The sequence below is a fragment of the Diabrotica undecimpunctata genome, chromosome 5 (genome assembly GCF_040954645.1).
Source record: "Diabrotica undecimpunctata isolate CICGRU chromosome 5, icDiaUnde3, whole genome shotgun sequence".
NCBI classification, from domain to species: Eukaryota; Metazoa; Arthropoda; class Insecta; order Coleoptera; family Chrysomelidae; genus Diabrotica; species Diabrotica undecimpunctata.
The window spans coordinates 54,108,455-54,252,633 of record NC_092807.1 but is presented as its reverse complement, the minus strand read 5'-3'; the positions used below and the strand labels follow the sequence as shown (position 1 = coordinate 54,252,633).

The 144,179-nt window shown below is 32.7% G+C and overlaps 2 protein-coding genes across 2 annotated transcripts in view; one reads left to right on the top strand and one right to left on the bottom strand.

Annotated features, from left to right (window-relative positions):
• LOC140441321 (neurotrimin-like) overlaps nt 1-7,891 on the top strand; it is a 1,166,806-nt gene extending 1,158,915 nt beyond the window's left edge. Inside the window, exon 6 of the transcript XR_011950981.1 lies at nt 7,668-7,891. The gene's annotated coding sequence lies outside the window, so the exon portion shown is untranslated. The remainder of the gene's footprint in view (nt 1-7,667) is intronic.
• Nucleotides 7,892-33,951: 26,060 nt separating this feature from the next.
• LOC140442192 (uncharacterized) lies at nt 33,952-113,299 on the bottom strand. Its single transcript, XM_072533269.1, has 6 exons — nt 113,156-113,299; nt 112,619-113,038; nt 97,166-97,433; nt 79,861-80,114; nt 53,114-53,401; nt 33,952-34,208 (listed from the first exon to the last, which is right to left on the bottom strand). The coding sequence occupies exons 1-6, from the start codon at nt 113,297-113,299 to the stop codon at nt 34,008-34,010; spliced, it is 1,575 nt and encodes a 524-aa protein (XP_072389370.1). The 3' UTR covers nt 33,952-34,007.
• Between the last annotated feature and the right edge of the window lie 30,880 nt (nt 113,300-144,179).

The window sequence follows — 144,179 nt, the reverse complement described above, 5'->3', positions numbered from 1 at the left end:
AAGCTTTCGACATCCTCTCTGATGTCTTCTTCAGGGCTTCCGAGGTCTCAGTCTCCCGAGCCCCCAGACACTACTACACTCACTAGTCACTTCTAGTTCACTCACTAGTTCACTACTAGTGGTGAACTAGTGAGTGAACTAGAAGTGACTAGTGAGTGTAGTAGTGTCTGGGGGCTCGGGAGACTGAGACCTCGGAAGCCCTGAAGAAGACATCAGAGAGGATGTCGAAAGCTTGGCAAAATGGATATCGACGCGGTTCAACCCGGAAGACTGGTGAGTTTAATAATAATTTTTATAATAATATTAATCTTAGCTCTAAGTTTAATTGTACTAACCGCGGAAATCTTTCCCAACATTTTATATATATATATATATATATATATATATATATATATATATATATATATATATATATATATATATATATAATATACATATATATATAATATATATATATATATATATATATATATATATATAATATATACATATATATATATATATATATATATATATATATATATATATATATATATATATATATATATATATATATATATATATATATATATATATATATATTGTTATGATGTATTGTTTGTTTGAATGATGAGCAATGAGTATTTTAATAATATAGGGTTTTTATCGCGGTTCTCAAAGAATTAGTTTGTAAGTACTTTTTTAAATTATCTTTATTATAACTATTATGAAACACACATATATATCTAACCTAGCCAATGTAAATTTAAAATAAACTATCTTTAAATTGATACTCTTATAAAACTAAATAAATTCTATAGACAATGTAAAATTTAAACAAACTATCTTCAAAATTGAAATTGTTATGACATTAACTAAATTATATTAACAAAATTTTGTACCTTTCTTTCACTGAATGCCTAAATGAACTGTTTTCCACTATATAGATTCTAATCACCACTGAATGTCTACGTACTTCGGTTATCCTTGTTTTTGTGAAATTACTTTTTCCAATTATCAGCTTCTACCAATTTAAGATATATTTTTCTTCACCAGCATTTATAAACCACCAAGCAAACCAGCAAAACAGCATTTATATTTATTCTTCTTTTCCATATACCAATATCCAATTATTATAAGTTGATTTATACTAATCTCCAATCATAATATAATTTTAATTTCTTCTAATATACTTTTTTAATCTTCAATAATTATTTGTGTATAATTATAAATGTGCATAATTTTTAATCTTCATTTAACTCACTATATTAAACAATTGGACTATTTGTAACTGATTGACTAACTCCAACTAACTTTCATATTTCTTACTAAACTGCTTGACTTACTTTCTTACTAAAACTCTTCTGACTGACTAACTTCTTGAAAATTCTGAACAATTGACTTCACTAACTAAATGAGTATATCTTCTACTAACTTTCATAATAAACTGGCCATCTTGAATCTAAATCACGGGTATTTATATCTTTTCAATCTTCCAGAACCATCTGGTAAGAAATCATGTTCGATTTAGTTCTATTTCTTCTATATGGATGTTCTCGAAAAAAATATCTATTCGATCCATCGACATAATTATTATTCCAGAATGTTCCAACATAAACACAGGTCAAATTCTGCATTCTGGAGAATTCGTTAATGTTCTATTGATAATTTTGTTGACATTTAGGCTTTTTAGATCAGAATAAACATTTAAATCATTAAATATATATAAATTAAACATTTTAAACTAACATTATTATTATAACCCCACTTTATATTCCTAAAAATTCTTAATTTCTGTCAGTCACTTACTGTATAGTTGGTTGCCTATGCACATGGCTCACTTAAATATATTTACAACATTAAAATACAACTTTTTACAATTATTATATGCTAATTTCTTAAAATTGCCCTCACATAAATATATTTTTATAAAATTCTCTAGTATATAACTAATATACTTTTTTATATCTAATATTATGTAGTATATAACTTATAAATTAATTTTTTAAACAATATCATTTCAACACCCCAAAATTAAATTTAAAATAAATAATTTACTTATTATTTTTTTAAATATTAATTTTCTTATCCACATACCTTAGTAATTATAATAAATGAAATAATTTAATTTCCTATTTTAATTGTTCTATCAAATACATCCCTGTTCGCTGTCTATGTCAAAGCAGAGAACAACGGAGCACAGTTCGGCTATTCTATGGTCAAACTGTCATGTCAAATGGATCAATGGATGCTATATCAGAGAATAAAATATAACCTTAATTAAAAATATAATCTATATTGTGTTCTGTTTATTTATAGACAAAATCTAGGAATTATTTCCATTCAACAGGCTTTCATCCATATGAATTGGTAAGTTTTACACTTTTTATAAAGACATTTACACAATCAATTCTGTATCTAACCCCAAATTATGATTTTTAGGGTACCAAACAATTTCCATATGTACAAATTCAACAAGTATGATGTCAAATTGATTCACAACAATGAAATCTACCATCTATTTAACAAATCAAGTCTATTAAATAAAATGGATATATCAGTAAGCTGGTAGTGTTGTTATTATTTGTGTTATACTTAGATCTGGTATCATCCTTTTATAATAATTAATTATTCCAATGAAACCTCTTAAAGTTCTTAAATTGTGTGGTGTTTTATATTCCTGAATGACCTGTGTCCGTTCTGGATCCATTTCTATTCCCTTAGTATTAAGTTTATAACCCAGATTTATTACTTCTTTTTGAAAAAATGTACATTTTTCTTGATTTATTTTTAGTCCAACTTTGTCTAATCTATTGATTATAATTTTTAGGTGTTTCTCATGATCTTCAGCAGTTTTAGAAAAAATTAATATATCATCAATGTAGTGAATTACAAAATGTTCATATTGATCCAGAATATCATGAAGACATCTACATAAAGCACTGCAAAATGATTGAAGTCCAAATGGTACTACTTTGAATTAATATACTACTCCATCTATCTGAAATCCTGTATACTGTCTACTTTTTCTTTCTAGAGGTATTAACCAAAAACTATGCTGTAAATCGATTTTAGTGAAAAATGACATTTCTGTAATTCTTCCTAGTATTCCATCTTCTAACATATTATTAATTGTTTTGTTTACTTCTTCTTTGTATTTATATGGTATTGGGTATGATTTTGTTTTAAAATCTTTTTCTTCTTTAACTTTTATACTATGGATATAATTTTGTGCAATTCTAATTTCTTTATTGACAAGTCCCTTGTGTTGCTGCAATATGGAAATGACTATTGATTTATATTCTTCAGGGCAATTTAAAACTTTCATCATATCTTCTTCTTTACAAATAACATTATTCTTCATTATGTACTCATTATTCCTTGCTTCCAATTTTACGCACTCCACCTCGTAGGCATCCATCTGCTTAAAATTTCCATTCCTTAAATATTCACTATAATATTTATTCTTTACATTCTTTTGGGACATTTCCCTATCATCAAAATACATTTCTTCTTCATAAACATCATTATTTTCTTTTAATAATATCCTATCAACTCTTATTCCTTCTTCCACCTCATCTTTCTGCATAAATTTAATTATTTGCCCTTCCAAAGTTACCATTTTTTCTTCAAAATCTATCTTTACTTTCTTCTTTTCCAAATCATCATTTCCCATTAATATATCAACACATAAATCCTTGACAATAAATCCTTGCATATTAATTTCTTTATTAAGAATATTAATTTTAAAATTGGCTAGTTTATCAATTTCACCCAACTTCTTATTATTTGCACCAATAATTTTAATTTTTGGAATCTTTATTATATCTGATAGTTTTAATGTATTAAAAATAAAATTCTCCGAGACTAAAGTACTTTCTGAACCAGTATCTATCATAATTTTAATCATTTTATTTTTGGCCAAAGCATTTATATAAATTAAATTAATAGATTCAATAATTTTATCTTCATCTAGAGAAATAAATTCAGAAGGTTTTTCATAATAGCAATGGCCTAACTTGTAATTCAGAAAGTTTACTGAACAAAATTTTGATTATTAGAATTGTCAGATTGTATCTGACCACTTGGATCTGATGTCCTATGTCTTTCCCTACTATGACTTCTACTCACATTTTCTTGCCTTGTACTATTTCGTTCCCTGTCTTCGCAGCTTCTATTCCTTCGAACACAATTTACCTGTCTGTTATAGTTAGGTCGCTCTGTATTTCTTCGATTATTAAAATCTTGTCTATTATTATTAGTACTGTTTTAAAAATGTTGTCTATTATAATTACTGTTATTATTATTAAAATTTTGTAAATTATTACCATATCTATAATTATTATATGATTGTCTATATTGTTGATTATCATTTTTATTATATTGAAAGTTATTATTGTTTTTTCTGTTGTTATTATTACTTGTCATATTGCCTCTTTGTATTCTTTGAATAAAATTAATAATACTATCTATTGTTTGAATATTTTGTACAGTTACGGTTTGCACAACATCAGCATCAAAATGTCTAGATACATTTAAGACTGTTTCATCCTCTCTAAGCGGTGGTTCTAAATATTTTGCAACTGTTATCAGTTTCAATGCATAATCTACCATATTTGATTTTAAATTTTGATTATACTTTCCAAAATATAGAATTTCTCTAAACTTAGCTTGCTCTAGTTCACCCCAATAATAATTTAAAAATTTATTTTCAAATGTTTGAAAATTATTTAAATCATTTTCAATACTAGCAAACCAAGTTGCTGCATTGTCATTTAATGTCACTCTAATATAATCTTTAATATCATTAATATTATTCACGAATCTTAATTTATGTTTTAAACTATTTATGTATACTCTAGGATGCAAATTTTTTATATTACCAGTGAATTTAATCCCAGTCTCATTTGTTACATTTAAGTAAGGTCTCCCTATGTCTCTCATTTGTGAAATATCATCTATTCTCTGTTCCACATTTCTTATTTGATTACTATTTATTTGGATATTTTGTTGTATATCGTCTAATTTTTCTTCTGCGTTTCTCCTGTCTTCGTTAATTTTTACTTCTAAGTTACATTTCTGCAACTCTATTTTCTGTTCTATATCTATCTTATTATCTTGAATAATCCTCTTTACTTCTGTCCTCTCATTGTCTATCCTTTTCTTGTAGTCATTCCGTATACTTTTTATTTCATTTACTACTTTTTTCTCTGCAGCTTCAAGTTTTTTATCCATTTGTTTTTCCATTTGTTTTACAATTTTATTATTATTATCTTCTATTTTCTTTTCTAATTTTCTATAATTCTCTTCCAATTTCTGTTCCATTTTTTTCATGTCTTCTTTGACTTCTTGTGTATTCTGTTCCATTTTTTGTTCTATTTTTTTTATGTCTTCTTTGACTTCTTTTGAATTCGCTTCCAATTTTTTTATGTCTTCTTTGATTTCTTTTGAATTCTCTTCCATTGTCTTGTTTATCTGCATCATTAATGACATCAAAGCTGCCATATTGACATTTTCCTTTCTTTCTGGATTCATTTCTGCAGTATCTTGTGGAACTTGAACTAAACTCTCCTCTTGTATAGGTTGTGTTTCTACTTCCACATCTTCTTCATTCTTTTTGCTTCTTGTACCTTTCTTTCCTTGAGACATTTTGAGACTTTACTTGTTCAAATAAAATTTAAAGTAAAATCTATAATTTTTGCTTTCTTTTATGAAAATTAATTTAATTATATGAGAGCACTTATCTTCCCAAACTAATTCTTTTAAATACAAAGCCACCGCGTTGGGTACCAAATTGTTATGATGTATTGTTTGTTTGAATGATGAGCAATGAGTATTTTAATAATATAGGGTTTTTATCGCGGTTCTCAAAGAATTAGTTTGTAAGTACTTTTTTAAATTATCTTTATTATAACTATTATGAAACACACATATATATCTAACCTAGCCAATGTAAATTTAAAATAAACTATCTTTAAATTGATACTCTTATAAAACTAATTAAATTCTATAGACAATGTAAAATTTAAACAAACTATCTTCAAAATTAAAATTGTTATGACATTAACTAAATTATATTAACAAAATTTTGTACTTTTCTTTCACTGAATGCCTAAATGAACTGTTTTCCACTATATAGATTCTAATCACCACTGAATGTCTTCGTACTTCGGTTATCCTTGTTTTTGTGAAATTACTTTTTCCAATTATCAGCTTCTACCAATTTAAGATATATTTTTCTTCACCAGCATTTATAAACCACCAAGCAAACCAGCAAAACAGCATTTATATTTATTCTTCTTTTCCATATACCAATATCCAATTATTATATGTTGATTTATACTAATCTCCAATCATAATATAATTTTAATTTCTTCTAATATACTTTTTTAATCTTCAATAATTATTTGTGTATAATTATAAATGTGCATAATTTTTAATCTTCATTTAACTCACTATATTAAACAATTGGACTATTTGTAACTGATTGACTAACTCCAACTAACTTTCATATTTCTTACTAAACTGCTTGACTTACTTTCTTACTAAAACTGTTCTGACTGACTGACTTCTTGTCAGTCAGTCACAAGCTTGACTGACTGACTTCTTGAAAATTCTGAACAATTGACTTCACTTACTAAATGAGTATATCTTCTACTAACTTTCATAATAAACTGGCCATCTTGAATCCAAATCACGGGTATTTATATCTTTTCAATCTTCCAGAACCATCTGGTAAGAAATCATGTTCGATTTAGTTCTATTTCTTCTATATGGATGTTCTCGAAAAAAATGTCTATTCGATCCATCGACATAATTATTATTCCAGAATGTTCCAACATAAACACAGGTCAAATTCTGCATTCTGGAGAATTCGTTAATGTTCTATTGATAATTTTGTTGACATTTAGGCTTTTCACATCAGAATAAACATTTAAATCATTAAATATATATAAATTAAACATTTTAAACTAACATTATTATTATAACCCCACTTTATATTCCTAAAAATTCTTAATGTCTGTCAGTCACTTACTGTATAGTTGGTTGCCTATGCACATGGCTCACTTAAATATATTTACAACATTAAAATACAACTTTTTACAATTATTATATGCTAATTTATTAAAATTGCCCTCACATAAATATATTTTTATAAAATTCTCTAGTATATAACTTATTTAAAATAATCAAATACTTTTTTATATCTAATATTATGTAGTATATAACTTATAAATTAATTTTTTAAACAATATCATTTCAATATATATATATATATATATATATATATATATATATATATATAATATATATATATATATATATATATATATATATATATATATATATATATATATATATATATATATATATATATGTAATATATATATATATATATATATATATATATATATATATATATATATATATATATATAACCAAACGTCGTGAAAATAATGGTTTTTCTAAAGAAACAAACTCATTCAACTCGGAGACGAACCTGGAAAACCACAGAAGTCACATACAGTTTATTACGTGGAAACCTTAAATCGAATATTTAATTTTGATAGTTTGGCTCATCTTAACACAATATTAAAATATGAAACTGTAATATTTCATAATATGTACAAATCTTTTCAATTGAAAATCAAAATAAACTCTCTAATACTATTTTTTTTTATTTACAGGTTTCTTTATCAGGATCTATAGAAGACGGCCTTTTGGAACCTCCAGAACATACTTTTAACACTAATTGATTGTTGTTTCTATTTAAGACACTATATGTAAATACTAATATAGAAAATATATGACCTAAGTACCAAACTACTGTCTAATATTAGTAATTTTTCTACAGACCAAGCAAAGAATGATTCGATATTGCTGAGTTTTACATAAATATAATTACTTTTGTCAATATATAGTAAGAAAAATATTAAGAAATAATAATTTTTTGATAATTTTTACTATAAATATATTTAATATATTATATTTATGGTAAATATACAACTTATGGACACTAACCACTATTGTTAAAGTAATAAAGTTGATCTGTTAAACACAAAGCAAAAAAATGATTAATTCAAAAGATAAATGGCCGAACACAGAATCTGACGAAGCCATATATTTTACGGGATGCTATAACTTAAACAGTGGGTATCCTAAATAATATTTAGTTCCCCTTTTATGCATATTGTAGTTATGCAGTATTTTAATAGTTTTATTGAAGTTTAATTAACTGTATTTTAGTATCAATCCACAACGTCACTCCATACTAAAATTTAAACATTCTTTGGACGTATAACCCGTGCGGATAATATGAAGAGGCTAGTAGTCCAAGGAAAATCGGAAGGAAGAAAAAATCGAGGGCGATTATAAACTCGATGTATTGATACAGTCAGGAAGTTATTAAACACAAACTTTATGTATATATATATATATATATATATATATATTATATATAATACATAACTTCGAAAACATATATATATATATATTTATATATATATATATATATATATATATATATATATATATATATATATATATATATATATATGTTTTCGAAAAACAAGAAGTAGTGTAGTTTGAAGATACGCAGTCGACACACTACTCTTTGCTTCTTGTATTAAAATCAAACATTATCAGTTTCAGTAGACGGTATGAATGATAGACACTTAATAGTAAAAGAAAAGTAAGTCAGGGCTGCATCTTGTCGCCCCTGTTTTTTAACGTTTACTTCGAGAGAATGTCCAGAAATTTAGCTTTCGAAAAACATAAAGTAATGTAGTTTTGACGATATGCAGACGACACACTATTTTTTGCTTCTAGTCAAAAAAAATCACAAACACTTCTTGAAAGTGATACTGGGAGCTGTAAAGAAGCAGGTCTGGATCTGAACATCTGGAAAATTAAAATACTCATATTAAAAAGTTAATAGCAGAATATAAAATCATCTGTATATGTAAATAGTACAAAATTTGAGCAAGTTCCTCAAGATGTTTACCTTAGATATTAGTTAAACTGTATGGCAGAAAGTCACGTTAGATCCAGAATTGAGCAGGATAAAGCAACTTTTAGAAGGGCGTCCAGGGTGTTATGTAGCAGAGACCTAAAGTTGTTATTGCAGATCTGCCTACTGTATAGGGGAAAGTGTCCATCAGTGGGACATGTCACAGCGAGGCAAGTAATGTATTTCCCGTAAAATAGATATTAGGTGGCAATGCTGTGCATAAAAGAGAACATTGCTAGTGACTGTAACCATACTCAGTTCTGTTCTAACGTTTAAAGGGTGCATGTAAGGTGCTTTGAGCGAGATAAAGTTGAAAACGTGAGTATTTTTTTTTTCCAATTTTTGGTTGCTGTGCATTGTATATTTAAATAGTTAGGGGCTGTATAGCAGCTATGTAAGTAAAAATGGTTACTGAAGGGTAGACTTTTGAAAAAATCTTTATATAATGTTAAAAATTAAGAACGTATAATTTTTTTAGTGATGGTGTACAGCTTCCAACATTGGAAAAAAGTGCCACGTCCTACAGTGGGACATGTCTCACTGTATGGCGTATTGTAAATATACAAATATATACATTTTGCACTTGGCATAAAAGACCAATAAAATAAATTCTTTAATTTCAGATTAAGGAAATAAGTAAAGTCGTCAAAAACTTTCAGAAAGCTGAAAAAGCATGAACCATCGATTATGCGGAAGGCAGATGCTATGATAATTGCTGGACAATGACTCAGAGAAGTAGGCAATATAAAAAGTATTCCACATCAAACATTACACCAAAATAAACAAAAACAAAAAAAAATACTCAAGAACTAATCTGTGTGCTGCCAAGATATGATATACGACAAATTTTTACAAAGAGCAGGAAGATATGTTAGCGAATTATATAATTGTTTGTGCTAAAATGTTTTATGGACTTCCCTTGTTAGAATGCAGACAACTAGCCTACGAAACAGCTGAAGTTAATAACGTTTATATGCCCTAAAGTTGGAAAATTAAGAAACTTACTGGAAAATAATGGATGAGAGCTTTTAAAACGCAAAAATATCGCCTATCATTAAGGACGCACGAGGGATGCAGTTTGGTTTAATACGATTTGGTTTAATAAGGCAAATGTACGAATATTTTTTAATAAGCTAAATGCTTGTTACCAAAGGAATGAACGATTCGCTGATGGGACAAGAGTTTTTAACCTCGAAGAAACGACGACTATAACAGAACAAAAACATCAAATTCAAATTTTAGCAGAAAGAAGTTCAAAGGAAGTAAGCGAAATAACTTCTGGAGAGAGGGGCGTACTAGTCACTACCTGTATGATTGTCAGTGTAGCGGAAAATTGGCTTCCTCTAACAATGGTTTTCCCTCGGGTTTGTTTTCACAGTAGGATGGTTAAGGGGGCCATTAGAGTGAAGAAGTGCAGTGGGTCTTCAAAAAACAGAAAAAACAGACCTCTTCATTTTATTATATGATAACCATTTAAGCCATATATCTATTCAGTGCTTGAATCTGGCCAAGGAAAATGGGTGACTATTTTGACCTTTCCGTCACACTCGACCCACAACTTACAACCGTTAGATGTGGGTATTTTTGGACCATTTAAAAAATTCTACAATAAGGCTGTAGACAGTTGGATGCTTCATAAACCTGGCAACTTCTTTACCATTTATAAAGTTGCTGCATGTGTTGGGTAAGCCCATGAAAAAACATTGACTCCAGCCACAATTACCAGTGCATTTAAAAAGACTGGTATTATGCCATTTGACTGCAATGTTTTTACTGAAGATGATTATTAAGCAGCAAGGTGACTGATAACCCTGTTCATCTTAACATTACCAATGACGAAAATAATCAGGTGAATGTGGGTATGCCCCCTAATCCCAAGAATGCACATCTAATTGAAACTTTTTCGACGGTTGAAATTCCAGAAGTTCGATTAAAAATAAAAGAAACTAAGTCTAAGACAAATGTATAGGAAATCCCATCAACAAGCGGTGTTAGCGAACACAAATCAGCGAATTTTGTTTCTTCTTCTTCTTCATGTGCCTTGTCCGTTCCGAACGTTGGCAATCAACATGGCTATTCTGACTTTGTTTACGGCAGATCTGAATAGTTCAGCAGATGATAATCCGAACCATTGCCGCAAGTTTTGGAGCCACGAGTGTCTTCTCCTCCCTGTGCCCCTTCTGCTGTCTATTTTCCCTTGAACGATCAGTTGTAGTACTCTAAATTTATTATGTCTCATAACGTGACCCAAGTATTCCAACTTTCTTTTCTTTATACTTATTCCTACCTCTCTCTCTTTACCTATCCGGCATAGTACCTCTTCGTTGGTCACGTGCTCAGTCCAGGATATACGTAATATACGTCGGTAAGCCCACATTTCGAAGGCCTCTACTTTTTTCATCAATGTTGCGGTCATTGTCCACGCCTCCATTCCATATAACAAAACCGGGAACACATAACATTTCAGAAGTCGAATTTTGAGAGGTAGGGTGAGGCTTTTAGAGGTGAAAATTTGCTTCATGCTAGTGAACGATGCTCTTGCCTTTTCTACTCTTATACGTATTTCCTTCGCTTGATCCCAATTTGAGTTAACTGTTGTTCCCAAGTAGATGTACGAATCCACGTGTTCAATTCTTTCATTGTCTAATATCAGTTGCTGTGGTGGTTGTTGGGTTTTGCTTACTAACATCCATTTGGTTTTTGTGATATTTAGTCTGAGTCCGTATTGTGCACTTGTTTTTTGTATCTTACTCATTAGGCAACTCAGTTTCTCCATGCTACTTGCTAGAATCACAGTGTCATCAGCATACCTTATGTTATTAATTATTTCTCCATTTATCTTTATGCCTTCTGTGCTTTCCTCCAGCGCTGTCTTAAATACTTCTTCTGAGTATATATTAAAGAGAATAGGAGACAAGATACAGCCCTGTCGTACCCTTTTCTTGATCTCAATTTTATTAGTCAATGTAGATCCTACTTTCACTTTAGCTGTTTGGCCCCAATAGAGACTTGCTATTGTTCGAATGTCTCTGTAGTCGACTCCGATCTTATGGAGAACTGCAATTATCTTTTCGTGCTTTACGTTATCTAATGCTTTTGCGTAGTCTATAAAGCATATGTACACGTCTTTGTTCATATCTCTGCAGCGCTGGATGAGTACCTGTAGACTAAAAAGTGCTTCTTTTGTCCCAAGAGAATTCCGAAACCCAAACTGCGAATCTCCAATGTTATCCTCGCATTTTTTGCTTATTCTGTTGTAAATAATGTGAATTTTGTTTCTCCAGAAATATTTCGAGGATATCCAAAAAAATAAGTAACCAGAAAACAAAAAGATGAAGAAAAGAAGAAAAATGCATGATAGCAACTCATACACTCGAAAAAATGGAGATTAAAGAATAATTTTTAAAATGATAAGAGAAATTGAAAAAATAGAAGCAAAGATCTATAAAAAAAAATTTGTAAACAAGTGAAGACGAAAAAGAAAAGAAACCAAGCAAATCAAAAACGAAACTTCAGCGGACGAGTCTAGTTTAGATCTCTCCACAGATGATGACTACGCAGATAACTCAGATGAATTGGAGCAAGGTGACTGTAGAATTGCTTTTACGTGCATTAGATAGACCATCAGTGAGCAATGACTTCGTCTTAGTTCAATTTGAAACAAAAGGATACGATATTTACTACGTATGTAGAATTGTAAGGATAGGTCTGCAAAAAAACAGAAATAAGTTTCCTACGCAAAGTAATTATTCAAGAGAAATTTGTGTACCCACAAGTTCCTGATATTTCCTTGGTCATAAACGCATTGCCGTAAAGGCCATTTTACCTCAAGTAAATGTTTTCGGTCTAACGAAAAGGCAAAATTCACATTTGACTTTCAAAGTAAATTTTGGACATATAAATTTACGATGAGTTTTATGTATTTCAATTATTTGAACAGTGATATGGTTCCGTTTAATTTTTTTTTAGTTAAGGTAATTAAATTTACCCTTATTAAATGTGTATGTTCAGTTACCTCTTAATTATTTTTAATGAAATATAATTATGTTACTTTTGTTTTTTCCTCTTTGTATTTCTTAAAACATTCAAAATATAGTAATATCTGTTGTAACAGTGTTAATTTTCTACCAGTTGTGACTCAAGGTATTATTGTCTCACTCTGGGACACATCATGTCTCAGTCTTGGGCAAGGGTATCCGACAGTGAGACAAAGTTGACTGTTTAGAAAACGTCATTTTTTAGCGTATACAAAAAGAATATGTTGTTAATTTGTTGAACAATTAGGGGTTTAAACTAGTGTTAAATATTTCGTAAGGCTTAGTCTGTTTCAGATAAATAATTGAAGAAATTTTGTAAATACAAATAAAATTGTCCCACTTTTGGGCACTTTCCCCTATTATCGGTCTTACTTTATAATGTCGAGTCTTGGACTGTAAATAAAAGTAATCTAAACGTGATCACAATACTATAACGTCAGATTAAGCCCAACTAAATTAAAAAAGCACCAAGAACAAAAATATAGAGGATTTTGGATGTGTAATGAGATGCTCCAAAGAAATATTGCTACAAAATATTATGCAAGGAATAATAGCAGACAAACGCGGTCCAAGACGAAGAAAAACTTTATGGTTCAAGAACTTGAGAGACTGGTATGGTATTGATACATCATAGTATTTAGGGTGGCAGTGAATAAGATTAGAATTGCAGCTATGATGGTAACCACCAGCGTTCTGAAAGGACATGTACATCAAAATAAAAATCAGAACATGCAAACTCTTTTTATAGAAAATGTTCACGGTAGTTCATAATATCTTGCTTAACAGAAAACTTTTCAAAAGATTGGAGAGGTATTCCCTGTTAAGAAACTCATAGAACTGAGATTAGGTTGTTGTTATGGGGGCCAAATTTTAGTAATGTCGAGTGCTCGTAAAAATAAGAAACCGAAGGTATTAATAGATATGTGTACTCATAGATCAGGGGTCTTATCGCTTATAAGGTGGTCGGCACTATCTAAACCTAAATATTTATGAAATACGTTTAATAAAAAGTAAATACTATTTGTTTTTCCTCAAATTACTTAATAAAAATCCAATTAGAAAATCGCAATTCTTTTAATTGATTTTAAACTAATTTATTGCAATAGTTTTAGAATGTCTTTCTTACATATTGACACTTTTCTATCGTAACAACTATAGACGCTGTCTTTGTCTTGGTCTGTTAGTCTTATTAAGTTTACTCAGAGTTTAAATTATCAATTTTAAAGATATACACTTTTATTTGCCTATAAATGTTTTATTATAATCTGGTAGTAATTGTTAGAATAATCTGGCCGTGGTGTCAGTTTAAAATATCAGATTAAAACTATATAGAAAATACAATTGGAAAATATATCGGAAGAATGGAATAAACAAATTATATTGTGTCATAAAACTGTATTCTGGTAAATTTCATATAATAAAATACAATATTTTCCAAAGAAACAATTCAAGCAATTATTTAGCGTATGAAATTTCGACATTTTTAAAAGCATAACAAATCAAACTAGCATAACTGGTACATAAAATAATTGTTATATAAATAGTTAAAGAAAATAAGTAGGGTTTAAAACGTAAGATAATTTTTTTTTTCTTGGCTTGGACAATTGTCATTCAGCCAGTCACAATCAGCATGAGCTTTATTTTCGAATTTAAATATGCATATAAATATTTAAAGAATTAGTGAAACATGATTGATATAATAATAATAATATAATTATTCCGTACTTAGCTAATGTACATACTATGTACATGTACTATGTACATACTAATGTACATACTATGTTATTAATTTACTATATTATACCTTTATTATAATTCAGTTATTAACAGACGTGGAAATACATAGTGTATACATCTTACAAATAAAAATATCTACCTACTATGTTAATAAATACAACTATTTGTTGTTTTACCATATTTTTTTGTTTTTTTTTTTATTTTTTTTTTTTTTAATTTTTTTTTAATATTTTTTTTATAATCCTTTTTTTTTATTTATTTTTTTTAATTTATTTTTTTTTAATTTATTTTTTTAATCTATTTTTTTAAGTATTTTTTTATATTCCTTTTTTTTTAATCTTATTTTTTTATTTTTCCAAACATAGGTTACAAATCTAATTACAGGCATACTTTACTATCAGACAAAAAGTTTATCAAGCAGTCAAACATTTTCTTTTCATTAAGTGATAGTAGAAAGAGAATATTAACAGGAAGTGGGATGTTCTTGTCCATCATTCTTTTAATAAGGTTGTTGGTGTGTTGTTTATACTTTTGACATTCAAAAATATGTGGTTTAAGTCACTTTTAATCTGACATTCTTGACAAATATCGGAATCTAATATATTTATTTTAAATAAATGTGCAGGATAACATGCATGATCAAATCTAAGTCTACTGATGGTATTATAGTATATAATATTATTGGTATTTAGTATTATAGTTATATATTTGCGAGGGAGGATGAAATTGTTATACCAAGGTTTTTTTGGAATATTTGGTTGTATCAAACTATATTGTGTTGTTGAAATACTACAGTACTTTTCCCAGTGGGCTTTCCAGTTGTTCATTTGTTCAGTTCTTGAACAAGCAAAGCATCTATAATGCAAGATGATAGTTGGTTAGTGTTCCATGAATGATGGAATTTTTAGCTAACTGTTCTACGTGTTCATTATATGTAAGTCCTGAATGTGCTTTGATCCACATCAATTGTATTTTTTGGGTGTATTTATTAATTTCAAATAAGCATTTTTTAATTAAAAAAATGTATGGATTAGAAGTACTACATGGTAGTTGCGGTTTTTGAATAGCTGTAAGTACAGATAATGAATCAGATAAAATTACTGCTGAACTATAGGATGCAAATTTAAAATAAATTAAAGCTTCATATATGGCCGCAGCCTCGGCACTAAAAATAGAGAAATTTGTGGGCAGCTTAAACATTTTTTCTATAAATTTATCTGGAATATAAAAGGCACAACCAGTACCCTTTGAACTTTTAGATGCGTCTGTATAAATACAAACAGATTTTGGCCAATTTGTTAGATAGTTGTTTAAAACAATACGACTTATTAAAGGGTTCTCATGATAAATAGGTTGTATTATATGTACTTGATCCAGTAACTCAAAGAAATCTTTAAGATGACGTTAATATAGTCAGATGCAGCTTAATGGGAGTAAATGGTTTCGTCTATGGAACTGTCAGAACTAGGTATCGAGTAGTTGCCGGGCAATTATTTAACTTAGCTCGTTACAAGCCTTTTTCGTAGCAACTGTCAATAGAGACACATTCCTACATAGACACATTAAGATCCCACGACTGTTAAGGTACTTCATCACCACTGTATGCTCTGATTAAAATCTTTTTTGTGCAAATAAAAAGTATATAGGGCCGATATGCGATTTTAACCTGGGGGTCACTGCACCCCTTTTCAGAGGTGTAAATTTAAAAACGTTAATATAATCTCATCAATCGATAGATAATTAAATTTTAAGCAAAAACGTCGTATGAAGTTTGTTTGTTAACCAAACACTTTTTAAGTTATTTGCAATTGAAAATGTTTAAAAAGGAAAAACAACTGTTTTTCGCAAAAAACTAAAAAACTTTAAGTTGTATAAAAAAAAGTTGTTACCGATAATAACCAATATTAAGTAACCAAAGTAAGTTATAAATCCTTAAAAAAAAATTTTCTTTTTCGAAAATTTATTTGTAGACATTAACACTAAATAATTGGAAAATAATTTATCGTACGTAAAAACGTCGTTTCAAAAGAGCTGAAATATACCTTTAAAATGTGCTTTTATAAAAGTCTACAAAGAAAAAATTGGCCCCATGGAGCTATATCTCGCTTTATATTACATCCTTCCTATAATACTTCCTCGTTTTTTATTGTAGTAGAATTTCCTTGTTTTCTATATACTTTATTTTTCATAAGAACTTCTTTTCATACAATGTAAGTTTAGTTAGAAAAACATATTTTTTGACAATTTTATCTAAGACAACTCAAAAAAAAGTTAACAAAAACCCTTCATCTGACATTCTTGACTTAAAATTTAATTATCTATCGATTTCTGGGTTTACTGTGATGTTTTATATATACAGCCCTAAGAAGGGATAGCATTCACCCTCAGGGTCAAAACTCATTTAGGCACTATATAAGTACCTATATGCAGAGTTTAGGCAGAGTTTAGGCTCAGTAACGGACTAAAAATATTTTTAGTAGGGTCAGTAACGGACATTCTAGGTGTGTGTAGTAGGATTTATTTATAAATCTTCTTTTGCTTCTTTAGCACGTGCTTTTGGTTGTGTATTTAGGTACTGGTCTTTGGGAGTTTTTTGAACTGGTGGTGATGTATGATCTGGAATCCCAAGGCGGAGATTATGGACCATAGTATTAAAGGCGTAGCGATGATAATGGTTCTTGTCAGCTGTTTTTTTATATACTTACTTTAGTTGCACTATGGTCAGATAAAATTATGCAGAGAAATCGGGAAATCACAAAAAACCGATTCCTTTCTGTCCATGTTCAAACGCTCGAAATGAGCTATTTATCTAAGATCGTAAAAATGAGAAGTTGCCTCCAAGGTGTCCATGTATTTGTCAGGGAGTTTGTTACTGTCAGAGATCGGCAATTTCGTTTTTAAGCAATCCAATGGGAGTTTCTTTTTAGGGCATTTGACGAGTAAATTGCTAAACGATGACATTAAGTTTTAAGTATATTTTGTGCTCGGTTATTTTGACTTCCAGTACGTTTTGGGGTATATCTTCTACTACGAGAAGAAAACATCCTTATTATGTTAAAGATGTTTGATAATTAATGTGTTAAAGCGGAGAAAAAGTCCGGGTGTTTATAGCTTAATCTACGTAGAATACTTCTCTCTAAATGTATTAGTTTTTTGTTAGATCTTCATTAACCAAATTAAAGATGTTTACTTTTTTGTAGGGGCCTTATTTACGTTTATAAGTATCTTAGCTTGTACCCAACCGAATTTTTTACAAAGAACGCTGAGAAGGTCGACTCTTTTACTAACGCTGTGATAAGTTGCTATCAGATCTTCTTCCCATTGTAGTGTTTTGGTGAACACCACTCTTTGACATTGAGTTTAACCGCTAAATCGGAATCGGTTTCCCTCCAATCTTAAAAACCATTTCTTTCTTCTACTTGCGTTGTATGGTGGCCGCTAACGTTTGGGTATCTGAAAAGTATGAGTTGGGTTTTTTGAGTTAGATGTTACTCTTCATTTTCTGTACCACCTATTGTCATGGTTCAGGTTAGTTTAAGCACACTTGTTAATGACATATGTGCCTCGTAATGTTGATGCGACAGCAGTATTTTCTACCTAAAGTATGGTAGTGATACGATATTGGTAAATTTGAGATTGCATAAATCACTGTTATGTAAAGTATAAGGTATGTGTCCAAGTTTGAAACCTTTAATGTAGAAATAAAAGCCGTAGCAAACTGACTTGTAACCTTTATAAATTTTGTCCTTATCTAAAAAATATGAATAAGTAAATTTATTTCATTTAATAGTTTAGGTAAGACGAGTGACAATTTCATTCAATGCTATGTTTTTGAAGACACCGTCTCGAAAGCCTAATGAAAATAAGGGGAAATTAGTTTGTTCTGTTAAAATTTAGAACTTTCTACTTCTGATTCTCTCGAAGAATTTTTCTTCGACATTTAGGAGAGAAATCGGCCAATATGAACTAGATGGGTTATAGTTTTTCGGTGTTTAGGAATAACGATTATATTGGCTACTTTTCGAGGGTATGAAAGTTATTTCGCACATTGAACAGACAGTTAAGATTTGATTTCAAGTATATTACCTCTACTATTCGCTTAAGCGCATTTTGTCTTAAAAAGACCCAACAAAGCGACTGGTGTAGAAGCCGTGAACGTAAAATTTAATCTTTTCCGCAATAGGAAGTAATAATAACATAAATTCATACAGAAGCTACAGGTACCACCTGAGAATAAAACCAAAAACATAGAAAGTCAAAGATTTCTAAGTGTTTAAAACCAAATTCAAATTAATACCTAAAACTGTGCCTTCTATGATTTTCAAGACGAATAGACGATGAACTGGACCGACATGGGGATCTAAAATTGTATTCCACGACATATCGATTCACCTAGGTAAGAACCTTTCGTAAATTGGTTTCTTACACTCAAAATAAACGATATAAAAAGTACAGTTAGGATTTTATTTCACCTACAGTGCCTCTCCTGATCATTCGGTGCATCCTGCCAGATAACAAACGAGGCTCTGACGTCCGAGAGATTGCCGGTATAAGCAATCCCCCCACTTATTAGCCAACGGCTTCGGGCGGATGAGCTGATAAGTGGAAGGGCACCTTTTTGTCCTGAGATTGGTAAATCGGTCTCGAAGGCGAATTAACTTATTAACAACGTAATGGTCAACGCCATAAAGATGCAGAAAACAACGAGGAACCACTGCATTAAAGACTCTGAGAGTACCCCTAGTACAATTAACATGACAATTAACATGACTACGACAAATCATAGAAACCGTATTAATGATCATGTAATTCGGATATCAAGATCCGGCAGAGAAGGACAATCACAAGACGGCAAGGCCTTCTCGGTCGCCAGCAGAAGAAATCCTTGCCGTTATAGTGTAAAGTTAAACCTCATGATCTGCACATAGAATGTTAAAACATTATATGAGGCAGGCAAGACTCATAATGCAATCAAAGAGATGGATAGAGTATCAATAGACATAATGGGAATAAGTAAGATGAGATGGACGGACTCTGGGCAATGTAAAATTAATGATCATCATATATATTACTCAGGTAACCCTAATGGAAGACACGAAAATGGGGTAGGTATAATCTTAAATCAAGAAACTGCAAGGACATGTTAAAAACTTTGTACCTATATCGTAAAGAATACTCCTCCTTTAACTTAATACCTACCCAATTACATCTAACATTATCCAGGTATATGCCCCTACAGCTGACAAACGGACGAGATAAGTGAAGCATTTTATAAAAAACTATCGAACACCTTAAAACGCCTCCCCAGAAAGAATTTAACTTTGATTATGGGTGATCTAAATACCAAAATTGGTAGGGGACAATCGAGACAATTCATAGGACAATTTGGACTTGGAGAAAGAAATGAGCGAGGAGACCGACTGGGTGAATTTGTAGCAGAAGAAGAGTTTGTGATTACTAACACTTACTTCAAACTCTCACACAGAAGATTATATACATGGAAATCACCACAAGATACTCCAGGCCGCAGAGTGAGAAATCAAATAGATTACATTCTGATTAATAAAAGATTCCGGAACAGCATAACATCAGTCAAGACATACCCAGGAGCTGATATCAAATCAGACCATAACCCACTGACTGGCACAATTAGGCTCAGGCTAAAGAAGGTTAGACGTAGTGTCAATCCAAAATTCGACATCAAGCTATTAAAAGATTAACACACAGAACATAGTGTAAAGCGGTATATACAGAACAATTTAAATACCGTTATTCAATCAGAATCAAAACTGGAATCATTTGAGCTGTGGGTGTACAGAAGAATTCTGTAAATATCATGGACAGAACACGTTACAAACAAAGAGGTTCTGGGAAGGATGAACAAAGAAATGGAAATTTTAAATTCGATAAAAACAAGAAAATTAGAATATCTTGGACATATTACACGTGGAGAGAAATACACCTTGCTCCAACTGATTAAGCGGGAAAGATCCAAGGAAAGAGAAGCATAGGGAGGCGTAGAATGTCATGGCTGCGCAAGCTAAGAGAGTGGTACGGATGTACATCAAATGAACATTTCAGAGCAGCCGTCTCAAAAGTCCGAATAGCTATGATGATTGCCGATCTCCGCCGCGGAGATGGCACTTGAAGAAGATTCAATCGGATGTAATGGACCAGGAGCTAAAAAAGTTACATAGAGTTTCAAAAGACATACGAGAGAAATTTCTTAAACTACCAAAAATAAAGAAGAAATCGTGGATGACAAATGAGATTTTAGATATGATGGAAGAAAGGCGAAAGTTCAAAGATCAAGACATGTCATTATACAAAAGAATCTATAAAAAGATCAAAAAAAATATTATAATAGCTAAGGATACACATCTAAGAAAACAGTGTGAGGAAATACAGCAATTGCATCATAAAAACGATACCAAAAAGTTAAAGAAGCCGCAGGCTTATACAAACCTAGAAGAGTTGGGTGTTTGACAGATAACCAAGGCAAACTACTGTTAACTGTCGAAGAGAAACTAGACACTTGGAAGAATTATGTGGAAGTAACTTTTGCAGATGAAAGGCAGAATACCATTGAAGACACTGAGTGCCAAACAGGACCCCCGATTACCATTGAAGAAGTCAGCTATTAAAAGAACTAAAGATGGTAAAGCGGTAGGGCCTGACGAGTTTTGTGCAGAATTCCTAAAGCTAATGGATGAACGGGGACAGAGACAGTCTCCATAGATAGAGGAGTGAGGTAAGGATGCATTCTGTCCCCGGTGTTATTTAATATATACTCTGAATATATCTTCGAGCAAGCGCTAGGCGAACTACAAGAAGGCGTATTAGTCAACGGAATACGTCTAAACAACATTAGATATGCCGACGACAGTAGTTTTTGCAGATAGTCTGGACGATTTGCAAAGAATATTGTCACGTATATCAGATATAAGTAGAGAACACGGACTTGATCTTAATACGAAGAAAACAAAGTACATGGTAATCAGTAAGCGCGAAATATTAAATACACAGCTTTTGGTTAACCAACATTCAATTGACAGAGTGGACAGCTACACATACCTTGGTACCAACATTAACAGCCAACGGGATCACTCCAGTGAAATAAAAGAACGCATAGGAAAAGCGAGATCGGCGTTCATAATGATGAAGTCTCTTTTCAGAATTTACGATTTACCACTTGCTACCAAAATCTCTCTCATTAGATGCTATGTATTTTCTACGTTATTATACGAAGTAGAGGCCTGGACACTTTCCGAGGCTTCTTTAAGAAAACTCGAGGCATTCGAGATGTGGTGTTACAGACGTATTTTAAGAATTTCATGGGTGGATCGTGTGACTAATGTTGAGGTCCTACATAGAATAGGCAATGAATGCGAGATTATTAACACCATCAAAGAGCGCAAACTAGAATATATTGGCCATGTTATAAAGAATGAATAGAGATACGGCTTGTTGCAACTAATTCTTCAGAGAAGGTATTTGGAATGAGAGGACCAGGGAGAACAAGAATATCTTGGCTTCAAAACCTGAGAAAGTGATTTAATACATTGACAACCGGACTATTCAGAATAGCAGTAAGCAAAGTTAGAATAGCCATGTTGATCGCCAACATCCGGAACGGATAGGCATCGTAAGAAGAAGAACAGCGCCTCTATTATTCGCTTAGACGTATTTCTTTAAAAAGACTCATCAGAGCGACTGTGTAGAAGCCCTAACGTAAAATTAAATCTTTTGCACCATAGAAAGTAATAATAACATAACTTCATACAGACGCTACAGGCGCTATCTGAGAATAAAATCAACAACCTAGAAAACCGAAGATTTCTAAGTATTTGAAACTAGATTAATACCTAAATCTGTGCCTTCTACGATTTTCGAGACAAACAGATGGTGCATTGAAACAATGAAACAACCTGCGGAACCCTTCGTGAATTGGTTTCTTATATCCAAAGTAAACGAGTAAATAAAGACACAGAAAAGACAGTTAAGATTTGATTTCACCTTCCACCTCGATCGGGCTTTAGCAATTATCTGCGGTGAGCATTTTATCGTACATCTTTCATTCATTTATGACACCCATTTTAGAAGTCTGGGATATTATACTGGCGCATGTCGAGAAAAGTAGCTTGATATAACTCGCAGCTAATTTTTACCTATTTTCCGCAGTACTTTAACTTTAGCGCACCTTAGTCTAATATATAGTTGGCCCTTTGACCGACCGGGTATTCTTTATAACGATCACTATAATCGAGTGAGAGTTATACTGTGTTCTGTTCAATGAGTTTTTCTGATCTTGGCCGGTTGTTTCTGCCACTCTTACGACAGGCTCTGGGCCGAAGTATTTTATATTTTATATTGCACAATGACCTGGAACCGGTACTAGGATATTACTGTTATGTTTTACCAGTCTGTCAAGTTCTCGGCATTAACAGCTTATAAGAGCCTTTTTCACTCTTTGCATTTACTGATCTGCATCAGTTCGAAAGCCACTATGATAATTTCTTTTACACTGTGCAATATTACATAGATCTCTGCCAAGAATCTACTTCTTAAAGTGCCTATCCGTTCCGGATGTTGGCGATCATCACGGCTATCTTTACTTTATTTATTGCAGCGCGGAACAGTTCAGTGGTAGTCGTGTTATACCACTTTCGTAAATTTTGAAGCCAGGAAATGCATCTTCTTCCCGGTCCTCTCTTACCATTTACTTTCACTTGGAGAATCAGCTGGAGAAGGCCGTAACGTTCTTGATTTCTCATTACATGTCCTAGATATTCCAACTTTTTAGTTTTGACGGTCATGAGAATTTCACATTCTTTCCCATTCTACGCAGGACCTCCACATTAGTAACTTTGTCAACCCAGGATATACGTAAGATGCGCCTATAACATCACATTTCGAAAGCTTCGAGCCGATTCATAGATGCAACAGTCAGTGTCCATGCTTCCATTCTGTAGAGCAGAACTGTGAATATGTAGCAGTTCAATAGACGGTTAAGTTCAGACGGTTCAAAAGATCTGTTAAAAATGGTTCTCATTCTAACGAATGCTGCTTTTGCTTTTATTATTCGCTGTTTAATTTCTGTTGAGTGGTCCCATTGGCTATTTAAATTTGTGCCTAGATATGTTTATTGCTCGACTCTTTCGATATTCTGTTGGTTGATTGTAAGTTGAGCGTTTAGTATTGGTTTTTTACTAATTGTCATAAATTTGGTTTTCTTTATGTTAAGAGCTAGTCCGTATCTGTTGCTGACTTCTGTTATGCGATTTGTTAATATCTGTAACTCATTCAGATTATCGGCAAAAACTATAGTGACATCTGCATATCTAATGTTATTCAACCATTCACCGTTTATTAGTATTCCTTTCGCACAACCGTCTAAAGCTTCCTTAAATACCCATTCAGAATAAATGTTGAATAACAATGGAGACAAAATACAGCCCTGTCGTACTCCACGTTCTATTGCAATTTTATCAGTTAACTGGTCTTCTATTTTGATTTTGGTCGTTTGATTGTAGTAAATGTTTCTGATAATTCTAAGATCTTTGTTGTCAATTCCAATTTCTTGCATTAGAGTCATTAATTTGTCATGTTTCACTGCCAAGAATACAGAGGTAATTTCGTCTAGTGGAATAGAAATATTTAAATTTTAATCACAACTAAATATTTGTTCCTCTTTCGTAGGTACTTGCAACGATATTGTTAGCCTGTATCTAAAATAGGTAAAATAATATTATAATCCATTATCTATTTGGTCGATCCATTTAGCTTAGTTTTAGTTTAGTTTAAATTTACCTCAGTATTTTTATTGTTTTCTCCGTTTTTAGAATATTTTATTGGATGTTTATTTATTTGTAATGAATTCTGAAGTAGAAAGTACATTTTTTTTTATTTATTTTCGTAATTACTTCAAAACATTATTTAAAATAATAAAATGCAAATAAAGAAAAACTTAAAGTACTTGAAGTTAAAACAACGATAATACGATAATCCATTTTAAATGTTTTTTATTGATATTAAACTGACTACCACATGACCGATAGGAAAAGTTTATAGTTGTTCACATAATATATAATTTTTTAAGGTTACTACGAGATTATAATAACGTTAACAGATTCTTAAAATTTACGAATTTAATTGTATAAATTAATCTTCATTTTGTGATATTATTGTTAATGTGTTAAGCAATCACAAATAAACGTTAAGCGGACAATACGTATTTTTTATTTCTCTTACATTTTTCAAATACACCTTTCAATACTCGATGTTTTATAACTTAACTGGTATAGTGAAAAAAGAAACCGTTTAAGGCATGACGGTTCAAATTAGACCTTTGAATTTTTGTGTACATAAAACAAACAAAACATGTGCAAAAGTGAAAAAGGTAGTGTATTGCTAATAATAAAGCTATAAAAACAAACATATTATATTACTACAGATGTTTCTGAAAGAGTGTCGGGAAAATATACAGGGTCAAACAAGGTTAATATTAAAAATCTTGAAATAAATAAAAAAATACATTATCGTATCGAAAATAAAGAATTCTTAATTAGAAATGTTTATATATATATATATATATATATATATATATATATATATATATATATATATATATATATATATATATATATATATATATATATATATATCTTAAAAAATTCAAATCAGAAGTTAATTTGCGAATATAAACAAATCAGTATTCATCTCCTTGTTAACCCCCCGTTAGTCGTTATCGGTGTCACACACCGACGACATAATTATTCATTCGGGATTTACAAATAACTATTATTTTTATATCGCCACTTTCTGTACCTCTCCCTATCAACCAAACTCGTGTTAGTGCACATTCTTACCTGCCTTGGTACAGTTGTGCGAGTTTTATAGTTATTTTCGGTGCGAGACTACGTAGCGACTAGCGGTGTAGCTATTACTTGTTGGCATAACTTGCAAATCAGGTAAATATTTAGCATCCTATTATTGCATTTTATCGGTAAGTTTTGTCAATTCTTATTTATAGATGTCCTTTGAAGCCGAATAAAAACTCATGTTAGAATTATGGGAAATGGTTCCTACCGACGATGAAAATAATTTTGACGATGAGGGAAGTGAAAACGAAATCGATCAAATTGACGAACGCGATGACGAAAGTGAAACGGAACAAGATATGACAGACAAGGAAGAAGAAAGTGGAAGTAATGCTTAGAGTTTATTGAAAAAGATGGAGTTAACAGATGGAAAAAGGCCGTTCCACCGCGAAATATTAGAAAAAGACAAGAAAATTACGTAGCTATGTTTGCCGATGTCGAGATTACCTACACGTGACTTGAAGACTCCCAGTAATATTTGGAAATATTTTGTGAACTACGCTATGTAAAATGATTGTGGAAAGAACGAACAAACAGATAGACTCAATAAGAAATACCCGTTCGTGATCGGGATGCTAGACACACTGATATAATAACAATATATTGTTATACTAGTGTTTTCCATTTTGTATCTGTTGTTTTTCAATAAAATATTTTTCAGTCGTTTCTATATACAATATAAAATATTTGTATGAATATTATAGCAATAACTATTTTTTTTTAATTGTCGGTCTCAGACACCGTAGCGACTCTTGATGCCCAATTTTTTCTAGCGACTAACGGAGGGTTAAATACGCATTATATGCTGATGATTATATGCTGATGACCTTGTACTCTTTTTCAGAGGAAAAAATATCGACACAACATGTCGACTAATGTAAACAGCGATTGATAATGTAGAAAGGTGGTCGAGGCATATTGAGCTTTCACAATACATGTCACACAACATGTCGACTAATGTAAACAGCGATTGATAATGTATAAAGGTGGTCGTGGCATATTGATTGAGCTTTCCTTCTCATATCAAAAAACTAAAATGATGAAATTTAGCAGAAAAACGACAAAAGATAATCCAACTTTGACATATAACGGAGTATTACTAGATGTTATTTATCATCATAAAGTCTTAGGACTGACCTTCCACTCCAGGCTTACTTGGAATACACACATACAGGAAACGAAAGGCAACTGTTTAAAAAATATTAATATCCTAAAAAGTTTAGCACATTTTCAATTGGGAGCTGACGAAGAGGTATTCCTTACAGTTTACAGATCCATTATTCGCTACAAAATGGACTATGGTAGTTTTGTCTATATGTCTTCCTCCAAGTCACATCTGAAAGCTCTTGACTTCGTACACAATACGGATTTTAGGATCTGTTTAGGTGCCTTCAGATCTAGCCCAACTCAAAGCATATACTGTGAAGCCAACGAACCGCCACTCTGGTTAAGAAGACAACATCTTCTTTTTTCATATGCAGCTAGGATATTAGCCAATCCATAAAATCCAGTCTACCAACTACCTATTTAACCAAATAATCTCATTCATCATTCTCAGACCACTAGAGCTGCCCAACCTTTCTCTTGTATACTAAATTCTATTCTCGACGGTTTCGATCTTGCTACAACTTCACCCCTTTATGCTCACCCATCTATACACATCCTCCGTATCACGAGCACCTTCCTAATGTTAATACCTTCCTTTGCTCTTTCAATAAACATGATACTCCTAAAGCTATAATTAAAAGATCATTCCTAGACATGCTTAAGAGAAATCAGTTTTCAGTTATACAGATGCCTCTAAAAATCATGTAGGGGTTGGTAGTGTAGTTGTTTCCTTTTTCAGTACTATAAAATTAATCAGACTTCCTGCCATTTGTAGTGTACATACTGAAGAACTATATGGTACGTTGAGGCTTTTCGTTTGTTGAAACCAACTGACCGCAATGTAGCGATTTGCACAGAATCCTTATCATCAATACAAGTAATTAAAAACATGTTCTTAGTTCATCCACTGTGAAATTTAATACATGACATATATAATAAACTTACGGACCATGGAGTAATTGTCACTATTGTCTGGGTACCTTCACATGTAGGACTTGGAGGAAATGAGACTGCAAATGTAGCCGCAAAAGAAGCTTCTACTGTGGATATGCCTATATCAAATATCCAGCTGCATATTGATATTAAAAAAATGTTTAAAAATCTTATACATGACAAAAGGCAAGCTAATTGGAAGACAACTCCAAGTCACTTACACGATATTCAGCCAGTTATACCTTCCTTGGAGCTACCACCTATGCCCAGAAACAGAAGGTTATTCTAAAAAGATAAGGAATTGGACACACTCGGCTTACACATGGCTTTCTCATGGCTTCTATCGATTCACCCACACCATTGAAGCAGTCCCATCAAGCATTTTCTTAAAGAATGCCCACATCTTTCTACTAAAAAAAAAACAACACCAGTTGGGAGGTAATATACAAGGAATGTTGAAGAAACAAGAGCAATATGCAAGTCTTTTTAAATATTTAAAAGACATTCAAGTGCTTTATAAACTCTGAATTGTAATTATGTATAAAGGTTAAATTTGTAAAAAATAAGTATTGTGTATTGTCAAATGTAAAACTGTATTTGTAATACCCTTATATTGTATTATACATACTTTCATTGTGTCAATGACCTCGACGTCGAGACACGTTAATTCAAATAAAAAAAAATATGTTTTTTAAACAACATAAATAATAAAGTTTAAGCTATCAAAAAAATTGTCAAACGAACCTGGAAAAATTTCCGTTATTTTGCCATTTGTTGGGCTTTCTTATCGATATAAGAACATGAATTGGGGATTATAAGGATGACAAAAATTCAATTTACTGGCAGGCACATTCGTTTAACGAATTTTCTTGGGGATCATGCTGAAATTTTTATTAGAAGAATAGGCAATTTCGTAAATAATGAATTTATCGACTTGTTTGAACGAACACCACTTGTTTCAAATTCTTTTGTTGTTTTTTAATCGAATATAAGTTTAGAAAGTTATTCCTTATAATATAAAGTTTTGTTTATAACTTTTACTGCATTTTTATCTGTATAATATAGTCGACATCTATTTTTTTTAATTATTTAGTTAGGAAAAATTTAGTTTTTTCCTTCCTGTTGTTTTTGTTTTATGTGAGAGTTTAAAGAGCATTGTAGAGTAGATAAATCAGACTACATCATTATTTTGTTTCTCTCTTTACGAAAAAATTATCCAAATTTTCTCTGTTTCTTTTTCAATACTTTCTGAAGGGGTTCGTTTCTCACAGGTAGGTATACTACTTAGTGCGAAGTTTTGTCAACTTTAAACAAAAAACAGTTATTTAGATAGTAGTTAATGATATTTTAAACATGAAATTTTTTTTATCAATCTAAGTGCATAAGAGTTTCATCCTGTAAGTACTCTTTAAAATTATATAAAACGGAGTCATTTCACAGGAATTTATTGTATTTATTATGGCAGCATTATAAAGAAAAAATGTTATATCCACCTGACGGGACTTTTGACTACAGAAGCTCCCAAAAGGAAAAAAATATTTAAAATTATTCTTCTGCTTGTTTGAACAATTCCTACCAAAGATTAAGCTATTGTATTTCCGGCCATTAAAAACATAGAACTTCAAGATTATCTATTTTCCTTGCTGTTTTCTAACAACAGAGTTTGTATGTTCCTTGTAAATAAAAACGTTGGTGAACATTTCTAGAATAATTATGGTGGGTCTATAGAAAATAATAACCAACAAATTTAAGCAAGCAAACTAGTCACTCTAACAAAAACACTCATTCTGTCAAACGTTTGTCCCACTATTCGGCATGCATTACTAACTCAATAAGTTGAAAATTGGGCCTTAAAACCATGTCTTCCAAGTCATTTCTCAAGATAAGTGCTGGTTTTCCGGAACTCAGCCACGTTTATGGTTTTAGACGACAAATTTTTATTACACTACCGCTTGCCTCAATACCTGAATCCATATTTATTACTTATGATAATGCCAATAAAAGAATTTTTTCGCAAGATTCCTTAGTATGTTTTTTATGTAAAAGGCAGGGGCATACTGCATCAAATTGCGAAACATCCAACAAATCAGTTTCTGAATAATATAACCAAAACCCCCACTGCCAAACATTTTTGAAATTCACACCTCAAATATTTCCAACTAACCCCTTAAAAACTTTAACCGCAAAACTAATTATCAATATAGATACAACTCAGTCTATCTTTTATCATCAGCGTGTTTGTCCCTCGGCGAAAGACGTTGATTCCGAAAACCCAAGTCTAGACCCGTTTGTTAAACTAAATGATGCTCCATCCAAAAACCAAAAAAGGTAAGAAAGACACTCCAACTCACATACTTATGGAATCGGCCAAGGTATTCATCTCAGCGGAAAACCTTTCATTTCTTCTTGATTGTAATTAAACATCCAATCTATTCGAAAATGTTTATGGTGTACAAGATTAAGTCAGCGTCATAAAAAACTACACTAATGATTTTGAAACTTTAGTGAAAATGCTAACAGCAATATATCCTCATTTCAAACAAAGATCCCTTAAAGATAGATGTACAAAAATAAAAAAGAAACTACTGATACATTCACAGGTGACTTACTCGGATATACCGGATTAACTTCTGTAACAATACCATATTTCAGTTTTTATTTATTATACACGGGCTACTCTTTAAATTTGCAGTGGAACATTAACGGTTTTTACAAGAACCTTCCAATGCTCCCAATAATTTTGGCCAGATACAGTCCAAATAGAATTTGTCTTCCGGAAACTAATTTCAATAATTAAAAAATGCAACCTATAAAACCATTGAAAACTTATTGCAAAAAATCTAACTAACCAAGAAAAAGTCAGTCGCGGAGTAACTATCTTTGTAAAAAGGTCAATTAAAACCGCAGTCACTTCTCTCCAAACTAATCTGGAAGCAATTTGCAGTAAATTTAAATTAAGTACAAATATATTCGTTTGTAACTTATATCTACTTTCTTTAATGCAAGTAGACTTAATAGTATTAACTGAACTCTTACAACAAATTCTCCAACCCAGACTTATTGTGGGTAATTTTAATTCCCACAACTTTTTATGGGACTCTTCTACTATAAATACTAGGGAAAGACTGCTGCTCGAAGAAGTATTTGAACAATCTAGCCTTCCAGTATTAAATGACGGTACGCCCACTAGATTTAATATACAGATCGGTGAATCTTCAGGTATAGACCCTATGCGAACCAGGTCTGAACCCACAGTTCACCTAGGATAGGCTTGACTTTTTATACAACAGTAAGCACTATCCACTTTTTATCCATAATAACAAAAACCAATGTGCAGAGACAGATTTAGCGGAATTTAAAAAACCCTACGGGAATCTTCTTTCAAATTTAATGGAAAGCAGTATGGCCACATTTAAAAGCAACTTAAGTCGAAATAGATAGACGAAATACTCAAAAACCGTGTTACCATTATCCCAAAAGCAGCAGACAGGGTAATAGGAAAGACTACATGCATAAAACAACTAAACCCACCATGGTGAAATCATAAATGCAAAACAGCAGTCTAATCTAGCAAAAGAACTTTTAACAAATACAAGTGCTTCAAAACTGCTGAAAATAAAATTAAATACACAAAAAACGTGCTTAAGCCAAAAAGCTAGTTGAAAATACCAAATGACAGTTTGGACTCAATATGTACCAACGTTAAATGCAAACACTTTCATGACTTAAGTATGGAACAAAGTCCGAAGAATATCTTAAATAGCAGTCAGAATATTAAAACCCTCGAGATAAATGGAAAGGTAGTTACCACTAATACTGACAATCCAGTAGTAATAATTAAAAGAAATCTGTCATTAATTTCAAACAGCAAGAAAAAAATAAGAGGATTAGCAATATACCCAACACAGATGAACCGGTAAATTTACCAATTTCTCAATTAAAGTATACAGAACCATTATCAAATCTCAAAGAAATGGCCGCTGGCCTGGACGATATTCCTAGTATTTTTATCAAACACCTTCCAGTTAGCGCTCAGCGAAACAACTTCTAGATCTGTTTAATATTATTTAGCTACAGAACAAATTTCCTGAAAAATGGCATGAATCCATAGTAATACCTATACAAAATCTAATAGTAAAAAAACAAGTCCCGAGTCATACCGATCGATATCTTTAACATGCGCTTTGTGTTAATAAAAAAAAAGTATTAAGGACTAGGATGGAACCTGGAGTGACAAGATTTCATTATTTCAGAACAAAGTGGTTTTAGAGAGCAATGGTCAACCATATGTAATATGGTTGACCATTGAAAAGTGACATTTATAAAGCATTTACGCTAAGAAGTAAATGTATGTCAAAAATGGTATGTCAAAAAAAAAACCGTCTAGCGGTTTTCTTTGACATATCAATAGCTTTCGATACAGCCTGGCACGATTATAATATTTAAAAATTACATAGTTCGAAAATCCAAGGTACTGCCTATTCTTTGTTAAAACTTCATTTGAAATAGAACTTTCAGAGTTAAGACAAATAACATATCAGATATAATGTATCTAGAAAATGGCATTCCTCAAGTGTAGGTTACAAGTCCTACCCTCTTCATAGTGGCAATCAATGATATTTTTAAAAACCTAAAATCGCCTTTAGAGGCTCAAGTTTATGCGATTGATCTTTTAGTTTTTTTTGTGAAGGTAAAAATATACAAAATATATTTTGTCACAGACAAAACTTTATACAACACTTAAAATTTTGGTCACAAAAACAGGTTTCTATTTTTTCACTGAAAAAACTGGTTTCATTCTGTTTTCTAAAAAAAAGTCACAAACACTCCCAACCTAAGACTATGTGATAAGAACCTGAAACGTGTAACGTCAATAAAGTTCTTGGGCATGACATTCGAAGAAATTCTAAGCATAACTCTTCAGAACAAATTTGATCTTAATTTGTCATAAGCGATTAAATCTTCTAAAAACTCTGGAAAATAAAGAATGGGGTGCGGATCGCCAAATACTTTTGATGTTATACACAGCATTAATCAGATCAAAATTAGATTGTGGATCTAGTGTATTCTACAGTCGCTAATGCACTGATAAAAAACTTGACAGTATTCACAATTTCTCTTTACGTTTAGTATTTGAAGCTTTTCACACAACAACAATTGAAAGTAGTTATTGTGAAGTTGGTGAGCTGTCCCTGGAAGATAGAAGACTTAATTTACTAGGTGCTGCAGTCATAACCCTAACATCGACAAACAAATACAAACTCTCTTCAGATTACTCCATTTACTCTGCTGAACTATAAGCTCGTTACGAGGCAACTCTTGCTATCAACGCATCCAATAATATTAATTATAATATACTCACAGACTCTCTAAGTTCTGTTTAATCAATCCCATATGTCTATCCAGCTAATCATTTGGTCATCAAGATAAAACAAGAAGTTCATACAGCTCAACTGAAAGGAAAAAACATTATATTCTTCTGGATACCATCCCATTTTGGAATTCAAGGAAATGAAGAAGCAGGAAACGCTGAAAATTTACGAGTACGGGCGTGAAAGCGGCAATCAAATGTAAAGTTCGATATATATGGGAAGAAAAGTCGAAAATGTCATCGGCCAAGCTACGCGATAGTAAAAAATACCCTATACTTTAACTTTATTTTTATTTTTGCGTTTAAAATGAAAAATTTGTAGGTTAAAATTAAAACTTCTCCTGCTAGTTTTAGCACCATGTTGCAACATCACTTTAAGTATGCCATAATACAATCTTTTTTAAAACAATTAGAAATTAAAATGAATATGGATACCTCCTGTGAATTATATAAAATATTTTCCTAGAACCAGTGGTATAACGTAATAACTAACTAACTAACTAACTAACTAACTAAGTAACTAATACAAAATACTAAATGCAAAATACTAATGTTGCTTTTATATGTTTTATAGAACTTAGTGGCTTTGCTGTATTTGTTCTTCCAAATCCTATAAGTGTAGTATCAGAGATAATGTGTTCTCGGGACGCTTCATGATTAACTACCCAATAAGCAGATTAATTTTAGCTAAATATTAAGTTGCGGATTATAGAATTTCAGTTTTATTATAACAAAAAGAAAAATAATTTTTTTTACAGGGATATAAAAATAAATTACATTTGATGGGGTTTTAAAATTGGTATTAAAAGTCATTTCAATATGATTGGTAATCTACAAAGTAGCGATTTTCAGGTGCATAAAGACTATTTTTTAATTAATTAAATTAAAAAAGTTTTTTAAGATTTATTAAAAAAAATATATCACAATACAGAGTTTCGCATAAAGTTGTATTCTCAGGATTCAAATTCGTGAACCTCGCCATAGACATCTGCAAAAATTGGATTTGTTAACATTGATCGATATTCATGGTCGTAGGATACTGAACCTACTCTAAACGTGTATTCAGATTCATTTCCTTTGTATATGAACACTGGTCTGGTGACATAAAATTTTTCGAAATTTTTGGAGGTGTTAAATCCCTTGTAGATGTATACCTAAAATAATTTATAATTTTGTATAACACTTAACTCGGCTAAACACTCATATTGAAAAGTAACGTGGCTACACGTGGACGGTCAAAAGGACCAGGTCGTTCTTAATAATTTTAACGGACATGGTTTTATAAAAAAATCCAGTTATCCAGGTATCCAGAATAATAATATTAAAGAAAATAGATATTAAACAATAAATAGATAATATCTAACACAACTAATGCTAAGATAAGTAATACTGAGCACAATTTATTTGAAATTTATTACATAATATAATCCTTTTTTGTATAGATAATCACCTGACAAGAAATTATCTTAAAAATAAAACTATTAGATATCTAGGATGTTTAATATTTATTATTTTTATTCTTTACAGCTTAATACGAATAAGTGTTGTTTACAAATAGAGGTTTGCCACTGTTTACATTGAGTTTTTCTTTTTCTGTTTTTTTTTCCAAGAACAGAATTTGCAACTTCCAGGATAAACTTGACTTTTTTCCGCTGTAGATCCTTTACCACGATTTTGTAAAATTTTGCTGTATACGGTTCATTAAAGGCTATAGCTTGAGAATATGGTTAAGTGCCCCCGCATCGATTGGCACCGCAATTTGTGCTTTTAATAAAGCATATAAAAACATGACTTCATACAAATTTTTAGCTTCCCAGAGCCCATAGAACCTCTTATATCTAAAAAAGGAGCTTTTTTATACTTTATTCTTTTCTTTACGAAATTTTGCTTTAAAAAATCTAAAAAAATTCTAAAAGATGTATCTTTTAAATACAAAATAGCCTGATTTTTTTCAAATGTTTATATTGAAAATTGAGCTCCGGAAAAATCATTAAAATTTTCAATAATTTCTTAGGTTATGTTAATAATTTTTGGCTAACCTTTGAAAATAGTAATTTTTTATGTATTTTTTTTTTGGTTTCTTTAAAAGGCCAAGGCAGAATTTTCAATTTCTGAGCGGAAAGCATCGATAAATAAAAAAATGTTTTTTTACTCATTTATTTGCACATAACCTCAAAACTCAGTTGGTAATTAGACATTTTTTAATATTTTTCTTCCAAATTATTAAAATCGACTTTTGACTATCGAAGAAACAAAAAGACAAGTAAGCTTGTAAGTTAAAAATGATTATTTTAACAATGATGGTTCATAGCCCGTAAGAAAATGGATGGAAAAGCATACATCTAACTATCGGATTTTGAGGTAAGTTAAAAAAAAGTTCGAAGAGGATAAAAAACGTGGTATTTTCGAATTTTATCTTTATGAAATAGTTAAATGGGGACTTTACAAAAGAATGTGATAATGCGAAAGAAAAAATATTGAATTATCAACTGAGTTTGGAGGTTATGTGCAAATAAATGAGTAAAAAAACATTTTTTTTTTATTTTTCGATGCTTTCCGCTCAGAAAATTTTGCCTTGGCCATTTAAAAGAACGAAAAAAAAACTACATAAAAAATTACTATTTAAAAGTTAGCCAAAAATTATTAACATAACCTAAGACATTATTGAAAATTTCAATGATTTTTCCTGAGCTCAATTTTCGATATAAAAATTTGAAAAAAATCATGCTATTTTGTATTTAAAAGATACATCTTCATGAATTTTTTCAGATTTAAAAAAAACTGCATTTAGAAAAAAATAAAGTCGAAAAAAGTCGCGGTGCTGATCGGTGCGGGGGCACTTTTGACCATCTTATCCCGCTATAGTCTTTACTGGAAGAGTAACTATTTTTCGTCGACATTCCAAATGTTCACGTATCAGCTCTTTCACAAGAATTTTTAAATATTTTTGGCGTGCTTTGTAGTCGTTAGTTTTTACTTGATACTATGTTTGAATATTTATACCTGCAATATAAAACATGGAAAAGAATATTGTAAGAGACCAACTGCAAGTTTTTTGAGACAAAACTATTTGAATAATTTCTCTTTAACACAAAGAGAAATCAAACGATTTCTACTTAGCGAAACCGAATTCAAATCTTAACCACTGTGTTTCCTAAAATTTGCGAAACAAACAGCTGGATAAATTACTCGGCAAGGGAATATAAAATTGCATTCCACACGCCGTTCATCCTGGTCAAAATTCGTAGTGAATTCAGTTTCTGGTACTTCAAACGAAGTAAATAATACCGTCCTTCTGTCCAATTTCTCTTTAGTTTATCCACTACGTCCATTTCTTCCTTAATACTGTTGTAAAATGTTATTATAGCATGTTTGCACTTACTGTCTAAGTTTCTGTGGATCTCACCTGTATAATGCATTGTTAAGAGCATTAGCACTACATATTTTATTTGGCTTGGGTTTATATTACACTAATTCGTTTTTTTTTTTAGTTTTGCTAAATAAAATTCAGGAATTTTACGTGTATTTTGTCGTAGAGTCCCTACTAAGGTTAGGTTGTGGTTTTGGAGTAACTTAGGTGCCAAAGGTATTGATGTGAACCAACTATTCCAGAAATTGTCTAAATTAAGATTTTTAAGACAGAAAAAGAGGTGTTACTTAATCGAAACCAAATTATTTGTACAAAATTTTTAAGAATCGAGTACTGCTAAAATTTTTAATCCATACTTCGCCGACATAATTATGTGGAATAAACTACAAAAATTCACATCTGCCACGAAATTATTCTAGCAATTTATTATTCGTTAAAAATTCAGACTACAATCAAACGGCCAAAATCAAAATAGAAGACCAGTTAACTGATAAAATTGCAATAGAACGTGGAGTACGACAGGGCTGTATTTTTTCTCCATTGTTGTTCAACATTTATTCTGAATGGGTATTTAAGGAAGCTTTAGACGGTTGTGCGAAAGGAATACTAATAAACGATGAATGGTTGAATAACATTAGATATGCAGATGACACTATAGTTTTTGCCGATAATCTGAATGACTTACAGATATTAACAAATCGCATAACAGAAGTCAGCAACAGATACGGACTAGCTCTTAACATAAAGAAAACCAAATTTATGACAATTAGTAAAAAACCAATACTAAACGCTCAACTTACAATCAACCAACAGAATATCGAAAGAGTCGGGCAATATACATATCTAGGCACCAATTTAAATAGCCAATGGGACCACTCAACAGAAATTAAACAGCGAATAATAAAAGCAAAAGCAGCATTCGTTAGAATGAGAACCATTTTCAACAGTCGAGACATATCATTAAAAACAAAATGCCGTCTATTGAACTGCTACATATTCACAGTTCTACTCTACGGAATGGAAGCATGGACACTGACTGTTGCATCTATGAATCGGCTCGAAGCTTTCGAAATGTGATCTTATAGGCACATCTTACGTATATCCTGGGTTGACAGAGTTACTAATGTGGAGGTCCTGCGTAGAATGGGGAAAGAATGTGAAATTCTCATGACCGTCAAAACTAAAAAGTTGAAATATCTAGGACATGTAATGAGAAATCAAAAACTTTACGGCCTTCTCCAGCTGATTCTCCAAGGGAAAGTAAATGGTAAGAGAAGAACCGGGAAGAAGACGCATTTCCTGGCTTCAAAATTTACGAAAGTGGTATAACACGTCTACCACTGAACTGTTCCGCGCTGCAATAAATAAAGTAAAGATAGCCGTGATGATCGCCAACATCCGGAACGGATAGGCACTTTAAGAAGAAGAAAAATTCAGAAACGCTGCAATTCCTTCTACATCTATAAACAAAATCGTTAAAGATTTTTTTACAGTGAGCTAAAATACCAAACTGTTTACTACATTTTTTGTCATTCACATTATCAAACTTTAAAGCCCTCAGTAGAAGCTAAAAACGATTAAATACCCATGGTAAGTTGAAAAAATTCTACTCCTGTACCTTTGCATCCATAAGTCCTTTAAATTTAGGGATAAATGCAGAACGCCTGGCAAATACACGAGATCCAATATACTGCCTTGTTTTTCACCACGTTTGTATATCCTGCATATTATTTATTTCTAGTTTTTGCAAGGTTTGCAAGCAGACTATTTTTGCGTAGATCTATTTCTTAGAGTGTGAAGTCCGGAAAATACAATTTCCAAGCATGAAGAAGTGAACGTGCTTTTTTGTCAATTTAAGTCACTCCGTTGGACTAAGTGACAATACTCAACTTTGATTTTAGTTTTTGATGAAAATATTGGTCATTTGTTTCGAAAGTTTTCTTGTCTTTCAAGATCAACTAGTTCTTTACCTTCAGAGAATTCCAAAGATTCGTAGTGATTCGTTACCTCCAGATCTTCCTCAATATGTTCGTCATAAAGATTTAATTACTTACCATCTTCGACGTAAATATCAAAACTACTTGAAAAAACATTCGTGATTGTACTTCTCTATAGGGATTTAATTGCATCCTTTACTTTAGAAAGCAAGACAGTAGATTTTCTAGGGCAGTGGGAGGACAATTTTCTGCTGTGGTCTCGTTGTTTCTATATAAATCGCTACAATAGTTTCACCACGGTCGCATAATTTCGCCAGTACAGTTTTTTCAATTTTCTTTCATATTTATCACAGACTATGTTAAAGGTTTAAACTCCCCGTCAAGAAGTTTAACTTCTTCTTCTTCTTCTTCTAATGGCGCTACAACCCTTTGTGAGTCTTGGCCTGCTTAACAATGTTCTTCCATTCTGCTCTGTCGGATACTTTCCTTCGCCACTGCCTGATGTTCATGGTTTTAAGATCCCTCTCTACGTCGTCTATCCATCTTTTACGGGGCCTTCCTCTTGTTCTGTTTCCTTGGGGCTTCCATCTCTGGACTACTTTTACAGCTTGATTATCTGGCATTCTTTCTAGGTGACCAAGCCAGTTTAGTCTTTGTGACTTTACAAACCTGACAATATCTGCACTCTGCATTAGTTCATCCAACTCGTGGTTCATTTTAATTCTCCACGAACTATCGCTGCATTGGGTTGGTCCAAATATCTTCCTTAGTATTTTGCGCTCAAATATTCTCAGTTGATTTTGATCAGTGGTTGAGAGGGTCCACGTTTCACATTCATATGTGACCACTGGTCTAATTACTGTTTTGTAGATTCTCAGCTTATTCAGTAACTTACTTTTCATTAAGTCTTTGTATGCATAAAAGCACGTATTACCGCTAAGAATCCGTGCTTGTATTTCTTGACTGATGTTGTTGTTATCATTTATTATTGAGCTCAGGTAGGTAAAAGTCTCTTCCAGGACTGTGTAATGACCTTGTCGATGTGGAAGGGCTCAGTAATTGGTCTTGGTCCCTCTTTTGTGGGAGTTATCCCGGGGAGCACGACTGATGAAGCTAAGTTCAGTCCAAACGCGAACAGCGTCCGGTGACTGTGCACCGGGTGAGCGCCGGACACCGCCGCCGGACGCTGGAGGGAGCGGCAACCAGATCCAAGTGCTGCTCCTTTCTCCCACATTATCATTTATTTGCTGTCAATCATCTACATCGTTTTAATACCTGTTAATTTTTTTTTTCCTTATCCTTTCCCTAGGAGAATACCTGCACACACCAAAAACCGATGGAGAAAACCAGCGAAAAAAAACCCGGAAGCTAAGGTGTTAGATACCGTGCCGAAGGATGCATGGCCATACGATACGTGGTCTCGAACGGTTCCCTTGGGGTACCTGGCGACCCCCCATTGTATTTAGTCCTACCTCCACAAGCGGGGCTCTGTGGGGGCCGAACTATATTTCCCTAGCTACTCGTGGGATATATATGTCAAATCCAACGTCAAGTACAAAAAAAAACCGCGTGCGACCCGGGCGGTAATCCGGGAAGACCAGACCAAGCCAGGAGGAGAACGAATTCTCTCCCTGACGTGCGAAATTACCTTAAAAGAAAGGCCTCCCCAAGGAGCAGCGATAGCCACAAGAAACGGACTTGCAGTCAAGCCAACGAATTGATAGACTTCCTAGACGATGTAAGCAGAAATCTAGATTCATTCATGAATCTACTAAAAGAATATCCTAACATCCCTAAACCGGTAAAGGAGATATGCCGGCTGATGCATAAAAGACAATCCATGCAACAGATGCAGCACATAAGACAATGGCTACAAGAACGCTCCACGGAGTGGATAAGATGTACATAGAAGCTGACATACAGACAGATATATGTCTCGACCTTGAGACGAAAAAAGACAGACTGCCAAAAGCCGCTACAGCGGAGATTGGTACGCAAACGGATGCCTGGCATGGTCCTTCAAGGCCCGTTGGGCTGGCGAGCCTCGAAGGAGTCAGTACTTATGCTGACTTCCAGAGGAACGTCCAGCGCGATTGGCCGGAGAGCCTTTACAGGCAGACAGAGATCACAATAGGGAACCCCGTCGAGTCCCAGTGTAATGTGAAGGTCGTTATACTGGAAAATACGGACCTATCCATGACCCACAGCGTCCAGCGGCTATACAGGGATAAATTCCCTGAATTAGCTGGCCTTGAAGAGAATTTTGAAGTGCTGGAACAGACAACAACAATACGAAAGGGCGCAGACAGACACACCAAATCTCAGAAGATTTTAAAAATTAGAACGGCTGGCACGCAAGAAGACATGTGGCATATCCTAGAACGTGTCAGAGAGGAGGCCTTCCCAAATGCCTCTGTGGCCTTACACCACGTGAGCTTTATGTCAGTTGGAGATTTGAGGAAGATGGCAGAGGTTATCTTTAAAGCGACTAGCAACATGGTACAAGTACATACTACTGCCACAAGAAAGGACAGGCCGACCTACGGCTTCATCGTGTCGAAAAAAGACACAAGCTACACCCAACTCCTAGAGGGGGTACAGGATGCCGTGGGCAAGACAAATGCTATTCAGGGAATCCGTAGCCTCCGGAGTACTAGGGATGGTAAGTTACTTATCACCCTAGATAAGGACCCAGATGCCGTCAAGGCAATAAAGACTGCCATTGCGTCCAAAGATAGCGGCTTCAAGGCAAGACAACTGGGACAAGATAGGTCCACGGTTATACATGTCAGAGGTATGACCGCGAATACAAACACAGAGACATTGCAAAATGCACTGTCTGTAGTGATAGGCAAGTGGGAAAAGGACTTCCTGATTAAAAGTCTAAGAAAGATGCGAGGGGACACGCTGGCAGCCACGGTTGTTCTGTCTGCCGAGGCAGCCAAAAGAGTGTTGGAGATAGGACACATTAAAGTGGGCCTTGCTAGATGCGAGGTCGAAAAAAGATACGTAGTTAGGAGATGTCAACGGTGCTGGTCGTACACACATGACATCTCAAAGTGCCACGGTCCTGACCGTATTGGCCTCTGTCTTAAGTGCGGAAAGAAGGACTGTAAGGAGAAGGACACATGCAGAAATGAGGAGTGGTGTGTTCTCTGCAAAGAGGGGCACCACATTGGAACCGCGCGGTGCCGAGAATTTAGTGGCGCTCTCCAAAGGGCGCGACTAGCCGACAAGACGCGCGCAAAAGAACTAACAGAATGCGTGCCCGCTAAACCGCCATCGACACCCTTTCCCCAACCGATAGTTGCAGACATCGCACGGGCGAAAAATGACATACCTTCGACATCTGCGCCAAATCCTGATGACGATACTATAGATGACGACGTTTTTCGTAAGGCTAAGTTCCCCTCATTAATGGAGGAATTCGAGAGTATGTGTGCCGAGGTAGTGGAAATGGCTAGCAACATAGCGGAAAACAAAAACAACAATCCCGTCCCCGACACTGAAGGACCGCAGATGTCTGGACTATCTCCGGACAACACTCTGCGAAAAATACTCAGTTGATCCCCGATAACTCTCATCCTAGTGACCTAGAAGAGCTAGTTGTAACGACTTAAAATGGCTTCGATCCAGACAAAAGGACTTAGAATACTGCAGGTGAACATCGGAAGGGCAAAGGTGGCACACGACCTGATTTACTCAAAAGCCCTGCAAATTGACGCAGATATCATCATAGTCCCAGAACCGAATAAAAATATCTCAAAAAAAATTGGTTGGATCTCCGATAACAGAGCAGACGTTGCTGTATTTTTGGTAAACAACAAAGTGTGCATAAACAAAATTACCAAAAAAGAGGGATTTCTAAAGATAAAAATAAACGAACTAGCAATCATAGCCTGTTATATCTCACCTAATATAACCATGACACAATATGCTGAGCGGGTTGAAAAAATCATTGAGGCGTCACAGGGAGAAACAACATACATAATTGCTGGTGATATAAACGCCAAATCTATTCTTTGGGGGTCCCCAAAAAATGACAAAAGAGGAGAAATTTGGAACGAATGGATCTCCTCCGCAAACCTGACTGTGCTAAACAATGGTAAACCCACATTCGAAAGAGGTGAGTCGCGAAGTCACATAGACATTACACTAGCAACCAACAACTGCGCCAAGAAGATCTCGGGATGGGATGTGCTTGATGATAACATCTTTACGTTTCACAAGTACATCTCATACGAAGTCGGCATTAAGGTCACAACCAGGCACGGCAGGAAATTACTCGAGTTCGATAAGAACAAATTCAGGAATCAGATACGGAACTTACAAGAAGAAACTACCAACTTTAATAACTTTAGAGACAACATAATAAAAGCACACAAAGCGAGCAGCAAAAGCAAACATGTCACATACACAATACCATACTGGTGGAATAAAAACATTCACCAAAAGCGGACAGAATGTCTTAGAACCAGGCGTACGGCACAGAGAAATAGGACGCAGCAAGTTAAAGAGGAGTATAAGAACGCCAAAAAGGAACTCAATAAATTGATCAAATGGGCTAAACGTACATGCTGGCAGAACTTGTGCGAGGCATTGGAGAACGATAAATGGGGCGAAGCATACAGGATCGCCACTAAGACGCTGAGGTCAGAGACCCCATATAACCTATGCGATGACAAAAGAAGGGAAATAGCGAATACCCTGTTTCCTAACAAGCCTATAAACGACTTCCTGATTAGAGACGATGAGAACTGTCCCAAAGAATTAACGGCGGCTGAACTCACCAGAGCCGCCAATTCCATCAAAATAGGTAAATCCCCTGGACCGGACCGTGTGCCACCAGAGGCGATAAAAATACTAGTGAATAAATGCCCAGAAGCTACTAGAATAGCACTTAATGAGCTGCTAACAAGACAAGAATTTCCAGACCAGCTGAAACTAGCTAAACTTACACTAATACATAAACCCGGTAAAAACCCGGACGAAGCCAATTCGTACAGGCCTATATGTTTATTAGATTGTCTGGGAAAACTATACGAAAATATTGTCAAAAATCGCCTAGAAGATGAATTAAGTGAAAGAGAGACTATCTCCAACAGACAATACGGATTTAGAAAAGCTAAATCAGCCATAGACGCGGTAAAAAGTTTAACCGATACTGTAAAAAACACAAAGAAAAGATGGGCTATACTGGTTATGTTTGATGTAAATAATGCCTTCAACTCTGCCAACTGGGCACATATCATAACAAAACTGGAATCAGCACGAGTGTCAGGATATCTCATCAATATCATTAAAAGGTATCTTACTAATAGATACGTTACAGTGGCAAAAAATACAGAACAGAAGTTAACAGCCGGCGTACCGCAAGGTTCTGTATTAGGTCCGACACTCTGGAATATATTATATAACGGGGTACTAGAAATAGACTATGGTAGAGATACTCTAGCTATTGCATACGCAGATGACCTGGCGATACTAGTCATGACTGACATGAACTGGAAAATCGAAGACAAAGTCAACACATGCTGCAGAAAAGTCAACAGCTGGATGGCTAGAAACGATCTCGAACTAGCAGGAAGCAAAACGCAAGTGGTCATACTAAAAGGACCACGACGAAGACCCGAGATGACTTTTCAAATTGGTAGTACTATTATAACCCCTACAAATTGTGCAAAATACCTAGGCATATACATCGACACAGGCCTAAGGTTCACAAAACACCTGACAAATGTAGTCCAGAGGGCGGAAGAAAGAACGGCAGCCCTACAAACAATCATGCCGAATATAGGAGGCCCAAGCAGCCAAAAACGAAGAATGTACCTGCAAGTGGTACAGTCAACTATATTATATGGAACCCCCATTTGGGCAGACGTACTAAATTACAAAAAGTACAGAGACATGATAACCAGAGCCCAGCGAAAGCCTCTATTAAAAGTTACAAGTGCGTATAGGACCACTTCAACGATGGCCCTACAGGTAATAGCGGGCACGCTCCCTATTCACCTCCTAGCTAAAGAACGGCAGATGCTTTATAACTCTCGAGACGGCCACCTACCTCAGGTCAGAGCCGCCATTAGAGAACAATTACTAACAGAATGGCAAGCAGAATGGGAGGCACAGATAGACAAGGCACAATGGACCAAAAAACTAATACCCAATGTGATAGAGTGGTACAAATGTAAGTTCAAACGAGTAAATTTTTATTTTATGCAGTTCCTGACCGGACATGGATCTTTCAGGTCTTACACGTATCGTATACGAAAAACCAGCGATGATAATTGTGTCATATGTAAAGTAGAAGACGATGCGGAGCATTGTATCTTTAGGTGCAAGGTGTTTGCGTCGGAACAACACATAATGCGAACAAAGCTAGGAGAGATATCCTCTGACAACTTGATACGTGTCGCTATGGAAAGCAGAGAGAACTTTGAATTTCTTGTAGACCAAGTAACAAAAATTATGAAGAGAAAGTCCATGATAGAGAAAAAAACTGAGACAGGATGAGAGTGATCTGGGACAATCCACCTCCATTTAAAACTAGTTATCATTGTATGAATATGTATGTAAATATGTGTATATGTGTATTTGTGTGTTCGTAGGTGTGTATGTGTATGTACGTATGTATGTGTGTATATGTGTGTAATACACTTGTTTATTGCATACGTATGTATACTTACTTATTGTTACCTAGTATTACCTAATACCAAATATTCTTACACCTTATTGTTACCTTGTATACCTATACATTCCATATACTCTCCCCCTGGTTCCTTACCGCTCTTAGGTAATACCATCGGCAAGGCCATTTACATGTGTGCCTATTTTACATACATTTTTCTTCTGGTTCCTTACCGCTTCTAGCTAAGAACCAGCAACAAAACTTTATTACTAATTCAGGCAGCGCAAGGCATCTCTAAGTTTCGTTCGCTAACTGAACACGTACGGGGGTGTTTTGACGAAGAATGGGTGGTTTTAGTTGGTAGGCAGGGCAACAGAAAGGCATCCGTTTGCAGGACCTCCTCTACATAGGGGGAAATGGGCTCAGATGTTTTCCTCTGCCCTGAATCCAAGAATCCAACACACGCCGAGCAATGGTATGGTGTTTAGAACATTTCCACCCTCATCAAAAAAAAAAAAAAAAAAGGTAGGTAAAAGTAGAGGCATATTTGTAGGTATGGTTGTATAACTTCAGATTCTCATGTTCATTCGATTGTGTGCACTCCATATATTTTGTTTTGCTTTCGTTTGTATATAGACCAAACGTAGCAGCTTCTCGTTTCAGTTCTATAACTTTTTCGCTTAATACAAGAAGTTTAACTATTTAAATTAAATATCTTCGTTCATTTCGACAGCTATATTCTTTTATTTTGCCTAAGTATTTAAGAAATTCAGATAATCATCTGTGTCTTTGCAACATTCCCTTCTTATTCCTTTTGATAACGCTTTGTATTTGATGTCGTATAGTCTTTTGCAGTTTCGATTACTTTGTCTTTAACCCATGAACGGCTAGCGTTACCATATATGGTAACGGTTACGCCCGTCTCTATTTACGTTCATATTGTTGAGACGTTGAAAATTCAATATAGCGGTCGCGTCATTTACTGTCGAATGTTAGTGCAAGCTGTGGTTTAACTGAATTTTTCAAAATAAAATTACCATTAGTTTAATTAGTATGCTGCTGAAGTTTGTGGTATAACTCTAACTATGTACTCTCAACCAGTGGACTTCCTTCTAGAGTAAGTGTTAGAAATATTTTATTTTAAATAGAATTATTAAAATATTGGTAATATATGATAGCTAATAGATCACTTTTGATCTGTATTAGAATATTTTTATGCTAAAATTTACCAACTTCATAATTAGCACTATTTTGTAGAGCGTTACCATATGGTAACGCTAGCCAGTTATGGGTGCATATGTTAATTTACTGCAATTTGTTTCAGGCGAGGTTTTACGTTAGAAGAGGCCTTGAACATGGTTTATGATGATGAGATTAATATTCAAGATATTTTTATAGAGATTCCAGAATCAAATATTCTAACGGATGATGTCTCAGGTGAAGAACAATGTTGACAATCTTAACAGACAACAGCTAACAGCCTCGGTTAAAGTACGATTTCATACAAAAAAAAAGCAGTTTGAAGGTAATGAAAGGTACGAAATACCAGAACGACCAGGCATAACCAAAGTAACTTGAAAAATGGAGATTTAGTTCCCCATGCAAGACAATTTCCAAAACAAAATATTGCACGATTCAAAAGCTTATTACCTATTGTAGTTTTTGAAAAATTTTTAGATGACGATATGATTCAGTTCATTGTTAAGAATCAAATAAACATGCAATGTTCTTGAATGAAATGTTGTTTTGCTATTCTCTTTTTATCGGACTATGTCGAATTATCTAGTCAAGACTTTTACTGGGACTGTCAAGATGACATGCGAAATAAAATGGTAAGTCAAGCTAGGCGCCGAGCTAGATTTCATCAAATTCTAAGATACCTGCACTGTGCAGATAACAACAAACCAGACAAGTCTGATAAAATGTGGAAATTGAGACCGTTCAGGGATAAGTTAAAAAAATTTTTTTAGATAGCTGGATTCCAGAACAAAACTTGGAATATGACGAATCCATGATAAAATATTTCGGGCAGCATCCCTGTAAACAGATTATTCGGGGAAATCCAATTAGGTTCGGCTACAAGATGTGGCGTCTGAATACTTCATCGGGGTATCTAGTAAATTTTGATCTATACCAAGGAAAAAATCCTAAAGAAAACACCACATTTGAAACAGAATTTGGAAAAAACAAAGCTTCAATGGTAAATATGGTACACGAATTCACTAAAGCTTACAAAACTTTACCATTCACATTTTATTTTGACAACCTATTTACGGGTTTTAATATTTTATTGTATTTAAAACAACTGGGATACGATGGAACAGGAACAATTCGGGAAAACCGCATACCCAAATCTTGCTCAAAACTACAAACATACTACTCCTTACTCCAAAAGCAAGATCTTTTGAAAAAAAATGTGAAAGGTGGCTATAGTTCAATAATAAACAAGAATGATGGACTAATTATCGTTAAATGGGTAGATATTAATATTAGGTTTAACCAAATTTTTTGGGAATATTTAAAAAGGACTAAAAATAAAATTTAGGATGGAATGTGTAATGTGAATGTATAAATCTAGCTTTGTTCCCTCTGTCTATCCTTATGTTATATAGTTACCTCCTAGCCGTTGCCTGTCTTGTGTTGTAATAAAGTCGCTATGAAAGGCACCTTAGCGTGAAAAGTATTCCTACATTATGTAATCCCTTGTTGGTTCTAAATATTTCCTTTAAGTTGGTTAGAGCACTGAATGAAACGAATGAATGTATGGTTTTTTATCAATCTACTGATTCTTGTGCTACTGACGTTTACATTATATTTTTAATCTACCTCTATGAGAAGTACTATTTTGTTAACAAATGCAATAGGTCAATACATCATTAACAAATTCAAGTAGTCAAATACATTATCGTGGCTGAATGGATCAAGTTATCCAAAGCCATTAATTAAACCAAAAAAAAAGGGTAGATAACAATGCAGTTGCTGCGGCGTCTACATGCCATCGAATAAATCCAGCTAGTAGGGTGAAAAGATTTTCAAGGACAGAAAAGAAAATTATTCAAATCAGTCGTCCATCAATTATAACTGAATATAACCGATTTAAGGGAGGTACTGATTTGTTATATGAGAATCTTTAAAGGTACCTATAGGATAAGTGTCAGACTGATAAAGTGGTGGTGGCCAATCTTTACATGGTTGTTAGATGTTTCTATGGTAAATGCATGGAATGTTTACAGGAAGACGGAACCTATAGCTCAACTATATTTTAGGAGACAAGTAGTACAAGCATATCTCACCCAATATGGGACTCCTCCAAAAGCCGTTGGAAAACCAGAAATATCACGTTCCAGCGTAACATTTAACAAAGTGTCAGATGATCTACGATATAATGGTCGTAGACGTTTACTTGTGCACAATGAAAATAAGAAAATAAGAAGATGTACCGGGGAAGGGTGTTCATCTAATGTACGTACAAAATGTTTGAAATATGACGTTGGGCTATGTATAAAATTTAATGAAATATTCCATACCAAATCAGTTTGTATTACATATTAGGCTAGCGTTACCATATGGTAACAGTCCATTTTTTGTCAATAAAGTGTATTTCTATACAGTATTCTATATATTTTCGAAAATATATAGTCTTAATACATCGTTAAACAATCTCTTTTCGCTAATATAAAAAAAATCACATGTGTTTTCAGAATCACTACCTTTTTGATCTAAACAAAGGTTTTCTTCTTAGTCTTGTTGCAATTCATCAATTTGTGAGGAGTTTGGAAATATGATTTTCAGAAATTGGAAGAAGCACAAGGTGGACGTCCATTTTTTAGAGGTTTAAATTGAAACCTGTTGTTGACATTAGATTATTAATTAAGGATGCCAAATATAAAAATCTGCTATGCCTTTTGGACTATATTCCCTTATGACACCACTTGTTTTAAATAAATCTTAATTACACTGTTACATTTTAACATTTCTTAACTCGGACCCGGTAAAAGTCCCGGTTCAAGTACATTTCTTTTAATTATATAAAAAATAGGATATATCAACACTAAAAATATACCATAATATTTTTATTATTTATAGAAAATTGTCGAATAGACATATTTTACTTTAATAGCTCGTATAATTAAATTATAAACCTAAACCTTAATTTATAAACCTAAATTTCCTTTGAAGCGGATTATATCAGAACTATACAAACTGCATTTAATTGGTTTTAGTTAGTGCCCTTCAAATATAAAATATAAATTTTAATATGGTTATCATTATTTGGTGCAATTACATGGTTGATCACAATAAGCCTTTATAGAGTAGAGTTGAGCAATCCCAAATGAAGAACACTTGAACATGTTTTAATACCAGGCCTATTAATAATAATCTTTGATACGGATATTTTTTTACATGCACCATTTATTTCAATCTATTCAATTACAAAAACTATGCAATATTTATAATTTACGTTACGATACAGATATGAGCATAGTATTTTGTTACACTAAACAATTTTGTCATAGATCGTCTACTTAGTTTAAAAAAAACATTATTAGGAGTCACTTTTAATAAGAATCGCGAAACTGACAACATAATTAATTTATATATACATGAATTTTAAGAATTAAGAAGCACTATGTTGTAACAAGATTTAAACTAAAGTTCTTTTCTAAAAAATGTATTGGTCGAGATTTTTAGGAGCAAGCTTATAAGGTTTACGGCTTTATTTTAATGGCATTTTTGCCAATAGATTGGTAAACTGAATAGTTTACCAATTACGGTGGCTCCACACAGGGCGACCAATGTTGGCCCCAACAGCGTTTGTCGAATGTGTTTACCGACAAAACTGTGTTGGAGCCAATGTTGGAGCCAACGTTTTTATGACTTGCTCCAACGTTATGAGTTTTGCGTGGGCTGTCGGTTTTTGCGTACGCATCAAAGGGATTGGCGGCAATACTGGTGTTGCTGTTGATGCCAGCCACACATTGGCTATACAGCAGTGTTCCAATTGGCATATAATTATACTATTTGTGCATAATTTAGTTGTTGGCGCGTAAATTTTGCATCCTGCATAAAATTAGGTACCTAATCCCTAGAAAATCTCGAGATTCGCGCTTCTACCTAAATTCAAGGCAGGAAAAGACCGTCGTAATTGTCTTATTCCTTGTATCGAAAAGTTGCATGAGAGAATGCTACGTGCACGTATCGAGAAGGTGACTGTGATGTCTGGAGGCCTGTTTCGGAGGCAATATGCTTTCTGCCAGGGTAAAAGTACAGTGGGTGCAGTGGCCGATGTGCTTCGGGCTGCACGGGGAATTGGGCTAATCATCAATGGGTCATCCTGATTCTCTTTGACGTCCGAAATGCTTTTAATACATTGCAATGGGGTCACGTAATGAGCTCTTTGGAAGCAAGAAACTGTCCTGGGTATCTAAGGAATGTGGTCGATGATTATCTTTCCGAGAGGAAGATTGTGGTGGAAAATGGTGTGGTGGTGGATGTGGTGGTGGAACCTGCAAATGATGAGGTCTAACACTGCGAATATGGGGAAGGTGTGACCCCCTTCGTATTCGCGGACGACCTTACTATGCTGGTGGCGGCACGGAACAGGAAGGAACTCTTGCTTCGGATTACGCGTGCGAGTGTCCTCGTTGAGGATTGGATGAGCAAGCATTATCTTTCTCTCGCGGGGGATAAGACGGAGGCAGTAGTACTTAGAAAGAGAGATAGGGTTGAATTTGAGTACGCGGAAGCGAGAGTAACGCCCAAAAAGTACTTTAAGTATCTGGAGTTACTCTCCAGCAGGGTGGGAGTTAGGGGGAATATTTGAAGGGGGTGACCCGCAGAACTATTCAAAATATATCCTCTATATGCCTAATATCGGTGGACCTAAATCCGAAAGGAGAAGGGAGCTTCACGGTGTTGTGTAGTCTGTCGTCCTCTACGCACCTCCAGTCTAGAGTGAGGCGGTAGAAATTACAACTTACAAGCGGCTCATGGTACTCGTGGACAGAGCTAGTCTGCTGCGGATAGCATGTGCCTACAGGACTGTGTCAGCTATCGCTCTCTGCGTGATCACTGGTTGTGTTTCTTTACATGTGCTGGCAGGTGAAAGGGCCAGGATTTATAGTCATAGAAGGCGGAACATTGGAGAGCGGGAAATGGATGAGATAAGACTGGCCGAGATATTAGTTTCAATCGCTCAGTGGCAGCAAGAGTGGGAGGCAACAGGTGATGTGGCGAAGTAGACTAATTCTCTAATCCCGAACCTTTGACGCAGGGTATATTGTGAGCATAGGCAGCTGGATTATTGTCTGACGCAAATGCCCACAGGCTATGGCTGCTTCCGCAGCTACCTTTTTAGATTTAGGAGGGCTCAGTCCGATCAGTGCCTTTGCTGTGGTCTCTTGGATACTGTGACACACACGATGCTGAAGTGTGAGCGTTGGACGGATGAAAGAGAGAAGTTTGTAAGAGAGTGTAATTGCAGAATGTTTGATTCCGTGAGAGAAATAAATGGTGGATAACATGATATGGGATAAGTGGTGGTGGACACGGATCCACAAATTTATCAGAAAGCTGCTGTCTTCAAAAGAACGAGAGCAGAGAAATGTGGTGGATCATGTGGCTGTGGTTTCCTCGATGAAAGTGTCGAAGAAAGAATGGGAATCAGGTGTTAGTAGGGCATCAGGAGAAATGTGTGCTTAACCGGCCCTTCCATATTGATGTCTGGTGTGACAGAGGAGAAGTTTTTAGTTGGATGCCGACCGTCTTGGAGTGTTGACGGGACGAGGTGTCAAAAGTCTAAATCACTCGGGCATTTTGTCCTGGCACAGCTTCGTTGGGGTATTAGGAACCCAACACTACCAGTGTGAGTCACAGGTGTCTGTATGCAGATTTGCCTTCTTTTCTTTAAAGATGTAAAAAAAGACTGAAAAGATGGGCAATCTGAGCATAACGATAAGATATCACTTAGATACAAACTTTTTTTTATACACACATTTAGATACACAGAGAATTTTGTCGCTGAAATTTATTTTTAAAATGAGCTTTTCTATCGAGATTCGTTATACAATACAATACGTTCGTATACTACTAGAAAGTCTGCGCCTATCATCAGAATAATTATCAAATAAAGAAAAAAGTTTCAACTAACATGGCGGGGGACTATTAGAGAGCTGTACATAACCAAGATAGTTGGGGATAAAATTGGACCGCACTCTCACATTTCACTGCACCGTCACTGCAAAGACACAAAGACAAAAATGTTCTTAAAAATAACATAATGCTTAACTGCATATTAATATATATATATATATATATATATATATATATATATATATATATATATATATATATATAATATATTCTTGATTTATATTTAAATGGGAATAAGCCACAATTAAAGGTTAAAATACGTTTATTGACGTTTCAATTTCCACTTCGGAAATCGTTCTCAAAATTTCCGAAGTGGAAATTGAAACGTCAATAAACGTATTTTAACCTTTAATTGTGGCTTATTCACATTTAAATATAAATTAATTTAAAATGCCACAAGAAAATAGCTTCAGAACAATAATATATTCTTGGTTGTACATGCGGTTGATTTGAGGCAGTATCAGTTGTGTTTGATAGACAAAAAGCTTTAGTTTATTGTTTTTATAAACAATATATACTCGTTTCTCATCGTATTCCACTTTATCGTATCAATTTAAGCAGTAATTTAAAAAATAATTAGGTTTAAATATGAACTTGATGAACTAAGCGAGGACCCGGTAGAAGGAGAATATCATGGCTGCGGAATTTAAGAACATGGTTTAAGAAAACCTCAACGGAGCTGTTTCGAGCCGCAGCGAGCAAGGTCATGATTGCCAATATGATTTCCAACATCCGAAACGGATAGGAACCAGAAGAAGAAGATGAACTTGATAAATACAATTATTGTTTAGCTAAGTCAATTGTTTTAAATACGTCCGCTATCGATTAAGATTTAAACAAAACTAGAATTCTCCCGGTAGAAACTAAAATTTTTAAATATAACGTTTCAAATTCTCGTTTTACTTTTAAACTTTCTGTTAAAAATTTTCAATATAAATGGAAGAATGGTATATTTATAACACATATTATTACCTCGTAGTAAAGTCTGTCGATAAAATAAGGTACGTATGGCTCCTTCCAATAGATCATGAAAGCTCCAGCACTTTGGTTCGAAGAGATTCTCACTTTATATGGCTGGAGGAAGTTGGGGACTTTGTATGTGACAGTTTCTGTGGCTTTTGAGCCGGGAAAGTTTGTTGATACTTTGATATCAAATTTTGCACCGTAATACGCTTTGAAATGGTGGATAAAATCCACTCGACGACTTGCTGGCAACGTGACAATTGTATAATGCGCTGTCTCGTGATCGAACACGGAAACCTAGAAAGAAAAAAGATTAATAATGGCATGTACCTAAAACAGTAACAGAATTTCTTGTGTACATTACATAATGTTATTTTAAGAAAAGCAAGTACAAACAGTCTTGGCATCTGTGTATAATAAAATTTATTATTATGCCAAATTTTTAGATTTTACTTATCTATAAATGAACTTTATTTGCAATCTAAAACATTTAGGATTCTTTAAAAAACATGTAATAATTTATTAAAATATATGCGAGTTTAATTGTTGATAATAAATATATATATAATATATATATATATATATATATATATATATATATATATATATATATATATATATATATATATATATTCGGTTTTTTTTTCGGTTTTTTATATAAAAAACCATAAAATATTCAACGTTAAAATGTGACATAATGTAACAAATCTTTTTTCTCCCGCATGTGCATGCCTGTGTACCTATACAAGGGGAGTCGTGCACGTGCATAACCTTTAAGTTGATCGTAATACATAACTGCAACAACAAGTACCTATGTTGACGGCTTAAGTTAGTATATCCAGTGCATTCCGTACGTTTTTTAAACATGATTAGGAAATTGTTGACTGGAGGCTATTAAAGAAGTTCTTAAAATTTTTGCGGGTCACCGCCTTTTCTGTAAATGGAGTGAATATTGTTATCCATTCAATTTTTTTCCTCAGTTGAATAATTCCTGCTGGTATTTGGTCTAAGCTTACTTCTTTTCCCCATTCAAGCTGTTTCATAGCTAATTCTACTTCCTCTTTATAGTGCCCTGTTCACCTGTTTTGGTAATTTCGGACTATTTCATCTCTTATAACATAAAACAGTTGTTTCAGATATCTTTATCGCGTTTCCTTTTTTTATGGATGAATATGCTGCCGTTTTCATCTTCTACTATTTCGTATGGAGCTACACGATTAACAATATACAACCAATAGTCGAAAAATGAAGAGCAAGAGGTATGCCACATTTGAACACTACATTAGTACATTGTCTAAAGAAGATCATTCACTATGGATAGCAACAAAAACACTTAAAGAGACCTGAACAATACAACCCACTAATTAAGAAAGATGACGTTAGTTGAGGAAGATCAGACCAGGAAAAAATGTCAACATTTTCAGAATACCAGATAATAATAATCAAGCAATAGAACACTGAAAACTTTTGTTTTTAACTGTACGCCCGTGAATGACTTATTATTTTTTAAATAACACTTAATTTTGCACTTTTTTTATTGTATTTTTTTCATCTTTCAAGATAATTCTTATAGGAATATATTTATTTATAACATACGGTCTTATGGTCTTAATACGGCTTTAAGATTATATGACCTAAATGTATCTTGTACCGCACTGCTAATTTAGAATTATGTTTGTAATGCGATAAGAGGTCCGGATATACGAGACATCAGTGACTCATGCCGCACTGATAAAAATCCGACAGGAATCTGCATTTCTATAAAAAAATAGATTAATTTGTTTTGTGTATTAATTTAGTTTAGGTCGAACAAGAGTTGCAGTAAAAGATTTTTCTAAATATGGAATGTAAACCATATTTCCAATGCTTTATGAAAGAGAACCAGTTTATAATATTCCGGACGACGTAGTAAAACCTTATTTTAGAATATTGGTCGATGAATTGAAATCATTGTTCAAGAAACGAATTATTCATGTGCAGATGTTTTACAAAAACATGTAAAACCAAAATCTCGATTAAAATTTGCAACCAGTTACTCACGATGAAACTTAAGGCCATTATTGATTTTACAAGTAATAAAATGGGTCGACAAAAGACCAGTTTTAATCCTTACATCATTTAAACATAATAGTTGTATCTTGGTTTAATCAAATAAAAAAAAATTATACACAAGTACTAAAACCACAAACTATTCTCGATTATAACTTGGTGAAAAAGAGTGTTGATTTTAGTGGTCAAGTGGCTTCTTACCAAAGCCCAATACGCAAAATTCTGAAGTGGTACCGGAAAGTGGCAGTGGAATTAATATTTAATACCGCATTTAATACCGCAGTAGTCAATGCTTAGTTGCTAAATAATAGAAAACGTAAAAAAAGCGACAACCTATCCTTGAGTTCAGACTGGAGTTCGCGAAGGCATTTACAAATAAAGAAATGTTGTAACCCTCATGACCAGTTACACCCAAAAATACCATCTAAGGCAAAGCGATGTAGATAATACAAAGAGAAGAAAGTGTACAAGATGTTACAAAGTTTTAAGAAGAAGCATGACTAGTAGAAAGGCCGATAGAAATGTTAAAAAAGTTAAAACATACTCTGAAGAATGAACATACATTAAAAAACAATTTTACTTATACAGGAACTATTATTGAGTAAAAACGTATTGTGCCTCAAGTGGCCTTATAGTATTGGAAGTCGTAGGTTGATAGTTTCCAGTAGAACGTTTTTATTGTTAATTACCTCCGTAAAAGTGAGTTATAGTATTTATAAAGAAATGGATGTAAATAATATGCCTTCGACATCTAAAAAAGGTAGATGTGAACATAAACGTAGATTGACAACTGCTGAATTACAATCATTGTTAGAAGCATCTGGCGAGGACGATGTAGATTAAATGAATGGTGGAAGTGACTCTGATTGACTCTGACGAAATATTTGCACAAAGTCGTTCAGAAAAATCGAGGATTGCGTTTTGGAAAGAGACAACACAAACAGAATTTAAGACTTTTCTCGGACTTATGTTCCATATGGGGACAATTAAGATGAACCGTCTGAATGACTGCTGGAAAAGTATGGATAACTTCTATAATAGTGTTGACTTGACTAGATAATTGCTCATATCCCATATTAAGAAATAAGCGAATAGACAATCCTCACTTGTCAAAGAAACTGAAAAAACGTGAAGTGGTCTAAAAACTAAAAAGTCCCCTATTCAAACTGGTTTTTAATAAAAAATTTAATAATATGTTAAAGTTTTTTTAATATACCCTAAAACTGAAAGCGCAAAGAATCGATTGCAAGTTACAAAATACTTATAGATTTATACTGTTTGGACAAGTACAGTTGTTTAAATAATCGCTTTCTGTCATAAACAAATTGAATAAATTGTAAAATATTTTTTGATCTGCTTAATATTTAGCACACTTTAATAACTCATCAATTGCCATAATTTCAAGTAGCTATATTTCCTGTCGTTAGGCAAAAAACAAAGTTATTAACATTTATAAATTACTACAAATATAATATCTTAGAGTTTACGGTTTTTTGGAATTATATCAATTATTTATGTATTTAAATTTGGTATTTCTCTACATAAAAAACTTTTTATGGTCTACAACTTTTATTTAAATTATTTTTCTTTAGAATGTATACAAAACGTTTTATAAGCAAAAAATTATTTTTTTTGCCTTTTAAGATTGTTTAAAAAAAACAAAGCAAAATCAACTGTACGTCTTTACGAATTTTTCGTCAGCTACCTCTCATACTATTTAGAATTTAAATTTCTGTATAAGATTTTTTTAAACTATTTAGCGAGGTTACGTGAACTACTTTCTTATGGCATGGTCAAAGTCAAATATTATTTTTTTATGTGATTAAGCCACAATTATTGGTCGTTATTGAGATGAAAATTACATTTTTAATCAACTAATATTTAACGTTTTGATTTCCACTATTATTTTACAATAACTTTGTTTATTGTACTAATTATGTAAACATGTGTATACACATTTTGTACAGAAAAACGTTTTTTGAGAACGATTTCCGGAATCCAAATCAAAATTTCAAACATTAACACAATCACAACCAATAATTAAGGCCTTAATCCCATAAAACCATAATATTTATCTCAAACTATTCATCGATAGCTTCGACTAAACAGGATGTAAATTGAAAATTATGTAAAATATTCCCCTACACGATTCTCTGGGCAAAAATATCTAGGTTGAATAAATATAACATCTAAACGAAGAAAACAACCACGAAGACTGCAACTTGTGAGCAGGTAGTTTCAATGTCGTTATTCGAACTTGACCCAAACCGATCGATATTTAGGTATCTAAAATATTATTTTAAGGATTAATACCGGCAACATCTATTGGCTCTAAAATGATGCCAAATACAGTGATTTTACCGCTCGATGTTAAAACGTAGGTTTGATGTAAAAAATTAAAGATATAAAAAAAATCGGAATATTGAAAAACCGACAACAGTGCCAAGCCTACAAAGGTGCCCTAAACGAACATACACAATTTATAAATAGAAAATGATAGCAATTCTTGGTGATGCTAAATTACTGCAACGTGAAAAGAGTTCAAAAGGATAGCGGGATGTATATATATATATATATATATATATATATATATATATATATATATATATATATATATATATATATATCCCGACACTACTACACTGATCACTAATCAATGCATTACTGGTACTGGTAGGCATGGGGGCCAGCCTGGCGAATAACAGTAGGATCTTAATTTACAGCTGAAGCAAACGGTATTTTCTTTAAAAGTATGATTCCGACAACGACTACAGACGCCAGAGGGGAATTGCAGTTGCCGCCACTACTTTGCAGTATTAATTTATATGAGAGCGATTCCGACATCTGACTGCTACTGCTGCGCGGTAGAACGTCAGATGATGTGCCTGCGCGACGACAGATGGCACACTTCAACAAACACAGTACTTCATCTACTTGGGAACAAAAATACTCTTTTAATGTGTCTCAAATAAAAAGGCCACAGGCATTAGCAAAACCACTAGTACTCGTCAATCTAATCATATTATCAGACGGTATTTCTTCTTCATTCGGTGATAACTAGGCAACTGGTGTTGTTGAAGATAACCTTCTCATAGAATGTTGTGCAAGCAACAGGTAGACACTATTAAGTCGTCACAAGTTTCAGGCAAAATCGGTACATTGGTACATAAAATATTCTAAACACTTGAGACAACAAGCCGAAAGCGTTTTCCACTACACGCCGAACACGAGTCTGTAGTTAAAAATATATTTCTGGGTGTCATGTCTTGCAAGTCTTTGAGAATATGGCTTCATCATAAACGTATCAAGAGCAAAAGCTTCATCACCCACTAGAAAGTGTGGTAAAATATCATTTGTTCCCGGTAAATTTTTCGGTTCAGGAAAATTGAATGTAGAGTTTTGTATTTTCTTTCCCATTTCTGACTTATTAAATATATTGCTATCACCTTCTTTACCATAAGATTCTACATCAATTGCTATAAATTTATAACTCGAGTCAACTATTGCTAATAATACTATCGAAAAGTGTTCTTTGTAGTTAAAGTAAAGAGACCAACTGTTCTTTGGTGATTTTATACGAACTTGTTTACCATCGATGCTACCAACGCAATTTAGTATATTCCATTTTTCCCAAAATTCTCTTTCAATCTTCTTAACATCGTTTTTAGTAGGAGGGGGCATACAGATTTTAACCATCTTTTTTTTTTGGAAGACCTTTTCGAAGAACATGAAGTACGTGTTTAACTATTTTTGATATATATGACCTTGATATACGATATTGAAATGATAGAGAAGCAAAACTTTTTCCTGCTGACATGAATCTGAAACATAATAACCACATATTAAATAATGAAAAAAAAAATAGCACTTATTATTTATATTACAGGTAAAAGCTGTAAAAATTAGTGGAAGACTATCCGTGATGGATACATGCGATTTAAACGCAAAAATTAACTACCTACTGTATCGGCAGTACCTCCAACAAATCGCAGTAAATGGGGAATATATAGGCTCTTATCGTTTCTAGATAATGTTCCGCAAGAGAGGTCGACTATTAGTAGCATATATGATGACACGGAGTCATTACAGAACAATGTTGAAGAACTCGTAGACTCAGCACAAAATAATACACAGGAAGAGTCCCTACTCAACAAGAAAATGTTGCCATAAGTACTGAGAGTTATGTACAAACTCTGTCACAGCTGACCAGCAACTCAGCCAACCCAATAAAAAACGTCCGTCATAATACTAAAGAAGACATTCTATCATTTATGAGAGAACGGGAGAAGTCACACCTTTCGGCAATGAGAAATACGACAAATGGATCGAAAAATTGTGATGAATTTAAATCGTTTGCTAACCATATCGAACAAGATTTACGAACACTGCCCACAAAAGTGCTTCAATAAAAGCAAACAGAAGCTCTTTCAAGTTCTTGCAAAATATGAAATACTAGCAGCAGAAATCAACGCTTCGCATAGGGCCCCGATAAATGTGTCTGGTAATACTCAGTACACTATTTTTATTGTTATATCGCTGATTTGAATAACATTAGATATGCAGATGACACTATAGTTTTTGCCGATAATCTGAATGACTTACAGATATTAACAAATCGCATAACAGAAGTCAGCAACAGATACGGACTAGCTCTTAACATAAAGAAAACCAAATTTATGACAATTAGTAAAAAACCAATACTAAACGCTCAACTTACAATCAACCAACAGAATATCGAAAGAGTCGAGCAATATACATATCTAGGCACCAATTTAAATAGCCAATGGGACCACTCAACAGAAATTAAACAGCGAATAATAAAAGCAAAAGCAGCATTCCTTAGAATGAGAACTATTTTCAACAGTCGAGACATATCATTAAAAACAAAATGCCGTCTATTGAACTGCTACATATTCACAGTTCTGCTCTACGGAATGGAAGCATGGACACTGACTGTTGCATCTATGAATCGGCTCGAAGCTTTCGAAATGTGGTGTTATAGGCGCATCTTACGTATATCCTGGGTTGACAGAGTTACTAATGTGGAGGTCCTGCGTAGAATGGGGAAAGAATGTGAAATTCTCATGACCGTCAAAACTAAAAAGTTGGAATATCTAGGTCATGTAATGAGAAATCAAGAACGTTACGGCCTTCTCCAGCTGATTCTCCAAGGGAAAGTAAATGGTAAGAGAGGACCGGGAAGAAGACGCATTTCCTGGCTTCAAAATTCGCGAAAGTGGTATAACACGACTACCACTGAACTGTTCCGCGCTGCAATAAGCAAAGTGAAGATAGCCGTGATGATCGCCAACGTCCGGAATGGATAGGCACTTTAAGAAGAAATGTCGCTGACTGGTAGTTATTCGGATTCAACCGATATGACATATAAACAAACTGAAGATTTGCCTTCAATGAATTGTCAACAACAGTCAGGTAGAGAAGAAAATGAAGACTTTCCTGAATTTCAGAAGAATAGTTTAATAATATTGTTTATTATTATCATATATTATATTTAGATAGATTAGATTTTATAGATTAGATCTTGTTGTTATTATTAGTATTATAATTATAAGCATTAAGAACTAAATTAAATTAGCTTACCTTAAAGTGAGGAATAATTTTTCTGCTGGTGATACTTTCCCTCTCCTTGTTTTTGGTTTAAGATCCTCATAAACTACAGACATATTAAAATTAAACTGGTCTTTATTTAAACGGCAATAACTTCTGAAATTCGCTTTACTATCATTTACATGTATTTTAGTTAATGTTTCCTAAGAGCTTTCTTCTAGTCCAGTTAAATACAATGGTTGTGTAGGATTTCTCCTAAAGTAATAAAATAAAATAATAACAAATCGTCATCATCTTTTTCTTCTTGCAGTAAAACTTGCAGCATTTGGTAATCCATTTTTTTATGTAATATACAACCTCAACTGTTTTATGCCGTCACATAACTGAAATGCCTGCTGCTGACTAAGGAATTAATATGACAGCAAATCCTGCCACCTGCAGTTGCCGTCTGCCGTCTGCAGTTGCTGTCTGCCGTCTACAGTCATTGTTGGAATCGTACCTTAAGAGAGGCCCCCAAGTCGAAGGTAACCGTATGCCGTCATCTTTTTTATCAAGACAATTTGGCATTTTTTCAATTTCTATGGCTTCTTAAATAATTCTTGGTTTATAGAAGCGGAGTGAAGCTATGGTTCTGGAGTTTTCAAGATGAATTTTGTGACCTGTATAAAAATGGTGTTGATCTAGAACTGAAATTAAGTCGGAATTGCGAACAGAAATGGAATTTTCATATAATCCATTTTAAATTCTACGATTTGTTTGGTCTATATAGGATCGGGATGCAAGTAGACCCTCTGAGCTCTCTAGTTTAAGACAACCCTTTATCTCTTTATCTATATCTCTTTAATAGAAGCATCCACAGATATCAATCTTCCACTCAATCTCAAACCAAAGATTCAGAACTTCATCATACGAAAGCTGTTCTTCCTTAAAGTAAAGGTGTCATTAACAAAATCGACAAAATGCTTAAATTAAGAGAAATAAAGACAATGTTTACTTTCCAACAAAAACTTTTATTTTTTTTTCGATGAATCAAAGAGACCGTTATAAATGAACAACACGGTGTTTATGAAATTTCTTGTGCAGACTGCCACCAGTCCTATCCAAACATCGTAGATTTCAAAATATAATTTATGAACATTCCATTTCAATCAAAATCCTACTGTCAAAATGTTTGCGCCAACCCCAGCGCCAAACCTTACGCCAATACCCACGTTAACCAACACCCAAACCACGTCACCTTCGACGGTATAAATGAACCCTCCCCTGTTTCCAGTAGCAGTAATACATTGATTATTAATCAGTGTAGTAGTGTCTTAGAATTCAGGATACTGAGACCTCGAAAGCCTCGAACAAGACATCAGAGAGGATCTTGAAAGCTCGGCGCAATGATAATCGACGCGGTTCAATCCGAAAGACTGATATGTTTAATATTAATTTTTGTAATCACACTCACAAAAAAGGTAATTATTAAGATTCGCGTAACTCAGGTGGCTATGGAGCGCCAGATGTTAGGTGTCTCTCTGAGAGACCGAATCCCAAACGAGGAAATACGTCGTAGAACAAAAACAATAGACACGATCGAAAAAATCGGGTCGTTAAAATGGAATTGGGCAGAACACGTCGCCAGATTATCAGACAACCGATGGACAAAACGTGTTTTAGGGTGCACACCAAGGCAAGAAGCAATACAGAGCAGAGGACGCCCACCAACTAAATAGACTGACGATCTGAAGCGTGTTAGCAATAAATGGATACAAGCCGCACATGAAAGAGACAGATGGAAAGAGCTGAGGAAGACTTATGTCCAGCAGTGGACGCATACAGATCGATGATGATGAATAGTATTTATCTAAGCTCTAGGTTTAATTGTACTAACAGCAAAAATCTTTTGGAACGTAAGGCTTCAAAAAGTGGAGTGGTATTTCGGGATTCAACTTTGACTTTAATTTGTTTGCTGGTTCCTAAAGTAATATTATACCTCCAGGAGCACCAGAAGTTCTTCTTTTAGAACCATGAGTAGCTGTTCTTTGATTTGGTTTAGAACATGTGTGATTTTGAATAATCTGTCATGTTTAGGTTGATCATTTTCAATCATGTCATCATTGTTTTTATAATTCACGAAACGTTTTATTTCTTTGAATCTATTACAGCTCATCACATCGCTTACTGCTCGGTGACCAATATTGGCATTCTAATTTTGTTTTGTTGGTAAAAGTTGAATTACCGACATCCGTTACTGTCTCTAATTGCAAAATCAGGGAAGGTAAATTTTCAGAATCAGTAAATTTTGTTCCATTTTCTGATCTTCTTTCAATGTCTTACCCATTATCAGATTACTTCCTTTAATATCGCAGTCTTTCAGAAAAAGGGGTATCATTATCTCAGGAATCTGATAATGTTTCCTGAAATGACTTTTTGAGATTGCTTAGTAAATCTTCACGCTCCTCATTGTCACTATCTTGACACAATATCATCTCATTTGTGACACCGGAGAGATCTGATTTATCATTATTAGTACTATAAATTCTTCGAACTGCACTCATTGTATCATAAAAGAGTTTCGGATTTATATCTACAAAAACAATGTATGAGTCCATTACTTCATAGCGTACCATATATAGGACAAACCCTTTTTGGGGTTTTCGAGAGACTTTAAAAATTTATAATATTTAGTACTCCCCTAGTAATACAAATACGGGATACCGAGTTATCAAAGATCACAAAATATTCTACTCAGGAAATCTTAAGAACGAACATATAAATGGAGTGGGCCTAATTATGAATAATAAAATCGCCAACTGTGTCAGTCACTTTGTACCTGTATCAGAAAGGATGCTCTTAGTTCAGCTAAACACAACTCCCATAAAAACAAACATTATTCAAGTATACGCTCCGACAGTGGACGCCCCAGAAGAAATCATAGAAGAATTTTACAATGACCTTACTAATATTGTCAAAAGGATTCGGAAAAACGAAATAATACTAATAATGGGAGACTTTAATGCCAAAGTTGGCAAAGGACAAAGTGGAAATTTAGTGGGATCTTTTGGTCTAGGGGAACGTAATGAACGCGGAGACCGTTTGATTGAATTTGCAACTGAAGAACATCTCGTAGTGACAAACACCTTTTATGATCTTCCTCCAAGACGACTATATACGTGGAAATCTCCCCAGGATACTCCAGATCACACAGTACGAAATCAAATAGACTATATTCTCATTAACAAATGATTTAGAAACTCTATAACATCTGTTAAAGCGTACCCGGGATCCGACATAAATTCGGACCACAATCCACTTATCGCCAAAATGAAACTTAGTTTAAAGAAAGTTCAAAGACCAAAAATTATGAAGTACGATATTAACCAACTGAAAAATAAAACAGTAAAGGAAAAGGTACAAAAACGCCTAAAAGAAAAAACGTGGGCTCGTACAGAAAAACCATGGGCCCGTACAGAAACAGATAACACAGATAAAGAACTAGAAAATTTGCACAAAGTAAGTCAAGAAATAACAGAGAAATACTTAAAACCTGAAAGAACAAATAAAAAGGAATGGATGACGGAGGAGATTATATGTATGATGGAAGACAGAAGAAACGCTAAAGATAATAAGAATTACTACAACAACATAAATAACGAAATAAAAAGGGCTATTAAAATAGCAAAAGAAAATTGGTTTAGCTCGAAGTGTACAGAGATAGAGTCATTACAACAAAAACATGATTCATTTAACCTCCATAAAAAGATTAAAGAAGCGGCAGGCTTATATAAACACAAGAACACTGGATTCCTGACAGATAATCAGGGAAACATAGTACTGGAAATAGAGCATAAAAAAGATATTTGGATTAAATACGTAGAAAAAACTTTTGAAGATATACGAAGTAACACTGGTATTACAACAAACACCAATTGCGAATCTGAACCACCATTTACAGTCGAAGAAGTAAAATATGCCATCAAAAGCACCAAAGATGGTAAAGCAGTAGGCCCTGATAATTTTCACTCAGAATTCTTAAAACTTATGGGCTACGATGGCATAAAATGGTTGACAAATATATTTAACAGTATATATGATACGGGCGTGGTTCCCCAAGAGTGGTTAGTGTCAACTTTTATAAATCTTCCAAAAAAACCCATTGCGAGAAAGTGCGAAGACTATAGAATTATAAGCCTTATGAGCCATTTACTTAAAACATTTCTAAAGGTCATTCACAAAAGAATATATACAAAATGTGAGGAACAACTAACAAGAACACAATTCGGATTTCGTGATGCTCTGGGAACACGGGAGGCCCTTTTTGCTGTACAGGTGCTATTTCAGAGATGCAGGGATGTGAATTGTGACATAAACGTATGCTTTATAGATTACCAGAAGGCATTTGACAGAGTAAAACATGACAAATTAATGACTCTAATGCAAGAAATTGGAATTGACAACAAAGATCTTAGAATTATCAGAAGCATTTACTACAATCAAACGGCCAAAACCAAAATAGAAGACCAGTTAACTGATAAAATTGCAATAGAACGTGGAGTACGACAGGGCTGTATTTTGTCTCCATTGTTGTTCAACATTTATTCTGAATGGGTATTTAAGGAAGCTTTAGACGGTTGTGCGAAAGGAATACTAATAAACGGTCAAAGGTTGAATAACATTAGATAAGCAGATGACACTATAGTTTTTGTCGATAATCTGAATGACTTACAGATATTAACAAATCGCATAACAGAAGTCAGCAACAGATACGGACTAGCTCTTAACATAAAGAAAACCAAATTTATAACAATTAGTAAAAAACCAATACTAAACGCTCAACTTACAATCAACCAACAGAATATCGAAAGAGTCAAGCAATATACATATCTAGGCACCAATTTAAATAGCCAATGGGACCACTCAACAGAAATTAAACAGCGAATAATAAAAGCAAAAGCAGCATTCGTTAGAATGAGAACCATTTTCAACAGTCGAGACATATCATTAAAAACAAAATGCCGTCTATTGAACTGCTACATATTCACAGTTCTGCTCTACGGAATGGAAGCATGGACACTGACTGTTGCATCTATGAATCGGCTCGAAGCTTTCGAAATGTGGTGTTATAGGCGCATCTTACGTATATCCTGGGTTGACAGAGTTACTAATGTGGAGGTCCTGCATAGAATGGGGAAAGAATGTGAAATTCTCATGACCGTCAAAACTAAAAAGTTGGAATATCTAGGACATGTAATGAGAAATCAAGAACGTTACGGCCTTCTCCAGCTGATTCTCCAAGGGAAAGTAAATGGTAAGAGAGGACCGGGAAGAAGACGCATTTCCTGGCTTCAAAATTTACGAAAGTGGTATAACACGACTACCACTGAACTGTTCCGCGCTGCAATAAATAAAGTACAGATAGCCGTGATGATCGCCAACATCCGGAACGGATAGGCACTTTAAGAAGAAGAAGAAGAGTACTCCCCTGAGAAGATATCTAATATTACAATACAATGTAATGAATATTTTGCCTATCACATAGGGTATTATTATAGGTGGTTGAAAATTGGGGACAGAAGTTATTGGGCACAAGAAACAAGAAAATTGAGGTCTATTATTGATTATGTTATAGTAAACCACGAAAGCTCGATAAAAATAAAAGACGTGAGAGTAAAGCGAGGCGCAAAATGCGGCACAGGTCACAAAATAGTAATCGCTTGGATGGAATTCCCCTTCATATGGACCCAACATTACATGTCAACGTACAACGTTACATTATTTTAATTTTAACTTTTTCAATTTTTAAATAACGTTGGCTTTTGTCTTAATTGGACTAACACATAAAGTTACACTGACTGCTTTGTTCGGACTTCCATCCTTACTTGTCAAGATTGTCATTTCAATCAGTTGCTTTCATCAGGTCCTCGTAGACACATCGTATCAGGGTCAGCAACTTCACATGGAGTCATACGTCGCCATGTTACCAAATCCACTGGTAACTTTAACATCATAGAATTGATCACCATATAATGTAAACCAAATTTAAAAAACAATTTTTAATGGGTTTTTATCCACATATTTAGTGGCTCAATACATGTATACCCACCTAGTAAGTATTTAAATCTCAGGTTCTTTTTAATTAAGTGGTTATATCCTTTTTAGGTGCACTGATGATGGAATATGGATTCCGAAAACGTTTTGTGATATAGCCCGATTGGGTTTTTAAATTAAATACCTTTTATAAAGGATTTTTAATAAAACTTTTTGTTATATATGGTATACAGCCAACTACAGGAACTTAGATTCCTTGTGAATTTTAATTATTACAGTTTCTTAAATTTTATTGAAAGCAATTATTATTAGAAAAAATGTCTTTACTTTAAAAGTTCGAACAAAAAAAACTTACCTGGATTTCACTAAAATGCACATTAAGATTTCTGGGGCAACACTCTCTGCGACACGAACAAATTCATCTCCAAACTGTGAAAAGGTATTCTGAAACGGCTTCTTAGGACAAAGAAAATTGAGGTTGAAATTGGGACACTGGACACAAAATTTGAAGCTCCGCTTTTTAAAAAAACTCTAACACATGTGGATCCTTTTCAGAGTTGTTGTAGACGCCGTTTTACAAATATCTCAGATGAGAGACGGCTTACAAATAAAAAACAGTGATTACTCGTCCAAAATTGACACATTACATTGAGTAAAAATCACTTTTTTTTAACAAATTTGCAGGTTTTTTCCGACTAAACTAAACACGTCTGCTTTCAATGGCCCATCTTCCAAACCTGAAACTTGAATTCACTTCGATCTCGATCTCTCTGTACCCGCTTCTACCGTTTCCTTACCCCGCGTATCAATCCAAGGAACGGAGCAACCCAAAATTCTTGTCAAACACGCTTTTGACCTTGAATCATTGCTTGCTTTTAAAATTGTAGAACTAAGATTTAATATATGAATTATTTAACTTCGTAGTGGTAACTGAAATTTGGAATATAAACACAGAGACTCAGCAATATTTTATACTTGGCCCAGGAGTGTACCAAAAAAATTTTTATTACTCGAATATTGGATAGTTAAGTAATTTTCTACATGCTACAACAATGATTTTAAATTTTTTTCTCAGCTTAAAAAACGTTTATACCATAAAAAAATAACCTCAAACTTCGAACACTGTTTCACCTGGTTTAGAATCTCAACAAGAATGAACTTAAAACTTAAAACACGCATGGCTGCCTATCTTGACATCAAAACTATGCCGCATATCTCGCGTAAACTAGTACTAGTACGTGCCAGATATGTGCTGCGTTACACCTCCAACAGAAATTGAGTTAATCTTAAATATTTTTATATTTATTATACTATATTTATTATATTATACGAAAATATATTTTTGGTTTGTGCCAATTAAAGCACGTAATGCTCTAAAGGGTTAAATAAAAATGATATATTTTCATTTATCCAAGGTGTGTCGATAAAAACTAGGTTAACAAATTTTTGTGCTATATTTTTTTTATTAATTTTTTTTATTATTAAATTTATAATAGCTACTAACTAGTTTTTAAGCTAACGTTAGCAATTATTACATAATAATATGTTATAAATATGCTTTTTTTTTATAAAATCGTTATGCTTTTTAAACGCTGTTATTGCATTTCATTATTTTTTTAAATCCAAACTCTATTAATCACTATTAAAATTTAATTTTAAAATTTTTAAGGAAATAAAAAATTATATCTTTCTATGCTATGTAATTTTGGAATAAGGAAATAATAAATTCCAAGTCACTCCTTTGTTCTAGAAAACGTTCATTAAAGTTGGCTTTAGCTAGAGTCGGATAATATACTTTTCTAATAATCCCTGATATTAGTCCAATAACCTCTAGTGTGTTACACAGATGTTACATTCATATGGTACATTTCAGATTTCAGTGCAGTTCTAAAAACCTTCCAAGTAGAGTTCTACAACCACTCATGTATATAATATTCTCTGTAATGAGAGTATAATAAACTGAGAGCTTATTTGGCTTAAGATAAACTGTAAATGAAATTACTCTTATGAGAAGAAAATGTAAGTTTGTCGTAGTAAAGTTAAATTTTACTACTGTAAATTATTTACCGAGCAATACTAAAACTTATATAACTTTTTGTATAAGCTGAACTTTGACATTGACATTACCACGTTCGTGAAAATTAATATAAAGAACAAAATGGCATAATAATCATTTAGCTCGGATATGTTAGAAGTAAATCAGGGAGTGAATCAAGTATCGTATTTTACGTGACTCTTGCTAATAATCTAAAAAAGAGCTACACAAAAAAGGTAAGTTAAATCATCAAATAAAATATAATATAGTTAGCAAAAAATTTGGTTTGATTATGAATTAGAGCTTTTCAATATATACAGCGCCCCTAGTGAGGGATAATAAAACTAAAAAATATGGCGCAAGCATATGGACAAAAATATTATTCAAGTGTTCAAGTGGCTGTATTTTCTGTCATCGTTGGTTAAACGTCTATGAGAGTTATATGTGAAAATCTGTAGCACATATAAATATGTATTTTTTTATATAAAATTATAGTTACTAATCCACGTCTGCCTTCTAGTCTTCTTATTTATTCTTCTCGGTTTGATTTTATTTACTTAATTTTGTGTAACTGTCGTAATTTATTACCGCAGTATTATTAAAAAAACCGCGCACACACACACAACACACACACACACACACACACACACACACACACACACACACACACACACACACACACACACACATACACATTGATCAACCCTGCCTCTAAGAAACATGTCATACTTCACTATTGAAATTGTACCTATCTAATTCTTAGGGTTTTCCTTAACCCTCCTCAACGTGTGACTTACGTGAGGAGGCTTTTGATCTGAACTTTACTTCGGGTGCCCTGGTTAATGGAACCTTCTATTTTTCTTGACTGTTTACTTTACTGACTCTATTGAAGTTACTTTACTTAACAGCGGGACTTGGGTCCCTAGAGAAAAAAGTGTTTGTTTCGAACAAAGAACCACTAACCTAAGTTGATGATTCTCTGTCCGAAATATATGTGTGCTCGATCACTCAGCCGCCGATTTAGCAAAATAAATTTTGTTTTCCTCGCCGGCTGGGCGATCGAGGGTTCTGGCCACTGAGTCCATATTTGTCGCACAAGACCTGAATGCTCTGATGTAGTGAAAAGGTCTTTAATTGACCTGTCTAAAAGGCCTAAGACGGTATGGCTGTTATAAAAGACCTGACGGGTATTTTTTATGTTTGTGAAAATGAATTTAATACTATCGAATCAGTATTTACTTGAGAAAAAATTAAGATTTAAAGCTTGAATTTGTTAGACAGGAAAGTTTTTTATTCTTCCGATTATTTGTGTCTATTGGTGACTTGTCTTGACGATAGTGAGAATACAAGCAGTTCGTGGTTGACAAGCAAACGGTCACCAATATGAAAATAAATTATCTAAAAATTAATTATTTTAGTGCAGACTTTTGAATGCTTGTTTAATATAAGCCGTAAATATCATAGTGACAGCAATATTAAGGGGAAATATAAAAAAAATTGGTGAGGAATTTGGAGTACCAAGTCTTGTAAGCTTCAACAACTTATTTTAAATTTACTAAATGGTATAAGTAATTTAATTAAAAATTATATTACAAAGTACCTACATAATTTTAATTAAATCGCTGACAATAGTTTTTTTATATACTGTGACTGATCGTACTGTGATGTATCATACTTCTCAAGGTAACAAACCTTGTGGGGAAAAAAGTTTTAAATTATCTCGTATTTCGTAAGCTGTTATCTAAACAATACCTTTCTGCGAAGAAATATCTGTAAATTAAGTTTGATGTGATATATCAGCCCGAGAGGAGTATGCAGGAGTTTCCGTCTCTTATGTATGTATATAAAATACAAGTAATTTAAAGGATTTTATTGGCATATTAAGGTTTCGACTTTGGTACTCTACGATATACCTGAAATCTTTGAGATAATATACCGAAGGCATTCTTAACTATCCTCAGAGTTCGAGATTAACGGTAGTTGAAATTTGTTTTTTCTTCCTCTTATTTAATTTGAAATCCTGAATAAGGTCATAATAAATAGGTTTTCAATGGGAAGGCCTCGTTGCCGACCATTAGAGATGGCATCTTAATATTGGTGTTTCAAACTGGTCTTTAGGGTGGAATATTCCTTGTACTCGTATTATTGTGGAATCGGTGAAATGTTAAAAATCTTGAAAGCTTTGAGATGTGGTGCTACCGCCGTATACTAAAAATAAATTGGTTAGATAAAATTAAAAATGAAGAGGTAATACGCACAATAAATAACGATCCAGAAGTTATACTGAATATAAAAAAGAGAAAACTTGAATACTTAGGCCACCTGATGAGAGGACAAAAGTACACATTCCTACAAAATATAATGCAAGGAAAAATCCAAGGACGCAGAAATCCAGGCCGTAGAAGAATGTCCTGGATAAGAATTTTAAAGAGTGGTTTGGCTGTACCACTAACGAATTATTCAAAACAGCAGTAAATAATACAGCATCTAACCATAAAAGTTTCGACAACTCTTGGACGAGTAGTACGCTTTGGTGCGATGTTTAAAAATTATTTATTTACCAATTTAACCATTATTGCTGTTTTACTAAAAGGGGAAGATGAAAAGAAAGACAAGTCTAAGAGACAAGCTAGAAAGATGAAAAATATGGTGACATGAACGTTTGATGGAAAGAAAAACTGAAGGGAAATTTTTCACATTATATAAAGAATTGTAAGATGATGAAGTAAAAGTTCATTAATACTTTAGTATGTCGAAATATCAGTTCAATGATATTTTTTAAGTCACACATTGATTAAGAAAAAGAAATATTACATGTAGACAAGCAATAACTTCAATTGAAAAATTGGTACTTGGTTTGAGGTATATTTATTTCGGAAAAATAAGTTACATAATAAGTACAAAGGTATGATATATTATATATATTTTAAATGAAGTTTTATTATAAATGTATATATCATTACTGGACAAACGCAGTGTATAAACTAGCACACGACGACAGCCTCAAGTCTGTAGTTGTTGATGATATTACTGGGAATGAGAAATAATGTCTGGAAACTATTACTGAAGCAAAGTAAGACTCGCAACACCCGTATAAATTTAATTAGGATTTTGGTTACTTATTACCGATTGCTTATAATATCTTTGAAAATCTCGTGCGTATCCAACAATGTAATGCAGATGGACAAAACGCTCCTCCATGAATCCTCAACCGTCGAAAACATATTTGGGATTCGTGGATGGCTTCTAGCGATCATGAATATACAGGAATAACCTGGAATAACCTACGCTGCAACAAAAAAGTGGATAGAGTTAGAGACCTTTAGAAATTATTTTGAAAGAAGTTTTTTAGAATGATTGGAGATAAACGACCTACGTTATTGATTTAAAATGGACATAGTTCACATATCGATCTTTAACTTGTTCAAAAAGCAAGTCAACAAAATGTTATTATTCTAAAGCTTCCGCCACATTCAAGTCACGTTTTGCAGCCTCTGGATCTTTGAGTATTTGGATCGTTAAAAGAAAGATAAGATTAACAGCTCATAAAGTGGCAAAGACAAAATTATGGAAAAAAACTTCCAAAATGTGTCTTTTCTGATATGGTATGTAAGATATGGACTAAAACCGAACCCACTATCATTATAAATGGCTTTTAAAAAGCTAGTATAGTCCCGTTTGATGACCAAATTATCCACAGGGATTTATTTAAGCCTCAAATTCATCAGCGGTGGATAAATCAATGCAGAGAAGTCGAATACAATCAATCAGACATGGTGAACCTTCCTGTTCAAACTGCCAGTACCTCAACTACAATAATTGACTATAAAAAGCGAAGCTTAGCAGAGATACCATCATCATTAAGTTCAAATACGCAAAATCATGTACATATGAAGCAAACACAAGAAATAATTGAGTCATCAGTATCAGGTAACAGCACACAAAATGATGTTAAACCAGAAACCACACAAGAAAATTTATTCGGCTTAAGTTTTGAAGATATATTGAAAACTATTAAACAAAAACCTTCAACTAGTATGAAAAGAAAACGTGTCTGTTTTGAAGCAAAGGTAATTACTTCGATTTTGGCAATAAACAGATTAAAACAAAATGTAAAGGACAAGAAAAATAAACAAGAAAACATCAAACCAGTTCATACATCCAAAGGTAGAAAAAAGCCAAAGTCATGAAAGCCAATAATTGACGAATCAGAAGAAGATCCAGATAATTTATTTGATTCCGGTGAGAGTGATCTTGAAAGCGAACTTGAGTCACAAAAACAAAAGAATGATTTCATGGAGTCGGTAAATAGAAACATTTCAGCTATCAACGCTAGACACTGGATGTTTGTTATGATTGCCAGTAAAAAACTATCATATACTGTGTTGGTCAGGTTGTAGATGGGATTCCGAATGAATATGGGTCATATAATATAAAATTAGCAAGGAGAGCTTCCAAAACTATTTCAACTTTTAGTTGGCCAGTAGTAGATGATATTAGGGATTTCGCAGAAAGCATTTTCGCATTTCATGTTTACCCGAACTTACGTGTGGAGGAATAATCAGTTAACGTTTGCAGTAGGTTTTCATACCTATGAACTGTTAGAATAATTTCTCGTTAAATTTTTTTCCATCCTCAGTTTTTTAGTTAAAGTTATGTAATTATGTTCTGTATTAATTATTTAGCTTTAGATTCAGTAAAATGCTTCGCTACACGTATTTTTGAGTTCGATTTATTTAGCGAAATTTTAAGGAGCGCTTCAAATAACTTGATCATAGCCAAAGAGTTCACGTTATATTTTTTTGTGATTTTTTACTTATTAGGACGACACTTGCGGTTTATTTTCACTTACCCTGACTATTATATTGCATTCTATAACCTAGACAACATTAGTAGTTTACATTTGCCCCAGAATACGGGGAAGTGTAAACCAATGGACTTGATTGGATATGTATTATGATTTAACCACAGATTCTGTTTGTAAAAAAAGCAATTGATTCGTTTAAAATTTTAGTCTACAGCTTCGCTTTTACACTATGTAGAGAAATTATATGTCACATTTACCCCGGTTGACCTTATGTAATTTGTGTGGTATAAATACCACGTAAACACAGCTTCGTGAACATGTTTTGTATCTTTGCCTGTAAAGGTATTACGATATTTACACAGTTATTTTCATTACAAAGTTGTATGTTGCTATGTTAAAAAAATGAAATCACATATTTTTATCTATGTGTTTTTTCTGTTATAAAATGTCGAGAAAAACATTGTTTTTCATATTGTTCATCTCCTAAGTGTAAATAAATACATATTATATACCAGCAAATTTTAAAGCTATACAAAAGCAGGTTTACCCATATCTCAGTTACAGTAAATTATTTTTTGTTTATCATTTTTTTTTTCAAATCTTAGTTTGCTGCACACACAACATAATAATATAAAACTCTGAGCTAACGGGTAGCTATACAACTCGATTATTTCCAAACTACAAATGCTCAATAGAATATAAATATTCATCTACTTTTAATCAACAACTAAAAAATTTGTAAACTCAATATTTATTGTACCCGTATCCATTACCTTGTAATCGAGACAATAATTCAACAAAAAAATAGTTACCAGAAATTCTGCCACAGATTTACTTTTTATATTAAAATGTAGTAATTAAAGTCAATTAAAGTTTTGCTTATTTAACCCCATTTAACATTCTAATTTTAGACTTTGGTTATATTTTCCATTTAACGCATATTGTACATAATATACAATATTTAGCCCTTTTCTCTTTGTTTATTTACGGTGTACTTTAAACTTTATTTGATGTTCGTCGACGAACCTAAAAAAATATAACCAAAATAAATACGGCCATTAACATCAGTAAACTGTAGCGCTTTTACCAACCAGTGTAGAGGTAAAATATCTGTTTTGCTTGTTATCTTAAACGAGCGAAAAATAAGGGTATGTAAACATGACCCGTACTGACAATCTAATTAAAATACATGTGGATACTAATTAAAATAGTGTATTGATAACACAATATGTAAACTATGTTGGTATTTGTATTACAGTAAGAGATGAGATAATTTGGCTGGTAAAAAGTAAGAGAAACATTGAATATTATATCTTCGGGGAAAATGCAAAACCTCGTATCTGAATTTCAACAAAATGTTTAGCAGAAGAACTTTTATTTAAAAAGTCTTTTATAAAAGGTAAATAGATATATTCTAAAAATATACTTTTGGGTTACATTTCAGAACGTTTTCGGACTAATAAGTTCATAATCAGTGCAGTTACCTAAAATAAGTGTCAACACTTAAATTAAAGCAAAGGTAAATATCAAATTTTGACCAAGGTTAAAAACATGTGGTTGAACACTTATCACTTATACATACAACTTTTAATTAATAGATATATGTCTGAATGAGCTTAAAATTCTATAAGAGAAACACTGACTCATAATTGTTTATTTAGGTGCTGGCATAATTTTAATATGAAAATAACTTATATGTAAATTTATCAATTAATATAAATACTGTGTGTGTATGCAATCAAATTACGGTACCTGTGATGTTGATGTAATACTTCTTCTTCTTCCTCAGTGCACTGGGTTGACTCGGGAACAGAATCTTCTCAAAAGGTCACGTGGTCAGGTTACACAAAAATACTGAAGTGTTTGTCGCGCTGATTTATACAAGACTATATCTAAACTAAGATTGAAGTGCCTAGCGTGTCGTAGATCTGCTCCCTGCTCCCTCAAGACTTTAAGGGGACGGACTGTACAGGTCCGTATTAATACACGATTGACAAGACATACACACACGTTAATTAAAGAATTAAATATAAAAATAAAATAATAAAATTATTAATAAAAAACTAAGAATATATGTGGAGGGACGTAACACTCCCACCCACCAAAATGCATATTTGCATTTTTTAGTCAATATAAGGCAAAGGGCATAGCTTAACCAAAGGTCGCCTAAGTTCACCTTTCGCGGTTTGTACGATAGCTACGCGAGCAATATCATCTTGACCGAAAATTAAAGTTTTAATTCGACCCATTTGCCATTGTAAGGGAGGCTTGGTCTCATTACGTATTAGTACGAGTGTACCTATATTAGGATTATTCCATTTTTATGCCACTTCGAGCGTTGATGAAGAGTATGTAAATATTATCTGCTCCATCTTTGCCAAAAGTCTGCATGTAATCGTTGCAGCAATTGCCAACGACTTAGTCTATTTAAATGAACATCACTGTAATCCCGATCGGGAATTATCTTTAAAGGCTCTAGTGTAAGAAAATGACCAGGTGTTAACACTGAAAAATCATTTGGATCATTACTGACAGGACATAAGGAATGACTATTTAAGACAGCCTCTATTTGTATGAGTAATGTATTGAATTCTTCATAGGTTAAAACCTGTTCGCCTATGACTCTAGACACATGTGTTTTTACGCTTTTTATACCCGCTTCAAACAATCCACCAAAATGGGAAGCTGCCGGAGGATTTAAATGCCATGTAATGACGTCGTTTTTATCAAAATGTGACTTAATGTCTTCTAAATAGGATTTTGCTCCTACAAAATTTGTTCCGCAATCAGAATAGACAACAGAGCAACGCCCCAACGTGCTATAAAACGTCTGAATGAGGCTAAAAATGCCTCGGTACTAAGTTCAGATACCAATTCTAAGTGCAAAGCCTTAGTGGCAAAGCATACAAATAGGCAAATATAGGCTTTCGTTCGTTTAGAATTTTTAAGCTTATTGGCTCGTATCAGAAAAGGACCGCCAAAGTCGACGCCAACGCAAGGTTTGGCCTTGGATATCCGTAGGTCGGGAAGAGCCCCCATAGGTGGCTGATAATTTTGAGGTTTTAGTCTCCAACAGGAAAGACATTTTGAAAGAACACTACGAATAACACGTTTGGATGATATTATCCAAAAGTTTTGTGACAAGGCGAAGTGCGTACCTTGAATGCCTGCATGTAGATGTATAATATGAATTTCCGAAATACGTAATTTGATAAAATTACCTTTGGAAGGTAAAAGAAGAGGAAAGCGCTTGTCATACGCTAATTCTGACTGGCTAAGTCTTCCGCCCACTCTTAGGAGATCATGTGAATCAAAGAAGGGATTTAATTTTTTCAAATATTTGAATTTTATAGAATTACCCTTAACCTGTTCTATTTCCTCCTTCAAATATCTTTGTTGCACTAATCTAATTAGTTGATTAGTGGCGTTACTTTGTTCCTGAACAGAAAGCCTTCCAACTGTTCGTTGATTGGCTGATTTTAGGTTACCAACAAATCTAAGAACATAGGAAAAGATACGTTTTAATTTTGAAAAGGAAGAAAATCGATTACAGAGATTATCGACAAATTCATCAGATGAAAAAGACAAAAGACAACTTTTCTGTTTCAATTCTAAGTTATGTTCGATAGAATCGGTCAAGAAGAATGACCAGTTATCTTCAGTAGTGCAAAGAAACTCCGAACCCACCCACCAAGCAGGAGTATTTAAAAAATCCTCAGGGAAAAGTCCACGGGATCCGTGATCCGCACTATTTAATGAAGAAGGAATATATCGCCAGTGTTTTGAGGCTATCCTGTCTTAAATATAAGAAATTCTGTTACTGACGAAGGTTTTCCATTTATATTGGCTGTGAATTAATCCAATGAAGAACAACAGTCGAATCTGACCATGCGTAAATTTTACTAAACGGTATAGTGAGAGTCTGCAGTATATAAGATAATAATTTACTAAGAATTACTGCTGAATTGAGCTCGACACGAGGAATAGTTTGTACCCTGGTAGGAGATACCTTTGTTCGGGCTAAAAGAAAATAAGTTTTGATGACTCCTGTATCATAACATACACGAAGGTATGTAACAGCAGAAAATCCACGTAAAGAAGCGTCGCAAAAGCCATGAAGCTCACAGAAAATAATTCCATTTAAAGAAATATGACGAGGTATAGTAAATTTAGATAGTGTAGGCAGTTTAATTTTAAATTGTTCCCACCTTGAAGTAATTTCCAAAGGTGGAGTTGCATCCCAATCCAAATTAAGTAGCCAAAGACGTTGAATAATAGTCTTCACTATCAAAGTGACAGGATTAAAAATAACGTAAGGATATTGAACAAAGCAGTCGGTGTAACTTGAACGTGTGTGTCTTAATGTCACACTAGTCAAAATGTGTTAACCCTTCAGCAGTGACGTAAAAAATTTACACATTACTGTTGACCTCGGTCTGTTGGACCGATAGAGACATATCGCTTTATATATTCTTATAAACACATATTTCTCAAAAATAATTAAGGATGGCGAAATAATAGTATACTTTATAAATAAGACTACAGCCTTAAGATGAAACACAGACTAAGGAGTAATAATAATAATATTAATAAAATAGAAGACTCTTAGAAATGCAAACTTATGATCTAGGCAACAACTATTACCTGGGTTAGGACTAGTTTGGTCCCGGTTTGTTATATTACTGTAACTTAGGGTCATTCATTTAGAGGTACTTTTTTCAACAAGAAAAATCAATGAAAAAAATAAATTTTATTTAAAAATATTTATTACCATACAAAAGAACCATTCTTTGCAGTTACTTCTTAAAGATAATTTCTTTTAAATGTTGGCCATGACTACGATTAAATTCATTCATTTTAAAGTACCAATTCTCGATGACTCGTTCCAGCATTTCGATTGGTAGTTCACCAATGGCTCGAGTAATATTGGACTCTAATGCCTCAATTGTATCTGGTTTATTCATGTAGACTTTGGACTTTAGGTAGCCCCAAACGAAAGAGTCTAGAGCTGAGATGTCACAGGATCTAGGCGGCCAATTCACTGGTCCAAAGCGTGAAATAATTTGTTCACCGAATTGTTTTCGCTATAGAGCCATGCTTTCACGGGTTGTATGGCAAGTTGGGCCATCTTGTTGGAACCAAATGTCGCCGAGACTAGCAGCTTCAATTTTGGGTACCAAATAGTATCATGGCACGATAACGGTCTCCATTCATAGCAACATTCTGGCCGGCATCTGTTTTAAAGAAATATGGACCAACGATTCTATCAGCCCATAAACCACACCAAACAGTTGTTTTTTTTTTTCAGTGTGTAATGGCAACTCTTGAACCTCTTTGAATTGTTCATCACCCCAGGTGCGGGCATTTTGTTTATTAACGTACCCATTAGGCCAAAAATGGGCCTTATCTGAAAACAAAATTTTTTTTCAAAACATTGGATCTTCTGAAAGCTTATCAAAAGCCCATCGACTGAAACGGTGACGACTCGGAAGGTCGGTCGGCTTCAGCTTTTGCCCTAATTAAAATTTGTATGCTTTTAAACCAAGATCCTTACGTAAAATATGCCAAGTTATTGCATATGGCAAGCCAAGAGCTCGTAAGAACGGCGACGAATCGATTCTTCATTATTTTCGAGTACACTATCCGTTACCGCCGCTATATTTTCTTCAGTACGTGCTGAATGTAAGTTATTTGGTTGCGTGTTATCCAATAATAAAAACTGGGTTTTAAACTTACTACTCGTAAAGCGAATTGCACGTTCGGTAGGCCGATTATGTGGACGATAAATTGCTCTAAGCGCACGAAACACATTCCTCACAGAACTCCCATTTTCAAAATACAACTTAATAATTTCTAGACGCTGTGCCGGGCTTTCCATCACGAAATGTCAATAAATACTGAACAAAAGCGTAATGTCAATTTGACAGTATTCATGCACGATCTCCAATCAAACCTTGACCAAAAAAACCACCTATAAATGAATCACCCTTTATAACATATTTCGGAATTACCAAGTTCGGAGCAGAAAAGATGCCGCTAGGTCATAAGAAGCACCTTAAATATAATATTTACCTTTTTTTTCATTCATTTTATACAACTTTCTAGTTTGTTTCCCTAGCTATCGACAGCCGTAAATTCATATTTAATTTAACATTTATTATTTAGACTCAACACAATACACCCTTACAATCGTTTTTATTTGCTGTTTTACTTCTATTTTCTAGATTTACTTTATAAAAGCTCGCATCTTAAAGAAAAACTTACAACGTATCCAATGGCTTGTCCAATATTTACACAAGACGCCGACCATTTGATAAGTAAACATGGCGTATCTCTTGGTTCAAAATCAACCTGCAGATTTTGTGGCGGCGCCTTACGATCCAAGTAGGTAACAACGGTTCGGATGTTATTTGGATTGATTTTATGTTCATCGCCCACGCTAACAGCAAATTTGTATTTTGTACAAAATTCTAAGTGTTCGATTAAAGCACTTTCGTCTGTTGTCCGTATTTTTGGATCTGAAATACAAGTATTTAAGTAATAAATAAAAATAATTTAGCAATTTCAAAATGGGATGTTTAAAAAGAAAAAAATGTACATATAATTTATTAAAAGTTAAATAAAAAACACCATAAATAGAGAGTTAGAACTTGTAACAACGATTAAGGAAAGAAAGACCTCGTACCTAGGCCCGATAATGAGAAATGACAATTATAACTGATTACGACTAATAATTAAAGGAATGATAGAGGGCCAAAGGGGAGTAGACAAAAGAGCTATGTCATGGTTTGGCAATATCAGAGCTTGGACGGGCATAAAAGTTCAACAATGACTAAGAGTGGCGCAGACTAGAGAACATGTTGATGTTGTGATCGCAAACCTCCAGTAATGGAGTGTACCACAAAAAAAATTTGTTTTTTATTTTTATTATCTTAGAGATATCTGCAATCTGCGTATTAGACAATAAGCGTTTTTTTAACAATGAAGCTGATGAGATGTAGAGTATCATTCCAATGAATAATATCTTTTAAATTATCTAAACCTAACTTAAACATTGTTTGTAGGAATTTATAAACATTTGCCTTAAAAGCTTAACTAAAGTTTGTGTGATGTAGATAGGTCGGATGGCAGTAGATGTTTTAGCCTACGAATTTCATTGCAATCGCGCAATTTTAGTAGTAGGGAGCATTAACAATTGCTCGCAGTACTTTATTTTGGAACCTTTGCAAACCGGATATGTTGGAGTTGCTAGCAGTTTTTCGCAACTGCATGCTGTAGGTCCACCCAGGTTTTAAGATTGTTTTGTATAATAATAATTTATTGTATACTGAGAGTTTTGATTTGTGAGCGATGAGCCAATACAGGGTGAGTCATGAGGAACTTTACATACTTCTACCATATGTAGAGTCCCTCAGGGAGCATATCATGTGGCCACTAAAAAATGTCAACTCCTCTTCTTTATTAATTAACAGGGTGATTTGTGTAATTGACCATTTATTTCATTTTACTGTAGTGTTTATACGGCTCATTTGATTTTTTAATTTTTGCATGATACAGTACACTACTATCAAGCATTCGACTGGTATTAGCTAAACTAAAAAATTCCAGGACTGGCTTTGGAAAAATTAATTTAGAGATTCGTATTAAATATTACACCCTGTATATATTTTTTTTAAAATGCAATAAGTGATTTTCAAACTACATAAATAGCCAATGAAAACGACATATGCGACAATGTTGTCGCACTTTTATTAAATTTATAGTGAACGATATCTTACCAAAAATATAACAACCATAATGAAGTATCAAATTATAAGGTAATTAATTTAAAAAAATGTTATAAATTTCAAACATTTTAATTGAAATGATAAACTGAGTCACTGCACAACAAAAAACAGTAACTACTAACAATAACAAAGAACAATTTAAAAAAAAAACTAAAAATATGTACATAGTTATGATAAACCCATAAATTAGAACTGGAAAAGATACAATAATGGTAACAAAATAAAAATAATTCTAAATAGATTTTCGAAATGGAACCCTGCAACCTGTACACATTTTTGTTGTCGAATTGTTAATTGACGTATTGAATTACGGATACTCTGGGGATCGTTTCTAATAGTATTACAACAATGTATAATTCTATCAATTAATTGTTGTCGGTTATTAATATTCACTGCGTAAACTAGTTGCTTAAATCGTCCCCAAATATGGTAATCAACGGAATTAAAATCAGGGGATCTTGAAGGTCACGAAATAGGACCTGCACGTCCTATCCACCTGTTGCCATAAACATTATTGAGATGTTGTCTTACTGCCAGTAAAAAGTGTGGGGGTGCCCCATCATGCTGAAAATACATCCCTCAGATAGCAACGTTCGCGTTAGCAAGCAAATTCGGCAAAATATTTTGTAGAAAGTTCAAATAGACCTGCCCTGTTAAAGGGCCATCAAAAAAGTGAGGAAATACTAATTGGTTATTTATGACACCAATCCACACGTTAACCGAAAACCTTAACTGAGAACGACGTTCTCGAATAGCATGGGGATTTTCTTCTGCCCACACATGTGAATTTCGTGAATTATTTATCCCGTCTCTGGTAAATTAGGCTTCATCTGTAAATAGTGTCCTGTATAGCGTTGGTCGATTATTGTTAATCCATCTACAAAATTCCAACCTATCGATCTCATCTCCAGCATGTAGTCGTTGAACCATTTGAATGTGATATGGGTATAGATTATTTTTTTGTAAGACTCTACTTACTTTTGATTGAGTAACATTGAGTTCTCGACTTACTTGTCTAGTGCTTATTGTAGGGTTCATAGTAACGGCGTCCATAATGTCATCTTCCTGCACTTCATCTACATGTCGCTCTGTTGTTCCACTAGGAAAAGTGCCATTTTCTCGCAAATAATTAAAAACTGACCCAAATGTTGGATGACTGGGAGTTCGACGATTAGGAAATCTCCTACGATATTCTCTACTAGCAGCCCTACCATTTCCATTACAGGGAAGAAGAAAGAGAGGAAGACCCCGAAGGTCATTCAGAGATGAAATCGACGAGGCTATGGAGAAAAGAACCCTGCGAGATGGAGACTGGAATGACAGGGAAAATTGGAGAAAACGGTTGAGTGAAGGAAGACAGTGAAAACTGTGGAAATCCTTAGTAGTAGTAGTAGAATCCATAAACAAATATTATGTCTGCATATTCTGTGGTCGAAAACTGATGTGGCATTTTGAACGAAAGTAACAAAAGCTCTACCAAAAGAAACACAATGTACTTAACGTAGATATGACAGAAGAAATATGTATTCTTGTACACATAAATAACAATTGATAATGACAATAATGACAATGGGTATAAAATATCAAGAAATGTCAAACGGTCAACGCCAACCTTCATTTTAAACTTTTTTAGATTTATTTTTATTTAGTACAGTTGATGCAATGTATTATTATTTGACATAAAATTTTAATCATTTACAATCAACAAAAACTAACACATACAAGAGGATTGACTTTTATTCAATTTAATTTATTATTTATCGAAAATAATGCCCCAATACGATCTATGAGTAAAAATTTAAAATTGAAAAACAATTGATTCTATCGTAGAGATAATACAAAGTGACAGTAAAGATGTTAATTTTCTACGTATTAGATTATGTTGTAGGAACTCATTTTAATTAAAATGTTTGAAATTTATAACATTTGTTTAAATGAATACCTTATAATTTGATACTTCATTATGGTTGTTCTATTTTTGGTAAGATTTGATCGTTCACTAAAAATTTAATAAAAGTGCGACAACATTGTCGCATATGTCGTTTTCATTGGCTATTTATGAAGTTTGAAAATCACTTATTGCATTTTAAAAAAAATTTATACAGGGTGTAATATTTAATACGAATCCCTAAATTAATTTTTCCAAAGCCAGTCCTGGAATTTTTTAGTTTAGCTAATACCAGTCGAATGCTTGATAGTAGTGTACTGTATCATGCAAAAATTAAAAAAATCAAATAAGCCGTATAAACACTACAGTAAAATGAAATAAATGGTCAATTACACAAATCACCCTGTTAATTAATAAAGAAGAGGAGTTGACATTTTTTAGTGGCCACATGATATGCTCCCTGAGGGACTCTACATATGGTAGAAGTATGTAAAGTTCCTCATGACTCACCCTGTATATGTTTCTTAATTTGAGGCTAAGTTGCTTGCGCTTAATAAATATGTGTTTTGTCCAAGTCAGTCATCGATCCAAGTGCATGCTGAGGTATTTGGCGCTATCAAGTTATGGAAGTTGACAACTAATAAATTGCAAAGGTAGGCACGTTTTTCTGTGGAGGGTGAAGGTCACACGTTTTGATTTTAATTCATTTCCTTTAATATGCCATCTTTTTCGTCAGTTTTGGACCTTGTTTAGATCAGTTTGCAGGTTCCTAGAGGCAGATATTGGATTAATCTGGGACGCCAAAATTTCTGTGTCATCAAAAAATGTCGCAACAGTGGAAAATCGTGTTGATGGCACGTTTACAGTATACAATAAGTACAGGATCGGTTTTAGCACACTACCTTATGGAACTACTGAATTGATTGGATACAACTCTGTATATTCACTTCCATGTTTTATTTGAAAGTGCCTATCTGTCAGGTATGAGTTTAGATGTTGAAAGTGGAGATGGGGCAGTAGCTTATTCAGTCGGTTAATTTCGTGTTGACTTTTTTCAGACATTTGCTAAAAGCTTTAAATTTTTCTTTACTATTTTTATCATTTCTGGCCCAGATGCTATCATTTTTGATTGGTGGATTAGGCAAGTAAAATCTTTTTAATTTTTTCGTCCCTTTTCACAGTGAATAATATGTAACCTTTGTAGGTATAAGGCTTTTTATCTTTTTATATAGCATTGGATTCCCTGATTTTGTTTTGCTATGATTAGCTCTTTCAATTCTTAGGTGGCTTTCTTTAATTTTTTCTTATTTTCTGCCTCCGTTTTTATGTAAAGTTCATTTTTTAATGGCTGATTTGAAGTGATTAAGTTAGGTATCTATGTTTTCCCTTTATACTCTCCTATCGGTTTTATCATTATATAGCGATGGTTGTTTTGGCTGATCCAACATTTCTGATATTAAAATTATCACTGGAGAAAGGTCCGATAATAACTTATGGTAGAATTTCGGTATGCACTTTTCAATATCTACATCTTTTATCATGTAAAGGTCAATAACATCGGGAATTTTATTTATGTCAGATAGCCAGTATGTCGGTTCGTCAGTAGATATTTGCTGTAGATTAAAATCGTCTTCATTGCTGAGATCAATGCTCGCCCTTTTATGGCACCACCTTTTATGGCACCAATCAGAAATCTGTTTCGAGTGTGTAGAACAACCCTTCGTAATGTTACTTTTTATTATTGTGTTTTGGAGGACAATAGACGGCAGATATCGTTAGTGTTCTATTTTTTTCCTTAATTGTTACGCGAGTTGCTTGTAGATAATCTTTCTCTTTCATAGTGTGTTATGCTGTCTCGTATGATTATTGCAGTACCTCCATGATTTTTTATCTGGATGTTTAGTATGGTATAGTTTAAATTTTGGGCTTCTAAGATAATTTTTGTCAGTAAAATGCGTCTCGGAGATCATCATGATGACAATATTTTGATTTTGTAGAAATATTTAGAGCTCTTATTTTAAATTTTTGGCTTTTCGTCATTAAACTATTTTGTTGATGACTGTGGTAAGGAGGTTCAGTATTGTCCATAAGTTTATGAAGCAAATCTTAAAAAAATCTAAAGGATTTTTGGCACTAGATTTTAGTGTATCCAAATGCCTGGCATATTTCCTCAGAATGACAACTAAAACGTGGTGGGGTTGCGATGTAGAAACATCCTTGTTGTTTTTATCGCGCTTATATACGATCTCTTCTAGTTTACGGTGCTACTCTTTATGGTTCCGCCTCCAAGAACCTTCTAAGAAAAACTGACACGTTTCAAACATCTATTATGAGGGTATGTTTGGGTGCTATGAGATCAACCCCTATACAAACAGCTACCCCTTGAAAATAAAAGAAACTTTTAAGTGAAAAAAGACTTCTTAAAATTCTATTAACTAACTCCCAGTTATTTTCAAGCTTCCGACAACTTTAACGAGTCAGATCTTACAAACAAATATTGGGAGAAAAAATCTTCCCCGCCTTTATGCATGGCACTACAGAATAATCCTATTTTTTTTTTCAAGAAATTGCACACGGTTGACAGAAGCTTAGACTACTGCTCTTTATTCCACAGAACTGAGGTTATAATACCCACTCATAGTGAGAACACCATTATGAGTAGTAATCTTCTAAACATCAAAAACAACAGAAGGGACTGGATGTGCATACTTTTTACCTGCTAAAAACGTAGAATTCAAGTATAAACTACCAAATGAATTTTCAATTTTTTCAGCGGGGTCAATAGCTATACTTGAAGCTCTAAAATATGTTAAAAACACCTGCAAGAGACATATTTTAATTCTGTCAGATTGCCTTTCAGTTTGGCAGAGCATAAAAAACATTGAATTGCCAACATTTAGCAACACCTACATGTTTAAAATAAAAGATCGATTGTATCATTTATCATCGACTGGAGTAAACATAAAATTTATTTGAGTCAAAGCACGTATTGGTCTCAAACATAATGAATATGTAGATCATTTTTTAGCTAAAATGAGTGTAACAACTATCTCTACGTTGATATATATGCTTAATACATCAGATGTTACTACGATTTTTAAAAAAAAATCAGCAATTTAGATGGCAAGAATAATGGAAACATTACTGTTCTACAAACCATAAAAGATATACCTCTTTACAACCAATTATACCTCAAACAACCTGGTTTCAGAATTTCAAAGCTCCTCGTAAATATATTACTACTATAAATCGAATACGCTTTGGACATGCATGCTACCCATGCCATTTATTTAAAATAAAAGTCATCGATGATGATAGTTGCAAACATTGCGGTAAGCTAGGTGACCTCGATCACATCTTCTTTGAATGTCCTAAATTTATTCAGCATTCAAACTCCCTGCATACAAAATTAATTAAATGCAATACATACGCTCCATATAATATACAGTCCTAGTTAGTCATAGGTTCTGTAACAATATACAATTTAATTATAGAATTTTTGTCAGACACAGCATAGCTTTATAAATCTGGTACTCGTTCATGAAAACTTTCATGAGCGTGTATAGGGTTAGACTTGTACCCTTTGTTTATCCTATATGTAACAATACCTTATCCTGTTGTGTAAGTGTGTAATACTGTGTAAACAATACCCACCCAGTTATGTTTGTCTGTTAAAATAAATGCCTAGACGAGAAGCGAGTGTCCTGTATTTTCCTTCGACGTGTTTTTCTATTAATTATTCGTCTATTTCGTTTTAGAGATATCGCTGTGCATTTGTCTGAGGGAAATAATCTGTACTTATATGTATATACTTTCTTAAGGAATATATTATAACCTTTTGAGACTGGCTGAATGACGTATGTATATGCCACAAAAAAATGCCTGGCATCTTTTGTATTTCGGCATTATAACTAACTTGTTTATTGTGTATCTGATGGTATTGCTATTAACTATTGTTTTGGTAAGTACTTTTATAATTTAGTATCTATACGAAGTTTTAAATAGTTGCAGCTTATTGTTTTAAAAGTTTTATTTGAAATTCAAGTTAATGGATATCGCTTAAATAACTTAAACGTGACGTTTTGGTTTATTTTCCAAAATAATCTAGAAAAGATCCGTAGATATATAAAAGTTAAAAATAGAACTAAATTTTATCATATCCTTACCGTCATAAAATTAAAAATTAAAAACATTTTTTAATTTCCGAAAATAAATCGAACTATAAACAAACTATGTTTTTAGGAAAGTATTAAAATTGGTGTAAATTATGGACACTCCTCTAAATGTCAGCTTCAGGACAAATAAAATTCTTCAGATGGCAAGTGCTTCCAGACAAGGAAATTCAGCAAGAAAAGCCAAAACAAATGCTTATATTGTTCTCAAGGATATAGTCGAGGCTGAAGAATAATACACATTTTGTTCTAATGAAATTCATGAATATGAACCATCTGGAGATGATTCTTCTGATTCGGAAGGTAACAGTACATACACCACACAGCAATATATTTTCTATGTAATTTTTTTTTATGTTTTAGTACTAAAAATACCAAGTCTAATAGGTTTTCTACTCGTCGCCACAAAAAGGTAAGAAAATCAGATGATCAATCCAGCAATAAAATTGGAGGTATCAGTGTCCACCAAAATGTTCATCTTGAAAACAGTGTCAACAGCAATGAAATTTGAGGTACCAGTGCCGAGCAAAATGTTCCTCTTGAAGACACTGTCCATTTACTTGATCGTCAAGGTAGTCCACAAGATAAAACAAAAGCTTTCTCGCCTGCAAGCCGTAAAAAATCAAAACTGGTTACTCAGGACAAGAAGGAACAGAAAAAGAGGTTTAAAGTTGAGGAATGTTTAACCAGCAAAGGAAAAATCATTAGTGAGAGACCTTTGAAAGTACCGAGATGCTTGGGACGAAATAAACATAAATGTTCAATATTAATTCCTGAACTAGAAAGAGAACGAATTTTTAAAGAATTTCGGAGTTTACTGTCTTTCAAAGACAGCGTCAGCTTATTATAACTCATGTTACAATAAAACCAGTAAATAGGAGAACAAAAGCTGCACCATCACGAAAATCAAGTACAAAAAAATATTCTCTGACATCAAATGGAGAGAAGCACACTGTATGCAGAGAATTTTTTTTAGATACCTTAAATATTTCTGAGGGGTTATTAAGGGGATCTTTGAAAAAAATTAATTTCAGTGGTATACCTATTCCAGGTGGGAGGAAAAAGAGCACCACCGAATAAAATTACAAAAGAAGACGATACTTTCATTAGGGATCACATACATTCTTTTCCAAGTGTCGAGTCCCATTACTTTCATAAAAAAAGTATTTATACATTCTTAGAATTAACAGTGAATGTTATAATTATGTACAGTTTGTATAAGGAAAAGTGTTTGAAGGCTCAACGTACAGCAGTTTCCACTGAAATATTGAAAGATTTTAAGGGAATATTAACATAAATTTCATAAACCTAAGATAGATCGTTGTAAAGTACGCATTACCAATAAAGAGAGTGCTAAATATAGCGAGAATGATGAAGAATCTTATAATGAACATTAAAATTGGAAGGAAGCTGCTAGAAAACTAAGAGACAATGATAAAAAAATTGCCAAAGAGCAAAACAATAGTTTAACTTTTCACTCAGATCCTGCAAGTTGTTTGTTCCAAAAGGACCTAGTGGTCCCTACTTTTATGTTAGAAAACTTGCAGTCTATAACATGACAATTTATAACCTTAAATTAAAGATGCAAGTGCAACTTGTTATGTTTGAAATGAAACGGAAGGACAACGTGGAAGTGTTGAAATTTAAACATTCCTTTTTTAAGTATATAATGGCACGACCTACGGTAGAGTATGGGCGAATGATGTCTGACAGTTGTGGGGGCCAACTGAAAAATTTTAGGTTTATAGTCATGTGTATGCATATCCTTAAAGAGCATCCAAATATAAAACAAATTGACCATAGATTTTTTGAACCTGGACACAGTCAAATGGAATGTGATTTAATACATGTTAAACTTCAGTAAAAAGTTAAGAACGTTCCAGTGTACATAACAGAAGGTTAGACTTAAGTTATAAGAACAGCTCGCAATAAACATCACCCATTTGAAGTTAACCATTTAGTGCACCAAGGATTTATGAATATTTGTCCAGATAAATGTAATTTTAGTGGTGAATACAACAGTAATACAAGTCTACCATTTAGAAAAGCAGTTTGGTTTATGTACAAAAGAAAACAGATCTAAATGCTGTATTCGTTAAAGCAAACTATGTAGAAACGACAACCTTTGTCAAATATGTGCTTAAATTACAACGAGGTCGTCCATTAAATTTCAAACCAGCTACGCCTTATACTAATCAACTCCCTATTTCCATTGCCAAATACAGAGACCTGAAAAAGTTAGGCGAAGATCTACAGAATCCACGTGCATACCATGGATTTTATGAAAGGCTTTCTACTCAAACTCTTATAAGGGATACTCTGCCTGAACCAGATATTCCAGAAGAATCTGAATATGACGACACAACATATTGCTTTTTGTTGTAATTTTTGAGTTTTGTGTTTGGTCATGGTTTTGTTATTTTCTTATTTTTTTTATTTTGTATTATGTTTCCTAGTAGCTGTCAACAAAAATTATTATTAGTAGTTAGTACCTATGTTATTATTATGTGAAGTATATAATATTTTCGCATATAAGCTTTAAATTAATTGTAGGAAATGGTGCTTAAAATAATAATACTAAAGTAGGTATACTTTACATTAGCCTTAGTATACTGGACTAAGGGATAATTTTGCAATAGATAACTAACGAATCTGCGTTTTTTTGCTTTGATAAAGGATATTGCAATTTAGATTAAGTTAATTATATAAAGACACATTTATAGAAATTAATACACAAATGTTTATTTACGTTAATATTTCCATTTTTCACATTAATTTGAAATGTTTTCTAGCTCTTCTCTCTCCTCTGTAAAATTTCAATTTTGCAGATTCGTTATTTTACCATACGAGGGACATGAAAAAGTTATAATGAAAAGGGGAACTTAATGATTTCTAAAGTAAAGGTGTGTTAGTTAAATGTATGAATGTAAAAAAATGATATGATTGGTTATAAAATTAAAAATTGTCTGAGAGATTGTGAAGTAAACTGAATGGATGAAATTTATAAGAAATTCAATCGCAATTGATTGTAAAAATGCAAGTTATACTGTTTAGAAAATTGAGAAGATCATTAATACAGAAAGGACAATGATTGGATCAGTTAATCAGGAACAAATTAATGAGGTGGGTAGTTAATTTTGTTAATTTAGGAAGGTATAATAATGGTAATAGAGGCATGAAAGAAAAAATCGAAACGATAATGAATAAGTATAAAAGTGTAATTTATTTTATGTTCAGGAATTAAGAAGATGAGGTGGGTAATTAATTGTAGTTATGGTGGAAAAAAGTGACAATGAAAACAGAAAAAGTAAAAGGCTATAAACAAATTAGTATAGAACTTTTTAGTAAAATTTTTACTCTATAATTGTTACACCTTTTTTAGTACTAAAGATAAAGTAATTTTGCAAAGTTTCAAAGTTTTTTTTAGAGCTATAACAATTCCTTCAAAATGATGGGGGTTAAAAGTTAATCGCACGTGTTTTCGCCTGGTACCCTCGAAAAATCGAATCTATACACCAAAAAAGCGTCAAGGTACCGAGTGGACATAAAAGTGCATACTCAACCTCCCCTGGCTCCTCGACTATTAGTCGATACTGCTATAATAATTATATCCTTTACTATTATAATAAAAAATAAAACGCATTGGTCATGAACCATGAAAATACCGGACGTGGATAGTTGTAATTGTAGCACTACTAAGTGATAAATAGAGAATAATTTTATACAGTTACATTATAAATCATTTATTGTTTGTGCTTAGCAGGTATTGAAACAAATTTCTTTACTGACCAACGCACACGGTATTTCCGTTTTAAAGAAATGTACATTTTTAGAATTTAATATTGGTGCTATTATAAAAACTTATATTAAATATTTTATTCTTTATTAAAAACAGTGCTGTATTGAAAGCTTAAACATCTTTATGCCTTTTTTAAACTATTATATATATATATATATATATATATATATATATATATATATATATATATATATACTGAAAAAGCAATAAACGCTTGTCATCAACGCTGATCAAATAGAATACAAAACTCAAATATTTGGGTGTGCAGCGGAAGATAGGACAAAGAAGTACTCTTTTTAGTAAACCAAGCTTTCGCAAATCTTTATTTGCATCATCAGGGTGCTACAATAAACAAAATTAGTACAAAATACAGAAAAGGAATTATTTTGCACCTTACACTAATTGAGGTTGGTTGTCGTGATGTTTATCAAATGAAATGAGCAACTCATTTGACCCCTACAAATGATGGTGAAAACTATCCAAAATTGTTTTTTAAAAAACGTTCTTTAACAAATACATATTTAAAACACTTTAAAACACATATACATGAACACTTAAATAAAATTATGTTAAAATAATTACAGAACATGTCATAAAATAAAATTTAAGTTATAAACATTCTTATCAGAAACAAAGAATTGGTTGTGAATTCGTTACTGCCAACTTAAAACGATAGAACGTTAGATCTTAATGATAATAATGTAAAGGTAATAGTATACCTGGTAGACGCTGAACTTGAAACAGAAAAGGTAAAAAGACTTATTTTAGAAGAAGTAGTAGTGGTATTGTATAGCTCATATATAATTAAACTTATATTGTTGATGATGAATTGTCTGTATTAGTAGATTCATGTTTATCCAAAGTTAACAATAATGAATATAAGTTGCTTAAATTATTGGTATCTGTCTTTTTGTTAATAGTTTCTTTTTCTTGAAAAATGAAAGCCATCTCGAGAAACAATCTTTTTAAATAATTGGTCTCCGTGGATAGGATTTTTACATTTGGAAAATCGAAAGAGTGCCCTGTTGTGTTAGCATGTGTGGCTAGAGAACATCTATCAGGGTGTAACCTAATGTCACTCTTGTGAAGAGTCAAGCGGCTAGAAACTTTTTGGGAGGTGTGACCTATGTAAGAACCTTCACAGTCCAAACAATTAAGTTTGTAAACAACATCACTTTTATCTAAGTTTGGTACTTTATCTTTCAATGACTTGTACAAAGATCCCACAACTAGAGTGCTTTTATAAGCAATTTTTACATTTGGTAGGTATTGAGCAAAAATTCTGGTCGATTTGGGAGAGACGTCCTTAATAAATGGAAGTGATACAAAAGATATATTAGAAATATTGTTAGTCTTTGAGTGGGAATCAGAGCTAACTTTCATAGCACCTGTATTTTGGGGAGGGTTTACTTGTGTGTTGAGTATGACAGAGGATGTGTTAAAGATGATTTTCCTAAGTAAGGATTCAGGGTAAGAATTATCTAGGAACAACTGTAAAAGGATGTTGAGATTCTTCTCTCTAAAAACAGGGTCAGCTAGTGGCTCCATAGGCTCACCAACTGAACATATTGCAGGCTTTCTCACCAATATTTTGACCAACGCTTATAATTCAAATAATGATTACTACATCAGAGATTCTTTTCAAGTTGTTGAGTTATTTAACAGAACTATATTACCACATAATTATGTTCTCGTTAGTCTAGATGTGGTCTCCCTCTTCAGTAATGTTTACTTAAATGCCGTTCTCCGATCTATTCATAAACACTGGAATAAAATTTCAGAAGTATGTAGCATCGATTACGATATGTTTATTGAGATGATAGAGTTCTTGTTTAATTCCACTTGCTTCTCTTTCAATAACAAATATTATAAACAAACCTTTGGCACTCCTATGGGAGCCAGTATCTCTCCAATTCTAGCTACATATGTAATGGATGATCTGTTGGATATTATTCTTCAGGTTGTTCCTTTCAATGTTCCTTTTATTAAAAAGTAAGTTGATGACATTATTATGTCGTGCCCACAAGGTTTAGAATTTGAGCTCTTAGACATTTTCAATAGCTATGACCCCCACATTCAATTTACTCTTGAAAAAGAGGATCAAAACCAATCTGTTCCTTTTCTCGACACAATGTTTATTAGAGAACTGGATAACATCATTACAATTGATTGGTATAGAAAAAAGTGTAACTCTGGAAGATATCTCAACTACCACTCTTACCACAAGTCAAGCTTGAAAATTAATCTAGTCAAACAAATGACTACACGAGTTCGTAAACTAGCTGACCCTGTTTTTAGAGAGAAGAATCTCAACATCCTTTTACAGTTGTTCCTAGATAATTCTTACCCCGAATCCTTACTTAGGAAAATCATCTTTAACACATCCTCTGTCATACTCAACACACAAGTAAACCCTCCCCAAAATACAGGTGTTATGAAAGTTAGCTCTGATTCCCACTCACAGACTAACAATATTTCTAATATATCTTTTGTATCACTTCCATTTATTAAGGACGTCTCTCCCAAATTGACCAGAATTTTTGCTCAATACCTACCAAATGTAAAAATTGCTTAAAAAAGCACTCTAGTTGTGGGATCTTTGTACAAGTCATTGAAAGATAAAGTACCAAACTTAGATAAAAGTGATGTTGTCTACAAACTTAATTGTTTGGACTGTGAAGGTTCTTATATAGGTCACACCTCCCAAAAAGTTTCTAGCCGCTTGACTCTTCACAAGAGTGACATTAGGTTACACCCTGATAGATGTTCTCTAGCCACACATGCTAACACAACAGGGCACTCTTTCGATTTTCCAAATGTAAAAATCCTATCCACGGAGACCAATTATTTAAAAAGATTGTTTCTCGAGATGGCTTTCATTTTTCAAGAAAAAGAAACTATTAACAAAAAGACAGATACCAATAATTTAAGCAACTTATATTCATTATTGTTAACTTTGGATAAACATGAATCTACTAATACAGACAACTCATCATCAACAATATAAGTTTAATTATATGTGAGATATACAATACCACTACTACTTCTTCTAAAATAAGTCTTTTTACCTTTTCTGTTTCAAGTTCAGCGTCTACCAGGTATACTAGGTATTACCTTTACATTGTTATCCTTAAGATCTAACGTTCTATCGTTTTAAGTTGGCAGTAACGAATTCACAACCAATTCTTTGTTTCCGATAAGAATGTTTATAACCTAAATTTTATTTTATGACATGTTCTGTAATTATTTTAACATAATTTTATTTAAGTGTTCATGTATATGTGTTTTAAAGTGTTTTAAATATGTATTTGTTAAAGAACGTTTTTTAAAAAAACAATTTTGGATAGTTTTCACCATCATTTGTAGGGGTCAAATGAGTTGCTCATTTCATTTGATAAACATCACGACAACCAACCTCAATTAGTGTAAGATGCAAAATAATTCCTTTTCTGTATTTTGTACTAATTTTGTTTATTGTAGCACCCTGATGATGCAAATAAAGATTTGCGAAAGCTTGGTTTACTAAAAAGCGTACTTCTTTGTCCTCTCTTCCGCTGCACACCCAAATATTTGAGTTTTGTATATATATATATATATATATATATATATATATATATATATATATATATATTCGGTCAATTTGGAGATAAAAAAGACAAGAGTTGTGCTACTTTATCTATTTAATAAAGACGTTTCGCCCACTGTTCAATGAGCATCATCAGTTCATCTAAAAGAGTGTAATTAGCGATACATCTTATATGAGAAACAATTAAGTAAATGATCTTACCTTTAAAAGATCTGTAGCATTAATTATGGTATTAATGTGAAGAAACATCAAAAATTAATCTAATAAATACATCAGCAAAAACACAGAAACACAGAACGCCAGAAGATTCCCAATTTACGTAATTTTATATTAATTTTATTTTTTTAATGTAACTTTTGACATTGATTGATTATAAAAGCTATCAAAAAATGTACTTGTCAATTTTGAAATTTTATATTAACAACGGCACTGTCATATTCCTTAAAGATGTATATATATATATATATATATATATATATATATATATATATATATATATATACACCGGGTGTTTCAAAAAGGTATGTCATAAATTAAATCACGCATTCCGGGGACAAAAATAAATTGATTGAATCCAATTTACCTTTGTACAAAAGTGTACACAAAAAAAGTTACAGCCCTTTCAAGTTACAGAATAAAAATTGTTTTTTTGCAATATCTCCTAAACTACTTGACATTTTGTAATAAAAATGGACACCTGACTTTCTTGTTCTGAAAGCATTTTTCATACAAAAGAAACAAAAATATCTAAAAGCACAGAAAAACTTTAAGGGGAGTGTGCAGCACTAAATCAAAAAACTTGTGAGTACGTTCCAGTCAAATGAATTTTTGTGGCATTATTAGTTTAACACATTTTTAAAACTTTTTTGCCTCATCACTTTTTCGAAAAACTAGTTTTTTTCTAGTTGGCCATAAAATTACAATTAGTTTCTACGGATAAAATAATTACAAACTGTTCCATCAATAATAGTCAATAATTTGAAGCTATCATTTATTGTGTGAATAAGATTAATATTAAAAACTGTGGTATTACAATGGCACATTTCAGGAAATGGCAGTTATGCATTTAACTTTGGGTAAGTTGGATCAGATTAAATTATGATTTCAATAAACTATCGGGAATATCGTAGGTGAATGTCAAGGAAATAGTGCCGCAGCCGCAAGGCGTTATGCAGTAAAATACCCCAATCGAAATACACCCGATAGGTGATTATTTCTTACCATTGATCTTCGTTTACGGGAAACGGGTACATTCAAACCGCAAGTTGCTGGCAATAGTGGTCGTCCAATAATGGATGCAACTGATGAAGACATTTTAGAAATCATTGAAGAAGTCCCTAGAACAAGTACAAGGGTAATAGCTGCTCAACTAAATGTTCTTCACGTAAGGGTTTGGAGACGTTTGAAGGATCAGCTGCTTAAACCCTATTATTAGATTATCCGAAAAGGATTGGCTTTTGCGATTGGTTGTTAATGGAAAACACTCGAAATGTTAATTTTATTAGAAATATTTTGTTTACCGACGAAGCTACCTTCAGTAGAAATGGAATAACAAACCATCATAACGAGCACATTTGGGCCGACGAAAATCCTCACGCCAAAAAAAAAGGTTTCACCACCAAAGGACTTTCAAAGTTAATGTTTGGGCAGTGATTGTGAATAACAATCTAATAGGCCCAGCATTTCTTTCCAACAACTTAAATGGTGATAATTATTTGCAGTTCTTGGCAAACGATTTACAAGAGTATTTGGAAGAAGTCAATATTGCAATAAGGCGAAATATGTGGTTTCTACAAGATGGCGCTACACCGCATTACAGTAATGAAGTCCAGGAAAACCTTTGCAGGCAGTATCCTGGTCGGTGAGTTGGAAGGGGTCGTGACGCACCTATTTCTTGGCCACCCAGAAGTTCAGGTCTTAATCCCATAGACTTTTGCTTTTGGAGGTTTATGAAAGAGAAAGTGAAACTACAAGAACAATATACCAAGCCTGGCCTAGATATTAAACTCACGAAAACAGAGTACCTATCTACAAGTAAAGAAGACATAGAAGATCTACAGATTGATGACAACGTAACAATGAAAGGAAAGGATAAATTCAAATACTCGGGGTTTATAATCACGAAAAAGGCAACAACAGAGAAATAAATTACACAAAGATTAGGACAAACAAGAACAGATGCCCCCAATCGATATATTCCATAAAATATAACAATTAAAAATAATAAATATTTTTTTTATTTATAATAAATTTCGTTTTAAAGATTTTAAACGTTGGCGAATAATCTTTATACATAATTTAATGTAGATTTGTATAAATATTTTGTCTATTGATTACCTGTAAAATCTTCATCATCTTTGCCATAATGTACTCCGTATGTTACATTAAGATTTAAGTCGTTTAACTTCAGTCCCCAGACTAATTTTACAGCGTTACCAATGCCAGGAGGTATGTATATACAAAGAATTTCTACGCTCTCTAATAAATACGTTACTGTTGATATTGAATCTGTAATGCCCTCTTCTGGCGTAGATCCAAAACCAGTGGAAAGTTTTGATGATATCGTGTTGACATCAGGCTCTTTGTTCGATATTGCATATTTAATCTGCAACAATAAATAAATGTTTCATTACGCAAAAAAGATGCATATGTTAAGGATAAATCCCGAAATTGGGTAGAAGTAGTTTTACCCTGATACCTCGCATATTATCCAAATTGCTTGGATAAAAGAAACGGGAGATTAATAACTTCTCAATTTATCTAGGTCATTCTAGTTTTATCCAATGTCAAATGGATAAAGCAGTACGTTTACATAATTAATAGCGCTAAAAATCATATTTTTTACACAAATTAGAAACAGATATTTATTTAGACATGACACTATACTGACAGTTTGAGTTTTTTTTACTGGCATAAACTAGGTGTCAATCAGCCAGTTACAACATGATTAATACCTTAAATATAAAAATTTTTTGACCGTAAAGTCCATAAAATATAAATACCGAAGAGCTGAATAATATGCTTTAAGAACTAAAATTTAAATAAGATACAAGTTAAATACAGCATCTTTTCAACATCATCAGTGTGTTCAAAAAACGGTACACATAATATAATATAAAACACTTTTTTTGTATTATCTCCTTTTTATCTATATTTACATACAAACAAGATGGTGAGGTTCTCAGGACAGTTTGAGTTACGTAATACTTTAGTAAATTTAGATATTTGTTATCTAGAGAAAATTAATATTTATATTTTAACCGAAATAAGTAATGTACTAATGTACGGTTTGTCAATGCCTTGGTTGGTCAAAGCTTCTGTTACTAGCTTGGGATATATATAATCGAAAACTATCTTGAAATCTATGAAGGTTATTGCTAGCGGTATTTTATATTCTTAAGCTCTACTCATTAGTTCTCGAAGTGTATAAATATGATCTCTGGTACTGAATCCACTTCTGAAGCCAGCCTGTTCTCTCGGCTGTGCAGCATCTAATGCGTTTGTTAATCTGTTGTTGATAATATTTGTGAATATTTTGTATATGATTGGTAGTAGAGTTATAGATCTGTAGTTTTTGATATTATTTTTGCTACCTTTCTTATGAATGAGAATGATGTTTACTGTATTCCTGTGGTCTGGTATGCATCTCGATCTTAGATAGTTCGAAAATATGCCTGCTAAGATTTTCCAGGTTTTATTGCCAGCATATTTAAACTGTTCCACTGTTATACCATCTATTCCTGCTGCATTACCGCTTTTCATTTTTACAGATGTTGATTTTACTTCTTTCGGAAGGACTTCTGGTACATCTTCTTAGTTACTAATTATTTCTTTAACTGTGTCAGGGGCTTTGTATAGTTCACAGTAGAATTTAGTTGTGAGTTACATTATTTCATTTCTGTCTGTAATTCTGTTGTTGTTAGAGCAACGATTTGCTTTTTCCCACTGATTAATGCTTTTTTTGTTTTCTTATATTTTTTCATGTTTTCGATTGGCTTTGCTACCGATCTTTTATTTTTATAACCACAGATATTGACGAATAATCGAGAGAATAACCAAGATAATTTAAAATCCATACAGCAACCAACTATGTAAATATCACCCACAACCATTTTTTCGAACGTATTGTAATCCTATATGCTCGAGTGACATCTTTGTCCATTAGGTCAGTTTTACCCATTCCACTATTATACTAAATGTTGGAAAAGGTCTTCTTCTTTTTTCTTTTTAACTGGCTTTACAACTCAGGTTAAGTCTTCACCGCATCCACTATAGTCCTTCAACATCATCCTTCCATCTTTTTCTCCGATGACCTACTAATCTTCTACCATCTGGTCTCTACCTTATTTGTCTCCCGCTGATGTATAGTCTATATTTCATTTCCATGTGAAACAATTGGGCGAATAATAGACTAGTACAGTCTTAATTTAAATTTCCTTTTAAGGCAACATGTCTTGATGCTTGATGTTATTTCTGTTCGGCTTTGGGATATATTTTTGCTTGAGACAGATGCATTACACCATAGGCATTTTAAGCAATTGTCACTGCATTATTGTCTAATCATCTTATGTACATATTGCCATTATTTCTTTTAATCAAAGAAAAATAATCTCCTTTTTGTCCCGTTTCACGTAAAACTTTTGAAGATTTAAGACGGCAGGTCTTAAATACTCTATTTTTTCTGATGGTTTCGGAAGCGTTGTATCTTTTTAATCTTAAATATTTTAGTAAACTTATGTTGGTACATAGGTTTTCAAAAAAAGCCGAATAGCCGTAAAAGCCGAATAGCTATGATGATTGCCGACCTCCGTCGCGGAGATGGCACTTGAAGAAGAAGAAGGATTGTAGCCAGACAATATTAAGATACCAAAGAAACATTTTATTTTATTCTTGGTTACAGAAAAATAAGGTACATTTTTAGAAGAAGCATACCTCATTGATTCCTCTACAAACAAACATTATCATATTATCAAAAAAGTTCAAGTAGTTCAGTTGAACTTATGTTTTTGTACAGTTAATGTTTACTATTAGAACTTTTTTTATTTAACTCAATGCAGGATGTAGTAGATTACTCATCCTTTTTGTTTACCCCACCATCGATGCCAATATCACCACGTATCAGTACCGCACCTAGAATTTGCTTCTGGGGGGGGGGGGGTTTTGGTTGGTCACCAAAATTTTTTTTTTTTAATACGGATATTTTATTTAAAAGGCGTAAAGTATAATTTCACTATTTGAGAGAGTGATTCATCGTTTAAAGGCGCAGAAATGCAGAAAGACGTATGAAAATCCAGTGACGTACACTTATTTTTATTTTAACGTCAATTATATTTTATTTTTCAAATATTAATGTTCGAAATAGGCCACAATATATTTATTTATAAGTTATTACTGACGTTTCGATCTCTATATCCAAAGACCGCTTTCAAATAAATGATAGTTATATTTATTGTATTTGTTTATTATTATATATTTTTATAATCTTATATTGTTTATTTTCTTTTTTTTTTCTATCTTTAAAAACGGAATAGAGATCGAAACGTCAGTGTATTAAACATGTAAATACTTAGATATATGGTGGCTTATTTCCAACCTTCTCCGTAAAAATATAGAATGCCACAAACAAGAAGTTATAGAAAAATAAGTATATCTGTCATTTGTATGTTTGAAAACGGACTCTTTATAGAGATCGAAACGTCCGTAAATTAAACATTTCAATAAATATATTGTGGCTTATTCCCAACATTATTTTTAAAAATACCGAACGACAAGCGAAAAGCCATAGAAAATAAATATTACTATCATTTGTATAATTGAAAACGGTCTCTGGATATATAGATCGAAACATCAATAAATAAACATATGAATAAATATTTTGTGGCTCATTCCCTACATTCCCCTAAAAATACAGAATGCTACAAACAAAAAGCTATAAAAAACAAGCAATTTTGCAGAAAGTTTACTGATACCAACCGGCTGTCGCGGAAGTTACGCTAAAACGTCTTTTGACGTGACCCGTCCTTAAAGAGTTACACAATGAAATTTTTTTAAAACAAAGTTTAAGACAGTTTTCACACCACCCCATAGGTCTTGTAGCGCGTTACTTTTTTTAAATGGGTGTTCGCCAAGAGCCATATTGTCTTATTAAATAAAATGAACAAAACACTTAAACAGTATAAAACAAAACAAAATAAAATCCTATAAAACAAAATAAAATTCAATAAAAACAAAATAAAAATAATGTTTGATGTAACAAAACATTATACTATTCTTTTTAAACACAAACACTATACACACTTACTATGTTCTTCTCGTTTTTTTTTGGTTTTTTTTTATACTCATGTTCTCATTAAACTATTAGAAAATATTATTCGCTGTCTAAATCTGAAGATGCAGTGCTGCTATCGCTGTCATTATCTTCACCACCTGGTGTATTTATAATTGGCTCTAGTAAAACTTCGATATGAGTGTCAAGTTCCCACATACGATGTTCTTCTTTAATTATGTGGCCTATACATTTAGCCCATTTCTCTGGAGTTACATGGAGGATTGCTTGAATTAAAAATTTCTTAATTTCGTTTAATTTAAACGTTTTGTTATTGCGTGCTACTTCTCCTTTCACTTGCGCCCAGATAAGTTCAATGAGATTAAGTTCGCAATAATAAGGTGGTAGACGTAGAACTTTGACACCATAATCTTTTGCAGTTTCATCTGCAGCATATTTAAGATATTCACTTTTCCTGAACAGTGCAATATCAAGTAGCTAAATTTTGAACATTGATTCTTCGTATGCAATTTCCTTTTCTGTAAGCCATTCTTGAATCCTCCCTTTCAATTTCTTTCATAATCACCTATTTTTTTCGACTCAAATTGAAGAAAACCATCATCAGGAAACCCTGTATCACTTTCTATATGGGTGATGATTAAACGCCGTCCCTTTCCAAACTTTTCCAACTGTACAACCTTCGTTATTCCAGGTTTCATCCAAATAACATATTTTGCGTCCAGTGCTGCGAATTTTGCGTATTTATTCTAAATATTTTTTTTTCCACAAAATAATTTAATTTTTTTCTACTAGCATACTTTTTCTGTTGAGTTTTACATATCAAAAGTTCATTTCGCGCATGGTTCTGATTAAGACTCTACGAGATATCTTGGGTAAGGAGTCATCGTTTTCGAGCTCTTGAGAAATATTTTTCAGTGTTGGAATTTCACTCCGAAAATAAAATGAATGAATTTTTCAAATTAATAATATTCCTTGTTTTGTCATCCAAAACAATGCTTTTCCTACCTCTAGTTTTACTTTTTTCTTGCTTTTTATTTTCCGATGTATTTTTAAGTACACGATAAAATAGAGCTAACGGATTTTGCCATTTTTCTGCCGACAATTCCTTCATAAACGTTTCGTATCATTACCTTCTCTTCGGACGTTAACATTTTCCGTCTTTTTTGCGGCTTTTCATTTTTGGAATCAACATCAGAATTTTGCTCTCTTCTCTTGGAACAACTCGGTTTTTTGTCCAACTCCAATAAAACTCAAACCAAATAATCACAGAATATAACTAAAAATTTACTATAAAACGAGAAACTATAACACTCGTATTATCAATAACACGTTTTATCAATAACACAAACTTATCGCATAAAATATATTCACAAAATGCAACACATGCCCTACCTCCAGAAACGCCAATATAAATGAACTATTGTTTATGGGCACTTGATCGACAAGAACTAGTTTTACGGCTTTCTGTGGGTTGGAAACTCCAAAGTTGCCAAACGATTGAAAAATATTGTTTTAAAATATCGATTTTTATTTTATTAATTTAAAAATGTAACAAAACGGAACATATAAATAAAATTTATTTAATTAAAATTTTGTGCTTAATTTTTACTATTAAAAAAATCATGTATTTTGGTATTTTTATGACAGTAATAATCGCTGCGTGGAAGAATACAGGTTTTGTATGACCATAATTACTACTTGTGAACAAGAATTGGCTACACTGTACGTCAACTCCTGGTCAGTTTTTCTATAGAGAAGCACAAATAAATATACTACTTATATATTGTGTAATTTCTTATGAGAAAACGCAAATTGCAATTGAGAAAACGGGTAGTTTTCGTGGGCCTCTGTGTATATTTAAATTTGAAGATATTGAGCGTTTAAATGATGAACCACTCTCCCAAATAGTGAAATTCTACTTTAGAAGTGATTTTTTTCCTTTATTTCCAAGTATTTTGCAAGTCTTTATTACAATTTTGTATTTCTTCTACTTGTCGCTCATCGCTAAATAATTCTTTAATGTACTTACTCTTCCCATCGTTTTAGGTTGTTGATGTCGTTTTTAAAAAGGTTATGTTATCTTTTATTTTATACACCCGCAGATTCTTTTATCTTCTTGTCTAAGTTGAAAACTTCTTTTGCAGACATTCAATTTCCAGTCATTTCTTTTCAATCCACGCTTCTTTTACTGTTCGTGTTTTTCTTTCTATTTTTTCCTGAATGTCGCTGTATTTTTGACGATCTCGATTTTTAAACTTTCTTCTTTCTTTTATAAGGTTTAAATTTATCGTCGTTAATCCACTGTTGTTTTCAAATTTTATTTTGGGTAATTCTGCAGTAGTTATTAGTTATTACAGTTATTACAGTTTTAAAATGATACAAGTGATCTTATATATTGTGAAATTCTTGGTTTACTTTAAATTAATTCCAAACTAATTGCGAAATGTTGATGAAGGTAAGGATCAAATCTGCTATTGGGTTGATTCTTTATAAGTTTCTTGTGTTTCTCAGAATATGTTTTGACTACTTTTACCAAATTTCGAAAACGCTCATTGTAAGTGATATAATCTATCTAATTTCTTCTAAATCTTTCGGGACCATCTGCTGGAGCCCTTCGACCTTCGGGTATAGAGTTTTCGGCATTTTCAAAAAGATATTTATTATACCGTGATTTACTTCTTTACAGAATTCTACAGATCAGTCTCTTCTATCGTCACGTTCTGCAAGACCAAAAATTAAAATTGACTATTAACAATTTAAAATTGTCGTGTTTAATAAGTTTATACTTCGGTCTTTAAATACGAAAATGCCACTGAGCCTTTAAAAATCGTACGAACAAGCTTAATTTTACCGAGTATTTCAATTTTGGGACGCCAAAAAAGATGCAAAATAGATTACCACTTTTAAACTCGGGCAAATTTGATAAATTTGGTATAAACTGGGAATTCAGCTTGTTTGTTTAAAATACTAAAAGATGATTGGTTGAAAATAGAGAAAGGAATGAGAATTTGTAATTTTGACAGACGTTTTGAAGCACAAAAAAAGAGAATCGTTTGCTGTTCTCGATAGAAAGAACATCTCATCCTGATAAGGGAAGTGTGTGCCGGTAGTTTTTAACAGTGTAAAATTAATTTGCGCGAAGTAAAAGTAATTTGTTTAAATGTGTTTATTAAGTGGTAGCAGTGGCAATTTCATGAATGCTGATTGGGAGAAGTGCAGAAACAAATGTTTATGGTCAAATTTAAAATTGGTATTCATTATCATCGTCATCATCCAGCCTTCATTTAACACGTCCACTGCTGGACATAGGTCTCCCTTAAACTAATCCATTCTTTGCGATTTTGTGCTTTTGCCAATTTTTTGTGATACGTCTGACGTCGTCAGCACAACGTGTAGGTGGTCTTACTCTACTACGTTGTTTGTCTGCATTTAAATTGGCATGAATTAAAGGTTAATTAGTTTAATAAATTTTGAGAAAAATATTGTAGAGATATAAAATTTTTGAAAGGTAACAGAAAATAATTTAATTTATAAAGTTGTTTTTTCATATAATTTCTGTAATATAGTATATGTTATTTAGTAACGCGAATTTAAGTACAGCTGTGCAGCTTCAGTTATCAGGATAGACATTGATTGATATTTATGACTGAGTAGTTTACTGGTGTAAATAATTTTTTCACGGGATTTTATCATTGTATTTAATTGTATTAAATGTTTTCGCATTTTTTTTATTTTCTTTTCCTGTTTTGTTCATTGAACACTAGAAAAAGGCAAAGTTATTTCTGAACGCACATAAGAATGCTAAGATACAATTTTAATATCTAGTGTACAATTTGGCGTTTGTAGTTAAAATTATTTAGATGTATTAAATATAAAACTGATTAAATTTGTTTGTGTTTGTTTTGTCAATTCTATTAAAATCAGTAACTTTATTTAAATTTATAATTAGTTTCAAAATCGTATTAATATATTAATATAATATATTGTTATGTTTCTTTTTTCCCAACCAAAGAAAAATAAATAAAAAAAATCCATCGAAATAAAATTTTAAGATATCAATATAAACAAATTGTATATAGTAATTTAAGATAAGATTTAGTGTAGATAAGAATAGAAATTTGTTTGGCAAACGACCTTTTTCCGTTTCAAACAAAATTATCAAAAAACCTTTGTTTAGAATTAGAAGACATTTAACCTGTAAGTTAATCTTTTCATTGTTTGCATAATCGAGTATTAAATGACCATATTCTAATCTTTTGAAATATGTATAAATTGTGTATTGACAAACCCAATTTTAAAGTAAGCTATTTAGTTTTTCTCTTAAACCGAAATTAGGCTTTTCCAAAATCATGGTAAACACAATTTGAGCTTTTGTTTGGACGGTCGTTTTTAAATGGGAATTTGTGAGCCGATCATGAGAACCGGAGAAGTCAGTTATAATTTGGTCATCGAAGGAAACAGTCGTTTGTCTCAAGATAGGGTGTGGTTCGTGAGTTGGATACCGGCATTGTGAAAAGAATTGAATAGTTTTGCAGAAGGAGATAGCAAATAGATTAAAGGAGATCCTTGTATCTACCGTTGGCATTTTGTGAAGATTTGTGAAAGTAGTTTTACGGCATCAAGTTGACAAAAGGAGGTCCTTGTGTCATTAATAAGTAGTTGAGTTTTTGGAGAAGTGCATCAGGTGTTTTTGGTTAGTGCAGCAGGTTTGCAGAGACGTTAGGAAGGAGCCTAGGTGCCAAAAAGGAGAGATCACATCGTTGAGGAGACTGGATTTTTCTGGGTATGTTCCAACATACAACTCAATAAGAAAATAAGCTGTAAGTGTTTTGTACAATTGAATTTTATATCTGTGAAGGATCGGTTTGACATCATGGTCATTAGCATTAAAATTTAAGAACTCAGGTTTTGTTAGGCTAATCAAAAGTTTAAAGTTTTGTTGTTTCTTGTTTCAAGTAAAGAAAAATTTAAGTAAAACTGGTTTTCAATTAAAATAAATGTATGTAGATTTAAAATCTTATTATTATAAAAATTTGATTTATTTTCTTGTATGCTGATTGATAAGACAACGACAGAATTTGATAATTGTTTTATTCGTTCATATAAAATAAAGAAACGTAAATTTTTGTGATATAATATATTTTTTATTTTTATCCTTCTTCTCTATCCCGATAAAAGACAACTAGAAAATCTTTGAATTCATCGAACACAGGTAATATAAGGAGTTTATTTTACTTTTGATAACAAATAAGTTATATTTTTTTATTGGCTCAATAAACTAAGATTAAAATCAAAATAAACAATCTTAAGAATATATAATCTTGGTTAAAGTAGATTTTCTCATTTCTATGTACAATCATTTTAAAATTCTTTATTACTGCGTCTTTGAGTTTTCAATAAATGTATATCCAGAAAACTTTAAACTCAATCTCTTCGATAGGTATTCAGGAAACTTATTTCGCTCCATTCGCATGACTTATCAAAGAGAATGTCACATATATCTTGAAACTTAGAATTCAATGTTCTAGTTTCTCAGTCCTTAAAGGAAATATTGGACCAAGAAGACAGAAAATATGTTTAAGAACTCGTTTAAGGATGCTGGGCAAACATAAAATGAATAAAAACTTGTGTTATAAGGTTTTCTTTTAGTGTGTAGTTAGTTTGTTAGAATTTCCAACCATTTGTTAACATTCACATCTATTAATATCAAATTGCATATCCGTAAAGAATGTTACAATATATATTTTTCTAAAACAAAATGAATAAAGTGGTAATAATAATAGGTTATGCATTAGAAAAAGTATTTTAAAGACATACTTAAATTAAAAATAAGATCAGACGATAATAAGTAGGGTTTTGGATAAGTCACTTAAAACAACTATATTTATTTTAAATCTTGATTCTTTGGTTATAATTTCATATGTATTTTAGCTTTTTTGATTTGTTAAGGATTTAAGTTTTCCTGTCAATTAACATAAAAGAAGAAGAAAAAATTAACTGGGAAAAGTTTTTATTTGGTTGATAATTGTTGTAAGATATAGTAAAATGTAGGAATAGATCTTTTTTTTGTTTAGTAAATATGGCATAAACAGTAACTATGCATATTTGAGTCAATTGGATGGCTTCTATTTCTCAGCTTTGAAGTAACATACGAAAGTAATACGCATTATCGTCGTCTGAATATTGATTGTTCACCTGTTTCATTATACATACGTATAAACTTTCTACGGGACTTTGATATGCTTCTGTTATAACTTAGCGCCCCTCGCTGGTGTCAGGTAACAATTTTGTGAACTTCTAAAGAGTGTCAGAGCTATATTTTCTTTATTTATAATCATATAACCATTTTACAAATGGCATTAGGTTTTTTACGGAAAAACTAACTGATTAGTACATTTCTATTGTACAAATTGTACATTGTACAATTAAAACGGATAGCAAATAAGTACATCATCACCAGAACATTTAAAAGAACAAGTACATTTAAATTTATCCTGTCCAAAACCAAACCTAACAATACACAAGACAGATCTAAAAACTGCATCTAAAAAATACCCTGTGAATGCAACCCTTTCTATGTAGAAAAAACCGCAAGAGCACTTAGTATCAGGATAAACGAGCATGAAACATACATTAAAAACGGGGACTTTGACAGATCACAGATATACGAGCATGCCTGGGTTAATTAACACTGACTACAATGCATTAATAGGTATGAGAGAAACAATTATAAAAAATAGAAAAATTAAAGAAGCAGGCCCCATCCTACCCAATGAAATAAATTCATCAGCAGTATATAGCAAAATTTTGTTGCTAATACTAAAAGAAGTCAATAACAGAAATATACCAACAATAACGGTTTAACAAAACTCAAAGACACATTGTCTTCAATCATATACAATACCATTGCAACACACTAACAAAATACACGAAAGCTTACCAACACACAAAGCGTTTAAGCACATACGAATAATGCAGAAACACACATAATAATTAGAATTTTAAAGTTGTATAAGACATAAAATCCACCATATATTTTCAGCCAAGCACTGGTATTGCCTATGACACCGAGGACAAGAGCCAAGTAAGTCAACTTTCAATTGGGAAGACACTTTAAACTTTTGCGGATGCATATTTTTTCAACAAAATTTTCAAGTAATCTTTTTGAAAACAATTTTTGGAGTGGAAATCGAAACATTAAATTTTGGTTAGTCAAAAATGTAAATTTTAATTAAAAACAGTAGTGGCTCAATCCCATAAGAACACAATATTTAACTTAGACATGCCACAAGAAACAGTTCCAAAACCTTAAGTACATTGACCATCCAAGTGGGTGAGCATCACACCTTTTTTAAGTAAAATTTAAAATCAGTATCCACTCAAGTGTGTAAATAAAAAATAGCGGATTTAAACATATTATTTATTAATTTGGATTTTGAACATTTTCAAAACATTGAACATATAAAAATGTCTATCTGGGCACGTAAAAATTTTGACTTATGTTTTGGTATGTTGAAATTTTTCTTGTATTAAATGAATCGCCTATTTAAGAAATTCTATACGCCACAAAACTAAAATTTACGAAAAACAAGAAAAAACTGTGCGAAGAAAACACGAAGATTTCTACATGTTAAAAACTGACCTAATTCTATTTATACACTATTTCTTGACTTTTTCTCTCCAATATTTAAAAAAAAAGATCAAGAATAAGCTCTATATAGGCGTAAACTTGATTGACTTATGGGGTTTCTCAAATAAATTGTTCAGCCTCACATGAAACTAAACTTTATAATGAATTAAAATGAAACAAATAACACAAAATAATGTAATTTATATTAAAAAGTAGACAAATATTATTAAAATCAAACAAAAACAAACACGAAAAGTGTATTCATATTCTATATTTGAAGGGTGAAGGAATAAACAGGAAATGTCACAGTTTATAAGAAATTGAGATAGTGACGCTATCTAACAGATCTTTTATGTATCTACTATTTACAGTAGACTAGTAGCTTATAACTTGGACTGTCCATTAAATATGCCTATTTAAAATAATGCTGCGAAAGATAAAAACCAAAAATGTCCACGCGTGAAAGATAAAAACAAGGAGGGTCCACTTGAATAAAAACAAAAATTAACTACGTTTTCATTTTGAGTTTAATCGTTTAGTTTAGTTGTTTATATTTGTTAGACTCGGTCGGTCTCGTTTTTATTCGTACACTCGTTGGTAATAATACACGTAACAATTTCTTCCGATAGCGACGAATGTAAAAATAACAGTGATAGTACGAGAAAGAGGCTGAAATGGGGAAGAATGGTTGATGTTATGAGGAAAATGCGACTACAGTTACACGAAGAAGGACCGCCATGCAATTGCAAAAGGCTCAAGTGTTTCGAAAATGTAACATAGACAGAAGAGAAGTGTTCAAATGGTGAACAAAACGCATATTTGGTTGGATTGATGACTATTACACCAGTTCAAAGACGATGATCCCGTCAAAACGAAGAACACGCAAAATTTCACGATGCATTTTTTACTTATAAAGTTAGAGTTAAGCGTTAATAAAGAAATTAATGTGTGCTTTAAAGTATTCATGTCAATACATGGTGTAACTAAGATTAAAATTGAACACCTACAAAAAAAATTAAAAGCTACAGTAACTTCTGGATAAGACAAACGTGGTAAGCATAGAAAGTTACATTCAGAAACGAGCGAAGCAATATATAACCACATATTTTTTTTTAAACTAGATTATCCCATTACAGTTTACACGAATCTAAGAAAAAGTATCTACTAGTAAGGCACAGACATTCTATGATTTTAAAAAGTCTGCTCGCAAAAAGTCAAAAATATCAGCCCACTATGGAGCCATTGCATTAGACTATCAAAAAAATATTGCATTGCCAAACGTGACAACGAATGACGTGTACTATTTAAAACAGTTATCTATGTATAGTTTTTATTATCTATGTATTGTCGACTGGCCAATCCATTTTTTATTCATATCCTGAAACATTTGCAAAGAAAGGACCGAATTAAGTGTTGTCATTCCTATTCCATTATATTACTAATTTTATGGATCAGAACCCAAAACATTTACACATATTTTGTGATTCAGCAGGTGGCCAGAATAAAAACTATGCAATGTTTTGGTTTATTCATTATGTTGTTAACAATACAAAACTTTTGCAATCAATAAGAATAACATTTCCTGAAAGAGGTCATTCCTACATGGAATGTGATAAAAATATGGGGCTCGTGGATTTGAAAACGCACATGGAAATACCCAATGACTGGTTCCAACTTTTGAAGGTGTCAAGGATAAGACCGTCACCATTCCAGTAGTGGAAATGGAACAATATATGGTTAAAAAATAGAATGCATTTTTAGGAAATGGAAAATATGTCAAAAAATGCCCAATTCCAATACAAAAAATTAAACAAATAAAATCTACCCGAGAGCATCCTAGACTTATCAGTTTTAAAACAAATTATTAAGGTATTTGGATACAAAGCCCTATAACTCCGATAAATTCCAAAATAACTTCAAAAGTCAGAAATGTATTATCAGAGGGGGACTTTGAACTTCCACCATCTGCATATACTGGTAAGTTGTTGTATATTTTTTAAAAGGAAAACTAATGCTTTTTCTACATTTTTAGATCTATTACCAATTTCTGCTGCAAAATATAAAAATCCACTAACGCTCATGAGGTTCTGTAAACAGGATGCGCAAGACTATTACGCTGCCCCACCTCACGAGTAGGTTTATACAAAAAACGTTCACTGTTACCTGGCGAAGATAGAAAACCTCTCGCACCGGAAATTGTGACAGATAAAGATAAAGGTTCTGCATAAAATCTATAGAAATAACTAAAATTTCCTTGTTAGATTAGGTTATTTCGTTAACAAATTTCACTTGAGTTAAAATTTTTTTAGCTCGCCGTAGATGAATCATTTTATGGGCAGCTTTGCATTATCGTTCAAATGCCTACTATTTATTTTCGTTGTAAGTTCCTCACACACACACACGTGTGTCTGCCTGAGATCTTTTAATGATAATTCAAAGTCTTTAAAATCTTTTCTGTAGTACGAATACTTAAATGGTATGTTTTTCTGTAAACATTTTGTACATAAGAGTTATATCTAGTTTTTTATTTAAATAGTGTTTTTCCTTGTTAGTATAAAGAGCTAACTTTGTGGGATATGACTTAATATGTTTACGAATGGCATCTGTAATAATACCAAAAATTACATTGTCTGAAGTACTTTTTCTCCGTTTGTCGATTGGTGATTTTTCTGCACTTGCAAAAAGTACAAGCCACTTAACTCGGTCAATTGTAACTCCGTAAAAAAACAGAAGGCAAATTTAAAAACGGTAGTTTTTCTGTTGAGGGTTAATATGGACTATGCACAGCTACTACTTTTATTAGGTTTTGAAGGCTCATCAAGTACTTTTCTTTTAAGTCATTGCTTAATTTAAGTTGCGAAAATTAGGCATTGAAAGTAATAATCTTGCTCATTTTTTGTAGTCAGGTTCTTAAATCGTTGGAAAATCTGCATTTTTTCGTCGCGTCTAATCAATGAAAAGCATTTTTCCCTGAACCTAAGAATTAAGTATTAACAAATTTAGATTGGTCAGTCAACAAAAAATTGTTTTCAAAGAAAACTTTTTATTAGGAACTGCATAAACGTTCTTCTCCTTCCAATTGGCGTATTCATTTTCTTTTACTCTTTCTTTTTCCGATTAGGTAATTTAATATCGTTATGGACAATGTGGCTTTCATTTTTTTTACTTTATTTTAATAACGCATCAACCACTCAGGGTCATTAGCGTATTTAGATTAACCTTTCGCTACCGAAGGGTCAAGTTGTTTTGTAGTTGACGGAGGGGGTACATTATGTACCCCATGCATTTTTATAGATTAAATATTAACATAATGCAATAATTTTAGTTAAAACATAATTAAAACAAATGCAAGTATTTTTTATCGAATATAAGTAACAATAAAAAAATATATGGTGTCTTAAAAAAATTAATTATCGTTTTTTTGATTAGCTTTACATTTTGTACATATTATTGTCTGAATTGTTGTGGTTGTTTGATGTTCAGCCCAAACAAAGAATTTACAAGAATTGCACGTTTTTCTGCTTTTGCGGTCCTTCTTGCGTGGACAAAGTAAACATCGCCCCGAGGATTTCAAGATGGTGGCGTCGTTTTCGCGATTCTCCCTTGGTGGCGGTGGGCATAATTCATACATCGCGTTTATAATTCGCTTATGGAATTTTTGTGGACTTTGTAGTCGCTTATCGACATGGGGCTTTATAAGTTCTTGACCCAAGTTTAGTCAAAATTCTCTGCGTCTGTGAGAAGCTTCATACACACGAATGGAATTCTTTGTCGTCCACAGTACGTATGCATTCAGACCTGCAATGTCTAGAAGATTTTGAAACAAAACAAATGGCCATCTCTTAGAGGCTCTTTTACAAGAATATTCATTTACCATCTCATCCATAGTATCTACCGCACCTTTTGTAGAATTGGAATGCAAGATTATGTCTGGCTTATAGTTTGTCTCTTCTCCGCTAATTTCATCGTCATGTTCTGTACTCAATAAAATGACTGCCTTATTCTTTTTAGGAACGTAAGATGCCAGTGTTATTTCCTCAGTGAAGGCAAAAACTGAGGACTTTTCTTGTCTAGAAATATTGGGTAGTAGGGCTGGAGGGATATCCTGCTTGTTTTTTCGAAGTGTTCCACATAATGTTATTTTTTGATCTAGGAGTTGTTTTGCCAAGGAAACACTGGTAAAGAAATTATCAGTAGTGATGCCATAACCAGTTTTTAGAAATGAGACCAAATCAAGTTCTACTCTTTTGCCCTGGTCTTTTTCTGGTTTGTTACCATCTTTTCCAGTATAAATCTGAAGGTTAGCAGCATAGGTGATTGTTGCATCAACTAGAGCCCATATTTTGATGCCATACTTGGCTAGTTTTGATTTAATGTAGACTCTAAATGGACACTTACCTCTAAAACTTACAAGTTGTTCATCACCAGTTAGATGAGAGTGGCACTTAAAACTTTCCTTACAGTGTTCTATAAACTTTGTAAACACTTCCCTAAAAGCTGCTAGTTTTGCAGAACTTTTACGTTCTTCTTTAGTGTTCAAATCATCGAATCGCATAAGTGAAATTAAATCTAGAAATCGGTCGCGTGACATGGCAGCCGGAAAAATAGATCGACTGTACAAAGGGTTTCGACACCACAAAAAGTGCATTGGTTCCCTATTGGCTTTTAGCGCACCCGCTGTAATCAAGAGTCCCAAGACCGCAAGACCGCATAAATTTCCACTGAATCAGTGGGCAACCAGTTCCTTGTTTTATTAGGATTTTTCCAATTCCAATTCTGAAAGTATTTCTCCGCTTTCTGGTTTGTACATTTGACGATGATCTCTACAATTTTCTCATCTACAAATAATTTGAAGCAATCACTAATTTTAGCGACATTTTTAGATTTTTCTGTAAGCCCTGGTTTTGCGAGAAAGTTTTTTGTGCGACATCTAGTTTGTCGTAAAGGACGATTTTTCCAAACTGTACCATTCTTGGAAATAAATGTGGAATCTACTACCCCCAAAACTGGTTTATCAGAATCATTACTGTCGTTGACGGAGGGGGTACAACTTGTACCCCAAGCACAGTGCTGCACTTTTCATAGGTAAAAATATGTCAAATTGAAAACAAATGGTTGGATATGCTTTTACACATCCCAATGAAGAAGTAACTAGAACAGTTAAACAAAATTCCAACATTTTTAAAAATTATTCATGAAAAATCGAATTTGGGGTACAATCTGTACCCCCCTTCGGTAGCGGAAGGTTAATGTGACAGTTGATACAATTTGTGTATATGCGTAAGTTTACCATAATAATATGTATGTGTATTATAATGTATGTTTTAAATCTTTTGAAGTAGTTGACAGTGTTTAAAATAAGAAAATTTTTTTTGGGTATTTGTATTTTCTTCTAGGACATCTCTTAGGGAGTTGGGTATACTATAGTTGAGTCGTTCACTGTTATTTGGGACACTATTAAAAAACGTTTTACCGTTACAACATTGTTGCACACTTTACACACCGGTTTGTTTTTGCGCTGTACTAAATAGTCATGAGTAAGTCGTGTATGGCCGATACGGAGACGGGTAAGTATCACTTGCTCTCTTCTGTCTTTTATTTTTGGTTTCCAAAGATGTTTGTTGACTTCATATAGCCTTGATGAAGTGTTGTTCCAAGTTTGTTGCTATTTTTGAATTATTTTTGGTTTTAGGTATGGTTTTAAATCGTTTTCTACCAATATGGTACTTTTTTCAGACATCGGGTTAGTTGATGCGTTCTTCTACAACTTCTTTATCTTCAATTCCGACATGAGAAGGCACCAATAAAAAGTGAACTTGGATGTTCTTATTTGAAACGTTTTTAGTTCTTTTTAAAAAAAAAAAGAGGGTTGTCACAGTACAATTGAGTCAGAGAGGATAATAAACTTAGAGAATCTGCGATTATTATACACCTGTCTTTGTTTTTGTTTTGTGTTGTATTAACGATAGTGCTTTTAGACTTGCGAATAATTTAACCTAAAAGATGGTTGTAATTGACGACAATTTGAAACTAACTGAGGAGTCTTCCGAGTAAATTGCTGCTCCAACACTGTCTTCATTTTTTGAAGCATTGGTGTATACGTTGTAGGTATTCCCATATCTGTTTAATAGTGTATGAAACTTTTGTTTAATGACGATTGATGATATCTCTGATTTTCTTAGGTTTGTTAGACTGATGTCGATAGCAGGAATAAATATTGTACATGGTACAGGAATGTGGATTAAAGATGTATCATAGGTTTTTGGAAACTGATATGGATGTGTTTGTTGAAATTTATTTGTAAATCGATCAGCAAAAACGTTATGCAGTACTGGATTATTTCGGTTTGATGACACTGCTGTTGCATATGTTAGGCTTAGATATTGTCTTCTGAAAGAAAGAGGAAGTTCTCTACTTTCCCAATAGAGACCTTGAATGGGGCTTGTGTAGTGAGCACCTACAGAAATACGTAGACATCTATTTTGGATAATATCCATTAACTTTTTTTGTTTGAGTTTTTTTGAAGAGTTGTAGACGATGGCTCCGTATTTAATTATTGATCGAACTATGGATTTGTAAATAAGTATTAAATTTTAGTAATCGGCACCCCAGTTTTCAAAGTCAAGTGATCGTATTAAATTTATACCAGGTAGATAGGATTCTTTTAGCTGTTGAATATGTGTTTTCCAAGTTAATTTTTTATCAAACGTCATACGCAAGAATAGGATTTCTTCTATATAATCTATAATTTTTTTTTAATTTTTATTTTTATTTTATTTTTATTTTAGTTTTTGTTCGTATAGATATAATTCTTTTGTTTGGATTTGATTTCTCTTCGAGGAACAGATTGCTTTCGTTTTTGAAGTCTTATACTGAAGTCCACTTGTAGCTGATCATTTCTCAATGTGTGTTAACGCTTTTTGAATGTGTTTGTAAATCGTTGTTATATTTTTTCCACTACAGAAAATAACTAGGTCGTCAGCGTATAATCTAGCTTTGATGGGGTTTTTATTTTGTGTTAATATCGAATTTATTGCTACTAAGAATAAAGTTGTGCTTAAGTTTGATCCTCGTGGTATACCATTTTGTTAAAGTTTTGTTCGACAATATGTTCCATCAACTCGAACTTGAAATTGTCTGGTTTCAAGAAAATTTGAAATGTATTTTAATATGCTACCCCTTATTAACCAATTGCTGAATTTTTTAATGATTGAATATTTCCAAACTGTATTATATGCTTTGCTTATATTAAAACATATTCTAACACAGTGCTGTTTTATTGCGAATGCTTTATGGATTTCTAATTCTAAGTCAACAAGGTTGACGATGTTTTCGGAAATCACATTGTTCGGGAATAATTAATTTGTTTGATTCTAAATATCACATAGGGCTATTGTTTATTATCTTTTCTAATACTTTACCTATGCTACATGTGAGTGATCGGTCGGTATGTTTCTGGATCTGATTTTGGTTTTGTTGGTTTTAGAATAGGTATTATGATTGAATTTTTCCATGATTTAGAAAACACGTTTCTGGATAGGATTATATTATAGATTTTGAGTACATCGTTATTGTTTTATTTATTAAGTATAATTTAAGTTACTTGAGTTATATTTATAAGTAGATGCTAGTATATTGGATATTTCTTCTGGGCTTTTGTAAATAGTGTTATTTTGAGTTAGAAAGTTAATTGATTTATGAGGTTTAGATCTAGACATTTTGGTGACTTTTTTCCATATAGTTGTTATAGGAGTTAAACTATGTATTGTGGTGACATATTCTCTCCAAGAGTTACGTTTGGCTTTTTTAATGGTATACCTAGCGACTGCTCTTTTTTTTTTCAAATTCTATAGAGTTTACTTGAGTTTTGTGTCGGTTGAATTTATTAAAAGCTTGTTTCGATTTTTTTAATGCTTCTTTGCAGTCATGATCCCACCAGAAACCGACTGATATTTGTGATCGTACTTAATTATTTTAACGTACTTATTTGCTGATTCTGTGATTACGTTTGTCAGAGAGTATATTGTTTTGTCTATATTTACATTTTCATTTAGGTTTTGCAGATTGTTTTCAACGTAATTTTGAAATTCTGTCCAATCTGCGTTTTTTAAGTTCCATTTTAGTTGTTGCAAGGTAGTTGATTGTAGTTCATTGCTTATTATGATAGGGTAGTGATCACTATCATATAGATCTGGTAACACATTCCACGTAAGAGTATGTGTAATGAATGGTTCGCAAATACATAGATCTATACTAGAGCCTTCACCTATTCTTATGTCAGAGAGCGTATGTTGTCCGTCGCTAGGGATATTTAAGTTGACTTCTTCTATTATTTTTTCCATTCATCGACCTAGAGATGTTAGTTTTGCTGAACCCCATAGCGGATTATGTGCATTGAAATCTCCAATTATTATCCGTGGAGCAGGTAGTTGATTTATTAGGTTTAAAATTTCTTTTAAATTGGATTATTTATTGGGGGAATGTAAATATTGCAAATTGAAAAAGAAATTGTGTCTGTGACTCTAATTCCAATTGCTTCGATAGTGGTTGAGCTTTATTGGTTTAGCGTCAAAGTTATCTTTTATGTAGATTGCTACCCCTCCGCTAGCAATTTTCGCATTTTCTCGATTTCTAAAGAAACAATTGAAATTCTGTAAGTCATGAGCTTTGTTGTTTTTGAAGTTGGTTTCTTGTAAACATATCAAACCAAATTTTTGTTTTGAAATTAATAATTTTAACAGTTCCATTAAATTAGAGAATTAAAAATGATATATTAATAAGTTTCATAAGCTTTAATATTTTATTTTTTATTCGAGTGCATTTGACTTTAAATTTTCGGTCCTTCAGGTATATATATATATATATATATATATATATATATATATATATATATATATATATATATATATATATATATATAAGGATATATATTAGTTAATAGATCTGTATTCTATAGAACTGTATTAATAGATCTGTATTCTATCTGTATCTGTAATCTGTAACCTCTGCTGTTTCTTCTGTATACATTTTGGCGATACTTAACGGGTCTGGTGAGTTCTCACAGTTTTCAAAAAAGTCTAATAACTGTTCGTAAGTTATAAGGTAGTTGGAGTTTGGGTTCTCAAATAAAGGTTTACAGTATCTTAGCATTTCTTCTAGTGTTTTTTGTGGTTTGACATTTTGATCTGATGCTACTTTCTTCTCTTTATTTTTTGGTGTAATAAAAATAGGTTCCTCTGTAGATGTAGTAGCTGGTAGAGATTTGGGAGATTGTGCGTTTGTTTTGTGCTTTGCCTGTGTTTGTATCTTCTTCTTCTATTGTGCCCAAGTTTTAGGCATGGATAGCTTCCATGACGATTTGCCGATATCGTTCTCGATCTTGCGCAGCATGTAATAATTTATCTGCTGATAAGCCAGTCCAATAACGAAGGTTTCAGAACCATGAGTATTTCTTCCTACCAATTCCTCTTTTTCCGTCGACTTTTCCGTTGAGTATCAACTGCATTATCCTGTATTTGCCTCTCCTCATTATATGCTCCAGATATTCGAGTTTTCTATTTTTTATCATCTTTATTAAGTCGCCTTCACCTTGACCTACTCTGTTCAAGACTTCTCTGTTTGAAATGTGTTTATATGCGTTGCCTTATTTTCTAGATCTATTTTTGGGTCGTTTGTTGTTTGTAAATCCTCTCTGGTTGACTGAATGTGTGGTTTTTGTTGTTAGGTAGTTTGTAATTGGGTTTCTTATTGTGTGCTTAGTTTACATGTGGTTGGTTTGCTTACATGTTTGGCAAGCTTGGTTATCTAATGATAGGTAAATCCTGTATATCGTTTCCTCATGTGTGATAAGAAAAGAATCAGGTAGGGGCTAAGTATTTAGTGGAGATATGTATGTTAGGCGTCTGAAACTCAAAATATGCTGGAATTGTGGTATTGATATGTCTATTCTTAGGAATTTTATAGGTGATAGAAGATTTAATCCATTTAATGCAGATATTAGGATTTAGTGTGAGATTGAGGGACATACATTGTACAATACTAATCGCTGACTGATGCTGATTAGCCTACGATCTTGTAAGAGTTGTTGGTTTGTTTGAATTTTTTTATTTTTGTTTATAAAATCTTCAGCTAGTTTTTTGTTTGCTAAATATATACATACTCTATTATTTGATAATTTTAAACAGAAGATGATGTGGGTTGGTTGTATCAGAAGACTCAGAGCGGACAAGTAATCATCTAGTTTGAATCTGAATTGAATCAAAAATGATTGCTTGTTTTCTTGATGGAAATATATTTGATTGTGGTGTTTGATTGGTTACGGAAGAATATGTCGGTGATCAATTAAATTGATTTCATGAGGAGCTGTTTGGTGTATTATTAGTTGTAGCAATTTTAGATTGAATAAAACTATCAATTTTTAGTAATCATTTGTAATTGGAGTACGGTCCTGGCAAACAACCTTCGTAGTCTGTAGAAGAACAGGTTTGGTATACCTGTCCTAGCTTATGTAGGTTAAATGCTTATATTCCGAAAATAATATTCGATCATAGTAAAAACTATTATTATTAAAGTAACTTACTGTCTCTGTTGTATTTATTTTTGTTATTACATTATCGGAATTACTTTGTTTCTCTTCAAATATGTGAATTTACAGTTTAAAAGTCCATTTTAGTAAAAAGTCGATTTTGGTTAAATTATGACTTATGGAGTATATCAAATAAGCGTTTCAAATAGAGTATTGGATCAATCTTGAAAAATCTGTCCCCTTCGACATCTTCCCCAAAATGCCAAAAACTTAACAAAGCACGTTTATTTTGGCAATATCGCAAAATTTGCTAATTTATAGTGTAAAATATAACACATTTCATTTATATATATATATATATATATATATATATATATATATATATATATATATATATATATATATATATATATATATATATATATATATTGTCATACTTTTTCTTTCCCAACCAAAGAAAAATAAATAAAATATCCATCGGAATAAAATTTTAAGAAATCATTATAAACAAAAATGTATATATTAATTTAAGATAAGATTTAGTGTAGATAAGAATAGAAATTTGTTTGGCAAACGACCTGTTTCCGTTGCAAACAAAATTATCAAAAAACCTTTGTTTAGAATTAGAAGACATTTTACCTGCAAGTTAATAATCTTTTCATTGTTTGTATAGTCGAGTATTAAATGACCATCTTTTAATCTTTTGAAATATGTATAAATGATGTATTGAAAAAAACCAATTTTAAAGTAAGCTATTTAGTTTTCTCTGAAACCGAAATTAGGCTTTTCCAAAATCATGATAAACACAATTTAAGCTTTTTGATTGGACGGTCGTTTTTAAAATGGGAATTTGGTAAGTCGATCATGAGAGAGGAGAAGTCAGTCATATTTTGGTCATCGAAAGGAAACAGTCGTTTTTCTCAAGATAGGGTGTGGTTCGTGAGTTTTGGATACCGGCGTAACGAAAAGAAGTGAATAGTTTGAAGACGGAGATAACAAGTGGATTAAAAGAGGTCTTTGTATCTACCGTGGGCATTTTATAAAGTATATGTGAAAGTATTCTTACGGCATCAAGTTGACAAAAGGAGGTCCTGGTGTCATAAATAAGTAGCGGAGTTTGGAGAAGTGAATCAGGCGTTCTTTTGTGTAGTCTGAAGGAGGTTTGCAGAGACGTAAAGAAGGAGCCGAGGTGCCAAAGAGGGGAGATCACATCTTTGAGGAGACTGGACTTTTCTGGGTATGTTCCAACATACAACTCAAGAAGAAAATAAACTGTAAGTGTTTGTACAATTGAATTTTATATCTCTGAGGAATCGTTTCGACATCATGGTCATTTTCATTAAAATTTAAGAACTGAGGTTTTGTTAGGCTAATCAAAAGTTTAAAGTTTTGTGTTTTTTTTTTTCAAGTCAAGAAAATTTTAAGTAAAATTGGTTTTTCACGTAATATAAATGTATGTAGCTTTATAATCTTATTATCATAATAATTTGATTTATTTTCTTGTATGCTGATTGATAAGATAACGACAGAATTTAATAATTGTTTTATTCGTTCATATAAAATAAAGAAACGTAAATCTTTGTAATATAATATATTTGTATTATTATCCTTTCTTCTCCTCCCGATAAAAGACAACTAGAAAATCTTTTGAATCCATCGAACACAGGTAATATAAGGATTATTTTACTTTTGATAACAGATAAGTTATAATTTTTTTATTGGCTCAATAAACTAAGTTTAAACTCAAAATAAACAATCATAACAAATGACCCCCAACGTGTAAGGCGTAGAAAGTATTTCTAGTTAAAATTTAAACGGATAGAGAAAGAAAGCAGATTCATTGAAAATTTATTTGCCGATGGTTAAAGTTTATAATATTTGCTTTTATGACATTACATTTCAAATTTCTACAAATTTTTACATGATATAATTTATGATATTTGATTGATTTTTACAACTGACAAAAGTTTTAAAATTTTATTGCATTTATTTGAATTTATTGCATTTGGGATAAGAGGAAAAGTTTTCGTCTTTGCAACATTACTCGAATTTCATATTTGGCGGGGATATTATTGCACAAATTTCAAAGCTTCATATTTGGCGGGGATAAATAATCTAACGAACATGTCGACCACAAGGAGTCAAAGTAAAACTCAAGAAAGGAAAGAGAATAAGATAGAAGAGGAAACAATTATTGATGAAGGATCGGATAATGAAGGAAATGCCACAATAATGGAGGAAAGAAAAGAAACAGGGATGCTGGAAAAATTATTAGCAATGATGCAAATATAGACACAAACAATAGAGAAAAACCAAATTGAAACCTCAAAGAAAATGGATAGAAATAACAGAAATATAGAGCAGCGTTTGGAAAACTATGAACAAAAATTAGAAGAAAATGATAGGAAAATGGAAAAGCGTTTGGACAAATATGAAAATGATGTAAAAGTCTGTTTAGAAAAAGTCAGAGAAGAAACAGAGAGGAAACTAGAGATGCAAAGAGAAGAAATAGAAACTAAAATGAAAGATATTAAGACTGTCCAGAAAAAGAAATTAGATCAGTTAGAAGAAAAATTTGAAATGGCGCTACAAGAAGACAGGAAAGAGGTAGAAAGGAGATTAAAGCAAAATGAAAAACATATTGCAGAAATTGAACTAAGAGGAGCAGAGAGAAAAGAAGTTATCGTCCATGGAACAAGCGAGGTAAAAATATAATTTGGCGGGGACGTAAAAAAATTACACCCAGTAATTTTCATTAACAATTTAAAAAAGAAAGTACGACATATCGGTAATTTCGAAACAGCAAAGGAAACGATAAGGAACCATCTTAAAGATGAGGCAAGTTTATGGTTTGATAGCAAAGAAGAAGAATTGCAAAATTGGCAAACATTTGAACAAAAATTTCTGAATTATTTCTGGGGGAAAATACAACAGATAGAGATAAACAAGGAATTACAAAATGGGAGATACCAGGATAGTATAGGTATATCAGAAAAAACATATGCCCTACAACTATACAACAATGCAAGACACTTACATTAGAACTATTCGTCCGAACAGCTAGTAGAACTAATAGCCAGACATTTTGAAGATACCTTAGAAGATCACATAACTCTACAAAACTACAAAGATATTGACAGTTTATGTCAATTCTTACAAATACGAGAAGCAAAATTAAGAGAAAGAAAAATGAGGAGAACGCAAGAAAATTATAGACAACGAGAAAATCAAGACTATAGAGATAGAGGACAAAACTTTAGGAGAGAGTACACAAGAAGAGAATTTGTCCCGAGGAGGGAAAACGAAAGTAGAGACAACGGAAGAGTAAATTATGAACACAGAAATCGGCAATGGAACAAAAACAGATATCGAGAGAACCAGAATAGAAACAACAATCGCACATATCAGGAAAACCGAAATAATAATAGAACGAATGAACCGGAAAATCGCGGAAACCGATACGGGTCCGAGAGACCAAGAGAAAATAGAAGAGCGGTCAACAACACACACATAGAGGAATATGAGGATGAGAGACAAAGCGACAGAAGTAGAACCGAACAAGAACAGCAAGAGTCTTTTCACGAAGGTGCTCACTAAAGACAAAGAAACAAACAGGAATTTTTTGTCACCCGAAGGAATTTATTAAATTGGCAGAAAATAAAGACAAAACAAGTGGAGCAAATCTGAAATTTGTAGATGGTTTTATCAACGAGACACCAATTAAAATTATGATTGATACTGGATAGGAAATTACACTGATCAACAGAAAACTAATAGAGGAAGTTAATTTAACGAATTTGATTTACAAAATTCCCAAGGTAAATTTAGTGGGCGCAAATAAACGGACTTTGGCAACGATAAATGAAGGAATACGAATAAAAGTACGATTGGATAAGAAATTTTATGCACTACAATGTGTTGTGATGCCAAACATGTTGCATGATATGATCGTAGGAGTGGATGAATTGGCAGAAAAACATGTGGTGATAGATTTCAAAAATAACACGATGAAAATCACAGAGGAAAAAGAAGAAGAACAGGACAGTAAGAAAATGGAAAAGGAAAATGAGAAACAAAAAAATGATTTAGACAGAGAACAAACGGTGGAAATGAATTTGGCAATGAAACAAGGACAGAGAAGAAAGAGATTGGCAAAAGAAAGTGAAAAGTGGGTTTCCTCAAAAGAAGAGATGAGCCCAGAAGAAGAAAAAGAAGAAAGAATAACAAAAGAAGACGAAAAAGTTACAATTGAAACAGTGGTATTTGAAGAAGTATGCGAAATGGAGGAGGCAGAATACAAAATAAATATGTGTAAAGAAATTGAGGAAAAAGAAAGAAAATTGATATGTGGAGAAGAAAAGGAAAAGGAATTGCATGTAATATTGAGAAAGTATGAAGATTTAATAAATGAAGAAAACAGAGTCGCCAAAAAGTATGAACATTCATTTGAGGTTAAAGACTTAGGAAATTTTCGATCGAAAACTTATCCGATCCCATATAAATACCGACAGGAGGTGAAAGGAGAAATTAACAAAATGTTAGAAGATCAAATCATAGAGAGATGTGACTCGCCGTACATCAACCCAATCGTGATTGTGAAGAAAAGCAGTGGAGAATTGAGGCTCTGTTTGGATGCCCGGAATATAAATCAACACACGGTATCTGAATATGAATCACCCCTCAACATCGAAGCTATTTTTGGGAGAATTACGGGAACACACATGTTTTCTAAAATTGATTTGAAACATAGTTTTTGGTTAATACCGTTAGCAGAAAGATGTAGAAATTACACCGCTTTCTCAATCGATGGTATTGTATACCGATTTAAAGTAGTACCGTTTGGATTACAAAGTGCGTGTGCAGCATTGGTAAGAGCTCTCCATACAATATTAAATAAATATGAAGATTTCATAGTGCACTACATCGACGACTTACTCATTTATTCACCAGATACATCAAGTCATTTGGAACACATAAAGATTATTTTGGGAGAATTGGACAAGGCCGGATTAAAACTGAATATTGAAAAATGTCAATTTTTTCAAAAAGAAGTGATATATTTGGGATTTAAATTGGACACACAAACAGTTAGTTTAGCCGAGGACCGGGTAAAACTCATAGATGAATACCCAAGACCAACGAATTTAAAAATATTGAGAGGTTTTCTCGGAACGATCAACTATTTTAAAAAACTAATTCCTGATTTAAGCCAGAAGGAAATTCCTCTGATCAAATTATTGAAGAAGGGTGTTAAATGGAATTGGAAAGAAGAACAAGAGAAAGCTTTTCAAATTTAAAAAGAGGAATTCTCGAAAGGAACGAAAATATATCACCCCATGTACAATTTGCCTTTCATACTACGAACTGATGCATCCATACAAAAATTTGCGGAAGTTTTGTCGCAAATACAAAACAATCAAGAAGTGCCGATTTGTTTTATTTCCCGGGTGACAAAAACACACGAAAGAAAATACAGTGTGACTGAACTAGAGTTTGCTAGCGTACTTTTCTGTGTAAATAAGTTAAGATTTTATCTGTTGGGAGCAAAATTCACAATCGAAACTGATCATGCAGCTTTGGTACATATAATGAAAAATCGTCTGGTTAACAATCGTATATATAGAAGCATTTTGTTACTACAGGAGTATGACTTTGAGTTTCGATATATAAAAGGAAAAGACAACATTATAGCCGACGCTCTCACAAGGGATGAAGACCCGGGGAAAAAGGAAGCAATTGCTTTTCATGTAGGACTGAACATTTTGACACAAGAGGAAGGGGTATTTTCGTTAAACGAAATTAGAACAAATCAAGAAGACCTGGAAGAAAGAGAAAAAAGAAGAGCGGAGAGGGAAAACGGTATATTTTTCAAACGAATTGATGGAAAGGAACTATACGTGATAACACAGACATTGGCAGAAAGGATCATACAGAAATTACACGAAGACAATGGACATATCGGTAGCAAAAAAGTCTGGCTGGATTTTCGAGAAAATTATATTTGCCGACAAGATTACCGCATCGCAAAAGAAATTACACAAAAGTACCAGATCTGTCAAAAATATAAAATTAGAAATTTCAAAAATGAAAACGTTACTAAAAATATTATATCTCGGAACAAATTAGATATTGTAGCAATAGATATGTTAAGCGATCTAATTATGACGACGAAGAGGAATAAACATGTTTTAGTCATGGTAGATGTGTTTTCCAAATATGTAAAATTATACAGTTGCCGTACCACGAAAGGGGAAGAAATAATGAGAAAAATCGACAATTTTATAGCCACCGTAGGAACACCAAGAAGGATTCTTCTAGACAATGCAACATATTTTAGAAATGATCGTTTCAAGGGACAACTTCGAGAACGGGGAATAGAGACAAATTTTGTTAGCATCAGACATCCACAGAGTAATCCTTCGGAACGTTTTATACAGGAAGTGACGAAGTTTCTACGGATTACAACAGAGGGTCAACATCAACGATGGGATAGGAAAGTCGCCGAAGTAGAAACGTATCTAAATACCATCCCGAGCACTGTAACGAAAGAGACCCCAGAATATATAATGAAGGGTATAATGCCACTAAGACCATGGGAAGATAGAGAACAAAAGGAATACACACAGATAATGGAAAATGTGCAGAGTAGATTGCGGAGAGCAAACGAAAAATATATCCAGAGGCAAGACCAAAATAGAAAAAGAAGACCAGTTACTTTCAAAAAAGGTGAGAAGGTTATGGTGAGAGCATTGCGCGTGTCCAACATACCTAGCAACGTGTGCGGAAAGTTAATGCCTGTTTTTGAGGGTCCGTACATAGTAAACAATGAGAATGGGATAAATAGTTAAAGAGTTGAAGCACATAGAATCAGACAAGATTAGGGGAATTTATAATATCAACGATGTTTACAAATATTATGAATAAAATGCTGGTATTGTTTTTGCATAGAGAAAAATCCCTGCATAATTCAGTAATTTTTATCATATGCAAAGGCGGGGATTTGTCATACTTTTTCTTTCCCAACCAAAGAAAAATAAATAAAATATCCATCAGAATAAAATTTTAAGAAATCATTATAAACAAAAATGTATATATTAATTTAAGATAAGATTTAGTGTAGATAAGAATAGAAATTTGTTTGGCAAACGACCTGTTTCCGTTGCAAACAAAATTATCAAAAAACCTTTGTTTAGAATTAGAAGACATTTTACCTGCAAGTTAATAATCTTTTCATTGTTTGTATAGTCGAGTATTAAATGACCATATTTTAATCTTTTGAAATATGTATAAATGATGTATTGAAAAAAACCAATTTTAGAGTAAGCTATTTAGTTTTCTCTGAAACCGAAATTAGGCTTTTCCAAAATCATGATAAACACAATTTAAGCTTTTTGATTGGACGGTCGTTTTTAAAATGGGAATTTGGTGAGTCGATCATGAGAGAGGAGAAGTCAGTCATATTTTGGTCATCGAAAGGAAACAGTCGTTTTTCTCAAGATAGGGTATGGTTCGTGAGTTTTGGATACCGGCGTAACGAAAAGAAGTGAATAGTTTGAAGACGGAGATAACAAGTGGATTAAAAGAGGTCTTTGTATCTACCGTGGGCATTTTATAAAGTATATGTGAAAGTATTCTTACGGCATCAAGTTGACAAAAGGAGGTCCTGGTGTCATAAATAAGTAGCGGAGTTTGGAGAAGTGAATCAGGCGTTTTTTTGTGTAGTCTGAAGGAGGTTTGCAGAGACGTAAAGAAGGAGCCGAGGTGCCAAAGAGGGGAGATCACATCTTTGAGGAGACTGGACTTTTCTGGGTATGTTCCAACATACAACTCAAGAAGAAAATAAACTGTAAGTGTTTGTACAATTGAATTTTATATCTGTGAAGAATCGTTTCGACATCATGGTCATTATCATTAAAATTTAAGAACTGAGGTTTTGTTAGGCTAATCAAAAGTTTAAAGTTTTGTGGTTTTTTTTTTCAAGTAAAGAAAATTTTAAGTAAAATTGGTTTTTCACGTAATATAAATGTATGTAGCTTTATAATCTTATTATCATAATAATTTGATTTATTTTCTTGTATGCTGATTGATAAGATAACGACAGAATTTAATAATTGTTTTATTCGTTCATATAAAATAAAGAAACGTAAATCTTTGTAATATAATATATTTGTATTAATATCCTTTCTTCTCCTCCCGATAAAAGACAACTAGAAAATCTTTTGAATCCATCGAACACAGGTAATATAAGGATTATTTTACTTTTGATAACAGATAAGTTATAATTTTTTTATTGGCTCAATAAACTAAGTTTGAACTCAAAATAAACAATCATAACAATATATATATATATATATATATATATATATATATATATATATATATATATATATATATATATATATATATATATATATATATATATATATATATATATATATATATATATATAGTTTTATTCGATTAATATAATTGTATCGATGGTATATGTACCAGCCTTATCTATTTCCTAAAATTTAAGATAATTTTCATTTCTTGGATATTTGTATTTTTCCATTCTTTACAATTCTTTATACCTTGGACTTCTGCTTACATTACTATTTTGTAAAAACATTTAAGCATTTTTCTCTTCTTCTTCTTCCTCTTTATAAGCAATTCTGCTTGTTCATTGGCGGATTAATACCTCTATGGAAGGTGGTCACTCCATCTTTTGCCCGGTAGTTCGATACTTCTTTTGCCTATTGGTGACGTATCTCTTGCTATTTTGACGACACGGGTCTTCTCCATTCTGCTTATGTGGTTATTCAATTTTTTTTCTATTTTGTGTCGATTCATTTATTCACTGTACGTTACATTTTCTTCTAATGTCTTCACTTGTCTTTCGATCTCTTAGCGTATTTCCAGTAATTCTTCTTAGTACTCTCATCTCTGCGTTTCCAGTAGCCTTTGCGTTGTGGCTGTTTTGGATCTTGTTTCTGAGGCGTAGGTAATTATTGGTCTTAAACTGTATTTATAAATTCTTAACTTCATCTCAGTGTCAATGCGACTGTTTCGCCATATAGTGTTATTAAGGCATCCTGCCAGTATATTTGTTTTTTTTACTTGATTTCTTACTTCTTTGTCCAGGTCTCCATAGCTAGACAGTGTAATTTCTAGGTATTTTATTTCCATTACTTGTTCAATACTGATGCCATTAATTTTTATTTTACATCTAGTTGGTTCTTTGCTGATTACTATTGTTTTAGTTTTCTGGGATGAGTTTATCATGTTAAATTCTTTTGCTCTTATGCTAAATCTGTGGAACAGTCTTTGCAGACCATCGTCATCTTGGGCTATCAGTATTGCGTCGTCTGCGTAATATAGTATTTTGATTTCTTTGTTTGCCATTCTGTATCCTCTTTCTTTTTGAACGGTTTTGATGATTTCATCCATGATCAAATTGAAGAGCATGGAGCTCAATGAATCCCCTTGTCTTATTCCGCTGCCTATTTCTATAGGTTCTGTAAGTTCTATTTGAACTTGCATTTTGTTGTTTTGGTAGATGCTATCGATAGTTTTTATAATATTTAGGGAACTTCTCTATTATATAAAAGATGGATTACATCTTTGAGTCTTACTCTGTCAAACACTTTGTTTAGGTCAATCAAACACAGAAATGCTGGTCTATTATACTCTAGTGATTTCTCAGTAATTTGCTTTATAACGAATATTTCATCTATACACGATCTTCCACTAGGAAAACCCTGTTGTTCATCTGCTAAAGTTATCCTTCGATTTATTAGCACTTGTAAAATTTTAGTTGTAACTTTTAGCGCAATATTAAACAAGTTTATACCTCTGTAGTTTCCTTGCTGTTTTTTATCTCCTTTTTTGAATATTAGAATTAGTTCGCGCGTTTTCCATTCTTCCGGTATTTTATTGTGTTTTATAATTTTATAAATAATGTTGTTAATTGTTCTGTCATTGCTGCTCCACAATATTTATGTAACTCGTTTGGTAATTTGTCTTTACCTGCTTTTTTATGCTTTTCAGGTTTTTAAGTATTTTCCGAACTTCCTGTACATTTATATTAAGTTCTTCATTTGTGGTAATTTCTTGTGTTTCCGATTCTAGCGTTGTTTGTTCTTCCTCTGCATATAGCTTTTTTAGGTAGTCAATCCACGTATCTTTTTCTATGTATTTTGGTTCTATTAGTTTCTTTACCTCCTATTAAGCATTTTTGTTTACCATAAATTCAGTTACGTCCTCAGATATAAATATCTGAAAATAATGAATAGGTTTTGCAGTAGTTCTGTTAAGCAAAATATTTATTTTTTTCCCGCTTGTTAAAGAAAATTCCTGTTGATTAGAATATGTAAGATTACTTCACTGTTCATTATTGGCACTACCAAAAACATCTTCACTAAATCAGTGTCACTTTGGTTCTCTTTAACGTTTTCGTTACTTTCTGGTGAATTCTATTGGCCAGAATCACCTACCTTCTCCTATTTACATTATTTGTTAAAATTCAATTGTAGTTAATTTTCTTTTATGGTCATTTCGTATAACGGATAACTTACGCTTTTTCCATTTCATTCGTTTAGTATGTAATAAATTAATATCTAAATAATTAACCCTAAGCTAAATGGCACTAATAGTCAAACATACTGCGATAAAATAAAGCTTTTCACTTTCAATCCATATGGGTGTACACCGACCTTTAAAATAAACGTTTTTTGGTAACGCTCATTTTTGTTATTACACTTTATTTTTACCTATGTATTAAGTCAGAAAATAATATAGGGATCTGTCACGCAATTACAGGTCATATTTTTCGATTTCAGTTACAGATTTCTTCTTAAAAAATTAAATAATAAATCGTTGTTGTAATAATTCCAATTCGGTGTAAAAATAATATATAATTTAATACCCAGTAAAATATGTAATTTATAGTATAAATATTATTTAAATAACCTTTACCTGCATATTCATCACATTAATAAATGACCTCAAATTAAATATTTAATATTGAATAATTACCACAAAATGTATACTCTCGCATAATAATATTACAGTTGATACTATAAATCACTTATTGAAGGTTACTACAAACCTACAACTTTTAAGTAGCGTTAAAAAATTATAGAATCTACAGGAAAGGATAAGCCATAAATTAAATTATGAGCTATTTTGAACATTGGCAGTTACTTGTTCAAATTAATGTTCAATAAAGCAACAAAAAAAGTACACCACGGTTTTTTAATTTTTACAGAATATAATCAACTGGCCTCGTTTCGCTGTCACGTGCAAAATTTTTGAAAATTAATTAATGTTGGAACATGGAACATCAAATATAAATACTTGGGGTCTATAATCACGAAAAAGGCAAAAACAGAGAAAAAAATTAAGCAAAGATTAGGACAAACAAGAACAGCAATCCGACAACTTAACTCAGTATGGTGGGATAGACACCTAAATATGAATACAAAAACACAGATTTATAAAACATTAGTGCGAATATTATGACATATGGGGAAGAAAATTGGATTATAAACAAGAAAAATAGCAGTAAGATAGTAGCAAAAGAGATGAAATTCATTCAAAAATGCTGCAAAGTAACAAGAGTGGATAGGAGAAGTAATAACGAAATAAAGCAACGAACATCAATAGAAAAAACATACTAACTGTAGATAAAATTAGTATCTACACAATAGGACAAACATGAAGAATGTCCTAAAATGAGAGAGAGAGTGTATAACATAGATTGCTGGTTACAAAATATGAGAGCTCTCACCTGTAATATAAGAATGTTTTAAACAATAACGGTTCAAAAAGCTATCCAAAGGTACTAAACGATTTATTAAATAGAAAAAGAAAGAAAAACAAACAGCATAAATAAAATCAGTGTAAATACATAAAGAACTAAACAAAATTCCTACTACTAAATAATACTTACTAGTTATTAAGTTTTTCGAAAGTGTATGTGCACTATTGTCTATCCAAGTCGTTATCACGAAGATCTTGGATCAAGAGCTGCAGAAATGTGGTAACCATGTGTCAAAGGCCACCCAGAGAACCATGCGAAAAAAACTTCTAACATTTCTAGTGTATACAAAACGGGCACTACTGTATATTATAATCAAAATGTATAATATCTGTGATTTTAATTAATTGCTGTTATACCAACAGCGGGACAAATCGTTGATAGATTTGGAGAGCACTGTATACCTTTTTTGAGGATTAAATCCTTCTGCCAAACAGAGATGTTGTTTTATTCACGTCTGAATTCGATCTGAGAGAGAGCCTGATTTTTCGGGAAGTTTTTTTTTGAAAGAGTTTTAAGCGCACAAAAAAACTATAAAATACTAAAAAACTGTTGACAAATTTGTTTGACAATCGTCTGACATTTATGACATTCATAGAGTGAGTGCATTTTTGTCAAAAGTGGAGTTAAATACTAAATTAAAAATATTTATAAATAGTTTTACATGTTCGAATGAAATTATTCGAACACTAACGTATGTTTGAAGATCTTATAAGAACGAATTAGACAACGCCATTAGTAAGAGAGGCCTAAACGATGGAGAATGGTACAACAGAGAAAGATATAAACGATTAAGCGAGCAAAGGCAGTGAATACTGTAGAATCCCTGAATATATATATATATATATATATATATATATATATATATATATATATATATATATATATATATATATATATATATATATATATACATGGAACGTACAAGGACTAAAGACAATCACAGGTAAGCTGTTAATTATTGAAAGAGACTGGGCAAGATATAAAATTTAAATCTCTGGACTAGCTGAAACGCCATGGTTAAAAGAGGACCATTTTAGAATACATAATGGCAATTATGTTTACTTCTCTGGCAATGAAACCTAGAGCGATACAGATGTTGCCATTCTGATCGCACTAAGATTACAAAAGTCTGTCGCCGAATTTAAAGCTGTGAGCGATAGGACAGTTTTCCTTAGACTGAAAGGCAACTTCAGTTTTAGGATATCTATCACAATCTAAGAGCGCAAATTAGAATATCTTGGCCATGTTATGAGAAATAAACAGAGATATGGCTTATTGCAACAATTTTTTCAGGGCAAAGTATTTTGAAAGAGAGGACCTGGGAGAATAAGAATATCTTAGCTTCAAAACATAAGGAAGTGGTTTAATACGCCTACAACCGGACTATTCCGAATAGCTGCAAGTAAAGTTAGGATAGCTATGCTAATCGCCAACATCCAAAACGGATAGGCAAAGTGAAAAGAAGAAAGGCAAAGCACATAAACTCAGTATCATACAAGTTTATTGCCAGCCAGTACAGTAGACGACATAATAGTCAACGAATTCTACAAAAAATTGGAAACAACAACAAATAACGATCTAACGAATATACTGGGAGAGTTTGGCATAAATCAGAGAAACGGAAGGAGAGAATGCTTAATCGACTTTGCTATTACAAATAACTATTCCATTATTCCCTCTTCAATCGCAAGGATTCTTGTTAAACAGACTAAAACCAAAAGAAACTGGCCACATAATTATTGTAATCAGTTAGATCAAACTAAAATACGACAGAAAAGAGATGAATACAAAAAAGTCTTAAGAAAAGAATTTGTAGAACATTATTAACAAGAATATTTCGATAAGACCGCAATTAATAAAGAAATGCAACAAAAGCTCTTGAAAGCAGGACTTATTGTTGCAAAGAAAACGAAAAATAAAGCAGACGGAATAAGTGATAGAACAAAAAGGTTGATGGAAAAGAAGCGAACATTTCTAAGCAAAGTCAGAAGAAGCGTGTCAGGACTGAAGAGGGGGTGAGAGAGTTACAAACAAATTACATAATATTTTTAATTTACTTAAAATTAAAAATATAATGCGTACTTAAAATATAATTAAAATTGGTCAGTTTCTAAATTAAATACATTTGATTGTAACATTTTGACTTCTATGGAAATGATTTTCAAAATATTTTTATAAAAATAAAATATTCATTACAATCAATTTGTGATTTGATCTTATATAAATATAACATTTACCTTAAATGTGGATTATATAAAAAAGTTTATATAATAAGCTAACGTGTTTTAAAAATAAATTAAATAATATCCTTCTTATTTTTGTTGAGATTTTGATGTATACTTACCAAAAAAAAATAAAATCGAAGAATAACACCACGTTAACCACATATCGACTGTGTTGGACCTTCGCTGTACATTGTAATAAATAAAAAATCGTTTCCGCGGAAATGCAACTATTTTCAATGTCAAACGCAAATAATGATACAATAAAATCATTTTATAATTATATCCCAACTACAATGAAAACTTAATTAACGCATCTCATGGGAAAGCAAGAAAATTTTGTTTGTTAGTATATAATATAGAGTGTCCCATAATAAACTACGATCTCTGTTACGTTTAGAAATATAAGGAATTTTTCTGAAAAAACAAAATTGACAATGAATTGAGGCGTTCTTTGTAAAAACCCCATTTGTCATTATTAACAATATTGAAGATATTTATTATATATATATATATATATATATATATATATATATATATATATATATAAGAGTAAGAAAAAAGAAGTACTTGTGACTCGTTTGGAAAAAATATATAAATGTTTTTGATGGGTTGGAGTCAATAAAAGGGGCTATTGGTTAACTATTTAATATCTCGAGCTTTCAATTGTGTTTACAATTCTTATCAAGAGCTGCTAAAAAAGACAAAATATCTTACAAAGTTGAACTAGAAAGAAAAACATTTTTTGTTAACTCACCGAATAAAATTAGTTTCGTTAACAAAAATTGCTGCAAATACATTTCAAAAAGAATTAATACTAAAATGCCCTTATCTAATAAATTCTTCCCTGAAATTTTAATAATTTTTAAAACATTTTCCAAAAAAATAATTGAATTTATAAATAGTTTAAAGTAGCAACCAATTACAAATAAGCCTCAATGTCATAAATGACAACTTAAAATTTTTACCTTTGACAATTATATTGTCAAAAATAAAATTTTATTTAAAAATTATTTTTTGTTTAGTTACAAAAAAGAAGAAGATTTATTCACCATTTATAGATGTCTGAAAAAATGTAACAGATATATGGAAAATTAAATAAAAATGTGATATTCTTCAAGTTTCATATATAAATTATAAAGAAATAATATAATTATAAATTTTGCTTAGATTTTTAATTTCTGATCTTTTGTTTAAATTATTATCGCTTTTGCTAATACAAACCATTTCCAAAAAAGACCTTTTGAATTTATTACTTTCACTACATAAAATTTTAATGTTATCAAAATCCATATTATGGTCATATATTATATCTATTATATATATTATATATATATATATATATATATATATATATATATATATATATATATATATATATATATATATATATATATATATATATATATATATATATATACAAGCAACACTGTTTATTAGGGTTGCAGTCAGAAAATTGGCCGGGATGTTAATGAAACACTCTTATGACTTTTCGTCTAGCTTTCGGAATCGTTTTGTTCCTTTTTCAAGACTCTATAATAAGAAAAAAGTGTAAATATTTATAAAATATCACAAATCTTCAGTGCAACTTACTAGTCGTTGATATTATTTACAAAAGCATAGACACTCAACATTAATAACAACACACATAAAATATAAAATAGTGGACAAAATACATTTAAAATTCTTTAAAATTTAGGTACAAGTAGTAAAAATTTTGTTGTCATCTTTTACTAGTGTGTTTTAACTCTGGCACATAGAGAACAAAAAGAAAAAATCCTATGATTAAAAAGTAATTAGGTGTATTTAATATCATGTTTCTTTTTAAGAAATACTAGAGGCCCATCTTAGGTGATTTTAATTTTTAAACCTGTCTTAATGGTATGCAACATGTTATGCATATAACTGTAATTTGTGTGGGTACGGGTACAGGTAGATATTAATTTTATTTTGGATGTTTTTCCAGTAAATAACAATAAATGTTGCTCAGTTTATCTATGTCTGACTTTTTATTGATACAAGATGTACTTGATTTTATGGAACATATTTCCAAGAAAACACGTTTTAAATGGTTCTTTTCCTTTGCCAAAATACAGGAATCCTCGAAATTAAATTCATGTTTAAACGTTAATGCATGTTCTGTCAATGCACATGCATTTATTTTTTTGGTTTTTATATCGCTACGATGTGAGATCACCCTACTGTGAAAATTACGAGATGATTCTCCTATATATATTTTGTTGCAATTATTGCACGGTATAGAATAAACAATATTCGATGACTCCTGTATTGTGAAAGGATCTTTTGTTTTTGTGTACAAATTCAATATCGTTTTCACATTTTTGGTTGTAATTTTTAAATCACTAACATTTTTGAAGATGTTCATTGGCTTCGGTGTCAAAACTGGAATGTAAGGTAGGCAACCATAAGTTATTTTGTATGGTATCACTGATGTGTTCTGTGTCAATGTCAATTGTCGGACCTCATTGTTATGAAAATTTTGGTTGTCAGAAAAATGCGAAGGAAACGGAGAACCGAAAATGAGTTTATTTAACAGCCCTATAGGATAGGAGTTCTCTTGTAATATAGATCTCAGCTTTTTTAATCCCTTGTCTCTGAACTCGATAACATTGATGATGAATCATGTTGATGATTTAATTTTATCGGTCCCTGAAAACAAAGTAACTGATGTGTTAAACACCTTTAACGCCCAATGTGAACACCTAAAGTTTACGGTTGAGAGAAAGGCTGATAATATGATTCCTTTTTTAGACATGCTAATCCATCGTGGCAATGATGGCATGCTAAGGACGGAGTGGTATCGTAAACCTTGTTTTAGTAACCGTTTTATAAACTTTCATTCTCAACATCCATCCAAGATGAAAACAAATTTGGTTTTGGCCCTGAAAACTAGGGTTATCAACTTGTCACACATCGAGTTCAGAGACAAGGGATTAAAAAAGCTGAGATCTATATTACAAGAGAACTCCTATCCTATAGGGCTGTTAAATAAACTCATTTTCGGTTCTCCGTTTCCTTCGCATTTTTCTGACAACCAAAATTTTCATAACAATGAGGTCCGACAATTGACATTGACACAGAACACATCAGTGATACCATCCAAAATAACTTATGGTTGCCTACCTTACACTCCAGTTTTGACACCGAAGCTAATGAACATCTTCAAAAATGTTAGTGATTTAAAAATTACAACCAAAAATGTGAAAACGATATCGAAGTTGTACACAAAAACAAAAGATCCTTTCACAATACAGGAGTCATCGAATATTGTTTATTCTATACCGTGCAATAATTGCAACAAAATATATATAGGAGAATCATCTCGTAATTTTCACAGTAAGGTGATCTCACATCGTAGCGATATAAAAACCAAAAAAATAAATGCATGTGCATTGACAGAACATGCATTAACGTTGAAACATGAATTTAATTTCGAGGATTCCTGTATTTTGGCAAAGGAAAAGAACCATTCAAAACGTGTTTTCTTGGAAATGTGTTCCATAAAATCAAGTACATCTTGCATCAATAAAAAGTCAGACATAGATAAACTGAGCAACATTTATTGTTACTTACTGGAAAAACATCCAAAATAAAATTAATATCTACCTGTACCCGTACCCACACAAATTGCAGTTATATGCATAACATGTTGCATACCATTAAGACAGGTTTAAAAATTAAAATCACCTAAGATGGGCCTCTAGTATTTCTTAAAAAGAAACATGATATTAAATACACCTAATTACTTTTAATTCATAGGATTTTTTCGTTTTGTTCTCTATGTGCCAGAGTTAAAACACACTAGTAAAAGATGACAACAAAATTTTTACTACTTGTACCTAAATTTTAAAGAATTTTAAATGTATTTTGTCCACTATTTTATATTTTATGTGTGTTGTTATTAATGTTGAGTGTCTATGCTTTTGTAAATAATATCAACGACTAGTAAGTTGCACTGAAGATTTGTGATATTTTATAAATATTTACACTTTTTTCTTATTATAGAGTCTTGAAAAAGGAACAAAACGATTCCGAAAGCTAGACGAAAAGTCATAAGAGTGTTTCATTAACATCCCGGCCAATTTTCTGACTGCAACCCTAATAAACTGTGTTGTTTGTTTATATTGACAGTCACTAATATCCAGTAATTCTTGTATATATATATATATATATATATATATATATATATATATATATATATATATATATATATATATATATATATATATATATATATATATATATATTAACCTACTCGCTGAAAATTGTACAACGGGAATTCACTCTATAACATATTGCGGTTACCATAACTCCTTAATAAAATCAAACAAAAATATGTCATTTATTTAGATATGCCAGAAAAATTTAAATTTTCATTCTTATAGTTGTAAGTATTAAAATATTCATTTTGTTTACATATAATCATTAATTATTCTAATAAATTTACAGTTTTCTCCTGAAGAAGTCACAAAATCGTGACGAAATATTGAGACTGAACAAATAGAGTTTTATTTCCTGACCGATTGCTGATACTCTAAATCAATATATATATATATATATATATATATATATATATATATATATATATATATATATATATATATATATATATATATATATATATATATATATATTTATATATATATACATATATATATATATATATATATATATATATATTTATTTATATATATATATATATATATATATATATATATATATATATATATATATATATATATATATATATATATATATATATATATACATATGTCAAAGAGGTGGTGCTAGTGACAATGATCCGACTGCGCTCAGCTGGTGCAAACCTTAATGTAGGAATGGGACAATTGAGAACTCGTTTCTGGCGAGAAGAGTTGGATGCGTTACCACTTCTACAGGCAGGCTGCGACTCAATTGAACCAAAGTTTGTCTTCAACAAACCCTACAAAATTGAAACAGGACAGTATATGGAGACAAACGTGGCAAATGCCTATTGCATATACACCGATGGCTCCAAAATGAAAGAAGGCCCAGGATGCGGAATATACTCCAGATCACTGAACCTCAGAATAAAGTGGGGTATGGGCAAAATGCCAGCGTAGTTCAGACAGAACTGACTGGTATCTCCATAGCCGCAAAAGAGATAACCCAAAAAGGTATAGCAGGTAAAACTATAATCATCTGCACAGATAGCAGACAAGCGCTACTAACCTTGAATAGACCACGTGTCACATCAGGTTTAGTAATGGAGTGTCACAAGTCACTAACCCAAGCTTCGGATGGTAATACCATCATCCTGAGGTGGGTTAAAGGACACAATAGGAATAAAGGCAATCGCATTGCTTACCAATTAGCTAGGAAGGCCGCAGGCCTAAGACTCTTAGGACCTGGGGATCTTTTTGGTTGGTCAACTACAACAATCGCGGAAATTGTCAAATGTCACTCCCATGCGCAAACCGTAAAAAGATGGGAAGAAGGGAAAGGATGTAAACTTGCCAGGGTAACACTAAGTAACCTTGAAGAGTCTACATCTAAGAAGTACTTGGGAATGACCAGGAAAAACCTACGTTTGGCAGTTGGTTTTTTAACTGGTCATTGTCAACTAAGCAAACACCTCCATACACTGGGGCTAGCAGACACACCTCTATGTAGGAAGTGTGAACGAGAAGACGAAACTGTAGAGCATGTCCTATGTGAATGCCCAGAGTTATCGTTAATACGAGAGTACGCGTTCGGCGAGTCCTGGCCAACACCTGCCCTTAACTCGCCCTCCCTACTCTACAGATACAGATACAGATATATACATATATATATATATATATATATATATATATATATATATATATATATATATATATATATATATATATATATATATATATATATATATAGATCTAGCGGTTAATGTGGGCTCCGTACTAAAACGGTGTTATACGAACTCTAGGAGAATATACACCGAGTATATTATTATCTAAGTAGCGCTTTATGTAGACTCCGACCAACGCATAGGATCAAGTAGGCTCCGTAATACGTTAAAACATTTTTGGGATCCGTATACACCTTGTCTGGTACAAAACTAAGCTCCTGCAATGTTGCCAATAATTTTATTAGTCGTAGATTTTGAAATTTTACAGCAGGTATATTGTGGGACTTGAAATTTATATTAATATTCATCAATTTAGGCATCGAGGAATTTCATAGATACTTGGCTAACGTAGTTAAAATTTTTATAATATAAATTGTTAACCGACATATAAATTTATATTACTTTTATGTTTAATAGGCAAGGTAGTAATTTATATTACTTGCTTTAATTATTTTTAAACTTAAGTAAGCGTCTATTATAAACTTGGAAAGTTTCCATTTTTATGCATTAGTATTTTCTTTTAATGCATCGGACTGAAACATTTATCATATAAATGTACGTATATCGAGTGGAGTTTTCGTGTAACAGTTTAAGAAAGTAGTAGTACTCTAATATTTGTTACCACATAAAATTATAGAAAACTCTGTACAGCAGGAAGATCTTAGTAACTTTCTGATTGCTACAGTTTATGACGTGCAATATTTGTTTCATAAATTAATAAAATTTAAATTACAATAATTTATAAATCACTTTTTAAATTGGTCACTTATGTTAATAGAGGTCATCGTGAGTGCAAAAAGTAACAACGAGTACGAAAGATATCAGGCATCAGGGGTGGTATTTGTAAATCTAAATACCGCTTACGACACCTTAAATTAAAGGGAATTTCTCTAAAAACTATATGACATCCCCTTAGATAATAAACTCACTCATTTTAATATATTAAAACTGCTGTATATAAAGATTCGCGGATAGCGGGTAGGAACTACTTTTTGGACAGTCCTATCAGGGAAAGTGAATCAATCCCTGCCTTCCGCAGATTCCAGGTGTTTCCTGGCCCGGGAAACTAGTACCTGTTAAGGGTCCCTTCTCCAGGGTTATGGATGAAGACCACAACGGCATCCAGGGCGGAGAAGAAGGTCTTTACAACGGTCTGAAGGGCGGAGGTGGCAGCCCAATGGTTTTAGGGTTTATATAAAATCAAACCTGGAAAGTGGTAGCTGGTCTTTCAGTATTTGTATTAAGCGGAAGTCATGTAGGCCAGAACGGTCAAACAATAACAGTACCCGGTGCGGTGGTAACCACTTAAACAGCATGTACACAGCGGTTTAGAAATCCAAGGGAATGACTACTACACTATTTTTCCCAGGTTTATCAATATAGCTGAGGAATTAAACGATGGCCCCGAGTACGGGCGCCTCTTAAATAAGGTAGGGGTGCGAAGAATGGGTCCGGCTTGGCCAAATTTGATATCGAAAAAAGCTGTAGAATAGGCATATGGAATGTGCGGAGTTTATATGAACCCGGAAAAACACAGAATGCCATAAATGAGATGAGAAGACTGCAAATATCAATTCTGGGTATTAGTGAAATGCGATGGCCCCGATCTGGCCAATGCCATGTGGATGATCATGAAGTGTATTATGCAGGAGAAGACAGTAATTATCATCGTAATGGTGTAGGATTCATAGTCACAAAGGATGTTAGCAAATGTGACAGGGCGATATGCCAGGTATCTGAACGGGTCATAATGATTCAGTTAAACGCGAAACCCAGAAATATAAATTTAATACAAGTGTATGCACCGACAGCGGAAAGTGAACTGGAAGAACTTGAAAAGTTCTACGCCGATGTAAAGACCGTCACTGACCAACTCAAGACTAGAGATCTTACTATTCTGATGGGTGACCTTAATTCTAAGATAGGAAAAGGCAGACAAAGTAACATTATTGGATGTTATGGACTGGTCGATAGAAATGAAAGAGGAGATTATTTCTCAGATTTTGCAAAGAACATCATCATCATCATCAATCAGCCCTAAGTTGTCCATTGTTGAACATAGGCCTCCTCTAGACTTTTCCATCTGCTTCTGTTCTGCACCTCTGCTATCCAATTGGTCACGATTCTTTTGAGGTCGTCGGTCCATCGCGTTGGGGGTCTTCCTCGGCTTCGCTTGTCAGTCCGTGGTCTTCACTCAAGCAATTTTTTTGTCCAACTGTCGTCTTTCATTCTTGCAACATGTCCTGCACATCTCCATTTTTGCCTTGTAATATGTTCGATAATGTCTTCCACTCCGGTTCGTCTACGAACTTCCTCGTTTCTTATTCTATTTCTTAAGCTTATTCCAAGCATTGATCTCTCCATCTTTCGTTGTGTCCTTCTCAATTTTTCTGGTGATATTTTTGTGAGAGTTAGGGTTTCTGCTCAGTATGTGAGGACTGGTAGAACGCACTGGTTAAAAGCTTTTCTTTTTAAATGGATCGGTATATTTGTTTTAAATACGTCTCTCATTTTTCCGAATGCAGCCCAACCCAGACTTATTCTTCTAAGTAGCCCGCATGTTTGGTTATCTCGCGTTAACCTTATTTCGTGACCCAAATACACATATTTTTCCACAAGTTCTATGGGCGACTTTTCGATTTCTATTAGCTCATTGGGGACGAGATTGGTCATCATTTTTGTTTTTCCATAGTTTATTTTTAAATCGACTTTCTGGGTTACTTGCTGCAGTTATTGTAGCATAACTCTGGCTTCTCCTTAGTTGTCTGTTATGAGAACAATATCATCGGCATATCTGAGATGATTGAATATCTTTCCATCGATGCTAATACCCTTTGATTCCCACTCTAGCCGTTTAAATGCGTAAATTGCTATAAATAGTTTTGGCGACAAGGTATCTGCCGTACCCCTCTGCCAATTTTTATCTTCTCAGTTATGCAGTGGAGGTTAACGGTTGTTGTCGCATTTTCGTATATATTTCGAATAATATTTGCATACCTGTGATCTATTCTGCATTCTGATAGTGCTTTTAAGACAGCAACTGTTTCGACTGTGTCAAATCCTTTGTGGAAGTCGACAAAGATAAGAGCAAGGGGTCTGTTATATTCGATAGACTTTTCAACTAGAGTTTTAAGGCATTGCAAATGGTCGTTTGTTCCGTGTCCCGCTCGAAATCCTGCCTGTTCTTCTGATTGACACAAATCGAGTTTTGCTTCTAATCTGTTTGTCAGTGTTCGAGTAAAGAGCTTGTATAGGTGGTTAAGCAAACTAATTGGCCTATAGTTTTTGAGATCTAATTTATCCCCTTTTTTGTGGAGGAGGATTGTAACCAAATTCTTCCATGTACTTGGAATGTTTTCACTATGCAGACATAGATTAAAAAGTGTCTGGATTCGAGACATCAAAAGTGGACCTCCTAGTTTAATTGTCTCAATGACTACACCATCTTCCCCCGAAGCTCTATTATTTTTCATATTTTTGAGGGCATGTTGAATTTCCTCTCGTGATATATCTGGTATATCCTCCGATCCTACATTATGTACCTTTTGTATTGGTTGTTCGATGAGCTCTGGAATAACTTGACTTTTATATAATGTTTCATAGAAACTTTCTACTATATGTAATATGCTTGGTCTATCTGAGATAATATTTCAATTTTTGTCTTTAAGTTGGAAGATTTCTTTTTTGCCATTTTCCATTTTTCTCCTCAATGCTTTCATGCTTTTGTTGTCTTCTATAGTTTTTATAATTTTCTTGTTGTTGTATTTTCTAATATTCCGTCTGATGGCTTTAGAGATTTCTTTATTGATGCTGTTTATATCTTGTGAGTCAACATTTCCTTGACTTCTGAGCATTCTACGGTCTTCCATTTTTTGTTTCGTTTCTTTACTAATTTTTTGTTCTTTTCTATGTTTAGGGCCAGATTTTTCCTGAGCTTGTGTTAATGTATCTACTATTTCTTCGTTTAGGTTATTTACGTCTTCTCTTGTTGTATTGAGAGATCTCTAAATTGATTTAAGACTGTAACATCTTTGACTATATGTTTTTTGTCAGTGATGATAAAGTCGATCTCATTTTTTGTCTTACCATCGGGGCTCTTCCAAGTCCATCTTCTATGGATTTCCTTATAGAAGAAGCTATTCATTAAATATAGATTGTTTTCTAATAGGAAATTTAAGAGTATTTTGCCCCTTTCGTTTCTATGTGGTGTGCCAAAATTTCCGAGGGCATTTTCAGCTGGATCAGTGCTTATTCCTATTTTGGCATTAAAGTCGCCACATATTACCGTAAAATGTTCTTGGTCTTCTGAAACAGCTGTGTACAAGTTATCATAGAACTGTTCTATTTCTTCGTCAGCGTGACTCGATGTTGGTGCATATACTTAAATGATCTTTATGGAGTAACGGGTGTTTAGTTGTAATTTTTCAAGTATAACTCTTGTGGAAACTGCTTTTACTGATATGATATTCTCAGCTAGTTTTTTATTAATAAAGAGCCCAATACCTCCATTCCCATCGTTTTCTCCGACATGATAGAAAATGTGACCGGATTTTAAAGTGGTTAGGCTTTCTCCTTTCCTTCTGACCTCAGTGACTCCAACAATGTCCCAATTGATTTTATTAAGTTCAGATTCCTTTTCTATGAATTTTTCTTCTGATAGCAGGGTTTTTGCATTGAAAGTTGCAATTTTTAGAAATATATATCTGTTAGACGGTTTTCTAAAATATGTCAGAATTTTGTCCCCCCCAGAATCCGTGGGACTGACTGATAGTCTATCAGTGTGAGATTCTGAATTTTTCTTTCTACTCACCTGGGGTAAATCCGTTTTTGTATTTGTATCTGACATAATAAAGGGGTAATAGCAATTAAAACGTCACGCTTGCTTTGCTTGTTGACCAGTTTTTAGTTCAGCCGCCCATTATGGGTACAGACGCTATTGACAACCGCCCAATATGGGTCAGACGCTATCGGTTTGATTTTATACCATCCCTAAAATCC

Coding starts and splice junctions, on each gene's coding strand:
- LOC140442192 (XM_072533269.1), bottom strand. CDS start 113,299: ATGCGATTCGATGATTTGAACACTAAAGAAGAACGTAAAAGTTCTGCA. Junction 97,434..112,618: donor TAGATACTATGGATGAGATG/GTAAATGAATAT, acceptor TTATTGTTGCAG/ATTAAATATGCAATATCGAA. Junction 53,402..79,860: donor GACAAGCCATTGGATACGTT/GTAAGTTTTTCT, acceptor TTTTCTTTCTAG/GTTTCCGTGTTCGATCACGA.